General features: G+C 43.7%; 3 protein-coding genes across 14 annotated transcripts; 2 read left to right on the top strand and 1 right to left on the bottom strand.

The window, feature by feature from the left end:
- Positions 1-27,743: 27,743 nt before the first annotated feature.
- PTPN2 (protein tyrosine phosphatase non-receptor type 2) lies at positions 27,744-83,804 on the top strand. Of its 5 annotated transcripts, XM_006271944.4 has the most exons (11): positions 27,749-27,919; positions 37,899-37,989; positions 38,130-38,234; positions 46,325-46,425; positions 50,009-50,107; positions 52,467-52,604; positions 60,166-60,375; positions 64,893-65,051; positions 75,913-76,106; positions 77,385-77,486; positions 82,597-83,804. In XM_006271944.4, the coding sequence occupies exons 1-11, from the start codon at positions 27,851-27,853 to the stop codon at positions 82,616-82,618; spliced, it is 1,290 nt and encodes a 429-aa protein (XP_006272006.1). In that variant the 5' UTR covers positions 27,749-27,850; the 3' UTR covers positions 82,619-83,804. The 5 variants fall into 5 exon arrangements, with proteins under 5 accessions (XP_014462172.1, XP_006272006.1, XP_014462173.1 ...); XM_014606686.3 differs by lacking the exon at positions 82,597-83,804 and having other exon boundaries at positions 27,744-27,919; positions 77,385-78,515; XM_014606688.3 differs by lacking the exon at positions 38,130-38,234 and having other exon boundaries at positions 27,756-27,919.
- PSMG2 (proteasome assembly chaperone 2) lies at positions 80,826-105,389 on the bottom strand. 5 transcript variants are annotated; one of them, XM_019490427.2, is made up of 8 exons: positions 105,171-105,384; positions 101,308-101,479; positions 100,100-100,158; positions 98,995-99,113; positions 97,604-97,777; positions 92,816-92,936; positions 86,099-86,196; positions 80,826-81,374 (listed from the first exon to the last, which is right to left on the bottom strand). In XM_019490427.2, the coding sequence occupies exons 1-8, from the start codon at positions 105,228-105,230 to the stop codon at positions 81,347-81,349; spliced, it is 831 nt and encodes a 276-aa protein (XP_019345972.1). In that variant the 5' UTR covers positions 105,231-105,384; the 3' UTR covers positions 80,826-81,346. The 5 variants fall into 5 exon arrangements, 4 of the variants coding, with proteins under 4 accessions (XP_019345972.1, XP_019345973.1, XP_006272008.1 ...); XM_019490428.2 differs by lacking the exon at positions 86,099-86,196 and having other exon boundaries at positions 105,171-105,342; XM_006271946.4 differs by lacking the exons at positions 80,826-81,374; positions 86,099-86,196 and adding an exon at positions 91,973-92,329 and having other exon boundaries at positions 105,171-105,320.
- A 129-nt stretch (positions 105,390-105,518) lies between these two features.
- On the top strand, positions 105,519-127,874 carry CEP76 (centrosomal protein 76). Of its 4 annotated transcripts, XM_006271945.4 has the most exons (12): positions 105,521-105,634; positions 107,630-107,785; positions 108,911-108,992; positions 109,380-109,604; positions 112,814-112,999; positions 114,692-114,789; positions 116,113-116,241; positions 118,209-118,400; positions 120,444-120,610; positions 124,713-125,046; positions 126,370-126,587; positions 127,463-127,874. In XM_006271945.4, the coding sequence occupies exons 1-12, from the start codon at positions 105,572-105,574 to the stop codon at positions 127,599-127,601; spliced, it is 1,989 nt and encodes a 662-aa protein (XP_006272007.1). In that variant the 5' UTR covers positions 105,521-105,571; the 3' UTR covers positions 127,602-127,874. The 4 variants fall into 4 exon arrangements, with proteins under 4 accessions (XP_019346146.1, XP_019346145.1, XP_006272007.1 ...); XM_019490601.2 differs by lacking the exon at positions 127,463-127,874 and having other exon boundaries at positions 105,519-105,634; positions 126,293-126,379; XM_019490600.2 differs by lacking the exon at positions 116,113-116,241 and having other exon boundaries at positions 105,520-105,634.
- Positions 127,875-128,256: the final 382 nt, after the last annotated feature.

Raw genomic sequence — 128,256 nt, 5'->3', positions numbered from 1 at the left:
CTGCCCCTGAGGCAGGGGGCTGGATTCGATGATCTTCTGAGGTCCCTTCCAGCCCTAATGTCTATGAAATCTATGAAATCTATGATAATTAAATAATTTCAGACTGCTGTGACTCCTTATGCCAAGCCCACTTCTTTCCAGAGGAATGTAAATGATTAATTAAACATTATACAAATGTGTGATCTTGTTGAAATATTTCCAACATGGGAACTGGTGGACAAGTATTTCCATACTGCCAACCCCAACGCTTCCGACATGATGGATCAGACCTGAAAAAAAAGAGACATTTCTTTCTAAACATGTCTTCTCTTTTTGGCACTGCAAGGAATGGTTGGCATCAACATGTGAGCGGGACAGAAATGGTCTGTTCAGGATTTCTGGTGGTAATATGGAGTAGAAGCCTATGTCTACAAAGATAGTTTTCAGCTGCATAAATGGCAGTGCTATTTATAGTCTACAGAGTGTAATGAGCTTAGGTCAGGGCCCAGGGCTCAACTGCCTTGAATAATCAGGCCAATCCAGCCTGTAAAGCTGCATGGAAATAAGCTCTACCTGCAGCAAGCCAGGATCAGTGCCCTGGGTCCAGCTGGTCCTCATAGGGTAGGGGTGAGCAAAATATGGCCCATAGGCTGGATCTGGTCCACCAAGGGATTCCATCTACCTGGTGATGGATGTCTTGGTCTCACCTGGCCCAGGGGCAGGGAGCCACCTGGGCCATGGCATGTGTGGCTGGTCTCACCACCCCAGGCACAGGGAAGGGTAGGGATGACACAGTGGCAAGACTTGGCTTTCTGGCAGCCCCCATGGCAGCAACTCACTCTGCCCAGCTACCACTTCTAGGCTAGAGACAGACGTTTAAAAAGCCTGAGCCTGCATTGATTAAATCTTTTCAGATTAGTTTAACCTGGCTAGGCTAAATCAGTTTTGTAACCCAACAGACAACCCAGAAATGCAGGCACATGCCTTCAGTCGCTCAGGCTAGAAGTCAGGCGGTGCTAGAGTAGCCCTCCCTTCAATTCTGCAGGCTGAGCTGAGGGGGGTGTGGACAGGCCCCAGCAGGATGCTCTGATTATTTCCCCTCACCCCCACCACCCAAGCAGCCTAGCACGGAATCTTTATCACCACTAACTCAGTGCTTATCAACCCATTAAGAAAACAAGGCCTCTCTCCATTAACTAATGAAGCTCTTCTTAAACAGCTCTTCCAAGGAAGGACATTAAGCTACCAGTTGATTAGCTTCAAAAAGCCTGTCTGCCTGTTGTCTCCCACAGCACGGACTGTAGCCAGCATGTGGTCTGCTAGCTAATGTTGAGGTGTCTGCATAAAGCAGAGGGGAGGGGGTAATAATCCCTGCTTAGCAGGAAGAAGCCAGGCAGATGCTCTGTGCCTGCAAGTCTCTGTCAGAACTCTACCCAGGGAGCAGAGGGGAGGGACCAGCCCTGCTGTGGGACAGAGAGCCCCACCCAGCCTAGAGAGCATGCCAAGATGCTGGGGGTATCTGGTTTATCTTAAACTAGCCAGGATTCTGGGACAGACATTGCATAAATCGGTTTGACCCAAATCAGTTAAGTCTGATACTAAATTCAACCAGGTTTATCTCAAACCTGTTTTAGCCATTTTCAAACTGGTTTATGTGCACTGAACATCTGTTCTGTTACAGGTTTAAACCAGTTTCTGATCATTTAAACTGGCTTAGGTATAATATCTGTCCCTAGCCCTAGTGTCTCTGCCACTGCTGCCACTGGACCTAGCCCTACTGCCCGGGCACCCCAGCCTGTCCACCTGCAGCTACCACTGGGGGTGCCTGACAGAGCAGGTGGGTGGGTGGGGTCTCCATGGAGACTGATCCAGGATCCTTGTGGGCAGGGCATGCTCAGTGGGGTAGATGGGATGGGGCTGCAGGCCAGCAGGGAGCAGTGTCCAGGCGCAGGATGGGTGGGTGGGGCGAGGGCCAGGATTGCAGGAAAGTGACAGCATTGACTTGGGGCAGAGCTGCAATATTCTCCCTGGAAATCCTTGCCTATAGAATCAGCGCCTGTTGTAGTGACGTGGGGAGCAGATCACAGCTCTTCCCTGGCCCCCAGCCCCATGCTGTCACCTACTTGAGATCCCAGGCCCACCCACCTCTCCTGCTCCCCACCTGCCCCACCCCATCCACTTGGTCAAGTGCATCCTGCCTGTGTGGGGTCCTGGGCTGGTTTCCATGGACACCCCGCCTGCCCATTCCATCCGGTGCCCCTGGTGGTGAGTACAGGGCAGATGGGCCCAGGCCATATAGGATCAATTGTAGTCCCCTGCTGGGCCATGGCAGTAAAAGATGAATCAGCATCCTAACCACCCCATACCCACAACAGCTCACCAAAACTCCTTAAGTAGTCCTCCAGGCCAAATAATTGGGTAATCAAGTCAACCAATCAGGGCAACCAATCCCCTGAGATGGCAGGCAACAGGCCCCACCCACACCAGCCTTTAAAAGCTGGCTGTAGCTGTGGCAGGGCACCGTAGGTGCCTGCCACTTTAAGGGTCTGACGCTGGCAGCCACCAGGTGCCTGATGAGGGCAGCCATTTTGGACCAAGGGCTGCCCATATAAATAGGGCATTTTTGCTGCTGGAGGCCAGGCAATAATATTGCCTGGCTGTAGGGCTGCTGGTATCATCTGCAGGTAAGGGAGGAGCTGTAGGGGATGGATAGGAGGCTTGTGATCCTGGGTACAACCTAAAACTGCACCCTGCTGGGAGTAGGTGGCCTGGTGGGACCCTCAGTGGCACAGGCCAGTTATCACCCTGGTGAAAGGTGGATAGGGGCACCTTAAACCTAGCCCTCACCTTTGGGTGAGTTGCATTACATTGGAGATAGTTGTGGGGTGCAAACCACACAAGAGAGAGCGGGGCCAGGTACGGCCAAGGCTGCCTGAGCCCTGTGGGTCTCGAGACCCCAAGAGGGAAGGTTGGGGCCAGGTATGGCTGAGGCCGCCTGAGCCCACCAGGGAGCAAACTCCCGCCCCGTGGCCCCAGTAAAAGGGGAGGAGATCTGGTAGCCCCGAGTAGAGGGGGCAGGGTTGTGGAGCCCTGAGCAGAGGGGGGTGTCGTGGAGCCCGAGCAAAGGGGGTGGTTTCATAGATTCATAGATGTTAGGATCAGAAGGGACCTCAATAGATCATCGAGTCCAACCCCCTGCATAGGCAGGAAAGAGTGCTGGGTCTAGATGACCCCAGCTAGATGCATATCCAACCTCCTCTTGAAGACCCCGAGGGTAGGGGAGAGCACCACCTCCCTTGGGAGCCCGTTCCAGACCTTGGCCACTCTAACTGTGAAGATGTTCTTCCTAATGTCCAGTCTAAATCTGCTCTCTGCTAGCTTGTGGCCATTATTTCTTGTAACCCCGGGGGCGCCTTGGTGAATAAAACCTCACCAATTCCCTTCTGTGCCCCCGTGATGAACTTATAGGCAGCCACAAGGTCACCTCTCAACCTTCTCTTGTGAAGGCTGAAAAGGTCCAGGTTCTCTAGTCTCTCCTCGTAGGGCTTGGCCTGCAAGCCCTTAACCATACGAGCGGCCCTTCTCTGGACCCTCTCCAGGTTATCTGCATCCCTCTTAAAGTGCGGTGCCCAGAATTGCACGCAGTACTCCAACTTCGGTCTGACCAGCACCCGATAAAGGGGAAGTATCACCTCTTTGGATCTATTCGTCATGCATCTGCTGATGCATGATAAAGTGCCATTAGCTTTTCTGATGGCTTCGTCACACTGCCGACTCATGTTCATCTTGGAGTCCACTAGGACTCCAAGATCCTTTTCCATTTCCGTGCCACCCAGCAGGTCATTTCCTAGGCAGTAGGTATGCTGGACATTTTTCCTCCCTAGGTGCAGCACTTTGCATTTCTCCTTGTTGGATTGCATTCTGTTGTTTTCTGCCCACTTGTCCAACCTGTCCAGGTCTGCTTGCAGCTGTTTCCTGCCCTCTGGCTTGTCCACATCTCCCCACAGTTTTGTGTCATCTGCAAACTTGGACAGAGTACACTTCACTCCCTCGTCCAAGTCGCTGATGAAGACATTAAAGAGTATCGGTCCAAGGACCGAGCCTTGCGGGACCCCACTGCCCACACCCTTCCAGGTCGAAACTGACCCATCCACCACAACTCTCTGGGTGTGACCCTCTAGCCAATTCGCCACCCACTGGACTGTGTAGTCATCCAAGTCACAGCCTCTTAACTTGTTCACCAGTATGGGGTGGGATACCGTATCGAAGGCCTTCCTGAAGTCTAAGTATACGACATCCACCCCTCCTCCTGTGTCCAGGCGTTTCATAACCTGGTCATAAAAAGAGACTAGATTAGTCAGGCATGATCTGCCTGCTACGAACCCGTGCTGGTTTCCCCTCAGCATGATTTGTCCTGCCGGGCTCTCGCAAACATGAGCCTTGATAATTTTTTCAAAGACTTTGCCAAGGATGGAGGTGATAAGATTGACTGGCCTATAGTTGCCCGGGTCCTCCTTCCTCCCCTTCTTGAAAATGGGGACCACATTGGCCCTTTTCCAGTCCTCCGGGACTTGGCCCGTGCACCACGAGCATTCAAATATTCCCGCCAGTGACTGTGCAATGACGTCGGCCAGTGCCTTCAGTACCCTCGGATGGAGCTCATCCGGGCCTGCTGACTTAAAGGCATCCAGTTCCTCCAAGTGACTCTGCACCATCTCAGGGTCTACGCATGGTAGTCTGGCACCTTGCTGCTGCCTCTCTACAACCCCAGTGAGAGACTTGTCTTGCCCCTCTCTTAGGAACACTGAGGCAAAGAACTCGTTGAGGAGTTCAGCCTTGTCCCCCCTGTCCATCACCAATTGCTTCTGCCCATTTAGTAGGGGTCCTATTCCTCCCTGGGCCTTCCTTTTACTCCTTATATATCTAAAAAACAATTTCTTGTTATCCTTTAACAATATAGTTTAGCTGCTAGGCTAGTGTAGCAAAGTGGGCTTCTCTCGGGCCAGCCATTGCTGGCCTCCCACCTGCCTCTGGGCACACCGGCCGCCTGTCTCGCCCGCCACGACTTGCTGGAAAATTAATAAGTAGATGTTGAATAAGCGGGAGGCTGCCCATTTCTTGCCCCAATGCCAGGGGGCACTGTCTGCGGCTCCAATTCTTCCCTACACCACAGCCCAAGCCTCACAGATGGTATCCAGATGTTACAAACACACCAGCCCCACACTAGGCTCCAGAACTAGGTTCTTCAACTAAACACTTCAACTAAACCTGGCAGGTGAAGCCCTGCGTAGGAAGCGGGGTCTGTAAGATCACAGACAACGTAGCAACATGACCTGCTGCCCCAGGTGGGGAGTGAAAGTCCCCTGTGAGACCCTGGGGCACCAGTCGTAGTATGAAGTACCCCAGCTCCCCACATCCAGTGAAGGGGGACCCAGAGAGTGTGTGGGGCTAGTGAGGCCGAGGTAGAGTGCCCCCTCGACTGGCCCATGCTGGGGCCAGGACTGAGAAGGTCAAAAGGGCCAAGTGCCCACCATGAGGGGCACCTAGAGTTGTGGGCCTGGGACCCCACCTGGCCTTTGAGGTGAGGCCAGGGCCTGTGTAGGGCTGAAGGTCCTAAGTAGGGACCATGTCCAAGAGGGGAGCCAGCTACATGGATCTTGGCAGCCCGGATGAAGGTGGCGTAGGCCACTGGAGCAGGGAACCAAAGGAGGGTCCTATGAGGAGGATTTTGGAGCCTAGTGTGGGGCTGGTGTGTTTGTAACATCTGGATGCCATCTGCGAGGCTTGGGCTGTGGTGTAGGGAAGAATTGGAGCCGCAGATAGTGCCCCCTGGCATCGGGGCAAGAAATGGGCAGCCTCCCGCTTATTCAACATCTACTTATTAATTTTCCAGCAAGTCGTGGCGGGCGAGACAGGCGGCCGGTGTGCCCAGAGGCAGGTGGGAGGCCAGCAATGGCTGGCCCGAGAGAAGCCCACTTTGCTACACTAGCCTGGCAGCCAGCCCGCTATTGATTCTGGTGCTTGCTCCTGGCTTGTCTGTGTTTCCCTCTCTGGCTTCTCATAATTGCATATAAATATTTCTGCTTCCCTTTCTAGTTTAGTGGAGCTCTGGCTCTGACCCCTGGCTCACCCTGATTCCAGCCTAGGTGTCTGGCTTCCTGTGACTTTGACCTTGCCTCCTTGTTCCATATGAACCTACTCCCTGGACTTTGCAGCAGCCTGAACATATGCTTGTTGTTGTTCTAATTAGCTGCAGCATCACGTGCATTGAGCTCCCGCATATTTTTAAATGGCCACAGAACACTTCAACTAAACCTCATTGAATATCATTGAATGCACGGGGGCTAAATACATGTGATGGTGAGGCATTTTAATTAGAGTGCATGTCCAGGAAGTGCTCTCATTAAAATGACTCTCCTCTCTACCCCTGAGGATGCGTGTAGGAAGCCTGTCTGATTATGAGGTGACTTTACCTGACTGCCCTTGCTCTGGATCCTAACATGGAAGAGAAATATGAACCAAACCAATGTGCAGAATGCCTGGTTACTTGTTCAGTAGCTAGTATATGGTGACTGCTGTATATTACACCAATGACCACAGGACTTCAGAACTTTTTTGTGGAGCAGTGAAGAACCCAGCATGGTAGAGATGTTTCTGGTTGCAATGTGGTTTGGATGAAAAGAGGTGGAATATGTTGGAATAATGTTCTGTCCTTTATGCAGCATCAAAGTTTCTAAGTGGAGCGGTATTTAAATGGTAGTGGAAAAGCACTGTGTTACCAGACAGTTTAGTAAATTAACTTGGGAGGAAATAAAGTGGATTAGGATGCAGGTGTATAGCTGATTAGAACCAGAAAGTAGATTTGGACAGCCTCATAGAATTGTGCCAGCAGCAGAGATGGTCCTCTCCAATTCAGCTAAGTGCAGGAATTATTGCTTCAGTAATAACATAAAAGGAATTAGCAAAAACTAGAGGAATATTAAATGTGAAATATGGTAGCAGGTTGCCTAACACACAAAGAACTGTTCAGTGTAGGACATAGGAATTTTTACATGCTGGAAAACCAGACTTCCATGAACATGCTATGAACCTGTAAAACACAGGAAGATATGATCTTTTTAATTAATGTGATCATTAGTATATGATCAAAATATCACATGACATTCAACACAACTTTATCAATTACAGAATTAAATCTGTTACCAAGTCACCCAACAGTAATCAAATGTTGTTGAAACTAAACAAAAATTGTGCATCTTTAGGCAGAACTTTGAGGAAACTTTGGATTCATAAGATACATTTCATACAAAGTTACAACAAAAATCAATTTCAAATAAATTGAAACAATTGAGACAATACATTTAATATGAAGTGAAGTGTCTACCTTCCCCAGGTAGTGATGCTCACTTTCCAGAAGACTGAAACATTAACAACAGCCACTGCACTGGCTACTTATTCTAGATGTTTGATCCATTACATTATTTTACATTTTGACTGTTGTATTCATACATATTTATCTTGAGAAATTGAGCTAACTTTGAACATTGCACCATCAGGAGAGGAAGAAATAAAGGAGCTGAAGCCCTTCACCTCAGCATTTGTCCACTAGATTATTCTGGCTGTTCTCCTGAGATGCTGATCATGTGGAGTGCTAAAATGCTTAGCCTCCTGAGTTTTAAGGGTGATTCCAAAGAAGCTTACAGATATAGTTTTATTGAAAACATCTTGATAGACAGGCCATGTTTAGTAGGCAGTGACATCTACAGTATGTATTGGCATCTGCTGCAAGCAGGGTCAAAGAAAAATGGTTGTGGGAATTTTGCCACATACCTGGTATACATAGAAGACAATGCCATAGGCACAACGCTACATCCTTTTTTCAAGCTATTATTAGATTAAATACTCCATGTTCAAAATAAAAGAAAATACATGATCTTTCATTATTACCACTGACTCTCTTAGTTATGTTACTGCATTATTATCTAGGCTAGGTACAGACATTCAAAAAGCCTGATGCAGAATCCATCTAAGTTGCACAGTTTTCTGTAAGCGGCATAGTTTAGACCAGTAGCGAACAGAACACATATTCACCCTTCGGTGTGAGAGGCAAATCTTAAACCAGGTTCTGCCATTTTTAAACCAGTCTACATGTGCCAAACTTCTGGTCTGTTACAGGTATGGGCTGATTTCTGATCACTTATACCAGTAGAACTGTAATGTCTCTACCTGGCCCTAATGTCCATTCAAAGAATTCAAGTTGCTGGCAGAATCCTGAAAATGAGTTTTGGTGTCTATGATGCTAAGTAACAGAATTAGCCTCCTGTTATGCTATTATACTTACTATTTAGTTTGGAATTATGAAAGAAACATGATTATTGTTCCTAATCTCTACCTACTGCTTTAGCCAGATTTACTCTACAAAGTTTTACTTATAAAATTTGCCTTACATGGACCTGGATGTACATGCATCCACATTTAATTTTGAGCTCTGCCACCAAAAAATAATAACACCATCAAGTTAAACTACCTACCTGAGTGACATAAATCCTGTGCTGCCACTGTTCCACCAACCCAAACATGTGTGGATGGTGCATTACTTTTCCAGTACAAATAGTCACCATGAAGCAATCTTACAATGGCATTGTCCTTACAGCAGTAATTAATATGGTTGAATTTTTTAATCCTGCATCCCCTAGATCACTGTGACCAGAAGCCCACCTTTTCCCCTTTAAAATCTTTAGCATACTTAAGATATGCTTGTTTTTGGCTGACCCATTTTTGCCAACACACAAGTAAGTAAAATTACAGCTAAAATACCAGCCAAAATACTTGTTGTTATTTGGTCCAAGAAAGAAGTCTTGGATTTCTTTGGCTTATGGGGAGGGGTAATGCAAATCCAGCTGCATCATTCCTATGGGAATAAAGGTTTATTTTAATATTTCCAAGGAGATACAGAAGGTGAGATAGGACAAGGATAAGTTCCAGTGCATGGTGAAGGAGGAAGAGACTGTGGCTGAGCAATCAAAAAAACCCCAACACTTCCCCCCCAAAACAAACAAACAAACAAACAAACAAACAAACAATAAAACATATATTGCTTCCCAGAACTGCTTCTGCTGTTCTCTTGGAGCTAGATGTCTTATAAGTAGGGCCCTCACCACTAACTGGTGAGTGAAATGGCATACCTCATGTCTGAGAAATGTGCTCCAAAAGTGCAATGAAAGAGAGCTTTGTGGGGAAAGGGAAACATAACAGATACAGAGCCTACAGACATCCAGATATACCCAAAGAGAGAACTTACTGAGGAAAAGGTTGGCCCACAGTTTTCATCTGGCCCACACTTTTCAAGCATGTCTGATTTGATCATTGCCTGTACATTTTTAGGAGTAGAAGATTCATCTCTTGCTTTTTGATAACTTTTCCTTGCATTGTTCTGCAATGAACTTCCAGGATAATATAGCTGTGAAGAGGCCAGCAACAGATAGTCCTAGATAGCCTCAAGTCCTTCAAGCAGTTGAATTCTATGGGCATTTTGTGTCCTCAAGAGCAATATACTTACAGGATCCCGACTGTTTATAGTAAGTTATGCAAGAGTCAAGAATTTCTTAGGGTGATATATTTTACTGGACCAACTACGTAGTAGGGATAAAGTTAGACAAGTTTCAAATGCAAGATATTCTTTATCATATTTCTGATAACAGTAAACCAGGCAAAGAGACCTGGTGAAGAATGTTTTGCATTCAAAGCTTGCCTAACTCTATCCTTTCATAGATTTCATAGACATTAGGGCTGGAAGGGACCTCGGAAGATCATTGAGTCCAGCCCCCTGCCCAAAGGGCAGGAAGTCAGCTGGGTTCATAGGATCCCAGCAAGATGAGCATCCAGTTTGCTCTTGAAGGTGTTCAATGTAGGCACTTGAACCACCTCCGGTGGCAGGCTGTTCCAGACCTTGGGGGCTCGGACAGTAAAGAAATTCTTCCTTATGTCCAGCCTGAAACGGTCTTGTAGTAGTTTATGACCATTCGACCTAGTTGTCATCCCTTGGGGCGCTCTGGTGAACAAACGTTCCCCCAGATACTGGTGTTCACCCCTGATAAACTTACAGGTGGCCATCAGATCACCCCTGAGCCTGCGCTTTTCCAGGCTAAAGAGCCCCAGGGCTCTCAGCCTGTCATCGTAGGGTCTGCTTCCCTGACCTCTGATCATGCGCATGGCCTTTCTCTGGACTCTCTCAAGCTTCTCCACATCCTTTTTGAATTGTGGAGCCCAAAACTGGATGCAGTACTCCAGCTGCGGCCTCACTAAGGCCGAGTACAAGGGGAGAATGACGTCCTGGGATTTGCTTGAGAAGCATCTATGGATGCAAGCCAGCGTTTTGGTCGCTTTACTAGCCGCAGCATCGCACTGCAGGCTCATGTTCATCTTGTGGTCAATGATGACCCCCAAGTTTCTTTCTTGCATAGTGCTAGCCAACATAGCACTGCCGAGCCTATAAGGATGCTGCGGGTTTTTCTTCCCAAGGTGAAGAACCTTGCATTTATCGGCGTTGAACACCATCAGATTCTTGTCCACCCACTTGCTGAGCCTGTCCAGGTCAGCCTGGATCACCTGCCTGTCTTCTGGTGTGGATACTTTTCCCCAAAGTTTGGTGTCATCAGTGAACTTGGCCAGTCCGCTTCTGACTCCAGTGTCCACATCATTAATTAAGTAATCCTAACCATAGTTGGTCCAATAAAAGATATCACTCTAAGAAATTCTTGCCTCTCGCATAATTTCTAGACCTTCATGGCTACAACATAACTCTTACACTACTATAGTAAGTTAAGCAGTCTTAACCATACTATCCCTGCACTTGTCCCCCTCACTCCCTATAAGTTGGAGGGTGTAAAAATACCCTATATGCTTACTATATAGGGTACACTCTTGCACAGCCCTTAGGAAAGTAACCTAGAGTGTGAATAGCCTTAAAGGCTACTCTGTCCAATCCAACCAAAAGACTGAGAATGGTAAGGAGGAGAAAAAAAATCAAGGGACAATGCATTCTCAGAGATGCTGAAAAAGTCTCACTTTGGAGGTTATGAGGCTCAGGAAAGAGGGTAGCACATGTGGAAGGAAAGGCAGAAGGACTGAGGGGCATCAAAACCAGAATCAAGTCATCATGCAGCTTATAAGACAAGCAAGATACTCTAAAAGTTAATAAAACAAACACTTAAAATCTTTTTCCCCGTTGGCCTTTATACAACATGGACAAAATTTGCTTGTTTGAGCCAGAAAAATATCCTCATCTTCCTCTCTTTGCTGCAATGGTATCACTTCTATCTATTGTTGTCCCAGTGGACAGTAAGACGTGCTCTGAGTACACATTTACTGATCTATGATGCAATCCAGAGCAGTCAGAATCTTGCATTTTGTTTTTCAGTAGTGTCTTAGTTTTTCCACCGCAAATTTTTAGTAAATGATGTAGCTAGCATTTGTATTCATATTTGTATTCTGCCTTTGATTCCCAAGTTCAAATCACCCATTTATAGCTGGGTTACCAGTCAGTGGCATGGCTTAAAATCACGTTTCAAATTCAGGCATCAGAAATGTAGCAAGATGTCTTAACCTATACCACCAGTTTCACCAAGAAAAGAGATGTACTTCCCAATCAAATTCCCAAATCAACAAATCCCCGAAATCAATGTTCCCTACCTAATGCTTTTAAGTTGACACACTGGGAAAGAAATTTGCCTCCCATTAATGTTACTGTTATGATGATTTTTCTTTTTAATTTTAAGGGACTAATTTACTACCCTGACTTTCTGCACATTTCTTCAGTGCTACACACATAATCCCTCCAAATCATTGTAGCAGGAGAGGAAGGAGAAGCCAGAGATACAATGAAGCCCAGGGGGTCAGAGAGACAAACATACAAATCTTTGGAAAACAGATATCTGAGATTCTACAAAAAGAACAGCAAACCAATTTGGTGCAACACAAAGTTGAGAGATCAAATGAACAAATACCAACAAAGTGCATTACAGCAAACTAATGCTTGAACTTGTCAACTGTAAGGCAGCGAATTGGAATAATGCAAATCATTTCCTACCCAAAAGTCTTACTTAACTGGGCAAGCTACACACTTCTGCACACTTCCACACACCTCCTTCAAAAAAGCCAAAGTGCATGTTTTACCACAAACAGCTGAAAAACATTCTCAGACAGCACACAAAATTAAGATTGTGAAGCAAAAACTGAAAAAAGCATTTGTTGGTAACACCAGGATTAATGTTTGCAAAAAGGAACTGCACTGGTTCAGTACAGATTGGAAACTACGTAAGAGCACTGTACACTCATCAGCAGTAGCTGAACAAAAGCTGAATACTCTTCTCAACAGTTACCAACTAAGTGATATTTAATGAGTCCTCTACCAATTACTTAACGCCCAAATTAAGATGCACTCCACCGTGTAGAAATATATGTAGACGTAACAACTGTTCCATAGACAGACAGTCATGCACAGCCTAGATTTAATATTCCACAAAACATATATACTCTGCTTCTGAACAGGCTATAATGGAATCATTTGAAAGCTGTGTGTGTCATTTAATCAGTACTTTCATTTCCAGTAAGTGATCCTATGACACAGGGAAAGAACTCAAAGCATACTGTATTACTTAACAGGAGGATGTCAGATGTTAGAGACACTAATGATATTTAGAGCTCCAAATATTGTCCCCAGAAAATCAAGGGGCACAAAATGCCATGAAAAAGTGTTCTGAACATGTCTGTTATGCATTTTCTTCTGATCTGCAGAATCTACATTGACAGGAAAGATTTTTAGTTCAAACAGTTAATCTTTTCCAAACAGTGGCACAATTTGGTACCAAATGAGGACACTTTTCATTCAAAAACAGTTAATCCATGTAATTAAGTATTTTGCTCTTACCTTCATAGAGTAGGGTAACTATTAAAGTTACAAGAGAATTACTGACCATTTCTTAATTCTAGTTAATGGGATAGCCTTTGGCAAGATATGTTAAATATTGAAAAAAGCAAGTAATGACTTTTATCCTCTAAAACAAATTAATGTTTTCTACAATTATATGTGCATACACTTCCAACCTGAATTACCAAATGATTCAAATTTGCACCAAGCGATACAAGAGACAAAACTTGAAAAAAATCAATTGATAATTGATATATGGCTTGATATTTGATATGAACAGTATACAATGCAGTCATTGCAGGGTAGGGAAGCTGCCTGTAACAGCCTTAATTTGTTCCAAATTAAATTTGTCAGTGACTCACCAGTTTGTATATGGGATAAAAGGCATAAACAACATGGATTTCCTGTATTTTCTCACATGGTAAGGGGGGTGGGGTGGGAGGAGGAGCATTGAATGACAGTTGTGAGTGCTATTTCTAAACATTATTGTATAAATATTCTAATATTGTAATGATCATATTTATTCAGTTAACTTGCCTTTCCAAAAACATATTCAACATTTATTTTCCTTGCTATGGGAAAGCAAGATGAGTATACTATCTGCTAGATTTGTACACTTAGGTCCCCTTTACATGTTACATGTATGACACTGTCCCAGGGGAACAAAAATGGAGGCTTCAGAATGACCTCCCGCGGTGGGACCCAAGAAAGGGACGACATGCCCAAGGAAAGGGGGAAAGAGCCCTGAAAAGAAGAAACACTTACCTCCTGCAGGGAAGAATGAGGTGCACCGAGGAGAGCCACTGGCATGGTTCATCAGCTGTTTTTATTGCCGGCTGCTGGTGGCGCCGGCAGATGACGTCATAAAAAAATGCCGCACAGCAGATTTAAAAGCTGATGGCAGAGAAATGGCGGCAGAAGTGGCTGGGATGCTGAGGGGTGAAGGTGCCCCCCAGCCAATGTCCCAGGGAAGCCGACAGCCCCGGTAGGGGCAAGACAGAGTTCCCTTAAAAGGGAATCTCCCCACGCTGGTGGGGCCTACCACATTGACTGGCAGGACAGCCGAGGAAGAGAGGGATGACATCGGGGGATCAAAGACGGTCTAGGATGGTGGACCCATGAGTGGGGTGGGCAGAAACCTACACCCAGACCCTCTTGTTATTTTTTTTCTTCTTTTTTCTTGACCTATCCTATTTTGGAGGGCGCACAGAGGGCGACCCAGGAAAAATCTTCTATGGGTCCAGGGCCATGGAGAAAGATCGAGGCCAGATTGGGCAAGAGCCTCAGATGAGGGGCAAGAGCAAAGGCAAAGATAATTGTACGCCCCGCAATCGTCGGGAGTAGGCGAACCAAGGAGCGGGCCAAAGACCTATCATCCAGCGGCCTGGAAGGTTGGCGCTTGGTTGGGGTCTAGGGGAGGTGGAGCCCCAAGAACGCCTCTGGTGAGGGACACCAGGAGTAGCAAGAAACCCCAGGAGGGACCCCACTCCAGGAACATAGAGAATCAACCTGTGGCAGGCGACTGTCAGGGCTCCCCTCAGGGGGAAGCATAACCCGAAGCATAAATTCCAGAGAGACACCCCTCAGGCGAGGCCAGGAGAATGCTCGAAAGCTGCCCGCGATCATCTATACGAAGTCCGATGGGAGAAGACACAATTACCAAGTTAATTTTGTAATTAATTTAGACTGACTATACGTGTAAATTAACTATCATGCCATACAAAGGTCCAACCAGCTATAACATTACTGCTGGAAAATATGTGATAACTTAATAGCTGGTTACTATCCAGTTTTAATGTGCATATGAAGCAGGGTCAGTCCCTGTGATTGATAAGCTGACTAAGCTCCCAGTCACAGGGGTGCACCATGCACAACTGGGGCTGGGAGTCCTGCAGCTGAGGGGATTGTCAGCCCCAGCAATGCCTGGCAGCTGCAGATGCTGGATCCCAGCACTGCCTCCTGGCTAACAGGACCCAAAGTCTATAGCTGCAGGGTGCTGCCAGGACCCAACTTACAAAGCTGGGGGACTCGCAGTCCAGGCAGCTGTGGGGTGCTCATGTGGTCTCCCAACCACAGGGGCATGTGGGGCAACTCTGTTTCAGGGAGCCCCATCAGTTGTAGGGGCTCCCAGCCACACACAGGAGTTTGCTTCTTGCAGGTGCAGGGATATGTGACATGACAGAAGGCATAATTGTGTAGATCACACATTAGACCCCATTGCACCTTTGCAAATTAGATTCCATTGCATTTTGCCTGCCTTTGTAGGGGGGCCCTTAGAAATCAGTTTTGACTACTCAGTGTTCAACAGTTCTTAAATTGTCCCAGAAAGCTGAAATTCTGGAAATCAATATGAAAAATATTCTTGTCATATTGTGTAGAACCAAGAATAACTGATATCACAGAGGTTTGATATGGGTTGAATAGCTGTGCTGAATATCTATAGCAGTGGTCACCAACATTTTAAAGCAGGAAATCACCTTCGGCATTTAAAAACAACCCAAGATTTACCACATGCTGCCACCATCTCCCACCCCACTGCCCAGCAAGTAAGTCTGTGGGGAGGGAACAAGGTGCAGATTGAAGCAGAGGGGGAAAAAAAATTATTGGTGGGTGCACCCCCCCGCAGGTAAGTCCTACTCGGGCAGGGCTCTACGCAACTTACCCCTGCTCCTGCCTCTGTGGCACTGTCCCTCAATGTGAGGGCCTCAATCTAGCCCCCTCCTCTTCCCTCTTCCACAGACTAACCTGCTGGGCTGGAGCACACGTGCATACATGCGGGCCCTCCACCCCACATCCAGAGATGACCTGAGCAGGGTGTGAGGCCCAGGGCAAATGAGCCTGTGCAGGGCCCCGCCGCTGGATGCAAGGAAGCCAGTGGTGTATTTGGTGAGGTGGGTTGGTGAGTGGCCAGATGCGCTGGATTTGGTGGTGGATTCAGTGGTGGGGGGAGGAGGTGGTGCTGAGCAGCCAGACACGAAGCCAGTGGCAGCACGGAGTCACCACACTCCACTGCCCAGCTCTGTGGGGCCCCCCAAAGCACAGGGCCCAGGCAGTCATCCCGATTCGTGCCCCCACTAGGGACGGCCCTGCCCCCATGCCAGCCTTGGATTGACTCCAAGAGGCTCCAACATCTACTGCAAGAGGCTCCAAGATCTTGGGGTGGATTGAGATCCACTGGTTGGTGATTATTGATCTATTGCTTAAACTGCTCTATAGGACAAAACAAGATGATAACGAAATTAATAACATGACAGCTGAAAAACTCTTGTGACATTTACTGAATTCATAACACACTTCCATTGCAGGTTTAACACTTTGCTTCAGATGATTCTTTTGAAAGACAATCCTCCACTAAAGAAAGAAACAAATTACTTTCACTGGTGGGAATGCTAGAGTACAGAACTAGAGAAGTCATTCTAAAGTAACTAGAAGGTGCCCCACAATTTGGAAGCAACACAACAAAAAAGGAAACTTTAATTCAGAAATATATCAAATACTTGTTATGGAGAGAAAAAAAAATTCCCCTGCACTTTGTGGCTTTCAAAGTAATTTCTGTACCATGTATTGCAGATGATCTGTCAAAAGGAAAGATACATTTTATATGCACTGCCTATTTGGTTTCCCTTGCAGAATCACATCCACATGACAAACCAATTATTTATTTTCAATTATTCACCACCATTTAAAAGCTGGAAAACTATGAAATGGCTCTGTGATTTATCACATAATTTAAGTGACATATATCCATTATTATAACCCTGCTTTCCTTCTGGCTTGGCAAGCAAATGTAGATATCTAAATTGTATACAACAATTCCATGGCCCTGGCACATTCCATCACTTTATATGCATGAGTCCTCTGTTCTACCCAGCATGTAGAAGAACATCTCAGCAGGCAAACATCTGTCCATACAATTGTGGAGTCTGGCCATCAAAGCACTGAGTCATAAAGAATGTGGCTCCTACTAGGCTGATGATTGTCTCAGTGGGGCAAATTTATACGGGAAATTGTGTGTAATCAGCTATATCAATGTCAACTTAAAGACAGACGCAGGGTTTGAAGTCTCACAAAGAGCTATGCTTACTAACTCAGGAAAACTCAGGAAGTCTAGAACTGCTTAAAATAAATCTGATTAAGGTAATATAGGTCCAATAATAATCCAGTATGGAGGATTTAGGCCACTTGAACTCATACCAGTTGGCAACTTAATAAAAAACTACTACAGGTAATTTTGAGAGAAGACTCCTAACTATGGTGCTGTAGGTTGCCAGATGCCTAAATGTAAATAACGGATAACTGATCATCCTAATAAACTGTCAGAATCATGATAAAAGAGAACTCTGTGCTTTGGTTTACTTTTCCTGTTTAAACTTTAACACCCATGAAGATAACTACAACTAATGTATCATCCACACTCTGGAAACCCCCATATTCAGAGTTAACAGAGTAAAACTGGAACACAAAATTGAGAAGGCAGACAAGTTACTAGCAGAGACATTTACTGACACTCTTGGAAACAATAATCTCTGGAGTCAAAGCAATGTTCTCTTAAGAAAACACGTTCTAGCAAATAATGCGGGCATGGCAATGAATAGTGAATTGCAAACTCTGCAACTGCTACAGGTATTTGATTTGGAACATGATCTTAACACAGATGAAAAGAGCACTTCTGATTAATCAATATCCACTTTTACACATGATTTGTGCATGAGAACCACTTCAAACCTGGGTAGGCAACAGGACAAATCCTATTAATCTCATGCCTATACTGAAAATAAATGATAATTTCAACAAATCTACACTTGAAAAAGAAAATGAAACACACTACATAATTCCTATGATAGACAAATTATATGGATTTAGTATGACTCCAAATTAGCAGAACAGGTGAGCAAAAATCTCAGCAGGCTACATAAAGATGTCCCCAGAATCGCAGCTTAGCTTAACTTGAAGCTATGCTTTAATGTAAATTGTGACATAAAATAGCCTGAAAAATAGGACAGTGATTCATACAAACATTAGATATGGTATCTACATTCAATTAATTGACAAGAATCACTGGAAACAATGATGAGTCAACCTCAAATGATCACAAGAGATTCTATAAAATTTTAGCTAAGGGGAACCTGTGTGCCATCTGTAAGGAGTTTCTACTCATCAATACCTCTGAAGTATCCACTTGAATTTAGGCCTGGTTGTGCTACAGAGATCTATAAAAATGGCTATATCAGCTAGGGCTGTGAAAAGGTGTGGCCGGCATGGACGCCACGTGCCACCAGAGACTGGCGGGGCATGGCAAGCTCCTGCAGCAGTGACACTATTGATGGCGGGGGAGGAGGGTGGTGGTGAGCACCGACCAGTGGTCAGCGACCACCCACAGACGCTGTTGGCAGCAACAGCAGCGGCCAGAGATGATTGAGGACTGCCCACAAACACCAATGATGAGGGTGGAGAGCAGCAACCACCTGCAGGAACCACTGTCAGTGTCAGTGGCGGCTTTTTGTAGGGGATGCACTGCCAAGCATCACCAATGGTGGTGGGGACACCACCATGGACCAAAACCTACCTCCGATGCTAGAGCGGAAAGGGAAGTGGTGGCCACAGAGTACTACTGAGTATCAAAGGTACAGCAGTAGAGATGCTGCCACTGAAAGGCAAGCCATGCCAGTGCCGGGGGGAAAGGAGAGCACAAACAACAGTGCACCGTGGGAGATCCAACATGTCTGCCTGAACCGATGTGAACACACTTTATAGCTGTGTGCTGATGCCGGTTTTCCAACCGGTCCTCAGAGAGAAGGATAAAAACCTCACCAGCCAACATCTGAGGAGGACCAGAAGTGATTCCTCCAGAGGGCCCGAAGCAGCCGGGAACAAATGAGTGCCATGGTAGGGGCAAGAGGAGGGATACCCAGCTAAAGCTGGCTTGGAGGAGCCAGAATAGTTACCTTTCTTGAGGCTGTGGATCCTAGATGAAGCTGGTGGAGACTGGGACAGTGGTGAACCTGTAAAGAGAGAAAGAAGAAAGGAGGCTGAAGCTGTAAGTAGTTGTCAGGGAACAGGAGGAAGGCACCCCGGGGTGAACCTTAGAATGAATCAGGCTGATGCAATGCCTGAATATGGATGGCAAACTCCTGAATATGGATGGTACACTGTCTGAACCAGAACTGTGATTAGATATGGGATAAGGCCCAACCATGGCTGATGGACTTTGTTTTAGCCTGGGTCAAGGACTACCATCATCTCTGGTTGGCGCAAGATGGGGTGTAGGGGAGGCGAAGCCCTGAGATGGAGATCCAGGCAAGGAAGATGAAAGAGCTAACCAGGAGAGGCAGGATTCAAGAACATCCTCCCAGCAATAATTTGTAACAACAAGACGTGGCTGCAACATAATGACTGGGGCTTTGTAATGTAGGGAAGCCTTTACATGTTCGTATAAATATCCCTTATCTTCAGAGAAGGAATGGCATAGTGCCCTTTCCAAAATTTGCACAATGGAAGACTTGAACATGATACAATTTGACTTGTTAAAGGGCAAAGCTGTCGGATGTGTATTTGTGAACACAAGTTGCTTTAGTGAGAAATTTCTTCATCTACCCCCAGTTCCAATTCCAGAGTGATTTACAACAAAGTATCACAGAAAAAAAAATTCTAATTGATGACGTTTATACCATTGGTAGCAAATGGACCAAAAATGAATGGAGCAGGGCACCAAGATGTGCGTGCTACTTCAAAGGGCTCAGAAGGCTAGGCAGAGCTCCACAACTGCATGTTGCCTTAAGCAATGGCCTAATAGGGTAATTGGCCTGCACCTGCATGCAGTCAGGTGACCAGGAGGAGGCAGGGCCCTGGAGGACACATAAGTCTAGGGCTGGAGCTAGGAGGAACACCCACTCTCTCTAGCAATTGCCAAGGAAAGGAGTCTCTGCCCAAGTGAGCTATCTGAGACTAGGTGCTGCCTATTTTGCTGCCTACATGAACAGTGAGGATCCAGAGGTTTAAGGTACCCATGGCTAAGAGATGTGTTGTCCTAAGGGTGGAAGTTTTACCTTCTTAAAAAGACAGAACACAGTCTCGATTAGTGTCGTTATGTTGTAGCCCCAGAGCTTGTATTTGTGTTATCATTTAATAAGGTGGACCGGGATGAGGCTATAAGGGGAGGTTTGGAGGCCTCATTAGTGCTCAGAAAAAAGGGCACATGATCTGGACAGAGCCCAGTGACAGGCACATACAGCTGGGCACCAGAGAGAGGGAGGAGTGGAGAGCCAGATGTCAGAGAAAGGCATAGAGTCAGGCACCAGAGAACTTGGTGCCTGAGTGGTGTAGAGATGCAGGAGCCAGAGGCTCCATGTCAAGAGGACTTATAGAGTTGCTAACAACAGTGTAACATCTGCGAGGCATGGGACATGCTAAAGGAAGGTCGGAGTTGTGTGCAAAGACCTAGACATTGGGCATTAAATGGCCAGCTTCCCACATTATTATAACTAGTATCTTAACAACAAGGCATGGCAGAAGAGACTGGGCAGACTGCCCTAGACAGGGGGGTGGGCTGGTACTGTGACCAGGCCCTGGAGAGTGCCCCAGTGCCACAGTGAATATGGAGAAACTTGCACTTAGTCCATTCCATAGTGGAACCAGAGTGAACTGTTATGCCAAGATTATCATAAAATTATCACTTCAGGTTACACCATTACCACTTTTATTTTTACAGCAACAGTTACCAGACATCAGCCTTGCAAACAATATCACACATTATACAGAACAGTCCCTAGGGTAACCAAAGCACCACTGAGTTCAGCACTGCTGCAGATCCCTACTCCCTGAAGCCAATTTAATTTTGCCACAGTAGCAAGATGCTTCCCAAATTCTCACTTCACTCCAACAAGAAAATATATCCTTGCAATAATTATTTGTTTTTTATGCTGCCATACAAAAGTATCATCATTGTCCTTTTCCAAAAAAACCCCCAAAAACTAACCCTGGGTGGATTCTAGTTTTTCATATATCTCTGTTTGGGATGCATATACCCCATTTTAACCTCAACCATTAAAGATTAAGATGGGGTGGTTCAGCTTCTAAGTGGCCGAGGACCACGCACCCTGTGGGCAGCACCCGCTGGGGTCACAGTCCCTGGCTTGCATGGAGACCCCCACCACTGCAACAACCCAGTGAGGATGCCCCCCCATCACTGTTGCAATGCATGCCACACTGCCCCAGCCTCAATAAGCTTGTCATGCTGCACTGCACCACTCTCTAAGGTGGGCCCTGAGCATGGAAGCTGGAGGAGGAAGAGGGCTCTTGGAGATTCTGGCTGCTATTGCAGCCAGAGCAATTGGGGGAGTGATAGCTGAGTTATTACCTGCTTTCTCAACATGGGTCAAGCACTAGCTGTGCATCAGTGGAAAGATAAGGAAGCTGCAGGTCAGAAAGGGTTCTTCCTCAGTAAAGGGCTTTAAGGGAACTATTTAGGTAAGTGGGAGAGGCTGCTGCAGACTGACACCTCTGGGTACATTTGCACCTGAATATTAATGTGACAGTTCTAGGAACATTTCCAGAGCTGCCTTGCCAGGACACTTCTGAATTTGCAGTATGTGTATGGGTACAGGGGGGTAAGGCATATCTAGCCCCTCTCTTCAGCAGAACCTACCAACAACATAGTGTAGAAAAGGTCATAATGATCTCACCAGGGTGCTGGAGTCCTAACCAAAATGCTGGATGGGGGAAACAGTGTTTGGCAAAGTACAGTAAAAATTAAAGCAGGCTCACTGCAAAAACCTACTACATGAAACTGGTAGAGGATGCCAATTGGCAAAGTCAGGAAAGCTAACCCACACCTTGTCATAAAATCCATAGATGCATCACGAGTAAGTCAAAGGAGGTGATCCTCCCCCTCTATATGACATTGGTCAGGCCTCAGTTGAAGTACTGTGTCCAGTTCTGGGCACCCCATTTCATGAGTTAATAGTCATAACAGATGGCATGTCTGTAAGGAGAACAGAATTAATCATAAGGCGCACCAACAAACTAACCTCAACTTCTTGCAGTTGAGATTACATTTAATCTCTGCACCAATGTTTTTCAACTTCTTTAGGCTCAAGACACCCTCCGGAAAATGCTAAATCTTAGTTTTCACTAATGTATTAACTGTGAAAAAATAATAGATCCATTTTTCTGTTGCAGAAACCTCAGAAAGACCACAACAGGTTAGAATGTTTTTGACACTATGGATTCCTATTTGAAATGTCTGGGTTTATCTGGTGAATCATGTTTGCACACCTAACACTGCTCACACTGCTGTGGCACCCTGGTCAAGAATCACTGCTCCACACATGAACACCTCATGCCTCCTGGGGCACGATGACCACCTGCAGGTGGTGGCAGTGGCAAGTGGGGACTGCCCGCAGGTGGCCGCAGTGGTGTTGGCAGCAGAGGGTCGGGGTGGTGAGCACTGACCGGCAGTCAGAGACTGCCTGCAGACACCACTGGTGGTGTCAGCAGCGAGGGGAGGGGTGGTAAGAGGCAACCACCTGCAGGTGCAGCTGGCACCAGTGGCAGCCAGTCTCAGGGGGTGCACTACCAATCTCATGGGGTGCACGTGCACCTGCGTGCACCCCCTACGTGTCACCAATGGCTCCACATGACAAACTATTCTCTTCACCTTCCTCTGCAAGGTATCCAATTAATCTATATTGAAACTTTGAACACTAAACAGATTTATGCAGAGGCCAAAGCACTAGAACAGTGATTCTCAACTTTTTTTAGATTTGAGGTATCCCTTGGAAAATGCCAGCTCTTAACTTTCCTTCATGCCTTGACTAAGGAAACATAATAGAACAATTCTTCTGTGGCAAAGAACTCAGTAAGTCACAACAGGTTAGAATGCTTTCAACATGGTGGATTCCTATTTGAAATCTCTTGGTTTATCCTGTGAATCATGTGTAGGTGTTTACACACATAGCACCCCATGGCACCTTTAAAAGGATTTTGCAGTACCTTCGTTGAAAATCATTGCATTACTGGGTCATGGCTTGTTTTGCCTTTGTACATACATATCCCCTTCATCACTCTTCGTTTTGTCTCCACAGGTAACTTTAAATTCAGATTACACACAAATTAGTACAAGCCCAGGGAATGGATTAAATGGAAGAACTCCCATGACTTTATGATTATACTTGTGCTGCTCTTAATTCCTGCTCAAACTAGTTGGAACTACTAGGTGTGTAATTCTAAAAGAATACTGTTATAACAGTATCTTGCTTGCTTTTTTTAATCTTCCTCTGAATTATAAAATACTTAACTACACAGTTAATGTGGAATGGGAACATGGTATTGACAATACTATATAATTATATTTTATAATATTAATTGTATATTCCACAATTCTCCATGTTAGAGAGCAAAACTTGCAGTTCAGGGATTATCCAACATTTCCATTTCTAGAAACTGTGCACTTGTACAACATGTACCATGAAGTCTCAACAAACAGCAATGTTTCCAGTAACCTTTGCTTTACTAGTTGGTACTCTTCTATTCTAAACCCAGGTCTAAGTCACAACAAATAAATGCTCTTTCCATTTTCCAACAGATGGGTGCAGGCATAGAGTTGCATAACAGATTCAAAACAGAACTTGTACTGCAACCCTCCACCTAAGAAAATACCTACGTTGCTCACACCATGAGCCTATATACCCAAATGGTTTTACAAGTAAAAACCTGCAATGTACAGGGCAGCTCTCATTAGAAGTCTACTCATTAGAAGAGATGATACAATCTCACACGTTCATACATCAGCAGCACTACTCCTCTTCATCTTCCCAAAGACATACCAAGTTGCCAATATCACATTTAGTGTACGTGCCCAGGGATACTCCTGCTGATTCTTGGATGTAACATTATCATTCCCACAATCTGGACTGTTCAGAAAGAGAAAAAGATATAATTATGCTCCATGTGTCTAAGTCCTTCTTTTACTTTATTCTTATCAAGCAGGCTAAGCAGAATAATGGGGCTGAATGTAGTTACTTCCACTCATTCAGTTACTATGGGCTCATGTTTACCAAGGTTTGACCACATCTTTTTGACTTGTATCTACATTACCTGAGATCCCAGGTCGTCTCCCAACCACATACTGAGAGGCCCAGAATTGCTTAGCTTCCTAGCTCAGATGCATTAAGTCCAGCATGGCTACTTTACAGGAATGAAATAATTTAACCTAATTTGTACAGACATCAACATGGGCGGATTTAGGATTTGGAAAAGGAGGGTGGAGATGATGTGGCACATCATCACATCTAACACAACACACATTTTCTAGTTAAAGGGAAACTAGAAGCTTTACTAATATGCTCGGTGGCTAGCACTAGCACTATATTATTAATAATCAAAGCAAAAATAAATATACTGGAATTTGCACTAATTTGCTACATTATATATACATTTAAACAAACCAAAACAAACTAGGTAAAAAAATTGTTAGAAGATATTGTGACACTAATCACGTAATCATTATAGTTAAATGTACATCTCTTATTCAGATTTATAAAATAAAATCTAGCCTTCCTGAACATCTTGACAGAGCCTCCAATACTTTACTCAGTCATTTCTACACCTGAGTTAATACTACCACACCTGAGTTACGGTTTTTAGCTAGAGTTAAAAACAGTCTGCAGGTCTGTGATATAGACAAGAGATGTTGCCAGGAAAGGCTAACAGACAACGAAATTGCAAAAGAAAGGACAGTTTGGATAGTGGAACACCAAGACCATTAAAAAAGGATTGTGAATCCACTGCAGAGTGAAAAGAGATTAGCAGGAATCAGGGGGGTGATAGTGAGCCATTAAGCCAATTGACTCTTTCAGCACTTTCTGAATAGAAATACTGATGCCCCTCCCAGGCAGTTGGTTTTAAAGTCTGGGTGGAGCAGGAATCAAAGGAAGCGGGGTGTAACTGGTCAAAAACCAGTTTCTCTTTGAAGAGAACAATTTCTGTACTCCTGGATAACTCCTTCTCCCCAGATGGTTCAATAGTCACACTTCATCCTTATTGAGCTCTGTCACAGTGCATTAATTCCTGTCTACTCCCCTACCATTAAAATAATTTATTTATTTACTTGTTAATCTTATACACTACCACATAACACATGCTTTAGTATACATTCACAGGACATTAAACTATACTCGTCATCTATCCCTTTATCTTGCAGGTAGACACAGAGGTCAAGAACTACATAATAGACCTACAAACTAATTTGGAAAATACCTATTTGGGATTTGATTAAATACCCTAAGAAAATATTCTGGAACTTAATGGCAAGTGATGTTGCACCAGCTCTGCTCCAGAGATACACACAATATTGTTCCTAGAGAGGATAAGTGGGATATTGACCCTTTCCACAGAATCAGGGGATTCTCCTTGGCTAGTAAATATGGTTCACTTTATTTCACTCTAACCCAAAAAGCAGCAGCCAGCCCTTGACAATTTTCTGAGAGAATAACACAGAATCACAGCCAGAAATTTATTTCAAAGATATCTACACTTCATTACAATAACCACACACACATATATTTTTCATACACCCCAGATGAACTAATTTAATTAATTCACTTACAAGCAATTGCAAACATACTCAGATTCCTCTAACATGTCTTTTTTTCTTCTTTATCATTTATCATCATGATGTCAAGACCAGTAGGGATACAGCAAAACAAGCAGGGCTTCATCTACTGGGGCAGTAATTTGCAACCAGGCTGCCATGACACCCTAGCGTAACTTGAGATCCTTTCAAAGATGTCCAGGGGGTATCAGGCAATGTTAGCCCTGTTAGGTGTGCAAACATGATTTCCAAGATTAAACCCAGAGATTTCAAATAGGAATCCATAATGTTAAAAACATTTTGGCCTGTTGTGCTCTTTCTGAGTTCTTTGTAACAGAAGAATTGCTCTATTATTTTTCCACAAAAAATGAGTGATAACTAAGAGCTGGCATTTTCTGACCAATGCCTCAAGTTGGAAAAAGTTGAAAACCACTGTACTAGGGTATGGGACAACTTATCTGATATATATGAACTTGTCACAGGGTAAGGTACTGCTTATCCAACGCTCCATGGAAATTACTTTTGCACCCCATCTATACTATGGTAATTAGAAAGTAAGCCATGGTATCTTAGTCCTCAGTGCCTGAGGGTTAAGTTACACAGGCTAGCTTCTGATTAGCACAGGTAAGGAATGACATCCACAGGGGCAGCTGCAGCTGAGCAACAGATGCACAGTAAAGCCCCACCCTGTGATACCTTTGTGCATCTGTGTGTTTAAGCAGTGTAATGCATATAATGGGAGGCAAAAAAAGCAGCAGAACAAAATGCTCACAAACAGATGTAACTGCATTTGGACTTCCCTTGGAGAAACAAGCAGTCAGAGATCTGGTCATCTGGCATCCCATGTTATTTAAGTTGTCCCATACCCTAGTACAGTGGTTCTCAACCTTTTCCAACTTGAGGCATCTGTCAGAAAACACCAGCTCTTAGTTTTCACTTGACTGTAGATAAATAGTAAGAGCAATTAGTCTGTTGAAAATAGCTCAGAAAAACCACAATAGGCCAGAATGTTTTTAACACTAGGGATTCCTATTTGAAATCCCTGGGTTTATCTTGCAACTCATGTTTATGCACCTGAGCCCAAAAGAAAGGAAGACAAGGCCCCTGCACATTACTTGTGCAATTCCTGTGAGTTGGAGCAGCCTCACATTTAGAGCAGCCCCACATGCAGAGCAATAATCACTGGATTAACTGGTGAGTCATGCCATAAATTTAGACATGCCAGCCATTAACCACCATAAAAAGGACTTTCCAGCTATAAAAAGAGCTGAGCAGCTACAAAGTTAGTGCTTGAACGTGCCTAAGAACTCCAGAGCTGGTTTCTAGCAGCTTGACGTGAAAGTGTGGCTGGTCGTGTGAGGAAAGGATGCGAAGAGGCAGAGCCAACCCTAGGGGAGTGGGGGGCCCCCTTAACACTGCATGGGGCTGTGGTGGGGTACCGCAAGGGTGGGGGGGGTCTCCATGCTTCTTCCGTAGCGCAGCCCCACAGGAGAGGATGTGGCCGCTCCGCCCAGGTCCATGCGCCCCCCACAAAGTGCAGGGCCCAGTGTAGTCACCCCGATTTTCCATACCCTAGGGAGGGCTCTGTGAAGAGGGCAGAACAGCACTGCTAGGTCCTATCCAGGGTGACAAGGTCAGTCAATCGGATATCTGAACTCAACTACTTGGAAAATATTTTTCTTGGCAAGCTGTGCCTGAGCGCTTGTACCTGAAAGCTTGTCAGGAAGAATTTTTCCAAGTCTTTGAGTTAGTCTAATAAAAGATATGGGCTTTACCCAAAGCACCTTCTGTGTCCACGTCCTCATAGCCAACACGCCTGGGCCTAAGGCTTTTTTGGCTTATTGCACGGCCTGCAGCTGGAGCACGAGGTGAGGCGCAAGCCGCGTCAGCAGAGGGCAGCAGAGCTGACTGAAAAACCACTGCTGCCATCCTAGGGCTCTGCCTCTGCGGGAGTGGGCTGGGCCCCTGGATCGCGTCCGTCTCCGCGCGCGGGACTGTAGAGGCGAGGCAAGCACTGCATCTCGGAATCTCGGAGGCGACCGTTGAGCTGAAGAGGCTCCACCCCCTCCTCACCTAGACGTTCCCGTGCAGCCCCGCCCCAGCCCTCGCGGCTTGTGACGTCACCCCAGGTGCTTTCCCCGGGGGGCGGGGTTGCGCCAGCCCCCGGGGGGCGGGAGCTCGCGGCGCGCATGCGCGCGGCGCCAGCGGAGAGCCCCGCGGGTTCCCGTGTGCGCGCGCGCTAGTGCCGGCGCAGCGGGGCGGCGGGCACTCGGCGCTCGCGCTCCGTGCGTGGCGCGCGGGAGGGGTTATGAGCCTGTCGGGCTTCAGCGGCTACTCTCGCTCCGGCCGCCATCATGTCAGCTCTCATCGAGCAGGAGTTCCAGGAGATAGACGCCGCTAACGACTGGCAGGCGCGCTACCTGGTGAGTGCGCGGGAGAGGGGAAGGATGCCAGGAGCCGCTGACCCGCGGCTCGGTTTCAGCTGCGAGGCTGCGGGAGGCGGCTAGTGCGCATGCTCTGAAGCAGGCACGCGGGAGGGAGAACGGAGGCGCGGAGGGTGCACTGGTCGGAGCGGAGAGGGGTGCGCGCATGCTCCCTGGCGAGCGCAGGGGGCGGGCAACGAATGCGGTTGGAACAACGCATGCGCCACGCGGGAGAGGAGGGGGAGGTGGATAGCTGCACATGCGCCACTGAGGGGAGGCGTGCATCGGGACTGGAGGGCGCAGGCGTTCCGTTCCCTCCCCCCCCTTCTGTCTTGGCTTCCGGGGCGCTGCTCCTGTCTGTGGCTGGGCGTACTGTTCCCCCTAGTCCCCCCGTTTTCGGCTGGCCGATGTTTTACCTCACGCCTGTAAAGTCAGGCTGAGGCGAAAAAGCGGCCGGGAGTAGTAGTTAGCCCTGTTAAGTCTGAAGCTAGGCAGAAGGCTGGGGAGATGTTCATCTTCTAGACGGGAGTAGAGTAGAGAGGCTTTCCTGAACTCCAGCTTGCTTCCTCTGAAGTGAGCCCCGGTTCATAAAAGCTTCTCGCTGTCTTATTTGGTTAGCCTGTAAGGTGCAACTCTGCTCTGCCACTGCCTGCCGAACAGCAAAGCTGGGGACTGCCTAGGATTCTCTCTCTCAGAACTCTTCCCCAGGCCGCGCCCCCCCCCTCCCCCCCCTTGCTGCTGGCTGGAGAGTTCAGCGGCAGCACAAATGTGGTAGCATTCATTGATTGGGAAGATTTGATGGCACACTCTGCCTGTGGTTCTGATGTGCCTGGCATTGCAGCATTTAACTGCCTGCCCCTGGTCTATGATATACTTGTGCATTATTTTGGGCAGAGGGCTGCTTACTGAGTTTTGGCAAGCCATCAAGGGCCGTATGACGGGCATCCCAGGATAAATATTAATTTTCTAAATTTTTTAGGGGCCCCACAGGCTGGATAGAATGGCCTGGTGGGCCGCATCCAGTCCCCAAGGCGCATTTTGGCCACCCCTGTCATACAGTCATAGAAATGAGGGTTGGAAGGGACCTCAGGAGCGCATCTAGTCCAACCCCCTGCTCAAAGCAAGACCATCCTCAATTAGATGGCTCCAGCCAGGGATTTGTGAAGCTGTCCCTTAAAAACCTTCAGGGATGGAGCTTCTACCACTCTTCTAGGTAACCTGTTCCAGTGCTTCACCACCCTCCTAGTGAGAGAGTTTTTCCTAATATCCAACTTAAACATCCCTTGCTGCAGCTTGACACCATTGCTCTTGGTTATCAAATCCCCCCACTCAAGTCTTTTTTTCTGCAGACTAAATAAACCCAGTTCCCTCAGCCTCTCCTTGGAAGTCATGTGCCCCAACCGCCTAACCATTTTCATTGCCCTCTGCTGGAGACTCCAGCTTGTCCACATCCTTTCTCTAGTGGGGGCCCAAAAGTGGACACAGTAGTCCAGGTGTGGCCTCACCAGTGCAAAATAGAGGGGAATACTTACTTCCCTCGATCTGCTGGCAATGCTCTACTAATGCAGTTCCCACAAATTCTGTTGTCCCCTTTTCCTGTGGCCCTCCCACCTAAGCATGGGGTTGTTCTGTCCTTAGTGCAGGACTTTGCACTTGTCCTTGTTGAACCTCATGAGATTTCCTTGTTGAACCTTATATCAGGGAATCTGTGCTTTAAACATTAAGGGATACTGAGAATGGATGGATCCCTTGTGCTTGTTGCAGGATTTCTTGTAGGTGGTGATTGCATTTGGGGGCTTGCATCTTAATTCAAGATGTTGTATACCAACTTCCTGGAAGATCCTGTGTTGCTTATTTGAATCAAAGCAACTCAATTACATGCAAGAAAATAACCTGCTTCCTATTTTTGTGGAAATAGGAGCAGTTAGTAATAAGGATGGTAATTTGCATTCTGAGATTTTTTTTTTTTAATTAGGGTGTTCACAGCATTTCTTGATAAATGCTGATGAGCTAACTTCTACTGTACCATATTGAGCTGTCTTAGGTAATCATGGAAACAAATGAGGAATTGACTTTTAATTTCTCTACTGTTTAAGAACCCCTGGCAAAATTAGTACTTCCTAGATCATTCTTTCTTATCCACTGCTTTCCCTCTTAAATTACATTTGCAGTTTGGTCTACTTTTGAACTTATTTTTATATTAATATATAAATAAGACATAGCATTTTAAACAGTGGTGTAATATGACAGTAGAAGACCAGTAATGTCTATGACTATAAGGTAAGCCTATGTACCAGTAGTAATGATGTAATCAATATGGGTCACTATTGCTGTTAAATAGTTACTGTTGTATGGGTTACTATTGCTGTAAAATATATATAGAAAGCACAACTGGTGTCCAGAGTGCCTCTATAAATCAAGTTAGTTTTCACAAATCCTCTCAGTTTTATTAAAATTAACTTGGATTAAAAATGTAAATATTAAGAGCTCTGCAAACCGTATAGTTTAAAACTATAGATTTTTCTAGTCTGATTTCAGATAAATGATGTAGTTTTAATAGATGTAGATTTTTGTTTGACTTTTCAACTTGTATGTGTGTGCATACTTACAAAGTGTTTTCAGTAAGCTTCCACGAATTTCAGTCCTACACTACAAAACTAAATTTTTTAATCTTTCTGGATTTGTTTTAACAGTAGAGAAATGCAAAGTAATTGTATTTCTGAATTCAATCAAAGTTATAGTGTAACTATAATATTGTGAGCTCATATGAAATTATACTCAATGCTTAGGTTGCATGTTCACTGAAATCACATTAACCTCTAGATACTTTACTATGAAAATATAAATAAGAAGTAGGTACTCTATAGAAATAATTTGATTACGTTCAACAAATTCTGAAGAAAAAAAGAAAATTGAAAACCAGGGGATTACATCCCCTATCTACTGAGTCCTTTATCTCTAACAAACTCATGGAGATGAAATTGTATTAGATCACAGAGCATCTGGAAAGAGCTCAAGGGTTTATTTAGTCTAGCCACAAGCTAGCAGAGAGCAGATTTAGATTGGACATTAGGAAGAACTTCTTCACAGTTCGAGTGGCCAAGGTCTGGAACGGGCTCCCAAGGGAGGTGGTGCTCTCCCCTACCCTGGGGGTCTTCAAGAGGAGGTTAGATGAGTATCTAGCTGGGGTCATCTAGACCCAGCACTCTTTCCTGCTTATGCAGGGGGTCGGACTCGATGATCTATTGAGGTCCCTTCCGACCCTAACATCTATGAATCTATGCTGCTCATTGACCCCCGTTTTTTTCAGTACAGAACTGTGATTAGGATATATTTCCCCAACAGATTGACTTCCTAGGTGAATACGCTGTGTATCACATCTGTCATCTGGTCATTTCCTACCTAGTTCATACATGAATAATTTTGTGATAATACTTGGAGAGTGGGGGTCAACCTTTTTGGCAGGTGTATCACAAATTAGCCTTGCACCCTCCCTGAATGCCACTGCCCAATTTGCTACTCTGCTTTCTGCTCCATACTCTGTGCCTTCAGCCCAACTTCCTACTAAGCCTTCTGCTTTATGCTTTAGCTGCTGCTGCACTACCTGTCCCCCTCACTGATCTGTTGCATGCACACAGAGGCTGCATGTGCCACTTGTGGCACTTGTGTCCCAGGTTGTCTGCCCCCGGCTGGCATAAGAAGTTGATGCCACTTATGCTCAATTGCCTTCCTTCAAGACATATTTGGGCCACTGTAGAAATGTTTTCAGCTAATTTGATCTCTGGGGAAAATGGGAGACTTATATAAACATGCATATTGAGACGTTTTCAAAATAATTATAATTGAGAAGTTGGGAGTTTCTTTTTTAATGTTTTTATATGGTGGGGAAAATAATTTTTTCCATACTTTCTATTAAGAGGTTTAATGTTGCTGTCTCACTTAATATGTTGAGCTGGTCCAAAACGCACTTGTATGCTGTATATTTGTGTTAACCTTGTAAGAAAGCAGACATTGATGTTAAAAAAGACAGCATACAATACCACACCTTTATGAAAAGTAGGAAAATTCTGTATCTCGGGAGCTCCAAAGTGGTTGCCTGCCAGCTGTTTCCCTTGTTCAGTGCAGTGCTTTTGTTGCTTTTTATAGCAAAACAAATGCCTAATTTTATTTCTTGTGCAAAGTGTCACTGCAGATAAAGTGACATAATATTTGCAAAACAATCCCAGTTCTTTGAAACTATAAACTTCATTAAAGTACTCATTCAAGTCCTGTCTTCAGTAAGAGGATAAAAATATTGTAGCAAGATTTTTTCTCAGGTTTGGTTTGGTTTTTTTGTAAGGTGGTAGGGAATGTAGATTTCAGGAGGCCAAAGAAGACAAGGCCCAGAATTAGGGGTGCACTGGTAAAGATTTTCTTGGCTGATACTGACAGCCAGGTATTAACAAGCTGTATTGGCTGATACCTATCCAATAACTGATTTACAGGAATGCAGCCTGGAGCTTGGAGAGCAGCATCTGGCCGGTTAGTCTGTTGAGGCTAGGGGCATGGGGGAGGGAAAGGGTGGTGGGCGGGGCGGGATTGAGGCCCCCATGGTGAGGGATGGAGTGGAACAGGAGTTGCCCAGCCAGGGCAGTGCATGTGACCCCTCTGGGAGCAGGACAGAGCTGCACATTCCTTGTCTGGGGGCTGCAGGGGGTGGAGGGGTGCAACTTTCTGATGCTGTGCACACTCCCGGTGGAGTTATGGGGGAGCCTGTGCCCCCCTGGATTCATGCTTGGGGTGGGGGCAGGCTGTGGGCTCAGGGCCAGGAGCTGTACTGGCCTTTTCCTGGTGGTGGGGGCTGGACTCAGGGCAGGCAGGGGCGGGGCAGTGTGTGTGGCGGTGGCTATGGTGGGGCTACAGCGAATTTTGGGGTGGCCATAGCCCACCCTGTAGCCATCCCTCCCAGCGCTGCTGCCCCTGCCTGCCCTGAGCTCAGCCTCGGCCCAGCTCCCCCACCAGGAAGAGGCTGGCACAGCCCCTGGCCCCAAGCTTGCGATGGGTTGTCTGCCCTCAGCCTGCACACAAATCTGGATGGGGGTTTATGCCCCTCCTGCTTCTCCCTGGGGTGAGTGCAGCGGTGGAGAACTGACCCACCTACAGACTCCCTGGATGAGCCTCCTGCGACTCTGTCCCACTCCCAGCGGGGTTGCATTCACTGCCCTTGTTGGGTAGCGTCTGCCCTTGCCCCACTCCTTCCTTCACTGTGGGGGCCTTGATCTGTTCCTTCCCCATCCCCCTCCCCCCAAATGTCCCTTCCCCTCCACAGATTTACTGGCAGAAAACTGCTCCCCAAGCTGCAAGGCTGCACTCCTGACCAATGCATGCTGTGGCTGCACACATGCACGTGGCATTTATCGGTGACATCAGCTACACCGGCCAAAAAAGGCCAATTGCTGATAACGTTAATTTTCCTTTTTTCGGTGCTGATCTGATATGCCACTGATATATCGGTGCTCCTCTACACAGAATAATTAGCTTTGGAGGTGAAACTGAATAAGGGGAACATAGAGCATTTTTGAGGGATATTACAACATTGATGTGAAAGACTGAGAGAAGGTAGAAATAAGATGGTATTACAAAGTAAAACATTTATTTCTTTACCTCACAAAAGAACAGAATAAGGCTACTAAGGTTCTTTATGGTGTATTGAGACTGTCAGGAGCTGTTATTTGCCAGTGGTTCTTCAGTTCTGTCAGAGATTACCCAAGCTTGCCATGAACACCTCTCTGTTGCTTGTGGTTATTGAGTTAATTTGTGCAGGGCTAGCTTAGTTTCATAGCTTTATAGTTGGTAGGGTCAGAAGGGACCTGAGTATATCATCAAGTCCGACCCCCTGCCATGGGCAGGAAAGAATGCAGAAATAAAATTACCCTGGCTACATATCTATCTAGCCTCCTTTTGAAGACCCCCAGGGTAGGAGCGAGCACCACTTCTCTTGGAAGTTGGTTGCAGATCCTAGCTGCCCTGACTGTGAAGTAGTGTCTCCTGATACCTAGCCTGAATCTACTCTCCATCAGCTTATGGCTGTTATTCTTCGTTAGTTCCGGTAGTGCTCGGGGGAACAGGGACTCTCCCATTGCCTGCTGGTCCCCCTTGGTCAGTTTGTAGATGGCCACCAGATTCCATCTCAATCTTCTCTTGTGGAGGCTGAACAGGTTCAGGTCCCATAGCCTCCCCTCGTAGGGCCTGCCTTGCTGCCCCCTGATCATGTGAGTGGCCCTCCTCTGGACCCTCTTGATGCAAGCTTAGAAGGCTAGTTAGTGAGGGGATGCAAGCCAAGAACATAGAGCAAATGGGGGTCCAGGAGGCTTGGAGGCATCTCAAGGGAGTGATCCTTGGGGCTCAAAAGGAGTCTATCCCATTACGTAGGAAGGGAGGTAAGGGGGCAAAAAAGCCCCCTTGGCTGAACAGGGAACTCCAGGAGAGTCTGGGGGCAAAGAAAGAGATGTATAGGTAATGGAAGCAGGGAGCAGCCACCAAGGAGGAATATATCTCCCTGGTGTGCTATTGCAGGGAATTAGTTAGACAGGCCAAGGCGGGGCTTGAGCTCAGGCTGGCTTCAACAATCAATAGTCCTTCAGGTATGTAGCGGGCAATAAAAAGTCCTTCTTCAGGTATATAGTGGGCAAAAGGAAAGCTCAGAACAACATAGGGCCCCTGCAGGACATATCAGGACAGTTGGTGGTTGATATGGGGGGGAAAGCATTGCTCTTCAATGAGTTCTTCGCTTCAGTATTTTTAAGTACCGACCAAGCCAGTTCCCCCACCTCGACCATTGACGGATGTCCACATGGCACCAGTCCGCCTACGGTTAGTTCTGAAATAGTTAAGGAGCTCCTGGAAGAGCTGGATGGGTACAAGTCAGCAGGCCCGGATGACCTCCATCCACGGTTGCTGAAAGAATTGGCCAGTGTCATAGCTGAGCCACTGGCACAGCTGTTTGAGCACTCATGGTGCTCTGGCCAGGTCCCTGAGGACTGGAGAAGGGCCATTGTGGTGCCCATTTTCAAGAAAGGGAGAAGGGATGAGCCGGATAATTTTAAGCCAGTCAGTCTTACCTCTATTCCTGGGAAAATGCTAGAGAAAATAATCAAAGAACACATTTGTGAAGGCCCAGCAGGGGAAACGATACAGAGGGGAAACCAGCACAAGTTTGTCACAGGTAGATCCTGCCTAACAAACCTTGTAGCCTTCTATGACCAGGTCGCACACTGCCTGGATGTTGGCGCAGAGGCTGATGTCATCTTCCTGGACCTTAGGAAGGCCTTTGACACAGTTTTGCACCCTATCCTCATTGGGAAGCTAGCAGACTATGGAGTGGATGCCTACACAGTCAGGTGGGTGTCCAACTGGCTTAGGGACTGTACCCGGAGAGTGGTGGTGGATGGTTCCTTCTCGGCCTGGAGGGAGGTGGGCAGCGGGGTCCTGCAGGGTTCGGTCCTCGGACTGATATTATTTAATATCTTCATCAGCGATTTGGATGAGGGCGTGGAGAGCACCCTCTCCAAGTTCGCTGATGATACCAAGTTATGGGGCAGAGTTAGTACACCCGAGGGCAGGGATCAGATTCAGGCCGACCTGGACAGGTTGGATCAATGGGTAGAGAGAAATAGGATGCTTTTGAATGAAGATAAATGTAAGGTACTCCACCTGGGAAGGAGGAATCCCCAGCACACCTATAGGTTGGGGAGTGTCCTTCTCAGCAGCTCGGAGGGAGAGAGGGATCTTGGAGTCATAACTGACTCCAAGATGAACATGAGCCAGCAGTGTAACGAGGCCATCAACAAGGCCAGTCACACCTTGTCATGCATTAGCAGGTGCACGACTAACAGATCAAAAGAGGTGATGCTCCCCCTCTGTGCGGCACTAGTCAGGCCACAGTTGGAGTACTGTGTCCAGTTTTGGGTGCCACACTTCAAGAGGAACGCAGAGAATCTGGAGTGGGTCCAGAGGAGGGCCACTTGCATGATTAGTGGCCTTCATGATAGACCCTACGGGGGGGAGGTTGAGAGAGCTGAATCTCTTCAGCCTTCACAAGAGATGGCTGAGGGAAGATCTTGTGGCCACCTATAAATTTATTAGGGGAGGTCAATGGGGAATAGGGGAAGCGCTGTTTACTAAGGCACCCTAGGAAGTGACTAGGAATAATGGGTGTAAACTAGTTGAGAGTGGATTTAGGTTAGATATTAGGAAGAAATTTTTCACAGTAAGGGTGGCCAGTTTCTGGAATGGGCTTCCAAGGGAGGTGGTGCTATCACCTAGCTTGGAGGTCTTCAAGAAGAAGCTAGATAGTCACCTGGCTGGGGTCATCTGACTTTGGCCCTCTTTCCTGGCAGGGGGTCGGACACGATGGTCCATTGTGGTCCCTTCCGACTCTACAATCTATGAATCTGTGATGCTGTCCACGTCCCTCCTGAAATGCAGTGCCCAGAACTAGATGCAGTACTCCAACTGCAGCCTGACCAATGTCGCATAGAGGGGGAGGATCACCTCCTTGGACCTGTTTGTGATGCATCTATGGATGCATGACAAAGTGTGGTTAGCCTTCCTGACCTCGTCCCCACATTGTCGGCCCATATTCATCTTGGAGTCAATGATGACTACAAAATCCTTTTCTGCCTCTGTGCTGATGAGAAGGGAGTTCCCCAGCCTGTAGGTATGCTGCTGGTTCTTCCTCCCCAGCTGGAATACCTTGCATTTGTCAGTATTGAAACCATCCTGTTCTCATCTGCCCACCCATGTAACCTGTCCAGATCTGATTGCAGCCTGTCCCTCTCGTCTGGTGTGCCCACTTCTTCCCCACATCTTAGTGTTTGTTGTCTGCGAATTTGAACAAGGTGCTTTTCACTCGCTCATCCAAGTTGCTGATAAAGATGTTGGACAATGCAGGACCGAGCCCTGGGGAACCCCATTGCCCACATCCCTCCAGGTCAAAAATGACCTGTCCACCACCACTCTCTGGGTGCGGCCCTGTAGCCAAATAGTGACCCACAGCTTGGCTGTGTCTGCATGATGCTGCCTTATACCATTTAGATAGACCACTTGTTCTCTTTCCTATTTGTCTGTGTTAGGTGAAGCTGCCAGTCCTGGTTGCCTTTGAACTTGAAGCTTGTGAAACAGTGGCCCCAAATATCCATCATTGGTCCAAGGCATAATAATCTCTCTCATACTTCCTTATTAATGTAGTTTATTAAATAAAGTATTCTCTTTCCAAACCCTCTAGAAATGTACATGTCCTAGAAGTCTCTATAGGCAAGCCATCAGGATATTTCCCTTCTGATCTGGGAACCACGTGTTCTATCACATTGATAGAATTAACAGTTGGAGTAATGGAAATAATCCTCCAACATGGAGCAGCTCAAACAGGTTGTAGGTATGATTAGCTATGTGAGTTGATCCAACAAACAGCCATTGTCCCCTGGTGGTTAGTTTGTCATTTTTGTGGTTGTCCTATTGCCAGGTTGCTTCTCTAGGCATTGAAGTTATCAGGTATAGTTATCTTGACAGATTTATTGCCATAGGAGAGGGAAACTTTACCAGGTCTTGGAGGGGTATCGTTATTTAGTGGGCTACATACATACCAATACTAGTCTTGCCTAAATCCTGTTTTGGGATGCTATACTATGTACATAAGACTGTATGCAAACAGCCGTTCCACTTCTCTGGTCATCCCTCATTTCAGGTTACATTAAATGCTCACCAAAACATGTGAATGGTATTCATGTACTGTTGGCTGCCCAAGCTAGACAAGTGTAAAAAGTTGCTGGTTCTAAATAACATTTCAGTAGTTTACCTCTTATATAACCATAATTGGACTTTTGAGTGAAGAGGAACCCTGACGAGCTATAAGATTATTTAAAAATTGGCTTCAAAACACTTATTCTGCTGTGTGAAATGTTAAAAGATTATTATTAATTTGTGTTTTTACTGTTCTAAGGAAATTCGGCATAACTCAAACGACCATCCTCATAGAGTTGCAAAATACCAGGAAAACAGAAATCGAAACAGATACAGAGATGTCAGCCCGTGTAAGTATATTGCTTCAATGTAATCAAATGCATACTGAGTAGAGGTGCACAGATATATTGGCACCATATCAGACTGGCATCAATAAAAGGAAAATTAACACTATTGGCTATCAGCTCTTTTTTTTTTTTTGCCAGTGTAGTCGATAATGTACCAATAAATATAACGTGCCTTCAGCACACGCGCACCTACAGCATGGATATGGCCAGGAATACAGCCAGGCTACATGGAGAGCAGTGCCCTGCAGGTAAGCCTGGGGGGGCATGGCAGATTGAGGTCCCCATGATGAGGGAGGGAGTGGGACAGGGGCTGGGGGACTTCCCAGCCAGGGCAGTGAATGGAACCTGGGGCGGGGGAGTTGGGGGGGTGGGGTGTGAGGAGGGGGATGGCTCCCCACTGCTGCTGCTCACACCCCAGGGGGAGGGATGGGGGGGGCATGTCGTTGTCGTCGCCACCCCCCCCCTCTCTCCCCCCCCCCGGAATTGTGCATAGGGTGAATGTGGGCTGACCACTGCGGGCTTGGGGTTGTTTACCCTGTCCCTTTGCTCTGGGAGCCGTACACTGGCTGCATGTCCCTTGACCATCTGGCAGTGGTGGTGGTGACAAGTTGTGCCTCCTGCTGCCTGATGGGCAGAGGATGCGTGGCCAGCGCATGGCTCCCAGGGCAAAGGCAGCAGAGTAGAGAGCCCCAAGTCTGCAGTGGGCAGTCCACATCTGCCCTCGTCCACTTGGCTCTGGTTAGAAGTGTCCCCATGCTTAAAAATGGTGGTGGTGGGTGGTGCTTGAACTAAAGCTCATTTGATGAGCTTTAGTTCAAGTGCCCCCATTGGCATTTTTAAGCGCTGAGCCACTGATCCCCTGCCCCGGCCCTGGGGTCCCATTCACCACCCCCAGCCTCTCACCATGGGGGACTTGATCTGGCCCATTCCCCTTCTCAGGCTTACCTGCAGGGTGCTGCTCTCCAAGTTTCCCCGGCTGCATTCCTGTAAATTGGTTATTGGATCAGTATCAGCCAATATGCTTGGTGAATAATTGGCTATCGGTACTTGCCAAGAAAATCTTTATTGGTGCACCCTTAATACTGAGGTAATAATTTGTTCTCATCTTTCTTTCCTCCCCCGTTTGCTTATTTTTAAATGCACGTAAAACCTAGAATGCTTTGCATTGTGAAATAGTTTATTTTTGTAGAAATTATTTTATATACTAATTAAATTACTAAAATGCATATTGGTAGGAATAAATTTGATGCTGCTTAACATACCTGTGATTGGTGAATTGAGAGACAATATGTATGTGTGAGATGCAGGGAAGTACAAAGCAAAAAGCTAACTTATGAGTTAGTGTAAGGGAATTTTATTCTTTTAAATTTGGTGTTTACCTCTTTAATTGGCTTCATTTTAAATTTTCAGGAAAAGTTAGGTTTTGACCTGCTAAATTTACTGCCCTTAAACTTATGCTTTAAAAAACTGCCCAGATTTGAGGGTTTAGCACTGAATAACCATCTGTCCAAGGCAAACCTGAACACTCCTGGTTTCTGTAGTCTCGTCCCATCTAGTTGATCAAAAGTCCCGGATCGGAGTCTAGCGGGGATGCAGAGCAGCATGGTGTCCCAAGTGTGCAGCCACCATGCAGCATGGTGTGCCAGGCAGGCGGCTGGGCTGGCACTGTTGCTTCTGGGTGGTAGGGCTTGTAGACTGGAGCAGGCAGTCTGGGTAAGATAGGTTAATGATTTGTAGATCATAGATTTCTAGAGTCAGAAGGGATCTGGTAGATCGTCAGGTCCAATCCCTGCTTCAGGCAGGAAAGAGCGCTGGGGTTAAGTAACCCCAGCCAGATGCCTGTCTAATCTCCTCTTGAACACTTCCAGGGTAGGGGTAAGCACCCACCTCCCTTGGAAGCCTGTTCCATATTTTGGCAACCCTTACCATAAAGAATTTCTTCCTTATGTCCAATCTAAATGTATTCTTCAGTTTGTGGTCAATATTTCTGGTAACCCCAAGGGGTGCCCTGGTAAACAGTGTCCTCTATTCTTTGCTGGCCCCTCCAATGAGTTTGTAGGCACCCACAAGATCACCTCTCAGCCTTCTCTTGCAGAGGCTGAAGAGATTTAGATTTGTCTGTCTTCATAGGGTCTTACTTGCAGGCCCTCAACCGTACGAGTAGCCCTTCTCTGGACCTTCTCAAGGTTATCAACATCCCTCTTGAAGTGTGGTGCCCAAAACTGAACGCAGTACTCCCATCTGTGGCCTCACCGATGCCTCATCGAGGGGAATTATCACTTCCCTAGACCTGCTTGTGATGCTTCTGCTGATGGAAGAAAGAGTGTGGTTAGCCTTGCTTATTACCTTATCACACTGGCGACTTGCATTCATTTTTGCATCAACCAGGATTCCGAGCTCTCTTTTCGCTGTTGTGGTACTTGGAATGGTACCCCGCAGTCTATAGGCGTGTTGGAGATTTTACATTTTTCAGAGTAGCAGAGACTCGCAAGTTAGCTAAGTGTAATACACCTCAGGCTAGCAGGTATGGACTCATTGTTTCAGTGGCAAAACTGGAAATAGAGCACAAGTGAATGAGATTCTTGGGCCAGGATTTTTGTAGATAGATGCTCGTTTTGAGAACGCAGTCTGAGACTCCTGGGGACTGAGTCCAAGAAATTCTGAGCTCCTGCATTTCCCATAGACAGCAAAAATAATGTGATAACTTCACATGCTCAGCACTCTAGTTGGGTCATTCTTAGTTAGTAGCCTAGTAAATTGTGGCCTTAGTATTCTTGTGTTATTTCTTCCATAAAAATGTATATTCTTCATTTTTATTATGTACTGCAAAATCTTAAAGGAGATATGCGTGTGTAAAATATTAATATTTATTTGCACAATTTCTATTGCTAAGTTGATTCTCCTTTTTCAAAGAAATGCCTAAATGCCCCTATGGATGGATATAGATCTTGGAAAAGGTGTGTCTCGGTCTCATGATAAGCAGAAGCTTGTGGACCTTTATTACCAAACTGCTGAGGAGTATTTATTTGATTTAAAATTTCACCTGTCCTGAATCTGCTATCTAACCCTTAACTCCCTTATCCCTTTCTGCATGATTAACCAGGGTCTATTTCCATGTCCCACAGAACTTTAAGATTCAGGTTATGTTTTGAAGCATTTCAAGTGTTCATACACAAAGTTGCACCAGGTCAGTTAAATCAGTTTAACATCATATCTTCTGTTAAACCATTGTGAAACTTTTCTTGACAGAGAAACCTGAAACTTAGTGTTCTGATAATTTTATGCTTAAAAAAAAGTCACTGGTATGATTGAATGCTGTCCACCTTAGCCCTTAGTGCAGTTGAATTCTTGTAGAACAATGCACTTTTGGGAAGCTTTTTTTGTAATGGTGACAGGAAAAATTACAGCTATTGATTTAAAAAATAAAAATAAAAGAAAGGGATGTAGCAGCCACCCATTTGGGCCAAGGGAGAGTGTTAAGGTGGAAACCAGGATGGGACTTCCTTTTATACTATGTACTTTAAAGACCTCATTGAACAAGTCCTTATGGACTTCCTGGAAGAGGAAGGTACTTACTGTTTTTCCTTTTTATTTTATAGAAAGGGTAATTCTGAGGTTGTGCAAGTCCAGTTAAGGCATACTCGGTCACAGCTGCACTTTTTCAGAAGGAATGTGTTAGATTTATGCTAATCAGTGTGTGTTGATTAGACCCTCTAGAATCAGCAACATTATTTTAAAATATAAGTCATAGATTTGTGGGGAATGAGAATTATGTAGGAATAAAAGCCTTCTCTGGTTTGTAGGGTAAACTGTAATTTTCTTGACGATTCATATCTGTTGCACAACACTTCTGTTGACTTTACTTCCCATTGTACTGTGGGGTAAAGCCTGTTCATAAGACATAGGGGCCAGGATGTATATATAAAGTAACCTCCAATCCTGGTACCTTTTGAGTGTTTCACTTTGCAGCATTGCTCTTAAATGCACATAAAAGAAGTATGCTTCGTGGTTAATGTGGCTGCTTTAACTTTGGCTATCAAGATCTTTAGTAAGGAGGTATTTGAATGATTTGAGTTAAAAAAAAAAAAAAAAAAAAAGTTGCATTAACAGTTAATAGTGTTTTTAAAAAAAGGCCTTCCAACTCCCTGTTGGGTATCTAAAGTTGCTTGTTAGGGAAGTACAAGTCATTCTGGGTTGGAAATCTTTTAGCTTTCTAGGTTAGTATTTAAGGTATTCATTTACTGGACAAATGAATAAATGAATCCTAGCTTCTATGCTGTTGTGAACTTTGGCATGGCAATGCTGTGGAGTAATTGCAAGTGAAGAGAGAACTGATTTCTGAGGAAAATGAAAAATAAAGATTAGATATAATACAGGCATACCTTCCCACTATATCCAATATGAGATGTTAACACCCATCTAGGCCATAAGCAGTGAAACCTGTTGCCACATACATTTATGAATATTGGTATCTGACAGAAAAGTACTGATAGCTTTGAGGAAAAAGATGATGAAAACATGAGGCACAAGTCTGATCCAAACCACTGTAGTTAGTCTTTCTGTTGACTTCATTGGGTTTTGTAACATGGTATATGCCTTGAAGTTTCTCTTGTTGCTGCTGCAGAGGAAGCATGTTTTAAACATCCAGATGGAAACAAAGGTAAAAGGTAATCCCGATTGACAGTTTAAAACATAAGCAATTTAAACCCATTTGAATCTTCCTTTAAATACAGTTTGCAATAATGTACTATGTTATGGATTTTTTTTATTCATTTGCATCCAGTTTTGCTTGATAAATAACTTGGCCTTGAAAAAGCTTTAGAAATAATGCTAGCATTTTCTGATGCTAATAGAAAATATCTACTCTTGATTTTGATTGCTAATGTAATTACTTTAGAATAAAGAGAGGGATATTTTGACTCTATAGTAGTATTGAAACAGGAAGCTAATCTGAAATGTCAACTGAGTTCAGTATGAGAGCCAGTCATTTCCTGACAGATGAAACCATTTCTCAGAAAACACATTGTTAGGGGGAAGACAACATTTTGGACTACAATTCTTAATTGATATCTCTAATGAAATCTTTTAAAAAAAAATCTCGGCGTATTCTTCAGTTCTCCTTTAGAGTCAAAGGGCTAGGTTATAATGGGACTTAACTCTCTTGTCTCTGACTGGAAGCACCTTTACAAGTCTTAAGTGTCAGTGGTCAGAGTAGGATGATGGGATGCCAAAAATAGGCATCTTCACTTCAACCTACCCTCATTATAAAAAGCTGAGAAGTGGATTCCTATGGCCATATGTTGTAATGTTATATATAAACGTTTTCTTTCTTTTTTTCTGTCTTTCTTTTAAATTGGTAGTTTACACTATAAGCACTATGGGAATAAGCTAAGAAAGATGCTTCAAAAAGGTGTGATATTTGCCAGGATATAGAAAATAAATTTTAGTATTGGGTTGTGTGGCTTCTCTTCCCCTCCCCTTAGAAATGCTAAGCACTCGCACATTCCACTGAAGTCAATGGGAGGAGTTGCTGGTTTTCAGCATATTGTCATAACATGGTATGGTATAAGCAGGATCCTGTGCACTGCTTATTCTTCAGTTGTGGTTCCTCCCTTTGGGCCATAAGTCCTTCCTTCTCTTAAGACATTTCTAAAACTGTTGTTGGCAGTGTATTGGAACTGAGTAGCTTTGGTCTCTTCCAGCTAATCATTTAGATTTTACTCTCGGAGGAGTAGTAGACTAGCTGTCAAATGGGTATCAGATAGGTAGCTGGAATGGATCAGTGTTTTCTGGGTGTTTCTTCTTCATATTTTTCTCTAATCCAGAAACCAGCACTTTACTCTCCTTGATGCTAATAGTGCCATTTTTGGTAAGCAAGAAGCATGCTGGCTAAACTTTTAGATAGTCATTAAAAGTTATACAGTGGTTTCACTTCTTCTGGAAACAACTCTTTTCAAATGGACCTCCTTTTTGTTAACCAGCTGTAAGAATGCCATAATACTAGGTGTCAGATCTTCTCCACTTCAGTCTATGCTAGAAGCAAATCATTTTATGTAATAGGGAGAGGGACTGACCACTGAAGACAATGGCATTTTTATCATGGATTTCAGTGGTTCAGGATTTTGTCCAGAGTGGGTAACAGAAGAGGTTGTTAATTTCAGTTGTGGTTGTTCTGGGTATGCATGCCTTCTTACTCAGGAGCCAGAATGAGAAGTGTGTTTTGTTTTTTTGTTTTTTGTTTGTGTTTTTTTTCATGGTTTCTACTTCCTGTTCAGACTGCATACTTTGGAAGAGAGCGATCCTAACATTAATTTTCCTGTCTAACTGTTGCTGTAACTATAGATTTTTCTTGTTGTATAATGGATGTGGAGTTGATTAAAACTGAGTTTAATTTTAAGTTTCCATTTTTAACATTGATATAATCTATTTAAAGTAAAAAATCTATAATAACTGGAAATGATTTACAAACTGGAGAGAGAGTTATCACTAATTCATTGTCAAAAATGGGTTTGTTCCATTGATTTCAGTAAAGCAAGCCAGAACATGAATGAGATTTCTAGGTCATGGTGTCCTCCGGGAACTGCCCTCTTTGGAAGGAGAGGCGATTATACAAAAAAACACCCCATTCCTATTTTTGCATTTATCTGCTAAGTTACTGGACATCATAGTCTCAGGATTGCACTTCATTTTGGGGGAGGGAGTACCATTTTGGTACTTGGAGTACCATTTTGGTACTTGGAAGGAGTACCAAGTTTCTTTTTATCACATTCTAAAAAAGAGCATTGCCCAGTTTTTGTGTGTTTTAAAGGATTTGCTTTTTTAAAAAGAAATAACAGCTAATGTGAAAACCATGCAATGTGCATATTATAACATAAAACCTCTTTGGGGTCTTGCTGGTTATCTCTTATTTAAAATAATACAGCTGCTGTGGGGTGATTAAACTGTTAACAGTGCTTGCTGACATCATCTTTCCGAGAACACTAGTACCGGTATGTGTGATTTACTATAACAAGATCTTAAGTTTTTCCTGTTGGCAAATGACATGTAATATTTACAAAGGTTTTGGTTTTTGTCCAGCAGAAACGTTTCAGATAAAGTGATACATGAAAGGAAACCTTATTAACGCTTTCATGTCAAGGCAAGATACTGTAAGGAGTTGTTATTTACTTTAAAAGCAAATGTATTCAGTAAATAGTTCTCTTAAAAGCTCTTGTATATAGTGTCAACACAAACATTTGCAGTTTTAAAAAAGGGAAACCAACTCTAGTTATGCTTTGTCATAATGTAGAAATATCAGTGGTGTTTTAGATTTTTTTGCAGCTTTCACAAAGCTAAAAGCAGACAAACAAAAATCACCTCAATCTTCATATTCTCTAAAGAGAGCCGACAGATGAAGGGGAGCTGGAGAATGACCCCAAAGTTTCTTTCCTTGTATTAAAAAATAAAATAGTCTTTTTTAAGGCCCACCAAATTGCCTTACATTTAGCAAAGTGGGGTCTGTTGCAACCTTGACATGCCCCCTTGTGTATTTGGGAGAGAGCAGTAATCGCTCTTGAATTAAGTTTGCAACCTTTTTTAAACCAAACCAGACCCTGTTTTTACCACTCTTAAGATTGGCTTTAAAATTGTCCTGTTAACTCTGAAGAGACAGAGACTGTAAAATTCCTTTTAGTGAAGAAACCAGATGGAGTTACAGCATTCTGGAAACAAAAAACACAACTGATTTTAAGGCTTCATTTTAGTTTGCTTCTTTGATTGTTTTCAGCTCTGAAGTAGTTTACTACTTCTCATCTCATTTTTATTGCTCTTAAAACTTAAGCAGTGAATTACAAAATTGATCTCAGTTGTGTATGAACGCTTAAAATGATTCAAAACAAAGTTGCATGGGTCAGCTAAATCAGTTTAACATCATATTTCTTTTAAACCATTATGAAACCTTTCTTGACAGAGAAACTTAGTGTTCTGATCATTTTATGCTTAAAAAAATAGTAACTGGTATAGGATTGAATGCTGCAGTTGGATTCTTGTAGGAAAATATTACATTTTGGAAACTTCTTTTTGCATCGTTGACAGGAAAAATTACAGCTCTTGATAGAAATGGCTCAGAGGATTGACATGGTAGAGGTATTTTTTTTGATGGAATGTGTCAGGGCAGCAAAGCAGGTACTGTTATCAAAGTGATGTGAGAACCTGTGGAATTTTATTTATGAAGTTAACACGTGTACCACCTTTTTATGTTTGTGTGCAACACAAAGTTAGAGGCAGTTGTTCAGCTAACTACAAAGAATTTCACAGAGGTAGATGTATTTTAATTTTATATCTGTTTCATTTTTTTTAGATGATCATAGTCGTGTAAAACTGCAGAACACGGAGAATGACTATATAAATGCCAGCTTAGTAGTAATAGAAGAAGCCCAAAGAAACTATATTTTAACCCAGGTAAGTTACAGGGAGCTTGCTTTCCATGTTCTCACTGAAGGTAGAACAATAACAACTTAAATATATAGACGCAGTAGTACCACAGCACTGATTAGCAAATCTGATTTTTTTCCAGTAAGGCCTCCCTCCGGTAATCCCAGGCGCAGGTTTTCTCTGCATGAGCAAGTTCCTGTGACTGGGAGCCCCATGAATCCAGTTGAAAGGCTCCCACCTGGTGCTGGTGCCACACAACCCCAGGGCTGAAGGATTGCGGCAGGGGTGATTCCTGCACACCCGCCCCCCACACAACCCTTGCTCCAGGCATGCAAGGAAACCCCTGGGGATTGGGGCTATTGGGATTTTTATCCTGGCCATGGTATCCCCTTGTGGCTGAGAGCCCCATCAGGTGATACCTCACTACATGTGAAAATTAAAGCTTGATAGCAACCAGCTATTAAACATTTTCAAGGTCTAGCTTTATAGCTGGTTGGAGCTTTTATGTGATAGGTAGTCTGCATGTTTAGCTGATCTCCAGATAATTGTGCAATTAAGCAGTTGCTACCTGTAATGTGTAGAGGGGACCTAGTATTAAAACGAAGCTTAAAACTTAATATTGATCTCTAAGTAATATTGAATTTTCCTTTTCTTTAACAATTTGGACTTCTGACTGGGTACATAATTTAATTTCTTCTTTTTTTAAAAAAAATCCAGAAATATAAGGTAAGAGGCCTTGAAAAAATTGACAGGTACAGAACAGGAGGGTAGGAAAGTCCAACGGAGGTCTGAAACAAACGTCCTGGTAAGACACTCAAACTCCCTTGCCATCCCAGCAGCTGGTAGACAGAGGATTTCCTCTTTCACAGTAACTTTAGGCTAGTAGCCATCTTATTCCTTTGAAACTTCAGCTGCTCTAAATGTTGGCATGGAGGAGACATTTTTGCATCTCAGCCCTGCCGAACAGCTTGGTTGATGAGAGAAGACTGTTCTCAGTGCTTCATCTTATTCTATTTTGAGGGCATCCTCTGCATATCATTTCAGTATGTATTCTTGCTATTGCTCTACTCAGCTAAGAAGGAGCATCATGAAATCAGTGGAACATAACTGTTTCCAAAGCTATAACAGCACTATAAAACTAACGCAAGCCTTGTAAATTTCTTACATCATGTTTGCTAACCAGTACTTGCAGCAATAGAGCATCTGGAACTTGGCTGCACTCTCAGGAAAATCAGTATTGCATCTGTGTACTTTGGCATTATATTGGAAGGCTTCTTTGCAATGAACAAAAATATTTAGAAAAATGTAAAAAATATAAATTCCACAAAATTTAAGAAAGAAAATCCTAATTTCCAGTCATTGCTCTAGGGCAGATCATTTGAATCCTGATTCATTTAAAACATTTATTTGCTTAGAAATAGGTAAGTAGGGGAACTGAAAATGGCTACTCTTTTAAAGTAAGGTTTGTTTAACATCCATTTATTTACTAGCTTCCACTAGTTACTAGTGTAACTTTTTTAATATGGATTAGGCTTTCTTAAAATAAATAAATAAAAAAGCACAATGGATAGATGCATACAGAGGTCTCAGGCAGACAAGGTTCCTTGGGTGAATTTGATATCTTTTATTAGACCAACCCAAATGGTTGGAGAATAGTTATTAAGCAAGCTTTCGGGTTCAAAAACCCTTCGTCAGGCTAAGGACGCTGCAGCAGTTGCTGCGTGCTCTTCCTGGATGGAATGAAAAGTAAACAAGCCAGGGGCTGGGCTGGGCTGGGCTGGGCTGGGCTGGGCAGTCAGTTGCCAGGCAGATTGTAATGTATCAAAAATCCAATGTCTATGTTTAGTCCCTGATCTCTAGTATCCAGCAGGTTGATGAAATGGAGCTCATAGGCTCGTCTCTGGGATGTGTTGTGTAAATTTCCCTTGAGGATCAGGACTGAGAGATTGGAGAGAGAGTGGCCCTCCTGTGAGAAATGTGCCCCCACCGGTAATTGGGTGTTTCTGTCTTTGATGGATTTCCGGTGTGCGTTCATTCTGGTGCGCAGTCGTTGTCTGGTCTCTCCTACATATCTTCCATCAGGGCATTTGGTGCATTGGATGAGGTATATTACCTTCCTGGAGGTGCAGCTGTAAGATCCTGGGATGCTGATGGCTCTGTTGTGGGGTGTAGTAATAGTGGAGGTGGTGGAGATGTGGGGGCAGGTTTTGCATTTCTTGTCATGGCACGGTCTGGATCCTTTTGGTGTGTTCTGGGGCTGAGGAAGTTTGCTTCTGGTGACAAACCTCGCCAACCTCCTCACCAGAAGCAAACTTCCTCAGCCCCAGAACACACCAAAAGGATCCAGACTGTGCCATGACAAGAAATGCAAAACCTGCCCCCACATCTCCACCACCTCCACTATTACTACACCCCACAACAGAGCCATCAGCATCCCAGGATCTTACAGCTGCACCTCCAGGAAGGTAATATACCTCATCCAATGCACCAAATGCCCTGATGGAAGATATGTAGGAGAGACCAGACAACGACTGTGCACCAGAATGAACGCACACCGGAAATCCATCAAAGACAGAAACACCCAATTACCGGTGGGGGCACATTTCTCACAGGAGGGCCACTCTCTCTCCAATCTCTCAGTCCTGATCCTCAAGGGAAATTTACACAACACATCCCAGAGACGAGCCTATGAGCTCCATTTCATCAACCTGCTGGATACTAGAGATCAGGGACTAAACATAGACATTGGATTTTTGATACATTACAATCTGCCTGGCAACTGACTGCCCAGCCCAGCCCAGCCCCTGGCTTGTTTACTTTTCATTCCATCCAGGAAGAGCACGCAGCAACTGCTGCAGCGTCCTTAGCCTGACGAAGGGTTTTTGAACCTGAAAGCTTGCTTAATAACTATTCTCCAACCATTTGGGTTGGTCTAATAAAAGATATCAAATTCACCCAAGGAACCTTGTCTGCCTATATCCTTAGACCAACACGGCTACAACCTAAAACCCTACAGAGGTCTCATTCACTTGTGCTTAATAAAACAAAGCTTAATATACAAAATCCAGAGATTTTTAAATCTTTATGATGCTGAAACACTTCGAGATTGTCAGATTTTTTAATGATCAAAGCCATGGCTCTATAAGATGAACTATTGCAACTAAAAAGAACCCTTTTAGTTTGAGAAACAAGCCTCTGCCATTTTAAAAAGCTAATACCAGATCTTCTGGGATGCATCATATTGTGCCGCTAGTTGTTTGAAAATAGAATTTTCTCTCATTTATATCTTCCCATATTGTATTCCGTTAATTACACTTGTCCTTTTCAGTTATAGTATCTCAGTATACATTAACTTTTAAACTGGTTTTGTAATTCATTAGCTTCACTGTTGTCATTGTCATCATGACTCTTTTGAAATACATTTTGTGGTAGGCTAGCTGACTGGAAAAAATCTATGAGGTACTTCCAAGTATACAAACACTGGATGTTGATATTTTACATGAATAACATTTTTGCTGTTTCCTCTTTAATCTTTTGTCTTACAAGACTGTCAGATAAGAACTTAATTGACTCTTGATCATTTTCCCTGCCTTTTTTCTTTATTGCCCAGGGTCCACTTCCTAATACTTGTTGTCATTTTTGGCTAATGGTATGGCAACAAAAGACCAAAGCAGTTGTTATGCTAAACAGAATTGTTGAAAAAGACTCGGTAAGTAATATTAGCTACTTACTATAATTTATATGTAGACTGTGTAATTTTAACCCTGTCAAACCACATATAATTAGTATGTTATAACTGCTTTTGCCAGTAATCAGAATGCCCTGATACAAAGAGCTGATATATTCTTGCCTCTGGCATACACTCTAGTTGACAGTAACTTAAATAATTTAGAAAAGCTCATCTTGTAAGGTGTATCGTCACACTTGAATATTCATGACAACAGGAGTACTTCAGTAGTTTTACAAGTAGGAGGAAAATGAGGTGACTTTGTTTGAAAAGTGAGGGGTAGAAGACAATTTACAGACTTTCTTCTAGTTGAATATTAATAATGTTTAGAGATTTACAAAATGAGAACTATTGAACTAAAGTTCAGCTCAGCGGGCACAGTGTTCTGCAAGTAGTACATATCCAGAAAGATGAAAGAAACATCCTGACAAAAGGGAGTGTGAAACCAGAACTAAGAGAGGAGGTGTTAAAGGTTGGAGGTGTTCCAGGATGAAACATAGAAAGTAGAAAATTACTTTCAGTTTAGTTGTGTTTAGGTAACTTCTGGTATTTTTTCAAAATCTAACAATAGAACTGTTTTGCTTTGTTAATAATTTAAGTAGATGGGTGTTGACAGTGAAACATTTACTTTATGCTACTAGCCATAGGCAAATTAGTCTGTTTTCACTTCCTGACATCAGTGAATGTTTAGAGTGCCTAAATCACTTGATGCATAGCCTTTTGCCAGCATACTCACTCCATTGCATGCACACAGATATTTTAGCTGTTATTTGTGAGCTATTGCAATAAAGGTCAGTTGTTCAGAAGAGAAATCTGATCATTCAAAAACCTTGGGCAGAAAGTTTGAGGTACAGGAGTTTGTTGGCCCAGGTTTACATTCATTTGTATGAAGTTCCGTTGACTTCCAGGAACAAACCCCATTGTCCCTGAAGTGAGTGAGCACTGAAGATTCTTATAAACTTGATTTGGATTTAAAAGCCTTGGGGATAAGACAACACAACAGACGGTGAAACGTAAATAAAAAGTAATGCTCCGTGGCAAAGAATAATTGTAATCTTTTCATGTGCTGCATGATTGCTGAACTCAAGGATTTTCAGAGGAGGAAAGTGTTGGGATAACTCATTAAAGATGGGTGTCCAATTAAAGAGGTAGTAGAAGCAAATGCATCTTGAGATGCAATCAGGGACTATAATAGAACTGAAGAAAGGGCAAGAAAATGTGGGGGGGGGGGGGGGAGGAATAAAACTAGAGCCTATACGAGTATTTGCAATGACAAAGTTGTAAAAACAAGGATTTGTAACGAAGAATCAAAATGATCAAGGGTCTAGTTAAAAACATTTCTCTATAGTGTGCATGGTAAGTCTGTACAGCCTCTTAGGGAACTCCTAGAATATAATGAGGAATTGGGATATGTACAGGATATAGCTATATATAAGGGAAAATAATATTTCATTAAAGTGTTTAGTTACCTTGTGGAATTCATTGTCCTTGGGACCATGCTGTGGTTGTATTTTTAAAAACTGTGGATAATTTTAACTATCTCATCATGTAGCTTAAGTATTCACAAAGGAAGAATACCCTTGAGAGTATAGCCTTCCTGCAGTAATCAGAAACTTCATCTCTACTCCAGATAACCTGCTGTCTACTTGAGGCTGTTTTAAAACATCGTGTATTGACTGTTGTCCAACAGCAGGTTGAGGAAACTAGTAAATAAATAGAATCTTTGAACTTGTCTAATGATGCAGTAGAAAATGTTATAATTGCTGAGGATACAAGCATAAAGTTGGAATGGTTTATGAAGTAGAAAGGACTTTTCTAGTGGTTGGAGAAAAATGGGAAAGATAAGAAAATATGGGCTTGATTCTTCTCCCCTCCACCCCCCCCAACTGTTGTAATTGTATAGTTATTTGTGCAAAGTAGGTGTAAAACATTTGCTGAATCAGAATGGTAGCAAATAATGTTCTTTGCATTGAAATAGATCATTGCAATGTGCTCAGTAGCTGAGAATTGAGTCCCAAATGCAATGTTTCTACAGTTATCAACTCTCTGGAAATTTGTCTGAGATTTTTCATCTATACTTGCATTTATATATTTTTTCCTAATGTGTTGAAGTGACAATAAAGTTTTCAGTGGTATGTTGCAACTGTATGAATATTAGCTAAAGAGAGATTATGTAGGCCTAATAAAAACTTTTTAGCTAATGATCTTTAAGCTTGAAATATGTTAAATCTGTGTTAAAAACAAAAGAGATTTCCCAGTAGGTTGTTTGTGGTCTGCCACATCTCATTTTTGTCGCTTATCTCAGTGAGCACCTGTTTACATATGTCATTCTATAACGTAGGTAAAATGTGCACAGTACTGGCCAACAAAAGAAGAGGAAGTCATGATGTTCAAGGAAACAGGATTTCGTGTGAGACTAGTATCTGAAGATATCAAATCCTATTACACAGTACATCTACTTCAATTAGAAAATATCAACGTAAGCTTTCTCTCCATACGTGTGTACTGCATATTCATAGGACTAAATATATGATGTAAAATGTATTTTAAAAATCTCTTATGAACTTTCACTTCCTGGTTTGACTATTCCATAATAATAATTACATTAAAAATCAAATAAATTTTGTATACTGAATGAACACAGCGTACAAATGTCCAGGTAAGTGTGTGTGCGAGTGGATTAACTGGATTTAGATGCAGAATGCAATGAGTCAGGCCAGGGCTCCGTGGACCCCGGTATAGCTACTTGCAGCCTCCCTGCTGTGAACAGCCTGGGCTCTGGGGTGGGGACAGGCCCAGAGCCAGGGTTAGTTGTGCCAGGTGGCCAGGAAGGTGCAATTGACTGCATCAGGTCCACGGAGCCCTGGCCTGGCTTGTTGTCAGCAGTGGGTACACGTGTGCCTCGGTGAAGATGGTGGGGAAGGGGCTGGGGTGTGGTGCCACAAGAAGGATTGGACCCCTCACTGCTTCCCCACCCTAATCCCCAAGGTGCACGTGCACCCCCACCGTTGGCAACGAGCTGGGTCTGAGTTCCACAGACCCCCCAGTAGAACTACTTGCAGTCATGGCTGGGTAGCAGTGTGCCAGTGGTGGGTGAGGGGCTTTCCCTTCACTGCCTCGCTGCTGCCACCTGGAGAATGTGTGTGTAGAGGTGCCCCAATAAAAGCATGTTGTCAGTTAACCATTTAACTGATCACCAGGGATCCTGGTTTTCTGTGATAGATAAAAAATCACAAATTCTCTGATAAAAATTCCGAATTCTCTGATTTAAAAATCCCCAAATCCGTGGTTAAAATTAAATGCCCCCCCCTGCCCCCTAGCCCTGCTGGAGGGGGCCCCCAGTGCCAGGGCTATGGGGCCAGGGACCCAGGTCCACAGCCCTCTGCCCCCAGTGGAAGGTAGTGGCTGCTACAGCTGGAGCATGAGCTGGCTTTCCTCTGCTGCTGCCTGCTGCAGGCTTGGGCAGGGCCAGCTCCCAGCGGCAGCGTGCACCCCTGGGGGGCAGGGGGGACCTGTGTCCCCCAGATCTGCGGGGGCAGGGCAGATGTGCACTGCCCCTGTGCACGCAGAGGAAGTGTGGCCAGGGCACCACAGAGCTTGCAGTGGCAGGCAACTTTTGTGCGTGGCCTTGCTGTGTCCTGCCACACCAGTTGTGCATGCTGAGCTCTGGAGAGCCTGGGGTTAGGGCAGCAGGGCAGAGAGCGCAGCATTTGCGACCCAGGGTTTGCAGCTGGCTGGGCCTTCTGGCCAGGAGGCAGTTTGCAGCCTGCCTACTCCCAGCCAGAGTGCTCGGCTGACTGGAAACGCTGCCATTCCCAGCCAGCTGCAAACCACCACTCCCAGCTGGAGTGTCGAAGCTGGCTGGGGGTTGAGGGAGTGGGGAGGTTCGCAGCTGGCTGGGCAGTCTGGCAAGGAGGCTTCAAACCCCGTCCTGGCCAGAGTGCCTGGCTGACTGCAAACCTCCCTGCCCCGTTACCCTCAAGCCCCACTAACAGCTCACTCTTCTTGCTGCAGGTAAGTGTGGGTGTCAGGCCCTGCCCTTCCCCCCTCCCTTCCCCTCCAGGCAGGGTTGAGGTTTTTTCCCCGACCCTTCTTCCATTCTCCAGGAGCTGTTTGCACTCTGCCAGCCTGTAGAGCTCTTTGGAAAAGGGGGAAATCTATGCGTTTCTTTTCTAAAAGGGAAAATCCATGTTTTCTCTGATAAAAATGAGAAATCTGTCGTTTTCTCTGTTTTTCTGTGGGAAACAGAAAACTGGGATCCCTGCTGATCACATTAGGGAAGTTTAAACAGGTCCTTAATTAATCAGTATTTACATCCCTAACTTGGAAATGAAGGTAATACTACGAAATGCAAATATGAGGTTTTGCTGGAATATTATGGCACACATAAATTAGTACATTTTACGCAAGGTTTTGTCAGTTAGTTGATTAATAGTCCAACATAATACATTTACTAAGAAACATGGTCTAGATCTTAAGTGTCTAACAGATGCCCAAGAACAAGATTTACACTCTGAAGTTCATACCCAAACACAGGAGTGGCCACCTGCAGTATGCATGCTATGAGTGGCATGTGGAAGATTGGGAGGGAGCAAGGAATACAATAGCAGATAGGCTCTTCTGCTTTCTGCCCCATCAGGCAGGGGAATGGGATTGGAGTGGCACTCGGAGAGGAGGTGAGGCTTACCTTCTGGCACAAGCTGCCAAAAATCCACTATTTTAATCTTGTATTTCCATAAGAACAGTGAAAAGTAGAATTGTTTTGCTTCTGGTACTGCAACAGTGCACATCTTTGGAGTATTCTAACAAGGGGCTTATTTCATAGTACTGTATTGCTGGAGAAGTGAAAACTTCTGGATGTGCCTGGTTTTATAGAGAGCAAACAAATATAATCCTTGCGTAAGTTTGAATCATGACATTTGGCAGCTTAACTTATTTGTTTTGTTCCATATAAATGTTTGTATTTGCCTTTGTGGCTAGTGTTTTACAATAAGAGTTGGAGAAGAGAGAGTTTGATGTTATCTTTAAAAAAATGATTATACAAGTTATTCATTTTTGCCTGCGTGTGCTGTTTTTTGGAATACTGGAATACAGAAATCTGATACTTCCTTTCCACCAGTACTTTTACTGTGTATCCTCTATCCCCCGTCTCCCTGGTTTTTATACCTATGTTAAAGTCAACTAATACTTCCCATTCTAGAATTTTGCTTTCATTTGTTCCTACATCTGCCTTTTTTAAATTGTTTAAATTGAAACTTTTTATGTTGGGTGACTGCTTCAGGTTGAATTATTTAGGGAAACTTCTGCAGAATTCAGCCATTTCACAGGGTTTTTTCCTAATCTATCTTTACTGTGTTAAAAATGCTTAATTGTTCCATTGAGAAATTTTAGTGCTGCCAGTTCTTGAAGTAAAGGTTTTGAAATCTGGCGTGAACTTGGTGTTTATGGCAGGGATGTGCCTTTTGTTGACCCTGTAAAAACACCCTAATTTGGCCAAGTTAAGGACCAGCTGTGCACATGCATGGAGTTAGTTCACAGTTCATCAGCTAAATTCCCTAAAGATTGTGTCTATGCTATTCATGTTTCTAAGGCTCCCCTCTACATGTGCAGGTAAAGGAGTGATTGGATCTAATGCATGATCCACACAATTACACCTCCTGTCAAAGCACAGTTTCGGCAGGAGACGAAATTATGGGACTGTGCATTAGATCTATTCATGCTTTATTGCTGGTGCAGGGGGAGCTCAATTCTGCACTGGCAAGAAGCAGGCTCCCATAGCTAGGGGTCCACTTTGCTAAGGAGGCTCCCAGCTGCAGGAACCATACACAACCAGGACTGAGAGCTGCGCAACTGCTGGTGTTCCTGGTTCCACTTGCCTGTGAAGCACAGCCTGAGCCAGGAGCCCTGTGTGGGCTGGGGGTGTTGTGTACCCCTGAGCCTCGGTGATCTCTGCAGCTGCGATCCCCAGGGCTCCCGGCTTGTACGGGGCTCCCAGCTGCAGAGGAGACCCTGCTACATGTGCAAATTAAAGTTTGATAGCAACTTTATAGCTGTTGGAGCTTTTTATTATGTAACAGTACTTGGCACATGTATCTGGTCTTAAGATAATTGTGTAATTAACCAGTTAATTGTGTAATACCTGTGAAGTATAGAGGGGGCCTAATTAGTCTTTCCAACTGCTGTGGGTTGCCGTAGTGTGAGCACCAGGACTGAGAGCAGGAAGGTGCTCTTGTGCTCACAGTGCTCCCCCTGCTGGCACCCAGATAACCTGAAAAAAGATGATGGCCCAACTTGCACAGAGGGCCAAGAGCTAGGAAAGAACTAGATTGGGGCAGGAGATGAGGGGGGCCGGAGGGATGACAGACAGGTACTAGTAGAAAGGAAGTTGGGAGTGTCTGACTAAAGAGTCTGAGGAGTGTAAAAGACTAAGATTAATGAGAAGTACGGGTGGCAGGAGACTGGAATTAGGAACTCAGGAATGTGGAAACTGAGCTGCTGAGGAGGGAGGGGGAAGAGCTGAGATATAATGGGAAGGGAAGGAAGGAAAGGGGAGTGGAAGAGACACCATTCTGTTCGTTTTCAGATGTCTTAAAAACCCAGCAGTAAGATGTACTTTCATTCCTTCCGCTGCTGGTTTTCCTCATTTCTGTCACTCTGTTAATCTATTACTGTCTCCTGATGGATTAGATGTTCCAGCGCTGTTAGCAGTGTAGATCAATATGATTGAACCTGATCCACTTTTTTCCTTAGTTTGTTTGTTTTTAAATAACCCTAGAAAACAATTACCTTGCACTCAAGTTTTAGCTAAGTCAAAATGAAGCATTTGGTCATTTTCCTTCTGTGGTTGTAGATTGCAGGTGGTGTTACTAAATTAAGATTTTAACACCAAACCTTTTCTGGTTAATTTTAATCACTGTTGTAAGGGTAGCTCCATTAAAACTTTTGTGAAGAATGTGTAGTCAGTCCTCTCTTAATGCCAGTCTGAACTTAACAGATCATTTGGCAGAGTATTATATGGACAAGCAGAACTCCTAACATGATTATCTGGTGGCATTGTTTAAGGTTTTTTGTTTTATGGCTCAGTTTATCTCACTGAATGCCTTTTCACCTCTTCATTATCATTGTGTAACTGTTCAATGCCCTTGAGGCCCAATCCTTAAACCTTCAGCTTATTTCAGGATTAGATCTATGTTACTCACTGAATTGTCCAATTTAAATGTGCTCCACACTTCCAAAATGTTGCTAATTTTGAAAGAATGCTGTGCATCCTATTTTTTAATTGTATAGAAAAGTAATAGTTTTGAGTAAACATGGTATAAATAGAAAATGGTGGGTATAATGCACAAAATCTGGTTTAAAACTCTGCTTCAGGCAGTCATAAAGAGAATCTTACTGTGTTTCCACAAAGGGAATATTTACTGCAGGCTGCTAAATCATAGTAGTGTAAGACTGACGTTGTTTAACAAATGCATATTTAGGGATTGGATGCTGTGTGTGAAAGAATTTAAGGCTTGTGTCTTGCCAGTTCGTTGTCTAGCCTTCAGTGAGACTTTCTGTGAGCAAAGCAAGACTTGGGCACGTTGTTGCTGGCCTGGGGTCCTGGACTGTCTTTCTGCCCTGATTATGACAATATCACTAGTCCCCTTTGAAACAATTCCCTGTACATGTCAAAATCAATTTACACCAGGATGGGCAAAATGGCAGATCTGCTGGACAGTCAGACTTCATTTCCCAGCTGCCCTTGCCTGCATCTGCAGGCAGTTACCATGGAGACCCCAGTAGCGGTGGTGCCATGACATCATGAGGCTGGGGTTTCCATGGAGATGGGCCCCAGCTGTGCTGGTAAGGTGAGGAGGTGCTTTAGGGCTGGGATTTTTGCAGCAGTGACAGTATAGTCTAGCCAGGGCAGAGCCACGATCTGCTGCCTGCATGCTTCTGCCTGAGGCATGTGGGCAGTAGATTGCAGCTCTGGACCACACTGTCACCACTACAAGATCCCACCCCTGGAGCAGCTCCCCACCCAGCCACACACCCTGCTAGCGCTGCTGGGCCCATCTCTATAGAAACCCTGGTCCTATGCTGTCATGACCCTGTGCACGCCGGGTCTGACCCCGGCTCGCTTTCGTCGCTCTGCATGCGGGCTGTGGCCAGCAGCCCGGGCAGGCTGGATTGGAGAGGGCAGGCGCTGAGCTAGAATTAGGCACAGACACGTAACAGTTGATTTTAAGATTATTTTACTTACACCCAGATGGTCGTGGTGCAGGCTGAGAACTTGCTTGAGTTGCGGTTACAACAGAAGACACGAACATACGTGGAGGTTGCAAGGCTCCACGCAGACAGAACACGAACAATCACGTGGAGCTTGCTAGGCTCCACGCGGACAAACTACGGATGTCCAGGACAAGCGCGCATTAAACTCGTCGTTACGTCTTATAGTAGGCTCCGTTCGAAGACGGGAAGAGGTGGGCGGTGGATCAGGCTGCCAAACTCCTCTGAGCGACGTACAGGGTTTCTATTTCCCTGCTGCGCACACCCAGAGTCCCCACGAGATGGATGCGGAGTCCTCTTTGGCTTGGGCGGAAACTGCTCAAGCCTCTTATACGGCTAGCAGGCCAATCACTAGCCGCCATGTGTGAATAATTTAGCACTAGCCAGTTGCGGGGCACGAATTTGCATACGACGAGCGGGAAATCTTTGCACCGTGCATTTCTGTGTTGCAAAGGAAATGCACCCTGCAAAGATCGCTGCAAAGTGGCGGGAACACTCCTTTGCACACGGGTTCTCTGCGCAGCAGAACTCCTCTATGCAATTAAGTTGCAAACCCACGGGGATAATTCTTAGTGCCGAAGCACACACAAAAAAAATCAGACCTTTGGGTCATGACAGACCCTACTGCTCCTAGGGTCTCCATGGAAGCCAGCTGCAGTTACGTGAGCAGGGGCTACTGGGCAGTGGGGTTTGCTATGGGTCTGATCCTGCCCATGGGCTGGACTTTACTCATCCCTGATCTAAACCATAGAGACAAAGATTAATCTTTAAATACATATTTTTCCTTTTGGCAGCTAGAGCTGGATATTAACTAAGGACAAAAAGCAGTAACTGGACAGAACTTCAGTACACTTGTTGTGGCAACTATTGAGAAATGATAAATGTGACCTGAATGGCTGTTTTAACAAGCAACTTTTTGTACATCAGCCCTTCATAGCCTCTCATAAGTAACTGACTAATAGACAAACATTTGAATGTTCTGTTTCCATTTTGCAGATTTCTTTTCCTAGTGATTGGAAGATGAAAATGACTTTAGCTTCTATGGACCAATACATTTGTTTGTTAAATCTTATTTTTACTATTTGCTTTATAGAAACTAGGTAGATGTACCAAAAATTGTTCTGTTAAAATAAGATGTTAATAATACTAAGTAAACTTGAGCATATCAGATAGTTTAAAAAACCAAAACAAAGCAAACTGATATTGAGATTACTTGCTTGATCTCATTGAGATTCCTAGTCTCATAAGCATCCAAGATCAAGCTGCCTCAAAGTAAATAAAATTTAAGATCCCAGCAGCTGCTAGAATTTTAATTACAGTGCCCCTTGCATGTACTGTGAGCAGAAGTATTTAGCAAGGTGCTTAAAATGGTGGCAGTGGCCTGTGGCCTTGTCTATACTTATGTTGTTACTACTATCAGTTGAATTACGAAAGGTAGGAAAAGAGAGTTATTTTTAGAGAAAACAAATAAACTAAACTAAACCAGAAAATGTTGAGGCTTGGGGATTTCAGTAGCTGTCTTCACTGGATACCATTTGCTTTTCTGTTTCAAGAGACAATGTGGCAGTCATAAATCTAACTTCCTGGTGTTGGTTAGGATCTAAGGATGCAAATGTCTAGCAATCTGATAAAAATGTCTGTACCAAACTGAAAGATTTACAGAAATGCTGAGTAATTCCTGGCCTGTATAAGTAGATGAGTCACAGGAGAACAGTTAGGCAAACATGAAAAGAGCCTTCTTCCGTATAATTTTATTATTTTTTTATTTTTAGAGTGGCGAGTCCAGGATGATAACTCATTTTCATTATACTACGTGGCCAGATTTTGGAGTCCCTGAGTCCCCAGCTTCATTCCTCAACTTCTTGTTTAAAGTTAGAGAATCTGGGTCATTGAATCCTGAACATGGACCTGCCGTAATTCACTGTAGTGCAGGTATTGGACGTTCTGGCACATTTTCATTGGTAGACACCTGTCTTGTCCTGGTAAGTGTTTTGGGGTGGTTTTGTTTTGTTGTTTTGTTTTTTTTAATTTACACTTGTGGGGTTTTTAAGACTGACAGAGATCTTACACAAATATTTGTGGAAGTAAATTAGGACTTGCTGTAAACTATGTTATTACTTCGTCTTTAAAGTGCTTTAAACATATTTATCCACAGCTACCCATAATATAAGTCAGGAGGCCAGCCTGTGACATGGGTGCCACAAGTGGTCCAGGTAGCCTCTTTGTGTTGCATGTGGCAGATTGGGGAGGGGACAGGCAAACACAGTGGTAGATAGGTCCCTGATCTGAAAACAGCATTAGATTAGGGAGGGAGCACAGGGCAGGAAGCAGAAAGCAGAACAACCAGTTGGTTAGGGGAGAGGGACTCGGGTGGGGCTAATTTTCTTGTACACCTACCAACAAGATTGGCCCCCACTGTAGCACTTAATTATGTGCAAAATGTGGCAAAGGAAACAGAACAAATAAGATCAAGGATTCAAAGAAAAAGCTGCTTAAAGCTAGGCTTCTAAATGCGTGTTAATATTTTGCATAAGGTGATAACTCATAAGGTCTGAGTTGTGTTCTTGAATTATCGGGTTTTTTATGTCTGTCAATTTTTTTCTCAGGAATTTGTGACTTTTTTATAACTTTTTTGCTGTTCCAGTTAAAATATATTTTTCTGATTTTATTACAAAACTTTCAGGAAACATTGGGGTTGGCTGTTGGGTATTTCTGTTTTGGTTTTTTGTTTTTGTTTTTACTTGCACCCAAACCCACACCAACATACCTTGAAGCTTGCTTTGTTCTTTTAAGGCTTCTATGACTCAAATGAAAGTTTAAGCATTGCTATAAAACTGAAAACTTTGAGAGAATTCCCTGTAATTAATGCAAAGCATCATTTATAAACCAGATTACTGTTCCTTATCTGTTGGGAAGGAATGACTTTTAAAAGGATATAATTAGTTCAGTTACTGGTTAATTGGTTCAGTAACTGGTTAATACTAAAGAATTCTTTGAAGACCATTGCAGTATATATTAGGGGTGCACGAATAGAGATTTTTTGGGGCTGATACCGATGGCCGATTTTTTTTTTTTTATTTTTTTTTTTTAAAATGAGTCGTAATGACCCATACCAGTCTGATTTCGATATGCAACCCTGCAGCGTGGAGAGTGGTGTTGGGCTGGTAAGTCTGTTGTGGGGGATAGGGAAGGGGCATGGGGGGAGCAGATTGAGTGCCCCCTTGGTGAGGGAGGGAAAGGGGCTGGGGCAGGTGCTGCCCAGCCTGGGCAGAGCAGGGCACGGGACAGAGCTGTGGCTTGTCTGGGGGTGCAGCTCCTGCTGTTATGCACATCCAGGAGGGCATAGGGTGGGGGGTGCTGCCCCCCAGATTGGCCTGGGGGAGGGCAGGCTGCTGCTGTGGGCTGGGGCCGAGGGCTGCATCAGGTTCTTTCTGACAGGGGGCTGAGCTAGGCTGTGCTCGGTGTGTGTGGTGGCGTTGCTGGGAGGGAGCTATGGCGAATTTTGGGGTGGCTGCAGCTTCCTTCCCCAGCCCCCCCTCCCAGCTCTGCCACCTGCCCCGAACACAGCCCTGACTTAGCTCCCCTGCCTGGAAGAGCCAGCACTGCCCCAGCCTGCAGCAGCATCCTGCCCTGCCCTGTGCACAGATCTGGGGGCCCAAGCCACCCCCTGGACAAGCTGTGACTTTGTCCTGTGCCCTGTCCCACCCCAGCTGGGCAGCACCTGCCAGTGCTGCCATTGCCTGCCCCAAGCACAGCCCAGCCCAGCCCCCGCTGGGAAGAGCCCAGCCCGCAGTGGCAGCCTGTCTGTACCCCTTGCATAGATCTGGGGTCACAGGCCCCCCATGCCCTCCCAGGGTGCACATAGCAGTGGGAGCTGCCCTGCCCCAGCCTCACTCCCTCCCCCACTGCTGGGGCCTTGATCTGCCCACAGCAGCAGCCCCACCTTCTGCCCATGCGCAGATCCAGAGACACTGGGGCCTTGATCTGCCCACCATGCACCCCCCTTCTTGCATCCCCTGGACAAGCAGCTTGTGGCTTCATCCCACAGCCCGACCCAGCTGAGCAGTGCCTGCCCCTGCCCCATTCCCTCCCTCACCACGGGGCCTCTATCTGCTCCTCCCCCTTAAAAAGAAGAAAAAAATATAAAGGGGTACATGAGCTGAAACTTTGAGATGGAAGGGGTAAACTTGTTTTAAAAAAAAAAAAAAGGTTGAAAACTCCTGAATACCATGTAGGATTGGAAGTAAATTTCCTATTTTCCTGCTTCCAATTTGGTACTGAAAGATTTATTGCCCTGAACTTAGTCATGATTATGGATTATTGGGGGAAAAAGACGTTTACCTGATAAGATTTTAAAAACTATATATCCATTATATATACTGGCTGGTTTAAATCACAATTTTGCATTTTTTGTGAAAATCGCAAAATTTAAATGATTTTTTTTTCTTTCACAAAGAAGCTACTATTTGCAGTGCAGTTCCACAATACAGCCGCTTGCTGGGCCATATTCCAGCATTTTGTTGCAACGAGATGGAGCCGGGGTGGCATCTGTGGCACTGTACAGCGCCCAGTCTCTCCGCCCCAGCCAGCACCAGCAGTGGTGCATTGCTGGGTGGGGCCAGGTGGGGAGTGGGAGGGAAGTGATCAGTGCTGCCTCAGCAGGGCACCTGCATACAGAGTGGGGTAGCAGTGAGCGAGTCTGATGGGCAACAGGCCCCTGCGTGTGAGTGAGCCATCCACGCTCCAGCCCCTTTTGCCTGCCTCACAACTCTTTGTTGGTTGTGGGTGCTGGCAAGCCACTGCCAAAGCCAGCGAGTTTGGCTAGCCTGGGGTCTGCCAGGAGCTGGGTGTGCTGCAAGGTAAGTCCACTTCCCCCAGTAGCCAGGTGGGTTTCTCTAACCCCATCCAGTGAAGGGGCTCTGTGCCCCATGGGGAAATTGGCAATATTCTTCCTCCCTTCCTGCTAGATACTCCTGATCCCTGCTCCTAGCCTAGCCCTGGAGCCAGGCTCAGCTGTCCAGATGGTCCTAAACCTGCTCCCTCAGCCACTCAGGAGACATTGAGGGGGAGGGGAAGGAGGCATGATCTGGGTGCAAAAATGGCAGCTCCTGCCACGATTGGACCACTAGTGAGCTGGGCCTGCGATTTAAACCAGGCCCTAGTAATATATATACATTTTTTCCATGGCAATGAATGTAGGTTGATATAAAGAGCTCTTGCAACATTGTCGTTATGAATCTGAGACTACAAACAAAATTCTTATTCTGGAATAAATCATGTCAGATTATCTTGTATTAACTGCTCCATAGTAACTGCCCTTGTGCACATGCTAATCCCACCAGCAAGTGTAAATTAATGAAGGGTAGTTTATTGTTCAGTGGAAGGGGGATATTGGACAATTTAGCTTCCTCTGACTGCATGAGATGAGTATATGCATCAGCAGTGGCTGTGGAGCTGCTGATGCCTCTTTATTTTATGATAACTAGTTTGCCTGTTCTCTAACAAACTTAACACAAGAAACAAACAAAAACCCCAACAAAAAAAAAAGAAATCAAAAGTTGTTTTAGATGCTTAGGTTAAGTAAAGTGGACCCTTGGAATAGTTGTGTTGAGGAATGTGGAGAGATTTACAGAGTTCCTCCAGAAAGCAGTTTTTAAAAGTCGGCATTATCAGATCTTGCAATTTTACTTTGAGTCATTTTATTATTTGGTATACTTAAAATTTCAGCTACTGACCATGTCAGCAATTGATAAAATTTGGAGTTTCAATTTTTAGAGCAGTATCTACAAGCAAGACAATGGGAATTTAAATTTCTGTCTGTAACAGTATGCTGTACGTTGCAGAGAAAAGCTTTAAAATGTCATTCAGATGCGCCTTAAATGCACAATAATATTAAATTTGGAGATGGTTTAGTTGCTTTACTATTTTATATGAAATATAATGATTTTTGAGGCCAGACTGTTTTGACAGCTTGAGTTGGCAATGCTGAAAAGGTATTGAATATTACAAATAACAGTAGTGTAACTTGTCTTTACAGGCCTCTGCAGTTTCAGTAAAATTGATGTTGAACTCTTTAGGCTTTAGGTAGTTCTTTGTATTGTCCTAACTTTAACTCAAAAGTGATTGATCTTGAATGTGGACTTATTCCTTTATGCCTTAGTAAATAAGCATTAACATTTTTTTAAAATAATTACTTCCTCCACCTCTTGGGCTCATTTATCTGATCTGACCTAGTCTTGCAACTTACACAAGCATGAGTAAAATTGTGTGTGTGTAATTCTATTAAGGCTTAGTGATCCAGTTATTATTAACATATTGGCTTTTTCGTGATTTAAAAGAACTGACAATATACCTTTTTGTTTCTGAGTAGAACTCATTCTTGTGAGAAATAATTTGGGAAACCTGTTTTCAGTTGTTCAGTTTTTTTGGGAATAACTGAAGAATGCAGCATGAAGTTGAATGTACATATTTTATGATTTATATGCTGTTCTTTTTGCAGATGGAAAAAAAGGATCCCTTTTCTGTAGACATAAAGAAAGTATTATTAGACATGAGGAAATATCGAATGGGGCTTATTCAGACACCTGACCAATTAAGGTTTTCATATATGGCTGTAATAGAAGGAACAAAATTTATAATGGGAGATTCAACTATACAGGTAAATGTTCAGAATAAAATGAGTTGACTTTTTAAAATCCATTTTTAAACGATAAAATATCAATTGGTGATTTTTTAAATTTTTTTTGTATAGCTTGAAACCATGTCATTTCTGTGTTTGGTTGAGCAGATGGATGTCTTTTAAGCTAGATAAGGGGCGGGCAATTATTTTGGGTGGAGGGACATTTAGCGAGTTTTGGCAAGCTGTTGAGGGCCGCGTGGGCAGTCCTGCCACTTGACAGGTGCCCCGGCCCCTGGTCACCATCTTGGGACCCACCCCTAACCTCTGACCTTTGCCACCAGAAGTCTTTCCCCTTGCTCCTGGAAGTACTTCTTTGGGAAAGAGGGTTTGCCATCGGGGGAGGGGGGGACGACACATGGGGGACAAATTACTTACTAAAATTCAAGCACCCATAATAATATATTTTAATTTAATTTAAAAAAAAAAATTTTGTCCTGATTTGTGTGCATTTGTGCTGTATATACAGAAGTGATTGCATATGGGTGTTTGTGGGGATATGTGTGGGTATGGATGTGGGCATGTAGTGTAGAGTGGCTGGCGGGCAGGCAGGAAAGTGGGGAAAGCAGCGGGGGGGAGTGGAAGCAAGTGGGAGCATAGGGCCTGCACCAAAGTTCTGGGGCCAGCGCCAGCAGGGCCCAGAGTGGGGCGGCACAAGTGTGGGCTGGCAGGGATCTGTGGAGCCAGGCTGGGCTACGCCAGCAGGGAGAATGGGGAGTTGACCCAGCTCCATAGAGCCCCTGCTGGCCAGGACCCCACACTCCTGCCGCCCTGCTCTGGGACCCACTTGCACTGGTCCTGGGACACAGGCATGGGCCCAGTGCTCCCTCCCTCCTGGCTGCTGCTGGCTCCCGCATGCCTGCTCACTCCCAGTGCCCCCTGCCCCAGCCCTGGGGTACAGGCAGCGAGAAATGCGCAGCCCCAGCCCTGCACACTCCATGCTTGCCTGTCTGGACTGAGCAGCAGCGGTGTGGAATGAACTGGTGCTCAGCATGGGGGGGGGAAAGCACCCTGCTCCCCTCCCCCCCTCTGTGGCTGGCACTTCCTGCTGCAGTCACTCACAGCCCGCACGGGGCTGTCTTGCCTCTCCGCCATGTCACTGCTGCCCATGGGGTACAGAGCAGACACAGGCAGCACTTTTTTCCCCATGCTGAGCACCAGTTCCTTCCCCACAGCTGCTGCTGGCCAGGGCCCTGCGCCAGCTCCAGGCTTACCCGTCAGGGCTGAGCAGCAGCAGCAGTTGGGCAGAAACTGCTGCTCAGCACAGAGGAAAATGGCCCACCTGCTCACCAGCAGTGTTTGCTGTGGCTGCCCACCCGGAGCTCATGCTGCGCTAGGCTGTGGGGCGGCTACTTCACTGCTGCCTCTGTGCTCCCTTGTGGCTGCTCAACATGGCTACTGCTGCTGCACTGGGCAGCATAGAGGGAGGTGTGAGCTCTGGGCAGGCAGCCACAGCAAACACTGCGCAGTGGCGGCGAGCAGGGGGGCTGCTTTCCTCCATGCTGAGCAGCAGTTTTTGCTCAGCTGCCGCTGCCACTTCAGCCCCGACAGGCGAACCCAGAGCTGTTTTGGGGTCCAAGCTAGCAGTGGCGGCAGGGAACAAACTGGTGATCAGCATGGGGAAGCAGCCCCTCCCCTTCCCCATGGCCTGCGTCCCATGCTGCAGCCTCTCGGAGCCCACATGGGGTTGCCTGTGCCTGCTCTGTTGTCACAGGGGGGAGAGGTAGGACAGCCCCACATGGGCTGCGAGTGGCTGGAGCAGGAAGCACCGACCATGGGGAGAAGGGGACCGCTTTTCTCTTGCACTGAGCACCATCCCAGCCGCCACCGTTCAGCCCAGATGAGCAGTGTGTGGCACACGGGGTCGGGGCTGCACACCCATCCTCACATGTACTGTGGGGCTGGGCTGGGGGCACTGGGAGTGAGCAGGTGCGCGGGAACCAGCAGCAGCCGGGTGGGAGCGTGGGGCCCATGCCGATGCTGTGGGCCCCACTGGCAGTGGCCCTTGGACACGGCAGGAGGAGCACGGGGTCCTGGCCAGCAGGGGCTCTGGAGCCGGGTCAGCATCCTTCCCCCCCGCTGGTGCAGCCCAGCCCCACACCTTGCACTCCTACCACCCTGCTCCGGGCTCCACTGGCACTGGCCCCATGCTCCTGCACGCCACTTGCTTCTACCCACTCCTGCCACTACTTTCCCACCCTCCTGCAAGGCTGGACTGTGGGGTTCAGCAGGAGCTGGCCCGGCCCCAAGGACTGGGGAAATGTCCGTGGGCTTCCCCTGCTTCCTCCCAATTATTTCCTGAATTTCCCATGCTGGCACAACCACGAACAGTCCCATGGTCCCAGGCCAGAAGCCTCTGCTAGGCAGGGGCTTCCAGCTGGTGGGGGGCAGGGCTGGGCAGGGCCTGCCATGGCTTCTCCTGGGTCCTACTGCACCTGGCTCTTGTCATCTTTGATAGGAGCTAGGGGCAGATAAATATTAATTTTTAAAATATTTTTAGGGGCCTGCAGGCCGGATTGAATGGCCTGGCAAGGTAGATGCAGCCCGCATGCCATATTTTGCCCGCCCCTGACCTGGATGCAAAAAATGTACTGGCTACGGGGCCTGGTTAGTCTGCCAAATTTATGTAATAATGCACAGGCATAATTTCTTTCTTTTTTTTTTTTTTAATACCAACATGAGGAATCTGTCTTCAGCTTTTAAAAACAAGCCTGCAGCCTCAGGCTCCCTGGCCCCCATTTCTTCCTCTTGCAGCAGCTTCTGCCACCTGCTTCCTTCTGCCCCCTACCATTACCCTTGCTGTAGCCCCACTGAGCCCTAGCCCAGCCCTGTGGCACTGGTGGTAGCAGCACCTGCATCTGGGTCTCTGAGCCAGTGCTGCAGATGTCATGCTGCTGCCACTGCTGCTGGGCCAGGCTGGGGTTCTGTTCCATGTCCCAGGCTGAAGCAGGGCCAGATCCTGCCAGAGCAGAGCAAGGGGAAATGGTGGGAAGGAAAGGGCAAGTGGGAGGAGTCTCAGGGAGGCAGGCACAGAGGCAGAGGCTGTAGGGGCGGGAGTGGGGGGCGGGGGGAGTCTGAGGCTGCAGAAGGAGGCAGGAGTTAAGTTCCTTGACACCTCCCACCCCCCACTGTCTGCCCCCCTGCCACTGCTTGCCTTGCAGTAGCAGTAGAGGGGGATGAATTTAAGATGGCCTTCCAGTAATTAGATTCTATACATGGAAAATTTATAACAAATGTATATGTATTCCATGTATACAATCTAGCTACTGCAGGGGGAATCCCTTAAATTTAAGGTCATCTAGGATTCAGTTCAATATGCTAGTGTTTCAGATCTGTTCCTCACTGTGACCCAGGTCATCCACAGGAAATTAATTCTTATCCTGGTCCAGTTAGTGGAATTCATAAGAGCAGTTTTTTGGGTCAAGATTAGCCAGAGGTTTTTTCCTCTGACAAAGGTTTTATATCATCTGGGTTAGTTTTGTATCCTAGCAGCAGTGAAGATGTAAGGAATGTCTCAAGCATGTGTCCTTCTTTGCCTCTATAACTCAAGGTTTCATCTCAGGCTTTTCCAAGGATGACCAAAGTCAATCAACTGAATAAAGGTGCTAGATATCCTACTATCTTTACATCAGTGGGTGGATATACCAAATGCATTTGGAGCAGCTTTCTGCTACAATCTACCAAAACACTGATGTATGTCTTGAAAAGAGGCTGAATTGCTCATCTGGATAGCTGTCAGACCCAAAGCCTGTGGCCCTCATCAGGATGAGGGGTATATGCAAATTCTAGAGGATCTGAGAAGTAATATGGGTTGTGTGAAGATCATTCCAACCTCTCTTGTAAGGCACAACTCCTTAGGTCTTATCAAACTGTACTGTAGCAATGTATTGCATAATACAGGCGAGGAAAAATAGATTTCATAGACATGGACATTAGGGCTGGAAGGGACCTTGAAAGGTCATTGAATCCAACCCCCTTCTCTGGACTCTCTCAAGCTTCTCCACATCCTTTTGAATTGCAAAGCCCGAAACTGGACGAACTACTCAATCTGCGGCCACACCAAGGCCAAGTGCAACAGGAGAATGACATCCTGTTTTTGCTTGAGAAGCATCTATGGATGCAAGCCAGCTTTTTGCTCGCTTTACTGGCTGTAGCATCACATTGCAGGTTCATGTTCATCTTGTGGTCAATCCTGACCCCCAAGTCCCTCTCGTCCGTAGCGCTAGTCAGCGTAGCACTGCCGAGCCTATAGACATGCTGCAGGTTTTTCCTCCCAGGGTGGAGAACCTTGCATTTTTCAGTATTAAACACCATCAGGTTCTTGTCCACTCATTTCCTGAGTCTGTCAAGGTCAGCCTGGATTACCCCCCTGTCCTCAGGTGGGGATGCTTTACCCCAAAGTTTGGTATCATCGGCGAACTTGGCCAGTCTGCTTCTGACTCCAATGTCCACATCATTAATGAAGATGTTGAACAATATAGGTCCAAGGACAGAGCCTTGAGGGACCCCACTGGTCACAGGGCACCATGACGATTGACTTCCATCAACTACCACCCTCTGGGTCTGACCACAGAGCCAGTTCCCCAGCCAGCGGATCATGGTGAACCCAAGGCCACAGTTGGCCAATTTTGCCAAAAGGTGATCATGGAATACCAGATCAAAGACTTTTTTAAAGTTGAGATATATGATATCCAGTCTCTTCCCCCTCGTCCAGGTGGTAGGTCACCTGGTTGTAAAAGGAAATGAGATTGGTCAAGCACAACCTACCCGCAACAAACCCGAGCTGGCTGTCCCTCAGGGTGTTGCCATCAGCCAGTCCGTTAAGAATGGCCTCCTTGATGATTTTTTCTAAGACCTTCCCTAGGATAGAGGTCAGGCTGATAGGCCTGTAGTTTGCCGGATCCACTTTCCTCCCTTTCTTGAAGATAGGCACCACATTGGCCTTCTTCCAATCTTCAGGCACTTCACCAGGAGCTCTCACAGATCCGTGCCAGGGGCTGAGCTATGATGCTCGCCAGCTCCTTGAGTACTCTCTGGTGTAAATTGTCAGGACTGGCTTCAATAAGATCAAAGCACCTTTTAAGAACCTATTTAATAGGAGCAGTGTTTTCAGAATAGTCAACAGCATAATGATGCAAGTGCCAGGAGCACTCAACAAATAGCAGACCACCTAAGCAGGAGAAACAATAGATGGAATAAGAAAGGCATAGTTGGACTAAAAAGGGATCAGTCTCAGGCACATAAAGTGTAGTTCTTTAACCTTCTGCATCCCTTGAATAAACTTTTTTATTTTTTCTATAATCTCTTCTAGATGTTGCTTTACAAAGTCATGATGTAGTCTTTTTAGTCTCTGCTTCTGATTGTATAGATTAGTGGTTCTCAACCTTTTTAGACATGAGGCACCCATCATTAGACTTGGGGCACCCTTTGAAAAATGATAGCACTTTTTTACTGGCAGAATGAATAGAGCAGTTCTTCCGTTGCAAAGCCCTCAAAGACTGTAACAGGTCAAAATGTTTTGGTGTTATGATTCCTGTTTTGAAATTTCTGGATTTATTTTGTGTATCGTGTAGATCTTGTGGATCTTTCTCTTACCCAGCTGCACTAGTATTGTGCAGTACCTTGTGGTATGCTTAAAAGGCACCCTGATTGAGAATCACTGGTATAGATGTTAATTCATTGACAACAGTGGACAGCAGTTCCTCTGTGGAAGTCCAGAATATTTGCTGTTAGAGTAGAAGAATCCTTGCTTCATGTACATGTCATGTAAAATGGAAGTATTTACTTTGTATTTTGAGTGTCAGGTTTGCCTATTGGAATTGTTTAGCTACTAGTATTTTAAAAAAACCCCAAAACTCCATCTGTACATTTAGCATCAAAATCTGCATCTTGTCTGCTTGTCTAGTATTGGGTGTAATTTTCACACCCGGCTATTCAGGTTCTTGAAGGGTTTGTTACTGTTTTTCCATGTGAAAAAAATATCCTTAAAAGTTGAACTTTATACTTGCCATATTTAGCCATTTGATCCATGAATCTATTTTAATCCATTTCATGTTATGTTTGTTCATTTAAAATGGCATTCTTAGTATCCTGTGATATGAGATTCAGGATTCGATTGCTGATGCTTTTTACGTAACTTTTTGTCTCAGAATGACTGATGCATCCCTCAGAATTGATATCTAAAAATATAGCTTTCACCATGTTTGTGATATAAATTTTCCACTGTCTGGCTGCTTGGGGGGGGCGGGAAGTCTGGACATATGAGAAGTGTCTTGTGACCATCATAGGACAAGACGACTTTGCATGTCTTCAAGCTTGATTACCTTCATAAGCAGATCCCCAGAGTTCAAGCTATTTCCACAGAAAGGCGTTTCGAGGAAAATCCCCGAATATATTGGAACTGCTGCCTGTGAGACAGTCAACTTTTTTTAGAATGAGATTTACTGTTATATCAGAGCTTAGCCAGCCACAGCAGCATGCATTAATAGAATTCTTACAGCTGGTATTTGCAAAGTAGCTACCTGCTGTACTATATTCATACATTTACCATCCACTGTCCCTCAATGTTGGGCTCCAGCTCCAATGTGCAGTTTGGTCCAGCAGTCCCGAAGGCATTGTTTAAATATGTTTTCTAGCGCACCCTTCTTGAAGACTTATTGCTTGGCTAGTCACCAAAAATGAGACTGGCTTCAAACCTCTTTTAAGTAACTGATTTTTCACCTTGAAGGATGCACTGATGCATGGATCCTATGACTTAGCTTCTTTTGCTGTAGCTCAAGAGACATTTGATCAAGATCTTAGCAACAAAGGAACTGATTGACATTTCAGGACTTTTTTTTTCTTTCTGCATTTGGGAAAGAGGGTAACATGAGAGTATGTAGGCTATATGGGCAGCAGCTACAGAGATCGCTGCTCAAAAGATTACAGTCTTCTGTGCAAGGGGGCGGGCATATGGACCCACGAACAAGGGATCTATACATACAGACTATCTCAATGAATCTGGCGCTGTAAGGTCAGAAAACGTTCTCTGTCTTCCTATAGGTATGTTTGAAGACTACAGTTATAGTCAACTCACAGTAAGAGTTTACAAGGAACCTTTTTGAATAATTCAGACAGAAAATAGGCATGGGGGGAATCGTAATGAATAAGTATCTTCATAATCTGAGAATTTTAGTGAAGGTGAAATGATTCTGAAAGCAAGAAAGTGTTTTCTCCAATCTTTCCCCCAGTCACAGCATCTTGGACCAGCCTGTCACCAATACCTCCTCATTTCTAATGCTAAATCCCTATTCAGTTACGCTTCCTGTGGCTCACTTTTTCTTCATTCTTTCTGCTAAATTGATTCTACTTGGAATTCATTGTACAGCAGGGGTATCAAACTCTCATCGGGTCCCATGGGCCAGATGAATGGTGCAAGGCTGGCATGTCACTGGCTTGCCCCACATGTGCTAGATCTATGTACTGTATTCAGCACATGGGTCAACACCAAGACTCATGGGCAGCTGTGGGTTATGCCCCTGCTTTAAAGTAATTGACTGCTTTTTCTTTGTCATGCTTATCTTCAAATTCATCTTTTTGGAGTGAGACTTAATTTTGTTGTAGGTTCAGAAAGTACCAGAAGTGTCCGATCTTTGAGGGGAGGAGGAGAATAGTATAATTTAAAAAATGAGAATTTTTGACTCAAGAACTGAAAGCCTGACCCTGTTGAAGCCTGTAAGAGTTCTGGCAGTATCTGGAGAGAGGTCAGGATTTTGCTCACTGTATTCTACCATTGAAAGTCCCATGGTCTTGATAGTGATTATGGCCCAGAAGAATGTGATAGTGCAAGATCAAATGGATATACTGGAGCTAGCTAAGAGCTGATTCTCTTATCTATACCCTCTGCTTTTTAAAAGGAGATCAGTGTTATCAAGTTCACCAGAAGGGAACTGTATAGTTTCCCATTCACCACCTTTATGACTGTCAGCAACTTGGGAGAGGTCAAGATGTTCTTGTTGCTAAATCCCAAGGGATTAAACTGCCCTATATAGGAAGATTCACTCTTCAAGAGCCTGCAGCTGATTTACCAGGGTAATTTGAATGTTTATTCCTGTACATTGACTATTTAGGTTTAACTGTTGCATTATTGATTCTTGCTTTTGAATGTTAGAGAGAAATTAGTCTAAATGGTCATCTATGTAATCGGATTCTATTTAAACATCTGTTTAATGCAGAAAAGGACTTGGGGCTTACAGTGGACGATAAACTGGATGAGTTGGCAGTGTGCCCTTGTTGCCAAGAAGGCTAACAGCATACTGGGCTGCATTAGTAGGAGCGTTGCCAGCAAATTAAGGGAAGTAATTATTCCCTTCTACTTGGCACTTGGGCACTAGTGAAGCCACATCTGGAGTACTGTGTTCAGTTTTGGGCCCCTCACTAAAAGGATGTGGAGAAGTTGGAGAGAGTCCAGCAGAGCAACAAAAATAGGGGGCTGGGGCACATAACTTTAGAGCAAAGGCATAGGGAATTGGGCTCATTTAGTCTGAAGAAGAGAAGACTGAGGGAGGATTTGATAGCAGCCTTTTAACTATTTGAGGGATGGTTCCAAAGAAGATGGAGCCAGACCAGGGGTGGGCAATTATTTTGATCCATGGTCCACATAAGGAGTTTTGGGGGGCTGTCGCAGGCTGGGTTGGTGCTCCCCCGCCCTCCCCCAACCTCCCTATGTGGGGTGAGGTAAGCAGAGGGCAGAGCTGGTGTGAATGCACAACAGCTTCAGCCCACCCTCTACCTCAAGGAGGGGCTCAGGCAGATACCCTGATCCACAGGGAGAAGTGGCCACTTGCATCCACAGCTGATGCCAATACCCATCCGGTGCTGCTTCCAGTGCACGGGCCAGGAGTTGCTGTAAGCTGTGGGGCCATGCTGTAGTGGGGGGGAGAAAGGGGGAGACAGAGAAGCGACCCTGCCCATGATGAGTAGCAGCAGCCGGTGCAGGGTGCACCCACTGCTAGGTACTGCTTTTGCCCAGCACCAGCCACTGCTACTCGTTGTGAGTAGGGCCTCTTCTCCCTGTCCCGTCCCCCCCTTCTCCTCCCTTCTACCCCCTCTCCCTCCTGCCATCCCGCACCTACAGCATGGCCCCGCAACTTACACCAGCTCCTGGCTTGTGTGCCGGAAGGAGTGTTGGGTTGGCACTGACATCAGCTGCAAATGCAGGTGGCTGGTTCCCACTGGGGATCGGGGCATCCTCCAAGGTCTGCAGGTGATGCTGCTGCATCAGCTGTGGTCCCAGGCAGTTGCCCTGATCTCTGGCAGAAACCTGCAGGCAGTGTCCACAGCTGATGCCAGTGTGCACCTGGCGCTACTCGTGTGCGGAGCGGGAGATGTTGTAAACTGAACAGGGCTGGGACATGCCTGTCTACCCAGCATGTTACAGCAAATGGAACCACTGGTTCTCTACAGGCTGCATCTTACAACTTTGCAGCTGCCGACCTGCAAGCTGGATAAAATCAGTTGGCAGCTTGGATCTGGCCCATGGGGCGTATTTTGTCCACCCGAGCTAGACTGTGCTCAGTGGTGGCGGACGACAGAACAAGGAGCAATGGTCTCAAGTTTTGTAGCAAGGGAGGTTTAGGTTGGATATTAGAAAAAACTCACTAGGAGGGTGGTGAAGCACTGGAACGGGTTAGCTAGACAGGTGGTGGAATTTTCATCCTTGGAGGCTTTTAAGGCCCAGCTCAACAAAGCCCTCACTTGTATGATCTAGTTGGGGATGGTCCTTCTTTGCGCAGGAGGGTTGGACTAGATGACCTCCTGATGTCCCTTCCAACCCTAATTTTCTGTGATTCATTCCTAGAGATTTTAGGTGTGCATTGGAATCGAGAGTTTTACCTTTCGGTTTGCAGTCCTACTTTTTACCAGCAGATTTTAGTTAATTCAGAGCAAATAGATCTGTGCACTGAATGCTTGATTTTGAGTTTTTTATTGGCCTTGTTGTTTTCTTCAGACTGTCATTAGTCTTGGTTTTGGTGTTCCTTAAAGGTGAGAGCACTAATGGTTACTTGTTCTTGAAGTTTTAATTCTTCCTAACCAGTTGGATATCTTTTTGCTGTCCTAGTTTTGATCTAAGCATGTGAGTGTAACCAAGAAAACATTTAACTTAGCATTTTTAATATAAAAAGAGGAAACATTTAATTTCTTGATGAGATGGCAATAGGACATTTGTCACATTAATTTTATGTGTAAGGAGAGTTTTGGTAAAATCTATTCTCAGTCCATGAATTGCTTTTTTTTAAGGTATCATTCTGAGAGACTTCTCTAGAATGTACCCTGTGTCATACTGTTATAATGAACATAAATGTTCTTTCTGTCCTGTGAATTAAATATAGTGATTCTTATTCCACACAGATTTAAATAATAACCAATACAATAGAACAAGCACATATGTATCTACCACAGTGAAACAAATTACTACGATTTTCCATCTGTGCTAGATGGAACACTTCTCTTAAATTAGTGCCTTAACTGGACATAGCAATAGTACTTGGTGGCAGGGGGATGTAGTTCACAGCCTTGGAGGTGGAAGTGAGGTTTACAATATATCAACAACTTTAAACATTTAAATTGGCCACTCCATAATTGGGAGCGAATTAACGCCTCATTAGAAGTCAGTTGGTTGCCTTGCTTTTAAAATAAAATACCCTTACTTACATTGAGAATATCTTAGTTTGGTCTTAACCTCTGTTATAGAAATTATTATATTTAGTTCTGTTAATGTAGTTTTATTTATGACAGTACTGTGACAAACCGTGTTATTCAAAGATATAGAAGCTGTTACTCAACAACTTTCTTCTTTATTCAGAAACGATGGAAAGAACTTTCTAAAGAGGACCAAGCACCAAGTTCTGAGCACTCTCCTCCGTACCCAACCAAAATAATTACAGAAAAGTACAATGGAAATAGTGTGGGCTTAGAAAAACAGGAGCAAATAGGGGAAAAAATAAATACAGACCTGTCCACCAAAGTGCAAGATGCTGTGGATGGAAACACAGAAAGGCAAGTGTGATCGGAAATGAATGTAGTAGGAGAGAACACTTAAGTTGCATTGGATTTTTATATTGCTGGTCATAACCAAACTCTTAATTTTGAATAAGTTGTCTCTTGTGTTGGAGAAGGAGAGAGTATTTGGTTGAACAGTCTCAGACATAGTAAGAGAGAGGATTTTATTTTTTCAGTGTAATTTTAGCTATTTCCTACCTATACCTTCTACAGTTCAGTTACTTTAGAGGTATGGGGGGCGGTTCAGTCTGAATATGGACAGGCACATTACAAATCTCTTCTGAGTTGCTTTGTCCTTGCTGGAGTTGCAGTATGTGTCGCAGTTAATTGTATTATTGTAGGAGTTGGCACCTACCTGCCTGTGGGTCAGGGTCTTATAGTGCTAAGACCTGCATCAAGACTAAGCAGGTGGTCTCCTACCCCAGGCCTTACATTAAGAGAAGATGGGGAGTGGCTAGATAAGGAAGAGACAAGGGAAACGGTGAAAAAATGGTGTTTTAACTTGATAGGGGCTTTTGGTCACTGGTAGCCTAATCATTGTCAAATGTTTTATGAGCCTCATGGCGAATGAGGGGTTTAATGGATGGCATGGGAGAAGGCATGAAGGTGTGTGTTAGCCAGGACTTGTAGAAACAGGACTTGTCTGCATTTTTTTTGTGGGAGAACTTTTGTGTGCACAGGGAATTGTGGGAAGGTAAGAGAGGATGTATTGTCTTTGTCTGATTTTTGCCTGTATCCTTGCTCTGTGACAAGGCAAGCTGTCATCCCAAATGGAAACTTAGATTGGGACTTAACTTTTATAGTCCAAGACAAGCACCTAGTCACTGATCACAGGGGGGGAAGCCTTTAGGGTCAGTGACTTGATAGGAAGCTGACTTGATATGAAGCTGAGTTAACTTTGCAAGGAAGACACAAGTAAAGAGGCATGTTATTTGTCTAGTATCTGTTTTTGTACAAAAATACATACACATATTTTCATTGAAGCCAGAGTTCAGGTGATTGAGTGCATCATGCCTATGCAAGAGGGGACAAAATTAAGGTTTGTGGGTTGTTTTAGAATCTGGCATTTTCTAAGGCTCCATTTAGCAACCTGACTGGAAGTACCCAGGGTATTTTCACATTCCCCTCCAGGTTCTCCTCTTGTTTTGTTCATAAATAGTTCCAGACAGATTAAGCCTTCTGTATGTGCTGGGGGAAGAAGCACTACCTTTAACATGTCTTCAAGGGTTCCTCCTATTCTATTGCTTAGGACATTTTCCTTTTTCTTTTCCCCAGTACTGTTCGGAAACGCCTTCGAGAGGATAGAAAGGCTAACACGGCACAGAAGCTGCAGCAGATGAAACAGAAGTTAAGTGAAACTGAACGAAAAAGGAAAAGGTGGTTATATTGGAAACCTATTCTCATTAAGGTTATGTTTGGTACATTGATTTTATTTGGAGCTGTTTCTTGCTGGAAAATGTATTTTCAAGAGCATTCCTTGTAAGTAAACAAGTGAGCTTGTCTGCATTAGCAGTTAATTATGCTGCAAATTAGTTGTTAGGGGTTTGCCATTCATCAGCAAACTTCTTACACCTAAATTGGTGCAGAAGTTTAAATGTTAACTAGATAAGTGATGTAAACTGATCACGAGTCAACATCTCAGGACTTCTCACTGCAGGTACTTCTGAAACCAAACAGCAAATTGCTATCTGAATAAAGTGGTTCATTTTTGTTAAACAGGTACAAGTTTCCTGCAAATGTATTTATACACTTTTTAAAATAGTTTTCCACCAAATCTACAAGACAGACCCTGAGCCACAAAGTTTTAACTACTGAGGCTGTCTTAATTTACACCTGACATAAGCAATAAACAGTGTTGTATCATTTACATTATTAATGCAAAGAGGCTATCCTTTCATGTGTGTAATGTGTAATGTACTATGATCATGGGCATAAACATTTTATATTCTTATGACCTAGGATAAAGATATTTTATAACTGCGTATTTAATCTTACTTTTGTAGTTAACTGTACTTTTAAAGCTCAGTTTGTACAAACTCTTTGACCAAGAAAGAATCTGATTTTGAAACGAATGTAAAGCATAATTTGTGCATTACAGTAGTTAACAGTGCATCCATTCCCCATATTTCAAGACTTTGAGACTTTTGATATGAGCAGCTAGGGGTCTGATGAACCACTTATCTGTTCTGTAAGTTGCATTCCTTATTTATTTTTTCTATTTTTTGGAATTTATTTAAATAATTTACTTCTGAGGGGTTTTTTGGTTTAAAAATTATGGGAAACTTAACTCCCCCTTACCTAAAGGCAAACTGTTAAACTGGTGAATGGAAGTTGTATTCAGACTTCAGCTACTGTTTGAAGCCCTAGCTTTGTTAAAGTTGACATTCCATTAAATGTGAAACATGATATTTTGCGTGTGTGAGTTGCATTCCTTGTAGTAATTAAGATCTAGTGGAAACATATGGCAACTTAAAACCGATTCATTCTTAAATGAAAATACTGGGTACCAAGTATAGATGCTATTAGTTGTTGCTGAATTTAGATCCTAGTAATTGAGCCCAATCTTAATTGAGTTTGCCAGACCTTTATAAGGTACTCTTTAAGTTGCCTAACATCATAATCAGCCTGATGGTTAACTGCTTTGTCAAGAATAGCAAATGAAGGGAGTACTGGCACCTAGATCACTTTATAACCATGAAGTATAAATTTTGCACTATTTTGTATGGAAATTTGTATCCAGTAGTTATTTTCCCAGCTCCATATGCAATTACCTGTTTTAATCTGAGGATGGAAGCAGTCTAGTCTAGTGGCTAGAGCACTGTGTTGCAGCTGAGGGCATTGGTTTCCAGTCCTAGGTCTGCCACTGCTGAGTGACTATGGGCAAGTCAGTATTTCTGGGCTTTTATGTCCACATCTCTTAAATTATAACAATGACACTTACCTCCTTTGTAAAGTACTTTTGAGCTTTACTGATGAAAAGTGCAATATATGTTAACAATATATGTTAAGCATATAGGTTAGTCTCATCCAAAGAAGTGAGTAACTTGAGGCTTCCATTGTCTGCAAGCTCTGAAAGAAGGGACCCAGACTTGAGTATGACCTACTGTTGCACAGACACAAAGATATTTTCTCATTGAATTGCAGTGGGTACACAGGGAACTCCAGATGGTGTTAATAGAAGCTCATTGTGCAATTCCCCTGGTCTTTATAAAAGAATTATAAGTAGGGACCTACTCAAATCGCAATTGCATGGATTTCACAGAAATCACAAAACCAGTTGATCTCCATGAAATCCACAGGGGAAAAAACACAAAACAAAATTTTACTAAAAAAAAATGCTGGTTCACTAGTGGGAGCCAGTAGTCCTTCCTGCCATGCAGCCTGGCATGAAGGGGGGCTGCTAGCATACAGGTGAGCAGGCAAGATGGCTCACACCCATTGCTGCTCTGCCTCTCTTCATTAGTCAGTGGCAATGGGTGGGGCCATTTGATGGGCAGCCCTCTCCACCAATCAGCAGTGAAGGGCAGGACCACACCCCCCCATAAGCAATCAGAGGCATGGTGGGACCCTACTGCAGTAAACCTGTGAAAATGGCAGCAGACCCTGCAATCTGTCCATAAAGTTGGCTGATGCTGCTTGGAGTTGGGTAGACCCCTAATTAAAAGTCAAGTATAGTGTCTTAAAGATCCATTGTTTTGAGCACTGTGCATTTTTGCCACTAAAGCAGAATAGTAATTGGTACTGTGACACTGGTCAATTGTGGAGCTGTGGTATGGTCAAGATGAAATATCTGTTATGGTATATACTAGTCAATAGACAGCTTTTTAAGGGTAAAATCATAAATTTCAATATATAAAACTTAAATCTCAAGCCATGAAAGAGAAAAAAAAATGGTCTTTTTATCAGAACAGTTGGAGATGTTTTCTCTGGTATCTTTAAATTAGTAATGGTGGATGCCCAGGAGGGTAATGGGAGATGGATCACTCTAAATCTGACTAGCTCAGTGCTCTCCCTCTGGCATCCATTTCTGCCATTATTGGAGATGGCATACCAGGCTAAGTAGACCATTGGTCTGACCCAGTATGGCACTTGTGTTCATTAGGATGACTCTGATGTAATGAATTCCTAATTTTTAACTTGTGTCTATATTAAAAGTGAAGTGTATTAGTCTTTCTATAGCACAGGCTTGCCCCAGATTTGACAAAAGTCCTTTCCATTAACTATAAAGTATCTGACAAGGATTGTTTTCTGTTTGTTGGAAAACATGCAGGGTAACGAAATATTATCATAAAATAAAATAAAAACTAGGTCTTATTGTTTCAAAATGTTTAAAGGAAATCAGTTGAGAGAAAAATTCCCCTTTACTGAAACTGTCATGATTTATTTCTTGACTCCTCAGTTTTTCAGGGAGATTTTTCTAGGCCTTCTCTGCTTCCCTCTGACACCTACCTCCAACTGCAGCTCTTCAGGTCTTCATTTAAATTATCTACCTGCCTCCATCTTATAAATTCTGGCTCCTTTGCATCAATTTGGAGCAGGCTGTTGTGAATAGTTGTAACTTCTCACATTCTAGTTACTGTTTTTGACTCCATAAATGAACATTAGCAAGTTAGTTTGATTCCTGGGTAAGCTTTTGCTTCTTGGTTGGTTTGGCTGCATCATTAACAGCCAGACTAGGAAGACATTCATAATAATTAATAGAGCACAAACCACCAATATAATTAATTTACATTTTAATGTGATTGAGGAAGAAATTTAAGGAATTCCATAAAAGAATTCTGGGTGACATCCTAGCTGCATTAAAACAAATTACCAAATGCTCACTCCAGTCAGACTAGACTTTTTTTTTCTTAAGGTTTTAGAAAATTACAACAGTCTAAGCCACGTGATACATTGTTGATGTTTCCAGGGTGCTTGACAATCATAAGAGCACTTACTTTTAACATAAGTTTCCATTTATTAGAATGTGAAATGCCAACTAGCATGCTAGGTTCTGAAATGATCTTGAGCTTCTGATTCAAATCTTAACTGTGACCTCCCACTCCTCACCCGTCCGCCATACATACAAGTATTAGTTTCTTGAAAAATAATAATGTTCTGACATTCAAATGAATAGCTTCTCACAACTTACGTGCACCTTTTACAAACAAATCACTAACAAACACCTGCACATCCATTACAGACCACTTGCTGTAGATTACAAGAGTTGGAATTGGTCCGTATAGTTTTCTATTTGATTATGTATTTTTCAGGCAGGAGAAAAATCTGGAAAAAAAAAAAAAAGTGGGATGAGGGCCCCTTCGCTCTTCAGTATTTTTTCCCAATAGAGCAGTAGTTCTTTATAACTAGCAGATTCCATCCCAAACAAATAATGAAGAATCACAGGTGAGTGTTAGGGGAATAAAGTGTTGAGAAAGAAACCAACTTATCAGTTAAACCTTTTAAAAACGTAGTTTTGTGCAAGCATATACACAAAAGCCAAACTTTAAAGAGGATGGTATTGAGATGGGGACTGAAGAGCCTAGACTTGAGATTGGCAGCCTATGGACCAAATCTGGCCTGCAGAGAGACCTGATCTAGCCCACAATGGTGGGGACACTTTCTGTGCCCTACATGGCATCCAGCAGGCAGCCGTTCGAGCTCCCCCTGCTCTGTACCGAGGGCCGTTCTCATCCCGCTACTGCATCCCGCACTTACCCTCACCACTGAATTCGGGGCTACGCATTGCCATTGGCCTTGGAAATTAGTTTTCCTGCCTCTCAAAACTTTAGTTCAGTTTCTCTTTCATGTATTAAAAATAAATATATTCAAAATATTACATCTGTCCGAGTCTTTATTTGATTTGAAAAGCTTCATTTGGAAAGATATTGTACTATGCTGTATGTTGGCTTAAAACTAGTTATAAATCAGTCTGTTATTGCAAATCTTAGTTCCGATTTGTTCCTGGCTGCATAGACTACCATTTGTTTAAAAAATAAAAGAATAAAAATTGAATTTCGGAAATCTCCGCTCGGTACAAGAGAACTGTATATTTTCACTGTCTCTCTCCATTGAGCCATCACTTTCAAAAACAGCTCTAGGTATAAATTACTAATCAGTATTCTTTGGAGGACACAGGCCTAAATAGTTTTGTAGTCTCACTGATTTCAGTGGGACTGACTATCTAAAGCTGGGAACATGCCTACATGATTCCCTGGATTGGGCAACTAACTTTCTCTCTGTGCTCACTGGATTGTCTTAATTTTCAACTCTCCAACATGCACTTACCTTATGTAATAACTCTGTAGTACTTTTTTCAAAAAAGATTTGGCATTTCAAACAAGTTTTGCTACATATTATATCAGGTAATTATTTTGATGAACAATATCAGAAATTGGAACAAATCATTTTCGGGGTCTACAGTTATAATGAGCTACAAGCCCTTTAATGCGTGTTGATTCTTAATGTGTACTGAATCTGTGACTTTGTTTTGCATTGTATGTCGTAGGCCGAGACTGACTGACACCTAAACCTCCAAGACTTGTGAATATTCTGAAGCTATAAATTGCAAATTATTGATATGCAAAGCAAGACATGAGCCCCTCTTCGGGAACAAAAGTGAGGTCTGATAAATACCAAGGCCTCATAACCATCTGTTTACAACGTAAACAACATCCAGGGGATGAAGAATACCACCAGCATGCTTCTTTGCGAAAGAAAATAATTTGCTGTCTTACATGTTTTATAATGACTGTATTAATTGTAGAAAGATGTAAAAGAAATAAATTAGAAAATACTTTGTTTTGTACTGCCATTCTTATTGTATTTTTATACTTTTTGGCAGCATTAAATATTTTTTTAAATTGACAAGTTGTGTGAGCATTATGTTAGGGAGACGCTGTTACAAAACTGTTTAAAAAACTGGGTTATCTCCAGGTTGTCTAATTTCTTTCTTAACTGGAAAACTGAATTGTAATAACAATAGTGAACTTTTTCAAAAAATCTTCATGAATCTGATACAGAGTATTGTGATAGTCCTAGGCTTAATGAAGAACCACATGCGTCTCTCTCTGCCTTCCATTCCCAACCTTGCTTTGTAAATATTCCAGTCATACTGAAAATAAGGATATTGCTGTTTTATTCAGCTACTTCGTTCAGTAACCCTCAACATGTTGTCTCTAGTTCATGCAAAAGATATTCAGAATAACTCAGTGCAAGCAATCTGCTGTTATGACTGAGATTTTTAAATGGCTAAAAATTGGGAAATCTTTTAAGTTCCAGTTCCTACAAACATGACTTCTGCAATGGTGATTGAGGCCTGATCCAAAGTGCTTTTAATTCAGTTAAATTTTTTCCCATTGATGGGATTTGAATCATGCCTTTAAATAATGATCCGTGTCTAGTGCTTTAACATGCCTTTATATTTTCTCATTAGTTGTTTTTGTTGATGTATTTTGAGTGACTGGAAGAGAAGGATGCAAATCAAACCATGTCCTGATATTTCAGCGGTGTTTTTTTGTTTGTTTTCAATTTTTATTTTAACCTGATACACAATCCCATGTAATCTGTGGCAAATTGACTTACATTTTGCAGCAAGGTTTTGGATTCTGCAGCCCTTGGTAAAGTCAGATCCATGTAGGCTTTTGAGTTGAATATGAATGTATACAAAACAGAGAAGAATTTATTTTATATTAAATTCAGTTTGTTTTTCCTCTACACTTTTTTCAGTTTTCAATGCGTGGTTAATTTTTTGTATGGACACTAATTGTGTTGTAAATTGAGGATGAGGAAGAAATGGAGTTGGTCTTACAAAATGGAGAAGTGGGGAAGGCAGTTCAGAAAGTTGATGTGCTCTTTGATATGAGCAGCCTTAAAATGTTAACAGAACTGGGTTTCAAGCCTGATTCAGGCAAGTGCCCTTATACAGGACTATGCTTCTCTTTTAAGATAAACCTAACCAGTAGTAATTTATGCCCCAATTCAATAGCTGTCTTAATTACAGCCCAAATTATTTCTGTTCAGTCTTAGACTTAATTTTTTTATGTATATATTATAATGTAGTTTATGCCTCTTATAGGATTGTTTTAGGTTATGCACAATTTGCTCTCAGCTTCCAAGACACTTTTGGAACCAGGAGGCTATAAACACATTAAATTAAAGTGGATTTGGCAGACTTTATAGTAAATCCCACTACTGTAGAATATATGGAGTCTTGTTTACATTTCATACATCTCTGGATGTGACCCTATAACTGATGCATTCAGAACTTCAACCATAATTCAGTATTAACAGTGCCTTGAAAAAGAACATGCTATGATCAATTGGAGAAGAAAGCAAGTGCTTCTAAATGCACTTCTTTGTTGCATGGTAAGTCTCTCCTGAAGAACCCATTCTGTTATAGCGCTCAGTCTCCTGATAGTGTGACACTTGTTTCTATTTCTCTGCTTGGCTGTCTGATTGCTAACTGGTCCTTAGACTGAGAAGCTTCTGGACTGGGATTGAGCTATTCTGAAAGTAGCATACAGCTGGAAATGTCATTTTGGGTTGCTAGAACAAATGCTACTGATTTATTTGCAAACCCTATCTATAGCTCCTACTTCCAGACTGACTACTCAGCTCCATATTTGTAGCTACATCAAACTGTATCATTCCTTCTATTGAGTGCTTAAATGTCCTCTGGCAATACTACTTGGACAAAATGCTCTAAAACAGGGTGGCCAACCTACAGCATATGTGCCCCGAGGGGCATGGGCAGCCTTTGTATGTGGCATGGAGCAGACCAGGGAGTAGATGGGCAACAAAAAGTGGTGGACAAGGCGCAGAGCAGCGGACTGGATAGGGGCACAGTGCAGAGAACAGAAGCAGTCAATCAGGTAGAGGGCAGAGGAGTGGCACTCGAGGGTGTGGATCTAATTGAGGGCAAGTCTGGCATAAAAATTGGCTCCCACTGCCCTAATATGTTTCTTGCACCTGGCCAAGCATTTACAAAAGCTGTATGAAATTTTCATGCCACACATTCATAAGCATACGAGCTTTTGCTATTCCATACAAGTAATAGCTAGCTTGTAGACTAGGAAGTGTAGGAGATAACTGTATTGTGGCTCACTGCTGAGCATCCACCTATCAAGTATCCCAACTTGAATCAAAGCTGTTAAAACAATCACTGGTCATGTTACTTACCTGCACAGCTAATGTAGTAAATCCTTGGCATAAGTAACCCAAAGGACTCCTCCCACAGTATAAAATAGCCAGACCCACAGCCACTTCACACTTGAAACTAGCTAATTTGTTATGGTGCAACAAAACAAGCTCAGGAGAAGCATTAGGCTGAGATGGATGATGTAATACTGAGCTTAAGCAGATCATGACTTTCCAGGGTTTAGCAGAGCAGAGAATGTCTTTTAGAAGTTGCAAGGAATAAGAGAGATCCAAGCCAATGTTAAAAGTTTCCTGGCCTTTCAACCACAGGGAAAAGTTAGAAGAAACTGTAAGACTGCTTAAGTGCCATTGGCAAAGATGATTCCAGCTGTTATAAAACAAGAACAAATCTTAGTAAGTGTAAAAATAAAGTTAAATCCAGGAAATACACATGAAGCAAGAATTTTTGTGGATAGTACCAGGAGGTGTCCGCTTCTCTCCCAGGGACCTTGGGAAAGATACTGAGGCACCCAAAAGCTGCTCTAAGCATATATTCCAACCATGCAGTTGTCAATTTTATATTTCTCGTTGCATATACTTTATGAGTGAGACCTGTCTCAGGAAAAATCATGTAACTGGTTATGTCAGATACTGTTACCCAACAGTCAATGGGTAACATAGAAAGAAGTCATTTGACCCCAGCATCCTTTCCTGCCCATGGCAGGGGGTCAGACTAGATGATCTGCTTAGGTCCCTTCCAATGACCAACTATGAAGTAACCCCGCCCCCTGGAGCTGCTTTGTACTATTTATAGGTTAAATTATTAATACAGTTTCCTATGGTTCATGCTTCTACAGCAGAAAGGAGCTTACCTGATGTCTTTGCTGCATGATTTTAGTGTCTTGGAGTTTGATCTACTTGTGTCACAGGCCTTCTTCAAACACTCCTCAGTGTTCATGACATGGTATAGCTACGTAAGGAATAGTAATAGAGCGTGGCAGGGTGATAAGCAACCTAATCTCTTCTCTGAGACTGACTTCAATGAAGTGAGGATTTTGTCCTCAATTCTTAAAACCCCACAGCAGATGGTTACTGTTACATGTACCAAGAGAACACCTGCCCACATGTCTGCAGAGATTCTACACAACTCTGGAGGGACCACAAGGAAACCTTTGACATTTATAGAGGTCAAAGAAAATCCCTGCAATCTTAAGGGTCTGTATTCTCTAAATGATTTGAATTCAAGTTTGTCTGACTTGTGAACTATAACAATAACCTTGAGGATGCTGTCATATAATTATGCTTATTTTTAAAGAGAACAACATTTTTGGGATATAACATTTGGTTGCTGTTCAGCAGATCCTTAATTATCACAAACATTCCCCTGAAGTATTTGCAGCCAACAGTACAGCCTCTGCCTAGTATCAGCCAAGGCTGATAGAAATGGAAGTGACCAGCCTAGTATCTTTTTGTCCATGTTCAACAAAATGCAAAAACTAAGCAGCAGATTTGCGTCTCTCATTGCTGGAACATGCTAAAATTATTTTAATGCAATTATGTCTCAAATGTCATCTTTCTATTTTCTTAAACTGGTCATCTTGTAAATCTCTCTGTCCTGTTTCTTAAAAAGCGCAGCTGCCTTGATACCACGGTGACTAAAATGACATAAATACTTACTTGATAATTAGTTTGAAATTATACCTTTTGACTGTGCCCATTCAAGGGAAGAAAAAGTTAATTTGCTTACTCCTTGAAACTAGCACTTGTTTATCACATTCTGTCTCTGAGCTCCAATTAGACAGTCCCTTGCTGTTGCTACACACCTCTTGCTTCTTTCTCACTCTTGTCATTGCTTTGTTTCTCCATTGTTTAGATTACTACATTGGCCAGAATTTAATCTCTTACTTAACTTGCTTTGATTTTTAGTAACTACAAAAACGGAATGCACCTCCTTTGTCATTAACTGCAGCTTTCCACATACTGCTCAACATATAGAAAATAAGTTAATTCTTGGGTACTATAATTAATAAAGAGTGTCTGTAGCTTGAACTTGCTGCAGTAAATGACTGTCACATAGCACCTATTAAAGCATACCCATCAGATTTTAATAGAATGAACTGAACACAAGATTAGAAGAAACTGTCCATTTTTAAACAGATTTAAATTGGTGTCTTAGATGTGTGCACTTGCATTCATGTAGTATTCTTCATTAAAATTACATTGCCACAGGCCACTCACTTGCTCGTTATTTTACCTACATGGATGTATGCTGATAATCAGCACTCTAAAACCTCTAGTACTAGGCTTTAATCCTGTCCTTTCTAATCTGCTGCTGGTATATAGTAAATTATTTGAACAATAAAATCTTTATTAAAAGAAATATATATTGTTAAATATTGCTTCAGTTGAATATTATGTAGAAAATTAGGCTGAAGGGGAGATGTACCATAATATTGTCCCTTATAGAGAATTGAGTCACCCTTTTAAAGTTTACTCAATTCTGCTGGGAACAGCGTTGTTGTATTGTTTCACTAAGGTAATTGCTTTGATCCCCCAGAGCTACAAGTGCCAAACACACCCAGCTAAATAAAGCAAGCTTATGGGAACAAATTATTTAAAGGGAAAAATGAGAAGAAAAAACTATTGAGTAAAGCTTCTGAAAAAGCAAGGTAATTTTAATACCTAGCTTTCATAGAAAATACTTTTTTAAACAAAATTAACCTGTAGTTGTTAAAAGGACACCCTAATTATGCCTCTTCAACGCATGCATGCTTTCCACTAAATTCAGTGAGTTTATTATTTTTTTTAAGCAAGCTAAAGTTGCAGCCACATGCAGTATTTATTGTATGAGGTGTTCATACCCACATCAAGAAGTCACACTTACTATCCATTAAGGTATTTTATTATATAATAACATCTGCAATTCAGTTGATTTTTTTGCTCCTGAAGGCATATCAGGGCAATAGTCCACCCATGCCACGCTAATTGAAGGCTCAGGGCCTCATTTAAGACAATACACAAGTGGTTGTAATAAATCAAAGGAGGGAATAGTGAGTGACAGGAATATATAGCTACCTTCACTAGTTACGTTCACACTTTGAAACATATTTGAAACATATTGCAGTTCACTGCTCTAAGTGGGACTAGAGTAAGAGGTTCTAGGATTGAGCCAGGTTGAAGATTGTTTTAAAGAAATTGAGACGAAGAGAATTCATGGTAACAGTCTGCACACTGAAGTAGCATGATTGTGCTCCTATTAACAAGATTCCTCCCCCACAAAAAAGATTTCTAGCTATCAGCAATTTATGAAACATTCCAGAATTAAATACTGAGTCCCAACCACACCCATACACCTTCCATGCAGTACCTAAAGCTAGTTAATTCCACTCAGCTCTCTCCCAGTTATTTTAAACTCTAGCCCACTTATGGCTTATACATATTCATAAGCCTCAACCTTTCCTCTTTGGGGCTTATGAACTAAGTCCCCATTTGGGGCCGTTAAAGATTGATAACTTTCACATTTTACACTGGTGTATATCTGGAGTAACCCTCTGACTTCTTTAGTTACTGGCAGGCTATGCTGAAGGAATGGAAAATTGATGTAGCTGTGTTTTTGACTTCCTGGATTTAGGAGCAACCCCTTGCTGAGCAGTCTGTTCTACATCCAGCAAGCACTTAAACATGCGAGTATGCCTTGGGATTTAAACAGTAGCTTACAGGCTTCAATTTAAGCAGCCAGCCAGGTGCTTTGCTGGACTGGAGCTGGAATGCTTACCTGCCTGGTAAGCTCAACTCCTCAAACTATGAAGCAGTGCTGCTTTGGAAACAGCTCTCATATTCTACATTCCGGTTCCTTCTTCGTCAGGGATGACATGATCCCCATGAAGAGTGTTACATTCCTGGAGAATCTGGAGATCCTTCAAGGTGAAAAGTACTGCACTTGAGATGTCTGAAGGTAACTTTTTTCCTGTCTAAATGCAAACTATGGCCATTGATGCACAAACTATATCCTAGCCTAGACCACTTCATTCCTTCACAATGGCAGCAAAGGCTGCAGGGGGCTGGAGAGCAGGAATCCCTACACACCTCACGTGATCCCTGGTGATAGGGCAGAGGAATCAGGGCACTGAGAGACTGAAGAATCACAGGGGTAATACAGCCATTTCAGAAAGTCCTTGCTTCAAAGATATTCCTCAGTTTTTGAGGATCATTTTGAAGCATTTCTTCTGTTATGTATGTCTGTTTCCTCTCCTTCCCCTTTTGTTTTGAGTACAGTCTCAAACAGCATATCTGGTCATGGCCTACAATAATAGCATTTGCAGGGATGAAAACTACAGGAAGTTCTCAGGAAAGTGCAAAAATGGTTAACCAATATCTGACTACTTTTCAATAAGTACGATTCTGTTCCTTGGGAAGTAATCACAAGACCATGAGCCCCAAATGAAATCTTAACTTTAAAACCAGCTGTTGTTTGAAACCCGCTAAGGTAGTCGCATGCAAATTCCAGAATCTGCTCTGTTCGAGCACAGCTCAACTTCTAATGTATTTTCTTGCCTGCATTGTCATCTCAAATACTTGTGATATGCTTGGTGGTTCTGACAATGTTATTCTCATTGCAACTAAGGTGCTACATCACTCATTCATGAATACTTGAAAAACAGTCTACATACATATTTTGAGTGTGTAGAACTTCTACTTGCAAGCCAAAGTACACCACGTGTGCTTAAGTTACTACCAGGGACCCAGGTTTTCCGTTTCCCTTGGAAAAAATGGAGAAAACCATGGATTCCCTGTTTTTATTGGAGGGAACGTGGATTTCTCTTCTTAGCAGAGAAATCAGTGGATTCTCCACTTTTGGAAAGAGCTCTCACCAGCTGGCACAGCTCCAGCCTGCAGGAGTCAATTGCAAAAAGGGTGGGAAACCCAGGGAGGGGGGTAGTGGAGCCTGAGCCTCTGAGGCAGCCAAGGCTGGGCTTAGGCTCACACTCGCCCTTTACCCCTGGAGCACGGAGGTAAGTGGGGCAGGCCTGGGGAAGATGGTTTGGGGGATGGGGGTGCTGCCAGCCCCAGGTGGCACACTGCAGCTGGGAGTAGGGCCAGGGGTTGAGGGCAGGGGTGCACCTCTGCAGAGGGCTTTGCAGGCAAGCGATGTGGGGCACAGTGTGGTGGTGCCTGCCATGTGCGGGCCACACACATGCTGCCTGGCCGGCTACCCAGGGGAGGGGGAGAGGGAGGCTGGCATGTGGCCAGAGCACAGTTCCATGGCCGGCTCTGCAGCTGCAGTGAGGGATGGGGACTTGGGGTGTGGGGGGAGGCGGCTTGGGCTTGCACATGGTGCTGCCGCTTACCTGGAGGCCCATTATGGCAGTGATGGCTGCTGCCTCCAAAACCTCCTGCTGCCGCCGCAGAGCCATGCTCAGAGCTGTGCAGCCGGTGGCAGCGGCACAGCACAAGGTGGTGGTGGAAATGGCTGCGTGCCGCCCAGCCACCACCATGTTGCCACTGCCACCCAGCGGCCGGCCACACAGCTCCACCTTCCCTTTCCCCCACCCTGCCCTGATCCTCCTCCCACACATGCTTACCTGCTGGGGTGAGTGTCAATATCTGTGTCTGCATGCCTGTGGGTCTGGGCATCAGGAGGGCTGTTGAGACTGTGGGGGGGATTGTGAGGCACCCACAGCACTGGGAGGGGCTGTGGGGGGCCTTCAATTTTTATCATGGATTTTGGGTTTTTAATTGGAGAATTTTCAATTTTTAATCAGAGAAAACCAGGATCCCTAGTTACTACTTTGTCGATTGAAGATTAAAGCTAGTTCCAGATTCAGACTTTAGAGCTATCAATCTGAGACAAGGTATTCATACTGCTTGAAGATTCAGTGTGAAACACTGCAGCTTTGTTATGGTAAGTAAAAACATGAAACCAAAATACTTCTAGCTCAACCATTACCAGTAACAGTTTTCTTTCATGCCGACATCATTCTACATATGTTGAGACTATTTTAGGCTTGGGAGATTTTACCGGTACTTCTAATTTAGGACTCATGTCTGACTTCTGAAACACTATATTTGAAAGTATTTCAGACTACACGTATTTGCTCCAACTAGATCTTTTTATGGTGTGTGATTGATTCTGCATTATTAGCCAGAGATGCCTAAGGCTGCAAAATATGAATGAAAAACTCTCAGGAACAGTAAAGATTATTAATTGCTGACACTTTAGTTTCCATTCCTGTTTGGTTTTTACTTATTGCAATGTTTGGAGAATCTTCAGACACATCCTTTGCTGGAAGTGAATAGTATACATTCTTAATTATATAAAAATGTTCTTTTCATTCATAAGGCTTTACTCAATCAATTAAGGAAGAGAGTAATACCATATGTGCTAAGTGATTAGTCACTTTTTCTGAATAGCTGAAGCCAATTCTTCACAAACTACAGGTTGCCAAATAATTTTAACTTCTACACTCTTCATCTATTCTAAATAAAACTGGAAGCTCTTCAGGCCAGCTGCTGTTTCTCCTGAGGTATGCTCCTAACCCCAGAGGGCTCATCTCTGCTATTGCTGCAATACAAATAGATATGGAAACTAAGAAATTCTTCCATTGATTTTTTTTTAATTGTAACTTTGATATTTGAATGAATAAACTGGACTCTCACATTGATCTTACTAAATCTCCTATGCTTAGAGGTGGCCACATGGCGCTCTCCATGACAAAGGTAGATAGGCCAGGATATTAAAACAAAAATGCCCTTTTAAAATAATTTATTAGAAAATATTCTAACAGGTGTCCAAAGGAACCATTGTGCAAAACATATCACACATTAGACAATTAGTGGAAGTTAAGTCAATTTCTTTACATAACCACAATGTGAAAAGATCTGCTTGCTTATATAAAGAGATATTAACGTCTATAGCAAATTAGACTGTTGCTGCTTATGCCCATTATGTTACCATCGTAGGGGAAGTTGCAGATATTTTATACAGGTGACTTAGAAAAATTCAGCACAGATCAGAAGAGTGCAGGTGGAAGGCCACTGCCAAATAACAGTTTCCAAGAACTTGGTATTTTCCAGTGTGAAGCGGTAGTTGTGGTACTGCTGCTCTGCTGATTTAAAAACAGCAACGTTATTTTCAAATTTTAGAATGGCAGTAACCACAGCTAGAAAAAAAGCTATTTCCCCCACTTCCTTTCCCTTTATCTTTAGTCACACAGCTGTCTAATCATTGTAGATTTACCAGGAGAAGGCTACCATAAGGCCAACCAGGATTATACCTTCATCCTAACATGCTATTATTCTCAAAACATACAGTATCTGGTTTTTGTTCCTAAAGAACATGGTAAAAAAAACTTACCTGTTTCCAGTAACCTGGACAACAAAATGACAAAATCTACCCTGGAATACAACCTTCCAAGGACAGAGGGTTGCACGTTAGTGAAAATTCAATTAAAATTTGAAACAGTCTTCAAGGAAAGAGGGTTGCACGTTAGCAAAAATTCAATTAAAATTTGAAACAGTCTTTGTAATTTTCTACTGAAACAATTAATAGTCAGAAATATTAAACCAAGAACTTTAGATACAATACTTACTTCATTTTTAATTAGCTGGAGCCATTCATTAAGATAGTTAACCAGAGCAAGTGCATCAGGGATATTATCCCCTTCTGAGCAAAATTTCAGTAGAACAGCCATTGGGATTCCTTTAGAACAACTAGAACAGAAATTGTAATTTTTTTATTGGAACAATAATAATTGGGGAGTAGCTCACTTAATATAACAGATTTGGGGTTTTATTTATTTATTTTTGCCTGTACCTTTTTCTTTTAAAAAAGCCACAGAAACTGTCTCCAAGCTGGAGACTGAGGCACAGATTCTATGCCACAAACTCCTACACAGCTTGTCTGCTACCTTCCCCTCTCCATTTACTTTAAACATGGAAAAAGAAGTTATGCAAGCTGCACTGTATAAAAGAATGCATGGAACTTAAAAATAAAAAGGTGTAGGCATCTGCATTAAGAGGTAGCTGATAATTACATGAACAGTGTAAAGTTTAGTAAATTCTCTTCTAAATAAGGATTATGGAGAAAGGAAATCTTGAGAGGGACAAAGAAAGATTAGAATCTGACTAAGCAATCAGATGAATCTTGATGGGGAATTTAAATTACCTGGGTTGACTCCCCCACTCTACAGACATCTGATGTTGAATGCATCTTAGAATAAAGGACCATGCTAGGACAGGGGTGGGCAAAATATGGCCCATGGGCTGGATACAGCCCACCAAGGGATTCTGTCCAGCCTGTGGCAGCTCCCTTGGCCTCACCCAGCCCAGGCACAGGGGGCAGCGTGGGTTCTGGCACGTGCAGCTGGTTTTACTACCCCTGAGCACGCAGCATATCTGGGGTGGTACAGCAGCCAGACTTACTTCCTAGCAGCCATGTCAGCAGTGGCTCTTTCCAACTACCACTGTTAGTGTCACTGCTCTCGCTAGACGGAGCAGGCGGGCAGGGTCTCCATGAAGACTGGTTTGGGACCACAGTGGGCAGGCATGGAGTGGTATCTGGAAATGGAACAGACAGGCAGGCAGGGACAGGATCTTGGGGTCATGACAGTGTAGGGCTGGGGACAGAGAGAGCCACAATCCACTCCCCGCACATCCCTGTGATGGGTGCCAGTTCTGCAGGCAGGGGTGTGCAGGGAATGGGTTTCAGCAGCAGTTTTGCCCATTCCACTCCCGGATGCCACACCCTGTGCACCCATGGCCCCAGCCTTTTCATTCAGCCATGCACCCTCCCCACCTGGGTCCCGGCTAGTCTCCACCGAGACCCTGGGATTTTTGGGTGGTGATAGCACAGGGCCTAGGTAGAGCTGCAATCCACTCCCCACATGATCCTGCCCATGGAACCGTCACCCATCACAGGGATATGCAGAGTGGATTGTGGTCCTGCCCTGGTCCCTGACCCTACGCCAGGGGCGGGCAATTATTTTGAGTGGAGGGCCGCTTACCCGATTTTGGTAGGCAGTCAAGGGCCACATGGGTAGCCCTGCCCCTTGACAGGTAACCCACCCCTTGACAGATGCCCTGCCCCCTGGTCACCATCTTGGGACCAACGTCCCAGGGCCAGCATCAGTGGGACCCAAAGCAGGGCGCAGGCTGGCAGGGGTCTGTGGAGCCAGGCTGGGCTGAACCAGCAGGGAGGGGGGGAGCTGGCCCAGCTCCATAGAGCCCCTGCCAGCTGGGACCCTGCACTCCTGCCACCCTGCTCTAGGCCCCACCAGCACTGGCCCCAGGACACTGGTGCAGGCCTCATGTTCCCACTGGCTCCCCACCCACTCACTCCCAGTGCCCCCCAGCCCCGTGGTACAGGCGGGGGGCAGCACACAGCCCTGACCCCCTGCTCACCAGCAGGGAAGAAGCTGGTGTTGAGCGTGGGGAAAAGTGGCCCCTTGCCTGCCCCATGGCCGGCGCTCCCCACTTTTCCCCATGCTCAGCACCAGCTTGTAACCCGCCCCACTGCCAGCCTGGCAGTGGGGCCGGGTTACAAGGTGGTGCCGAGTGCAGGAGTGGGGAGAAAGAAGCCCCTCCCCACCCCATGCCCGGTGCCCCATGCTGCAGCCACTCACAGCCAGCCCGGAGCTGCCTGTGCCTGCTCCAGACAGCCCCGCGCGGGCTGCGAGCACCTGCAGCAGGGAATGGCGGGCAAGGGGCCGCTCTTCTCTGCGCAGGGAAACACTGAGTGGGGGGGGGGGGGGAGCAGCCCCTCCTCCGCCCCATGCTGCAGGCACTCGCAGCCCGCATGGGGCTGTCCAGAGTGGGCATAGGCAGCCCCATTTGGGCTGCAAGCAGCTGCAGTGCAGGACATCAGGTGTGGGTGGGGCCGCTTCCCTACCCCCCCACGCTCCTCCTTTGCCTCTGCCCCCCCCCCACTTACCTGAGCTTCCCCCACCAGGGCAGCCACATGCTCCCAGCCCAGAAACCATGGCTGGGGCTTCGGGCTAGGGGGCCCTGCTGTTGTGGGAGCCCGCCAGGTTTCCCCTGGGTCCTACTGCCCTTGGTTCCTGTCATTTTTTACAGGAACCAAGGGCAGAGAAATATTGATTTTCTACATTTTTTTACAAGCCCCGCAGGCCGGATAGAATGGCCTTGCAGGCCGTATTTTTTCCACCCCTTCCCTATGCTGTCATGGCCCCAAGATCCTGATCCCAGTCCTGGGAGTTTTGGTGAGCTGTTGCAAAATGGGGGGGGGGGGGGGAAGATGGCAGGATGACCTAGCTTGCAACAGCTCATCAAAACTCCCTAAGTGGCCCTCCAGCCCAAATAATTCCCAACCCCTGTGTTAGGGTATCATTTAACATTAGTCTGAAAGGCAGAAAACAAATCTAATTAGGCTCCAGCTTGGATGTTTTTGATAAAACATTTAATTTTGGAATTTTAGTACAGTGCCAAAGCAAAGACATGCTTTATAACTCAAGGGAAAAAAATTGTAAACTATTAAAAGCATTAGTGATTCAAGCATAATCACTTCAAGTCAGTGACTTAATACTTACTTGGTTGTTTTTTTAAAGTGAGAGTACACTGGTTGGTGTTCAACCCAATTTTTTTTTTTTAATACAAATGAGAAAGACACACTCAGCAAGATCCTGTTTGTTTGAAGAATAGAAAGTTACAGCAACATTTATAGCACTGTTGAAACAAGTTTTCCATTTGAATGGGAAAATTTAAGGATATGAAATTTTTTTGTCATGAGACTGACACTGAGAGGAAATGTTACAGCACTCTGCCACCCACAAATGAAACAGAATTAAAAATAATCAATTCACTACTGAAATGGTTGGGGAAGTCATTCAACATTTTCTCAAACTGACTGTAAGCTAACCAAAGGAGAAGCTCTGAACCTTTGATTCAGATTTTGTGAAGTATATGCTTGCTACTCCTTTTCTTCTTTTGGAGGTGTGCTTTCCACAGGACTAGAGATATTTAATGAGAAGCTCAGAAAAAAATATGAATGTTCCATTTTCTGTCAATCTTAGCAGTAACGAATTAAAAAAAAATAATGTTCCTGTGGTGTAGTACCCAGATTAACACCCAGTCTAGTAATAATAGCTTACATGGTTTATAAAGCATAGAGTTATCTTTTTGGGAGACAGTATGATCTAGTACAGTGGTTCTCAACCTTTTTAGACTCAAGGCACCCACCTTAGACTCAAGGTACCCTTGGAAAATGCCAGCTGTTAATTTTCACTCATTTTTTTTATTACAGAAAATCAAGAGCACTTCTTCTGTTGCAGTGCGGGAAGCCACATGGTAGGGCAAGTGGTTGTGGGGGAAACAGGAGACAGACAGTAGGGGGAAGGTGGTGTGGAGGAAGGCAGCTTACCCCCAGCTGCCTGTCACCTCCCTACTTACTCCACTTTCTGCCTGCCCCCACCTTGCCTTGGGCCCTCCCCTCAGCCTTTGCTTCTTGCCAGCCCCCTGCCCCTCCTCCCTACCATTGCTCTAGTGCCAGCAGGTTCTGTGCCTACTCTAGTCTGGGACATGGAGCCTGGCCCCAGGCGAGCCCTGTAACAGCAGTGCTGGCTCTGAACTGCTGTTAGAAGGCTGGGCTGGGGCCAGGCTCTGTGCCCCAGACTGGAGTGGGGACAGAGCCTGCCAGTGTCAAAGCAAGGGTAAGGGGATGGGAGTGGGGGGAGGGAAAGATGCAATGATAGAGACTTCAAGGACATGGCAAAATGGGTGGGGTTGGGGACCTGAGGCTGTGGGGAGAGGATAGAGAGGGGCCAGGAGGGGTGGGTGTGAGCACCCAAGGCAGCAGTGGGGGGAAATAGAGGGGGGGAGGCAGGGGGTACAAATGCAGAGGGTACAAATGGTGGGGGGGGTAGGCTACAGCTGTAGTCTACCCCCACACTGCCCTGCACCTGATTCCAAGACACAGGCCTTCTCCCCCCACCACATTAAGTGGGGGAGAACTTCATCTTGGAATTGAGCATATACAGTATTTTTTTTATTAAGTCAGATACCAAAATGAATCATCTTTATTGCAATCCGCTCCTATTACCCACAGGCCCATTCACAAAATATGGATCTGAGCCATTTTAAAGCAGGGTGATGCAACATTTTTTTCCAATTTTTTCTATTGTATCCTCTACCTCCTGTCTTGATCACAGGCCTGTACTGAAGATGAGTCTCCTCTCCAGGAGAACTCCTGTGGAAGTATCTAAAGAATGTTTTTTTTCTAAAGCACCACATACAACATCTCTCAAAAAGAAAATTATGTTAATTTTTCAGGAAGTAGATTCATAGTCAAATGTAAATTGTACCTACAGACTAAAACTGGATTTTATATCTTTGTGTTTCTCTCTAATATTAGCCAGCTTGCTTACCTCTCAGTGAACAATAACTTTGTGATGCCACCTCCAGGGATATGTAGAACCTTCTCTGCATTGTTTATTTCAGGGTAAACTGCTACTTTTTCCATCTCTTTCCAGTTTAGCTCCTGCATCTGATCTCCAACTGTTTTCTGAATTGTAGGTGAGAGCAGATACCGCAGTGGTGTACTGAGAAAAAAAAATACATTAAATGCAAGAATGCTGTATATGATGCATGGGTTACTGCATGTATAAGAACACAACTGGAATCAGTCCAGGGCCTTTACCCCGCAATAAGTATTGCACAAAGATTGTTTTCTTTTACAAGACAGACCAGAGGCTAATTTGTGGTTACAAAATGCTGTAAGCTAGTCAGCTATCTACCACATAAGATAACTAAATGGTACATGTTGGAAGTACCTATTTAAGCCTAAAGGAATCAAGTACCCTTTTTCTCCTTCAGCTACCGTTATATAAGATTAAGAAAAAGATGAGCTGACTGTTAAACTACTGTATTTTTTATTTTTGAATAGTATAGTCCTTTTCTCTTGAGGTCCAAATAACTGTTACATACAGAAAAGCAGGGATGCTGAAGTTTGAGTAATTCATTTAGACTTGTTAAATTGATCTGTACTGGGTTATAGTAGGCTTGAACTTAACATTAAGAAGATATACTTTGCTATGACTACTTTAAATAGCTTTTCAATCATTTTAAAAATTGTTTTGCTGTAAAATCAGTTCCACAGACTTAGCCTGTATGTCTGCTATCAGAAAACAAAGGACTTAATCCTGTGGTATACAACAGCCTAGAACATGTGAAATGATTCCTTGATGAGTGAATGTGAATGCCAGTTTTAAAAACAAGCATGCAAAGTGTAACTGGTAATAATACAGGCACATCGTTCAAGCCTATGACTTATTTAAAGGACATTGTGTTTTATTAAGATACGTAGTCTGGAAAAAAATCCAGCAATTTCATCATCTTTATCATGGATTACAATGCCTTCAGGGTGAAAAACAATTTTTTTAAAGAAAAAACCGTCATCTCTCACGTTCCCTGTAGCTTAAACATTGCAGTGTCCTACTAATGTAAAGAACAGAATGTTAAACTGACCACAGCTCAGCGAAAGTTAATTTGGTTTATTATCTACAGTGAAAGACAGTAAAGCCAGGAAAGCAGAGAGAAACTAGATTTTTTTAATTTGACTTTAATAGTCTTGACTTCATTTGAATCCTCTTAGAACACAGTACTGCATATATATTATACAACACACATCCACACAAAGCAAAAGGAGCATATCAAACATAGTAAAAACAATCAAACCCAGACTAGATGAAAATATATCATTTAACTTTATGTAAAAGAAATATTAATCAGATGGCCAAAAGTAATCATACAAACATACCTATGAAGCTGCTGATCATCACGCTGGTATGCATGACTGCTAGACAGAAGAATAACTCTGGCACATTTACTGCTTTTCACCCAAGAAAGAACAGTTTGAGAAAAGGACCTGTATTTATTCTTCAGAGAAAATGGAGAAAAAGAATGACAAATTAGATCTTTAAGAAATGCCAAACTACTACAATACAAGAGACTAACATTTTGCAACAATGCAAGGTAATGTTCAACTATTTTTTCCTCCTGCCTGTTAGGTCTCTACTTTAGGATAATTTTTTAATGAAGGGCTGCAAACTGAAACAACTTAACCAAAATGTTTTGTGTTGGAATTAAATTGTCAGTATGAAAATATTTATTTTCATGCAATGGTACAAAACTGATCCAATTCCCACTGATATGGATAGGATTATAGAGTTAGGTTGGGTCCTAAGAAATCCAGAATATTTTCCTCCAGCAGGAATTACCAAAAAAACCCCTGTGCTAACTCAGTTATTCTTGTGTGGTAAATGCTGACTTTAATGACAATCACTATGCCTCTACACAGCACATGTATACAAGGCAAATTCCTCCATGTTTCACATTATTCAGGTTTTAGGGAGACAGAGAAATTATTTCTGCTGTTATCATGACAGCAGAAAATAACTTCTTTTAGGAAAGAGAAACAGCAAAAACAGGCAGCAATTACAAGGAGATCTTTCCCACAAACATTATGTCTGAAAAATACTGACACTTTCCTAGAGACATCAATGATTGAGTAAAATGTACTCCAACATAATTCTGATCTTCTATTAGGAGTCCAGAGTTTCAAAGTCATACAATCAGTGACAGAGGTGAAAAACTGTCTTTGTTTTTGGTTTGTTGAACATCTTACAAATAATTAGAGAAGATCTTAGGTTAATTCCAACTTCTTTCTTGTTATTTGATGTGTATTAAGCAAGAACACTGCTAGCAATATTTTTTAGATTAATTTTATAGAAAATTGATTTTAGTGTACTAGAAATGAGATGGTTAAAATCAATCTCGACTGCTAAAGAACTTGGGTGTAGATGCTTTCTGATTCAGAATTCATTTCCAACATACGTAATGAAAACAAACAAGCAAACACACACCTTAATAAATGGTGATCTAATCTGAAGAACCACAAGCTTCTTAGAAGGTAATGAATATACTACAAAAAAAGTTATAGAACAAAAAAAAAAGTGAATATTCTAGGGTTAGAAGGGTTTGAACTGATCCAATATGCAACATAATTAAAGCTTGGGGATCTAGAGTACAACTTCCAGTTATTAAAGAAATAAAAGCATACAACCAGATTTATATTGCAATTGTCTTCATTAGTCTTAGTTTCCCTAAGCCTGACCGTAAAAGAACAAAAAAGCTGAAAAGCCATAATGACTCAGCTGAACCAGAGAAGCTAGTTTTACAGCTGCTTTCGCTGATCAAAACATTTACCTTGGGACTTCCAGTTTTTACTGCTGAAAGTCCACAAAAATCTGATGACTAGAACAGAAAAAGGAACTGAAGATATCAGAAAATGAGAAGGGAAAAAGTTGGACAGGAAGAAGGAACAAGACTAAGGGGAGCATATAGATTACTTTTATTTTTTTCAAGTAGAGCAGAGGTAGATATGACAAATATAGTGAAACTGAACCTCGAATCAGCAAAATATGCCAACTGGACACCAAAAATATTCTTTAATATTAAAGTTAAAACTTTCAAATCTGAAATCTAATGTGGAAGCTCTCTTCCTAGCATCAGTCTAAAAACTGACTTTAAAATTATAGCCACAATTTGGAGATTACATGACAAAAATTCCTACAGCTCCTAATGTAAGAATTTTTTTCACTTGACTTCTGTAGAAATTTTGGTTTGGAATGCATAAGAATGGGACAAGCAGGGATTTCTTATGGTGATATCTTTTATTAGACCAACTGCATAGGTGGCATAATGTGGGATAACTATGTAGTTGGTCCACTAAAAGCTATCACTCTAACAAATCCTTGCCACGCACATAATTCCTGGACTATCATGGCTATAACAATCACATTGACACTACCAGAATACAGGACAATAACTTAATTAAATCAAAAGCCACAGAGTATATTAATACAATTTAGTTCATCGTTCTCTGGTTGCCAGCTGGTTTTAGAAACAAGGTAAGACCCCAATCCTGCAGAGAGCATCCCATGGATGAGTCCTTGCACCTGTGCAGAGCCCCTTTTCCCTAAAAGGTTTTTCTGTATAGACCACTGCAGGACTGCACCTAAATCAACATCTGAAAAATAGCTTGTAAAGACTACTGGTATAACTTACATACCTTCTGCATTTATACTCAATTCTGTTGAGTTTTCTTCTGCTGTTGCATACGGATTATTCCCAACCATTGGCACAAGGCAATCAGTGTAGAAGTAACCCACTTTAGGCATGTCAAGTGTAGAAATAACCAAGTCTATCGCTAGTTGGCCAACATTTCCCACTGATACAGATGGCTGAAACAACACAAGATACTTAGTGTCAAACTAACAGATTTGTAGTTTACCTAGTAAGTTACAGTAAAGTTCATCCATAAAATGTGATGGTGTGAGAAAGACCAAAATTAAGTTACTTAAATCCTCAGACTAGTTAGACTTATCACACTTCTAAGAGAAGCATTTCATGTTTTGACAGACACGTAATTTGTTGAACAGCCTGGCTAGCCTACTAATACAAACTTTGGCTTTGATCCTGCAAATATATATTAAAATTTACTTCTTCAAGTATCCCTACTTCCATAGAAAATTAAGTACAGGACTGAGGGTTCAGGGGTTTTTTTTCTCCACGGGTGACAAAGTTACTAAAACTCAGTGCAGAAGCTGTCAGTACCTAAAGTGACACCTAACGGTTATTTTGATATTACACACTTAATATGTAAATAAAACTATGGTATTTTAATTGAAGTAACTTTAAAAGTACTATTCAGATTAACAAGTAAAATCCCCTCAACTTTGACCTAATTACGACCTAATTAACTCTCCTCCCATCCAGTATTTTAAAATTGGATATGAAAACCTGAGGCATTATTCTACGTATCTCAAAACACACATTTGTTCACATTTTGTTTCTATACTAACCGATATGTAACGTAGGATTTGTAATTCGGCACTGTATATCCTTTATCTCCAAAATAAATGGGATGCTGGTTAGTATATCAGGCAAGTAAAAAATTACTATAATAATTAATTCAAAAATCACCTTTTTGCTAATGATGAAAGCATCAGGGGAGACTCCACCTGAGCTGTGGTGTCAACAGCTTTGGAAAGTATGCCTAACAAGTTTTCTTCTTCTTTAAAAAAAGGAATACATTATACTCACTGGGACTTACTAGCAACTTGGAGGGGGGTAAAGAAGGGAAGCCACATTTTTCCTTAAAGTAGCACATGTATTATGTGCCCCAGTCCTATATAGCTATACAATGCTCTACTCTGCTCAACTCTACTCTCATCCAAGTCACAGAACTAAGTTCAAGTGTATCTTGCTGGAACCAGCAAGATACACTGAAGTGAAAAGTTACCAGTGTCCTGCCACCTCACATCCAATTTATAATAAAATGAAAGAATTTATGGAAAAAAATGTCACCCCTCTCTGTGTCCACATGGCTGATGCAGCTGGTGGTGCCACGGATACAGTCAGTTTACCTTCACATCATTTGGGCCCTCTCTGGGAGGAATCCCTATGGCAGTGATTTCTCAGTAAGGGTGCTTTGATATACTTTCAAGGGTACTGTGGGGTACCAAGGCAATGTTAGTTTTGTTAGGTATGCACACATAATTCAAAAGATAAACCCAGAGATTTGAAATAGGAATTCATGGTGTTAAAAAGATTCTGGCCTGTTGCGGTCTTTCCGAGTGCTTTGCAACAGAAGAATTGCTCTATTATTTGGCCATGGTCAAAAAATTAGTGAAAAATAAGAAGTAGCATTTTCCAAGGTGTGCTCCAAGTCTATCAAAGGGTGCCACAAGCATAAAAAGTTGAGAACCACTGCCCTATGGCTATGCAAAAGGAGAATGCACTTTCATTTAAAACTGAGCCAGGTCCTGACTGTTTTAGTTTATGGTGAAGTAGGGGTGGATCGGGGATGTGCATTTGTGCAGCAGTACACTTGCACCCCCCTCCACTCAAAATTGAAAACCAGTGGCAGAGGGAGAAGTGGCATTTCTATTCAGGTGGTGCTTATGGAGTAACCGTTTGTTATAATCTACCTGATCACCCCAGCTCACCTCCCTTCACTCCACAGGTGAGAACGACCCTCTCTTTTTTTAACCATCTCGACCTTCTACTAATCAAGTTATCCTTTCTTCCATAATTTAGCAGGTCTGTTAGCCATTCCTGGTAATGCTGCTCTTCAATTCCATGGCCCTACAGACTGTTTGTAGCTGCAGCCTAAAAAACCTTAACTCAGGCATAGAAATGACTGACAGCAGCATTGGCGGCATGGTCAAGATTCTCAAGAAGGCAAGATTCTGTTTTAGGTATCCCAATGAGACGTACCTGTAAACTACACCTGTGGGACTAATGCCACACTATCTTCCCCCCCCCCCCACACTTGACATCTAATCTAGCAGATACCTGCAATTCCAGACAAGTTACATTTTGCTTTCACTTTGATCTCAAAATGGGAAAAGCCAGGGATGGATCCAGAGGGAGAATGCCGATGCACTTGCACCCCCTCTGATGTCTGCTCCACCCAACCAGCTGCCTGGCAGTGGTAACATTTCTATCAGGGCATGCCCAGGGAATTCATTTGACTTTGTGGCTCACCGTCATCTACCTGATCCCTTCTCAGCTGTTCATTTCACAAGTGTTAATGACCCTCTCTTCTTTTTAATTGTCTTGCTCTTTCCCTGCTCCAGCTCTCTTTTGTGCTGCCATTCTGTTGTCTTTTGGCTGCTCCTGCTAACAAAGCTCCTATTCCACAGCCCTGTGGTCTGCTTTTCCCTTATTGCAATGCATTTCTAATTGTTTTTCCTTCCATCTTAAACGGAGATCATCCACCCCCAGATCCCTAGCAGCTTGGTAAAATTTTTGTTTGTTTTTAACTAGAGAAAAAAAAATGTTCGGCTAGACAGGAGGGCGCCCCTACCATCTGCACCTTCCTAAAATTGTGGGGTTGCCCATAAGGAAGGCAATCAAGGGGGGGGGGTGCATGTGTGTGGCGCCGGGGGGGGGGGGGGGGGGGGGGGCTGGGTCCCACCTGGGAGCAAAGCTTCTAGCTCAAAGATTGGCAACCTCCAGCACATGTGCCAGAGCACGGCACATAAGGCCATCTTCCCCACCACGCTACAGCCAGCCTGCCACCAGCCAGAGCCCAGGTTGCCCGTGGCAGGTGACCAGGAGGCTGCAAGCAACCCAGGCTCTGGCCAGAGGCTGGGCCGGCTGCAGCTAGGAGGCTATAAATAGCTGTGCTGCTCTTCATGGCCCCAGCACCAGCTCTGCGGCTGCATGTGCAGCTCCAGCACACAGCTGAGAAGGGACCTGAGGGCACTGCAAGCCTGGCCCCAGCCCCTGCTGTCCACCCAGAAGCACACATGCAGCTGCTTCTGCCACAGAGCCAGTGCTGGGTGCTGCAGACTCTTGCACAGCTATTTGCAGTGTGCCTGCCACATGCTGCAGCTGCCCAGAGACCAAGCTGGCTGTGGCAGGCAGCTAGGAAGCTGCAAACTCCTGCACTGTGTTCCCCGACCCAGCTTTGTGGAGGTGGCAGCTATGTGTACACCTTGGGATGGACAGCAGGTGAGGGACCAGGGTTGTGCTGCCCCCCAAACCTCTTCCCAGCTGCGCACCCAGAGCCAGTTGCACAGCCGTCACCACGGAGTCAATACCAGGACTGCAGTGTTTTAGTTACTCCAGCCAAAAACGTTGCCAACCCCTGTTCTAGTTTCTCTTGAAGTGCACCAAAACGGCCTTGTGTGGGCTGTGAGGATGCCCCTGCCCCGCTTCCACATCCTAGACCCCCTTGGCAGTGCCTTGCCCCGCAAGGTAGACAGCAAGGCGCTCCGCTGCCGTCACGCCCAGAACGCTGGTACCTCCTGCGCCAACTGCCGCCCCGTGCGGGGCATGTCCCACCTCCCCTCCCCCCAGGGCCCCGCACAACCGGGGGGAAAGGCCGCGGGCAGCCCCGGCGCGGGGACTGGGGGTCGTTACCATAAGCAGCGTGAAGCCTTTGAAGTCGCGGCGCGCCGCGGTGCTGCACGGCACGAACATGACAGGCGGCGCGGGGGCCCAGGGCCGGGCGGGGCCTGCCTCCACTGCGGGGGCCTTCCACTTCCCGGCGCCTTAGGCGTCGTGGATGGTGCCTGTCCCCACCCTGCTCCCTGCAGGGGCCGCGCGGCTGCCGGAGCCCCCGAGCGGGCTGAGCCGGGGATACCAGTCCCGGGTGGCAGCGGGGACCCTCCGTCAGGCAGCTGGGCGGGCAGCCTCCCGTCCTGGCCGGGCAGTTGGAGACGGCGGTTGGGGGCTTGCAGGGGGTGTGGCCGCACGGGGGAGGGGAGGGCTCAGTTACGGCGGCTGCCAGCGGCTCGGTGAGGCGGGTGCGGGTTTATGCTATGGCTTTGCCGCCGGACAAGGCTTCGGAGCTGAAGCAGATCATCCGGCAGCAGCTCGCCAAGGTGCCCTGGGGGTGCGGGTGGCGGGGGCATGGGGCTGCAGGTCCCGGTTGGCTCTGAACGCGCTCCGGGCACCTAAATGTGAAATAATCGTATTGCAAGCTCATAGATTCATAGATGTTAGGGTCGGAAGGAACCTCAATAGATCATCGAGTCCGACCCCCTGCCCTGGGCAGGGAAGTGTGCTAGGTTCAGATGACCCCAGCCAGATGCCTATCTAATCTCCTCTTGAAGACCCCCAGGGTAGGGGAGAGCACCACCTCCCCTGGGAGCCCGTTCCTGATTTTGGCCACTCTGACTGTGAAGAAGTTCTTCCTAATGCCTAGTCTAAATCTGCTCTCTGCTAGTTTATGGCCATTATTTCTTGTAACCCCCAGGGGCGCCTTGGTGAGTAAAGCCTCACCAATTCCCTTCTGTGCCCCCATGATAAGCCACAAGGTGGCCTCTCAACCTTCTCTTGCGGAGGCTGAAGAGGTCCAGGTGCTCTCCAAATGATCGTATTTGCTGGTCCATGTGCCCTCGAAATGATCGTATTTGCTGAAAAGCTATCGTACACGGAAATAGATGCAAATATTTCTTATTATTTATTTTCTATTACTTGTTATAAGGTGCCAGTGGGTGAGTGAGTGAGCAAGACCTGGGTCATCCAAGTGGAAGCATTTCTTTATTTCGAGGCAAGCAGTTGTAAGAAAGTGCTGGCGGCAAACCCAAAAGTCAGTTAAGACTCTCTGGGAGCGACTTGGGTTTTGCATGTGCTGCATCAGCGAGCTGCCCCAAAAATAGTTGTATGTTTTGAACACTTTTACAGATTGTTCTGTCGCAGAAGGGTTGAAACTATTGTACGAATACAATAATTATTGTACACTTGGCCACGCTGCGCTCTTGTCTCAGGCCCCACGAGGTGGTGGGCAGCTGTGCCTGAGCTGTCGGAAGCAGAGGGGCCACGTGGAGGAGTCCGTGAAGAGCCAGAGTAAGGATCCCTCTGGCCACCTGCACCGTCCGGCCTCCTTCAAAGCGCTTGGAGGGCTGGCAAGGGCCTCCAGAGGTCCTAGTGCAGCCCCAACCTGAGGCAGGCCACTCCCTATCCAAACTGACCTGGACAAACCATCATCTAAACCCCACAGGAGGATGCCCTCAGCCCTGGCACAGCACAGTAGGCCTAGCATCCTTGCCTGCCTCAGGCAAGGTAGCCAGAGTCGTGCTTCTCCAAGGTGTTCTCAGTATGCGCTCCATTGAGTGTTTTGTTTATTTTTGGTGGTATGAGTGGTTTTGGCTGTGCACCTGCTGCCAGATGAGCTCCCTTCTACCTTCCACTTGATAAGGATGTTAAAGGTAACAGCAAGGCCCTGGCCTGTGTAACGGATGGGGCTACTCTGGTTTCCTCTGCCCCAGGAAAGCAGCAAGGACCAATTCCTTCCACATTTGTGACAGCGGATGCTTCATTTTTACTGCATTCCTGTTTCACTGCAGTTTATTCTTAGGGGGTTTTAATCTTTTTAATCTCCCAGCATGCCTCTTTGAACCATGTAGCTTGAGGACAGGGGTGCTCAACCTGCAGTCTAGGCAGCCATGGTATTCGGCCTGTGGGGCTCCCCGCTGGTCAGGAATTTGGGTGGCAGGAGAGCACGGCCACCCTCCATTACTGCCAAATTCCCAAACCCTGCAGATCTGCATTAGGGCTCAGCTGCACCCCCTTTCCCCCCCATGGGGCTGCATCCGGGCAAGCCCCCTTTCTCCCCTTCAAGGGCTGGACTCCTCCCCTGCGTGAGTGGATGGGGCCTGACTGCATTCATCCTGGATTGGGTCCACCAGCTGCATATGGCCCACAGATAAACAAGGCTCTACCCAGCCAGCCACCTGGGCAAAAAGGTTGAGCACCACTGCTCTATGGTATTAGATGGTTATTGAGGGTTATAACTTATTTGATTAATGTAGGAATGCTATAATGCTATCCTAACAAGCATTGGATAGCAGGTCATAGAAGTTTTTCTCTTCTAGATGGACGTCCATGGAAGGATCCGAGAAGTTCTTGCTGAGACTATACGTGACGAGATAGCGCCCGAGCATCAGCAGTTATCCACAGATGATCTGATGAAAGCTCTGAGACGAAGAGGAATCATTGATGACGTTATGAAAGAACTTAAAGTTGTAACTGTGAGTACATTTTGAAAAGGGAAATATTTATACTTTGTTCATCTTGGCATTGTTAAAATTCTTTCAATAGGCAGTGAAAACTCATTTCAGCCCAGTGTCGCTTATGTTGGCTTTATTGATTTCTGGTATATTGTTGACAAATTAGTAGAGATGCACCAATTAGACATTTTGGGGGCCAATACAGATAGCCAATTTTTAAGGAGGCATATTGGCCGTTACCGATCCGATTTCCGGTGTAGTTGAGTCCAGCTGGTAAGTCTGTGATGAAAAGGGAGGAGAGGGGGGCAGATCAACACCCCCCATGGTGAGGGAAGGAGTGGGGCTGTGGCTGGGGTAGGCATGTGGTAGGCACGGTACTGAGCTGCAGCTCATCCGGGGAGGGGTGGGGCATGGCTCTCGCTGCTGTACACTGCTCATCCAGCAGTTCATCCAGTGGCTCCTGCTGCTTGTCAGGGTGGCGGGTGACTTGTGAGTGTGCCCCTGGATCTGCACAGGGCAGGGTGGGCTGCAGCTGCGAGCTGGGGCTGAGCAGTTGAAGCAGTGATGGAATGAGCTGCCGGATGAGTGGTGCACAGCAGTGGAAGCTGGCCCCTCCCCCCGCACCTCTGGATGAGCCACGGCTCTGTCCCATGCTCACCCCGGCTGGGCGGCACCTACTCTCACCTGAGGGCGTGTAGGTCTACACTCCTTCACCTCAGGGGCCATAGGTCTGCCCACCCATGCCACTTCCCTCCTCCCTCCCTTTCCACCACACCAGATTTAACAGCTGGATGCAGCTGTCCAAGCTGTTGGGCTCATGCTGCTCACTGCCTGCATGCTGTGCTGCGGCTGTGCCCACGCACGAGCAATTATTAGCCACTTCAGGCTGATTTCCAATTTTCTTTATATCAGTGCCGATCTGATATTGGACCAATGTATTGGTGCACCTCTACAAATTAGTTTAACTTTTATTGTAAAGTCAATGCTGAACTAGTAAGTCCAATTACTGGAAGGGTGGTGGTTGAAACATTGTGTGGTAGGATGGCAGAGAAGTGTGGGATTTTCAGGTTTCGGAAACTGCCAAGGATCTTTAAGAAGTAACGTTTCTTAACTTAGCTCCTTAAAAATGTTTAACTATCGTTCCAGGATATGAATGACCAAGAAGTGACCTTAGATCCCAAGCCATCTACCCATTTTGTTGACAGACAGCTGCCAGTACTGAAGAAAAGTATGTTTTCGTAAATTTTAGTATTTGGATCATAGTTCTGTGAGATCTGAAAATTTAGTTACAGAATATTGTTTAATTATTACATTTCTAATGTGTATTCAGAGTGTATATAAGCTTCAGAAGATGAGATGTTTTCCTGTTTATTTGGATTAAATAGAAGAGCTTAAACAGCAGAACAGTGCCAGTAGTCAAACAGCAGAAACCCTCAATATTTATCATACATTTAAACATTTGCCGCATTTCTTTAATATACATTTTTATGGATTCTTTCAAGCAACTTTGTGGGGAGATTTTCTTGTTTTGATCTTTTATTAGTTGAGCGATGATTTGAAAACATTTCTTAAGACCTGTTAGCAGTTTCTTCACGTTTATTGCTACACTTTGCAGCTAATATTGACCCAACACGGAGGTATCTTTACCTTCAGGTTTTGGGTGGAAAAGCTTTTCTGGAACATCTACAAGAACCTGAACCCTTGCCTGGCCAAACGTGTTCTACCTTCACTCTGTATTTACTTTTTCGAAACCAACGGTTCCGTTCTAAGCCTGTCCCGTGTGCCTGTGAACCAGACTTTCATGATGGTTTTTTACTTGAAGTGCACAAGGATAGCCTAGGTAAGGAAAACTCTAAGCTTAAAAATAAGTGCCATATGTTGTGCTTACCTTGCAGAGCTGTTTTGAGATGCTGATATTATAGATAACTGGCTTATGCAAGTGAAAGTTACTGCTCTCCGATGTAATCATTTTTCAAAACTATATTGATATTATTGTGATTTTTAGTTGGAAAAGTTAGACTTTTACAGTAATTTTCCACATATGTTTGTCCTTTCAGGATTAGAAAATGTAGACATTAGATTATTTTTGAGGTTGTCAGTGTCCATAATTTATATTAGCTTGTCTATACAAGTGGTAGCCACTTTCATGTGTGTCCTTGGCAGTAGCTTTTGGTACAGCAGTCTCATATGCTGATTTCTTGCACTTATGAGTACAGAAAGAATGTGGTGATTTAGGCAGCACAAATACATGTAGGCTGTAAAAGGAATTTAATGGGCAAGATTTTACACTTTTGAAAATCTCAGAAATAATATTTTTCCTCTAATCTTATATAAGAGGGAATGTCAAACATGCAGGCTGGATCTGGCCTGTAGAGCCATATGATATGGCCTGTGTGTCTCAGACTGACTCTGCATACCCTGTGCAGCATATGGAGCTGGTTTGGCCCATGGGCTGATCCAGGTACCATGGGTACTGCTTACGGCACAGGGTGCTGATCTGGGGTGTGCTCTGCTTGCAAGCGCCTGTGCTTGAAACAACCCTGCATGCTGATTCTGGGGCTGCTCCGGGTTTGGTCTGTGCCAGAACCAGTGCACAAGACCAGTCCAGTGGAGTGCTGCATGTAGTGTGCACCCTATGCAGGCTCCCTGTGCCACATGCAGCATAGACTGGCCCCACTCTGGGGCTTGTACTGTCTGCATTGTGCAGGCTGAAACCAGCCAGCACACTGCAGGGCACTGTGTGCACCGCATGTGGCATGGGGGCTGGCACATGACACAGACTGTATGCAGCACCCTGCTGGACCAGCCCTGTGTGCTGGCTCTGGTGTGCACAGATGGCCTGGGGCCCCATGTGGGCTGGCCCTGGAGCCATTGCTTAGAAATGGTCTGGCAGGGTGCTGCAGGCCATGTGCAGTGCCTGTGGTGCTGGGTCTGTCCTGTGCTCTGTGTGTAGTGTGCACTGGGCTTATGCTGCCTGTGGCATGTGGACTGGACCTGATGCTGAGGGAGCTGCCTGAGGCAATAGGGACCAGCAAAGGTTGTGTGCTGCATGCTGGAGCCTGCAAGACCAGTCCTGCATGCTGACTGTGGCACAGCCTGGACTGGCCCTGAAGCCAACTTGCCTGTGCAGTTCAGCAGGGAGCCTCATGCAGCATGTACCTTGTGCCAGCTCCTTGGGCCACAGCCACTGAAAGTAGCACCACGGCCAGTGTGTACTGCCTGTGACATTGGGGGCAAGCACAGGGAGCTCACTATATATGGTGCCCTGCTGGACTGAATTTGTAAGCTGGCTGACTCACTGCCTGGCCTGTACCATAGACTGGCCCAGACACTCTTGGGTCAGATGAATTTGGCACCCCAGTTAAATAAGATATGAATAGACTAAAGACATGCAGGGATAGTTCTGTGCCTTGTCTGCATGTTTTAAGCCCAAAAAGACTATCATATTGTTCAGGGAGGACATATTCCATTTTCTAATGGAAAATATTAAATAGTCATATTGTTAGGTGCAAATACAGTGAATGACATGGTCTGTCATGGTGAAGCAATAGATGAAGGTTCTGTAAACATACAGAGACATATAGTAAATGTAATAATGCAAATTTTTTATATTAAATCAGAGAACTGGTTCATCTGTTTTATTACCAAATGTTTCAGTAGGTGATATTAGAAACTTCCTGAGAGAGTGGAATAACTTAATAGAGAACCATGTCTCCTAATCTTTAGCATTTAGGAGCTGGTTTGTGAGTGGATGCATAATGGCTTGCTACTTTAAAAAAAAAAAAGCTAAAAAATAGTTAAAGTTCATTCTAAGTGTCTAATATTCCAATACTACTAAGCTCTTTCTTCAGATATGACTTGGAGCAGTGGGTTCTTGCTGTGGTAAGATAAAAGAATGAAAACAGAAACATTTGATTCTATCCTTGTTTTTGTATTATTTGAATGGCCAGATATGGTGTGTCTGAACTTTATTTTCTGTCAAATACTGTATTCATTTTCTCTGTCTTTGTATCTTGTCTGTTCCCATTTGTGATCTTTGTATACAGAACTCTTAGTCTCTTCATTCTTTACTCATGTGCATGTCTTTCCATGATTTAATTATTATCTGTCTCTGAGCCCTTTGTACATATGCTCTGTGTCTCTTAAGAGTGGCCAGACCTGACTGCTTCTAAATATTGTATTGACCTGAATCCCTGATGACTTCAAATTTAAGATGATCCCCCCCAAATTAGATTCTGCACATGGAAAAGTATACATTTTCCCATAATGTTCCATAGATGGAATCTAATTATTGGAAAGCAGCAGCAGGAAGGCAAGTGGTGGGGAGGCAAGTGCCGCCTGGCGCTATACTGGGTCCCTTGCCCCTCTGGCTGCATGCTGGGTTCTGCACTGATCCCTGGCTCTGCACTGAGACACTTGCTGCTCCCTGGCTCAGCATGGAGCCAGAAAGCAGCACAGGTCTCAGTGCTCATACCCTTTCTGCTCTCTGACTTCACATGGGGTCCTGCTGCTTCCTGGGTCTGTACTGATTCCCTTATCACTCTCTGGTTCCTTCCTGGGTCATGTGCTGCTCCCTGGCTCCCTACTGAGCAGTGAAGCAGTAGGGGAATTGATGTGGAGCCAGGAAGCAGCACAGGTTCCAGCATACAGCCAGACAGTGGTGAGGGAATCAGCACTGGGTCTGATGCTGCTTTCTGGCTGTGCACTGAGCCAGGAAGCAGTAGAATCCAAGACGGAGCTAGAGCCATGGGTAGGGAATTAACATGGAACCAGGGATTAATGCAGGGCTCAGCGTTGCCTGCAGGTATTGCATTTTTACTTAACCTCATCTTAGAATTGAATATTTCGTTTTCCCCAGGTTGTATAGGGGAAAACCTTGTCTTGGAATTGAGTAAATATGGCTCATGCAAAATTAAAAAAACATTGAGGGGTTTAATGGCATGTTCTCTCTGAGACAATTTAAATGCAAGCTTGTAAAAATAATTAAATCACTGTATTATCCTAATTACAGCATTCTTGCTGTTGGTTTTTATTGTTCTAAAATGGCAGGTGATGGAAGTAAGATGATGGATGCAACCACTATGTTATCTATATGTGATCCAGTGCATATGGTCCTGATCAAAACAGACATGTTTGGTGAGACATCACTCGTAGCATCCTACTTCTTGGAGTGGCGATCTGTCCTTGTTGCAGAGAACAGAATAACAAATATTGCGGTAGAACTGCTGGGTGTAGGTAAGATTTAACATTAAAGTTATAATGGCAATACCAAGATTTACACTATCCATCATGACTTTACCATAATATTTCCTTGTCATATGTTTATTAGTAAATTCCATGAAATCCGTGATCGGATCTTCTTTAGGCAGACACCAAAAATTGAATTCCAAATTCTTTTCTGTGATGAATGGGAAGTGGAATTTCCCATTCATATCTGTTCTGTCTTGTAAGCTGCCAGAAATACAGAGCTCCAAAAGATGAAGTGTTCTATCAACAGAAGGGGTCTCTGGCTAGTGCTTTACTGAAAAGTCCATTTTTGGCTTTCTTTTGAAGAGGAATGTGCTGGATTTCTAGCAGGTTGCTGTCCTTGAACCCTAAGTAAGGGGCTTTCTGTTCTGTATCAGCCTCCTGCTAGTTGGTGTGTGATGCATCTGAGGTTCTAACTCCCATCACAGACCTCTCTCCTTTCTCTTTGCCCTGTACCCTTTTGGGTGCTACAGAGGTGATGGGTGAATTCTTGAGGCTCTTTAGTCTAACCAGGCACAGACGCAGGAGGGAAAAGTCCATGATTTTCAGTCCTAGCTCTACCAGAGAACTCAATATATATTGTAAAGGATTGGTCCCTGGGGGTGTATCCCTGAACATTGGGATTTGGTCCCAGGTGCTTGGCACCACCCCCTCCCAGACACCCATGTGCCATGATTGGGTCCTGGAGCCTGGTGCTGCTTTCACCTGACCCTGCTCAGTGGGATTGAGCACCCAATCCAGTGTGCAGGGCCTGGGGCTCTTCATGTGTCCTGAAATTTGGTGGTGAGGGAGCAGTGCCACCACTCTTCTGCCACTAAGTTTCCAGATCTGTGTGGAGCTCCATGGACCAGATGACATGGGGTCGTGAGCCAGAGGTTGAGCACTGCTCGTGTAGTGAAAACTCCAGTGAGTAAAACCTAGAATCTAGTTGAAGGGAAAGTAGTCCATCCTCCTGTTGTTTTTATCACTTCCATAAAGTTCTGTGTTTTTAATTAAATTAAAAAAAATGATGCTAACATTTTCCCTAAGTGTTTTAAAATAAAACTGGATTGGCATAGGATTGCTACATAAAAGACTACGTTTTCATTTCCTTTGTATTATATGGGACTGCATGTTATATCAAAAAATGTGTTTCAGTCTTGTAGTTATTTTAGTAGATGTTTTTGTTGTTTTAATTAAGTGTTGAAATCAGTAAAGCTGCTAATTTTTATCCTGCTTGGATGCACTTGATTTATTTTGTAGATACTACCATTTGACACAGCTAAATTATATTTAATTTCCACTGTCATCTCTTACACTCTTCTCTGCATTTTTCTGTTTGTTTGTTCTAGATATTTTATCAGATTGTACTTCTAAATTGTGAGCTCTCTTAGGCAGTAGTTCTTTTTCATTCCGTTTGTACATCTAGTGTAATGGGTCTCTGAACTTCAATTGGGGTTTCACAGTGTTTCTGCAATACAAATAACAGGCACACAAAACTTCAACCTTTTGTCTCATTATTCGGCATATAGGAAGCATGCATTTCTTCTTTTTTTAACCTTGAATGTGACACAATGGGGGGGGAAATGCAGGGAATATTTCTGTGTGTTTGTTCTCAGCTAGCTGGGTGGTGGGGGTAGGACGGGTGGTGTTAAATGACCCTAAAATTCTCAGTGGACTGATTAATATTGTGCTTCAAAGGTACAGAATCAAAAGTTTCTGTTGGAGTCTTAAACATCAGACTTGAAATGTATCCACAGCTGAATAAGATACTGTCCCAGGAAATAATTAATACTCAGGTAAGTAATTTCTAATTTATACCCATTGTGTTCTGGAGCAGAGTGGGTATTTATGGTGTTTTTTAAATTCACCTTCCTGTTTACAAGTAGTTGTTTAAAAATGCAATGCCAGAGAAGAATATAAATTGCCCTAGTGTATTCATGTTGAAAGATGATGTGTAGGGGTGTGCAGGCAGTGGATCATGGCTCTGCCCTGGCTCCAGACCATGCTGTCACTGCCACAAGATCCTGGCCCCAGAGCAGCTCTCTGCCCAGCTGTGTGCCCTGCTAGTACTGCTGGGGCCAGTCTCCATGGAAACCCTGGTCCCTGCATTGTCACAGTTGCTGCTGGGGTCTCCATGGAAACCGACAAAGTGATGCTGGCAGGGGCTGCTGGGAAATGGATCTGGCCTGTGACCAGACTCCACCATTTTGCCCTCCTCTGAGCTAAAAAGTCTCCAGGGCTGTGAAACAGGAGGTGAGAGACCAGGACCAGCTAGCAGACAGCAGATTAAGCCTAAAATGTTAACTTGATTAGTGGAATATCAAGACCATTAAAAGGAGAAATGATCAATAACAACTGTGGAGGGAAGAACTAGTCAACAGACTCCCTCAGCTGCCTTAATACTTAGCAACGGCTGCTGCACTATTGAGCAAGAATTAAAGCAGGGCTTATATCCTGAACAGAAAATCAGCTGCCCTGCTTAATACACTCAACCCAGTTTTGGGGGGCTGATTTTGTAGGGGAAAGATGTGTGTTGTATGTGAGAAAATAGTGTTATTGCAGTAATTTTCTTGTGAGTCATAACGCTGCCAAGCAAAAATGTAAAGCTGTTTCACGGCATTTCTTTTTCTTAAGATAATATACATGTTACATGTTAGATATATTATATATCTTACTACATCATTGCTTCCTACTGAAAATCTATGTAATCACAAAAGCAACTAGCCTGATAAGTACTGGCATAAAGGCCCACACAGGTTTGATTGCACATTTGTTCTTTTAAAAAAAAGAAAAAAAAACAGGTTTATGCAGTGAATTTTGGTTATGAAGACAAATCTAGTGGAACTTTTGGTGTATTAGTCTTCAAAAAAGAAACCAAACAATGTGTTTTTTCATTAAGTACTAGAAAATATTTCCCATTTTATTTCCTGATCCTAAATAAGATTACCTTGCAGCACTTGCAGGACTGTTTTAAATATTAAGATTTTTTTTAAAGAACTTTGGGAGTTAATGCCACCTCTTAAAGAAAAATGGGGTGTGGGGGGCAGTATTGACAGGGTAGACTCTTCTGGCATCTCTACCAAGAATATTAAAAGAAAATAAATATTTTTTAATTGCAGTTTGCTTTAGAACGCCAGAAAACAGCAGAAAAAGAACGTTTATTTCTTGTGTATGCTAAACAGTGGTGGAGAGAATACCTGCAGATTAGGTCTTCACATAATACAAGGCTGGTAAAGATTTTTGCACAGGTTTGTAAATTCAGCTAAAAAATTTGGACCACCTGTTTACAACTACAAGGTGTTTTTAGTTATGTATATAGACTACAAATAGAGTTTACTGTTTTTATGCAAGTGTTCATGTGTTCCAGCTGGGTGGTAGGAGTGAGAATTGCCAAGCCCTGGGGAACAGGAAATGGGTATTAGGAAGCTATCCCGCACCCTGGTCCATAGCCCTTCAGGCTTTAAATGCTGCATGTATCGCTTAGCTGGGCAGCACACTTAGTAATTTAAGAGCCAGGGTGCTAGAATGCAGGTTCAGGGAAGCTATCTATGTGATACGCAAGGCAATGTAAAAGGGAGGAGCCTGCCTATTGATGTCCTGTCTCCTACCTGGGAAGGGAGGAGGCTAGGATTTCAAATAATGGGTTCCCCTCAGGGCAGGGGTGGCACAAGGAGTAGCCCTCCTGTGCATCCTGGCTGGAGAGCTCCCCTGTGTACATTCCAGCTCCTGGCCTGATCTTTCTACTGGTAAGAATGCCTTAGAAATTAATGTCTATACATGTCCATAGCTGTCCAGCTCTACATGATGTAAAAGCATGTGTGCGAATAATAATTGTGATTTCTTGTAATTCATTTCCTTCATGAGTCCAGTCCATTTCAAACAGCCGCTGCTTTTCTTAAGCTGACTTAATTTGTTGGAGAGACATTTTCTCCTTTCCCACCCAAATGTAATATTCTCTCCCTTCTCCATTCTTCAGCTTCTGCAAAATTGCAATTGACAGCCTAAAATGGGCAGTTTTGGGTGCTTAGTAACTTACAGCTTTTTCAGAACATAAAAACTTTGCAGCTGCATAATCCTAAAACTGCACAGCTTTAAAAACAAACAAACAAAAATCTCTAACCTGTTAAAATATTCTTAAAATAGATATTCTGTAAATTAGGTACCAAATCGAGGACTTGTAGAGTTATTGTAGGAGGTCTTATAGCGTTTTGGTGGTGGTGGTTGTTTTTTAATAAGTTACGGATGGCTTTATTTGTCTGTGTTATAGCTGAAATATTGTTACCTGGAACAACTTTAAAAACTTAGAAGAAACTGGCATTCTCTTGCAGAAAAACAAAATGATAGGATCAGAAATTTCTTCTAATTCTGTTTATTGGAAAATTTGAGGAAATTCTAAGGATTAATATTATCTACTTAATTTGGTTTAACTCAGTTGTCAATCAATATAGATCACTGTGAAGTTCATACATTGAAATGCTTTGGAAGTAGAATACAGACTTGGAGTAGCTTAAATCTAGCTCTATTCTGTAGTATCCTAAAAGTTTACTGCTCTCATAGCTGTTCTGTAGGTCTTTAATATGGGCTGGTCATGGTCTACATGAAAGCTAAAATTTATAATTATAATAATAATAACAGTTGACTAGTGTTCTTGGTCTCTTAATTTTTTTCCATTTTTGTTCGCCTATATTGCTATAGTGAGAAATTTGAACAATTTATTTTTCATTTATGTTTCTCCCAGAAACTTCCATGAATGCACTTTTTGTTAAAAAATAAATAAATAAAAATTGCTCTCAAAAACTAGTGTTGCAATTGGCACCCTTGTTACCAGTCTTGGATTGGTCAGGGATTGACTGAGCATGGAGACTGAACTTGTTTTAGTCAGTAGGACAGAGAAGAGTTGAAGCTAGGATAGCAAGTATTTGATATCTGCTCCACGGATTTGGAGACTAATAGCCTGCTAATTTTTATCAGAACTAAATTAATTTAATTTGCTTTTATCTTCTATTTTACTTTCTTTCTAAAAAGGGTTTAAAATGAGACAAAAGCAATGGTAAAGAATGTGCTTTGCATAGTCTTTTAAGTAAAAGTTCTAGGTCAGTTGCACAGTTTACTTCTTGCAGTGGAGTCATTGATCCCCCCCAAAAAGAATAAAGGTGTTTTTCTTTTATTGGGAACTTTGGTTACTTATCATTCTTCACAATATTTTAATGTTTAGGATGAAAACGGGATAAACCGCCCAGTATGTTCTTATATCAGGCCACTTCGAGCAGGCCGATTGCTGGACACACCTAGACAAGCTGCAAGATTTGTCAGTGTCCTCGGTTATGAAAGAGCTCCTGTCATTGGAGGAGGAAGTGGTAAACAAGAACAGTGGTGCACCCTTCTCGCTTTCCTATGTAGAAGCAAGGTATAATGGCCTAGTTTTATGTAAGACAATACAGACAAATGTATGGAAGTGGTATATGTTGAAAAATCTTTTTTCATTTAATTTGTTTTATACAGAAATTGGACTAATAGGCACTGTACAGTTGTCATGGATTATATATGCTGTATTTCGTCTATCATTAAATATAAATACATGTATTCTCTTATATAATCCTCAAATGCTACAATGAGATAGGAATGTTATTGTACCTCTGGTGTTCCAGGAAATATGCAAGAAGTAAGGTTTCTTTGGTAATAACTTTTTTATTGGACCAACTATATAGGTCAGGGATGGGCAAAATGGCAGATCTGGCTGGAGGCCAGACTCCCATTTTCCAGCAGCCCCTACCTGCGTGTCTGGGGCCAGTTTCCATGGAGACCCTCAACAGCAGCCACACTGATAGCATGAGGCTGGGGTTTCCATGGAGACAAGCCCCAGCAGCGCTGGCAGTGTGCTTGGCAGGGCACAGAGCTGCTGTGAGCCCAGTTCAGATCTTGCAGTGGAGCTGGGGCAGAGCTGCGATCCACTGGGCATGCAGGCTGCAGAACACAGCTTTGTCCCAGCTCTGGACCACGCTGTCACTGCTGCAAGATCCCAGGCTGGCTCTGGAGCAGCTCCCCACCCTGCCAGCAGGGACGGTGCTGGTGGGAGGCTTGAGGGGGCAGTAGCCACCCCAAAATTCCCCGTAGCCACCCGTCCCAGCAGCGCCACTGCCTACCACGAACAGGCAGCAGCAGCTGAGCCCACCCTGCTCCTGCCTGCAGCACAGCCCCCTCACCAGGAAGAGGCTGGCACTGCTGCTGCCTGCCAGTCTTTATGGGACTGGCCCTGTGCGGCTGCTGCTGGGGTCTCCATGGAAACCAGCCCAGCCACGTGAGCAAGGGCTGCTGGGAAATGGAGTGCACTGCTGGCCGGATCTGGCCTGCTGGCCGAACTTTGCCTGCCCCGGTATAGTTGGAAGAGAGATGTTAGACAAGCTTTTGGGCACAAAGTACCTTTCCTCCGGTGTGACAAAGAAGCAGGATCATCTTAAGCCTAAATACCAGGTACACCATTCTAAGTGCACAGGCCATTGTTTTATGTTAGCCAGAGGGTTACAGACTTTTTTTCTTATGTATTCCCTGGACTGTCATGGCTACAGAACTCCTACTCCACTACAATATGGACGATAACAACATTTTCTGTTTTTCAATGGAAAGTGCATAATATGAAAGAAAGAAAAAGAAGTCAGACTGCCCAATGATGTGTGCTTTCTACATGTATGCAAGTAACATAAGTTAGTTGTTTAAGGATGTTACTGTCAAAAAATACTTGGAAATTTAAATTTGAAACCTGTTTTTGATTTCTGTTTTGTAAACTGTAGATACCCTTAATTATTAGCTTTGCTATACGAAACAGTAACATAATTTGTTATATTTTCATCAGATATTTGCCTGTATTTAATGTATATATTTTGAAGTTCTCCTGAAGGCTCCTGATGTTGCAGATTGTATTTTGTTTTTTAAAGTGTTTCCAAAATAATATAAACAGAAATCCTCATCAGTATTCATAACCAGAATGTGAATCAAGAAATAAATGAGGATTTTCTCATAAATTGAGAAAGATGTCTGCTTTAAAATCATGTAAAATTTAAATTAAACTTAAATTTACAGCATACCTTGGCTAGAAGGAAAAGAAAACTACCCATTATAGCAAAATAAAAACTGTCAGGTGGATCCCAACCATCTGTCTTCTGTCTCTATCTATTTATAAAAGCGTGTCTATTAAATGAGCTGAGGGTGTGGTCCTCAGTCTAGACTTGGTGGCCAGGTATCCATATTACAAATGAACCTGATTGGCCACTTTTATATTCTTCCCTGAGAAGATACAGGTCAGTACATCTCCTGGCCCCACCTCAGTAACTATCCTATAAATATAGCTCTTTAAAAATAATAAAACAATTAGCTGTTAAATCGCGATTGAAAGCCTTATCTTCCTACATGTTATGAATAAACTAGTTATTTAATTAATATGTTCACTTTCTAGGGTGACTGTGAAGATCATGCTAACCTTTTATGTAGCCTTCTCCTTGGTTATGGATTAGAAGCCTTTGTTTGTGTAGGCACAAAAGCAAAAGCAGTCCCTCACACATGGGTAATGACTTGTGGAACTGATGGAATCATCACTTTTTGGGAGAGTTTAACAGGACACAGGTGGGTAAGCAGTGTAAAGGAGTTAAGGTCTCTTTTTTGTTTTTTTTATTTTAATTTATTATTTACTTTTAATTAATTATTTTTGTCCTCCAACATAAATAGAGCATATGGAATGGTGACCTAAGCAGTGGCCTAAAAATACTAACATTAAACTCTTATCTAAGTGGCTCAAACTTTGAGTTCTTAAATTGAGCTAAGAAAGTTCATGTTCTGCTGAAGTGCTGTGGCTTCCAGAATTTAAATTCATTTTGGGAATGTCCAGAGTAGATTGTGATATAACTGTCACTGCTGGTTTTGTGTTATGATGCAACTGGATGCTCAAACATGTCACTTGCTGCCAGCTATGAAGGATGTAGAACATTTTAAATCTGGCACAAGAACATGTGAAAATCTATCACTGTTCATCTTTGCCAAATATTCTTAAGTAAATTTCCAGTCTGAACTCTGGTGCAGCAATCCTTTTTACTTGCTTGCTCTAAACAAGTCATTTCTTCTGTCCTGTATTATTTAAGGGCAATCAACTTGCCGTACTATTACTTTCCCTATTATTATTTGAACTACTTACTCATCTAGAGCAGAGGTCAGCAACCTGTGGGCCATGGGCCCGATCTGGCTAGTGAATAGACTAGATCGGGCCTGCAGTGGCTTAGCGAATTTACAGTATTTTCCAGCCACAGGAGCAGAGGAGGCATCCCCCAGATCCTATAGCCTGCCCTGTTCAGTGTATTCTCTCTGCTGCAGTAGAGGAGGTATCCCCGGGGTCCCAGTGCTTGCCTTATTTTATTTCTTCCCTTCACAGCATCTGCTGATCATCGGGTGCGGGGTTGTAGCCCATGTTTTGGGCTGGGTCACAAGTAGTGGGCCACAATGGCAAATGGCTGCCAGCCCCTTATCTAGAACTTTAGTAAATATTCTCAGTTAATTAGTTTTGCTGAGCCAAGTTCCTACTTCATTAGTTTTTGAGGAATGGAGGTTTCTCTGCAGTCTGTTAAGAGCTTGCAGAATTTGCATTTTCTTTCTCTTGTCTTTGCAACTCTTCTGTGATTAGTCCATTTTTCAGATATTAGGAAGATGTATAGGTTTCCACTTCCTAGACTTTTGCAGTAAATAAAAAACACAGAATTCAAAAACTAAAATGCTGTTGACATTTACTTGGTCTTGCACCCCACTGCAAGACCTTTAAAAGGTCTTTTAAAAATCAACTAAACATTTTTTTACAGTATTTTTTTACAATAGCATTTTTTATTTAAAATGTATTTACTGGGCAATATTTTTAATTTTCCATTAAATGGACTGGATCATTTAAAATGATACCCAGTTAAGATAATGTGCATGGTGGCAAGAGTCTCTAATGCAGAGGCAAGAAAGGGAGTGTTCATATACTGTTTCCTTGGTGTTGCATTTGCTATTTTTTTCACTGGGAATTGGGTAAATTTAAATTCAATTTCTTTATCAGCAATTTGGATGACGGGGTGAAAAGCAACCTGTTAAATTTGCTGATGATACCAAAATTTGGGGTGAGGTGGGCACGCTAGTAGGGAGGGAAAGACTGCAGAAAGACCTGGATAGGTTGCAAGGGTAGGCTAACAAAAACAGGATGCGCTTCAATATGGACAAGTGCAGGGTGCTGCACTTGGGCAGTAGTAACCGGCAACACACTTATAAGATGGGAAACTCCCTTCTTGAGAGCACGGAGGCAGAAAGGGATCTTGGAGTCATCATTGACTCCAAGATGAACATGGGCCGACAATGCGAGGTCACGGTCGGCAGGGTAACCGGACCCTATCGTGCATCCACAGGTGCATCTCAAGTAGGGCCAAGGAGGTGATCCTCCCACTCTACGCAACACTGGTCAGGCCACAGCTGGAGTACTGTCCAGTTCTGGGCACCCCACTTCAAGAGGGATGTGGACAACATTGAGAGGGTCCAGAGGAGGGCCACCCTCATGATCCGGGGACAGCAGAGCAGACCCTGCAATGAGAGGCTACGGGACCTGAACCTGTTCAGCCTTCACAAGAGAAGGCTGAGGGGGGACCTTGTGACCGTCTATAAACTCACTAGGGGGGACCAGAAGGGTTTGGGGGAGACCTTGTTTCCTCTAGCGCCCCCCGGGATAACAAGGAATAACAGCCACAAGTTGTTGGAGAGAAGGTTTAAATTAGACATTCGTAAGAGCTACTTCACAGTTAGGGTGGCTAGGATCTGAAACCAACTTCCAAGGGAAGTGGTCCTGGCTCCTGCCCTGGGGGTCTTGAAGAAGCGGCTCGATGCCTACCTGACTGGGGTCATTTGAGCCCAGTTTCCCTCCTGCCCAGGCAGGGGGTCGGACTTGAAGATCTACAAGGTCCCTTCCGACCCTACTTCTATGATTCTATGACACACACACGTGCACGCACAAATTGCCTGTCAATAATGACCCGGGGGGGGGGGGGGATGGAGTGCCACCACCCACCACTGCATGGTGATGCCACCGCCTCCCAGCAGCAGGGGGAAGCTTGCACGCGGCAGTTACCACCCTCTGCCCCACCCCTGCTCTGCACCACCACCGCTTCCCAGGAGCAGGGTGGTGGGGGAAGCTTGCACACACTCAGATGCAGAGCAGCAGCGCTGAGTGGTGGGTGGTAGCTGCCGCATGCAAGCTTCCCCCTACTCCTGGGAGGTGGTGGGTGGTGGCACTCCATCCCTCCCCCCACCCTGCCCATCATTCTTGATACAATACTGGCTGGAGCAACACCCTGCCGGGAGTCGCATCACCCAAAAACATCACACACAGATAGACAGACTGACGGACTAAGCCCTAATTTATATATTCAGTCCAAAGTGTCATGGATATGATTTTTTTCGAAATAGGATTTACAATATTGCAGATTTTCCTAATTAGATATCAAAGTACTTAGGGTTGCAAGGGACCTAAACAGATCATCAGGTCCGACCCCCTGCCCCAGGCAGGAACGGGTGCCAGGATCATCTCACCCCAGCCAAATATCTGTCCAACCTCCTCTTGATATCAATAGTAGTAGCTTCTAAGCTATTCCAATGTACCTCTGTTAGCAAAATAAGACGCACATCTCTTGAATCATGGACTGCCTAATGATTTTGATTTGTCTATTAATCTAAGACTATGTAAATTGCCTCAGAAGAAAACTGCAAAAGGCTAACTTTGGTTTATGCTTACTGTATAATAATATATACAGGCAACCCTCGCCATTCACGAGGGATATGTTATGTATTCCCTGCGAATGGCGAAATCTGCGAATAAGGCACTGCATTCATGAATGCAGTGCCCGGGGGGGGCACAGCTCCGGCAGCGGGAGCCTGGCGGCAACAAGCACAGAGCTCCCAAGGAGCTCCTGTAAGTGTATAAAGTGTATTTAAAATGCAGGTTTGGCATTCACGAATATTTGAAACTGCGAATGCCAAACCCGTGTGAATAGCAAGGGTTTCCTGTACCAATGTACCTTTGCCTGAACAATGTGACCCATACTGATGTATTTGTAAAATGTGATGACCAAAACATAGAAGTGTATTTATTACCTGTTTATTTTTTAAGAAGTGTTATGTAAAGTTATAGTGACTTTGTAATGAAGGGTAGTATGAATGATGGTAAGTGGATATGGGTTGAAGAATTAAAATATGTTTGATTTTGTGAAAGGGGTTGATTGCTATTTTTTTTGTATTTAAATGACCATTTCCTATTGTGCATATTATATTATTTGTCATGTGAAGCACTATTCCTCTGAAAATCTGATAGATGAAGGGAAGAAACTGTGTGTTTGTTATTTGTTGATGCAGTTAAAAAGGTTATTTTAATTGCTTTCAGTTGTATAGTTGCTTGAGTGACCATGCTTGACATTTTAACCTGGAAAATAAATATCTAGATTAAAAGGGGGAAAAAAACATTTTTGCTTGTATTGCACAAAACGTGGCAATTTTTTATAAGAAATTTCAGTTATGAAAAGGAAATTCATGTATGGTGCAAGGATTTTTCATAGGGGCAGAATCTTAGCATGTCTGTGCCACCTAAATATTTGCATCATTTAAAAAGTAAAATATGAAATTTGTTGTTGTTGTTATTATAGTAAATGTCTCTCTTAATTGATAGGTACATTCACAGTCCTATCCATCCAGATGACCCTCCACTTGTTGAACAGCCCAAGCCAACGTATCCTTATCGAACAATAGGCTGTATCTTCAACAATCAAGCATTCTTGGCAAACTGCCAGCCTTCTGATGCAGTGGAAGTCTGTGCATTTGATTTGCGTGATGAATCTAAATGGAAACCAATGAGTGAAGAAGCAATCAAATCTGTTTGTTCTCCAGGGGCCACGACTTCACTTCCTCCTTTCCCTCCTCTCTGTGCTTCCACAATAGATGCTGCAGTAGCAAGCAATGAGATTGAATTACAATTGAGGATACTTGTGTCAGAATACAGAAAGGTAATACTCTTTAGTGGTTTTAATTAGTCTGCCAGGTAAACCAGTTTCAGATTTTTATATCATCTTTTCAGAAAGTGTGGAGGGATGCATTTTGGTTTAAGGGGTCTTTTTTGTTTTGTTTTGTTTGTTTGTTTGTTTGTTTTAGTTTTTACATGTCCCCTTCGGTAGGTGCGTGCTTGCTGTCACGTAGTGTATGAAACTGAAGGAAAAATGCCTGGGAAAATTTAATCAAATAATTCCAGATTTTGTACTTGCTTTTATTTGCATGTCAGTGGCCTTAATCTCACTTTATAGGATCTCAGTCCTTCAAAAAAGCTAGCATTCTCTTTAATTGATTTTATATATTGCAGCATACTAGAGTTGATTTTTTTTCTCTTATAAATGTGAAAACACCATTTTAAAATAGAATGCAAATTTATTACAGAAATATTAGTTTAAATTAGATGCATCTTTCAACAGATACTACAAGCCGTGTGTTTTCGTCTGAACCTTTATGAGATATACAGAAGTCTTCATTTTACTTTTTTTGTATGTTTTAACTAGTACCTATTAGAAGTGTGCATATTTCTCCATTTGAAGTCTTCCTAAACATTGTATACCTGATTTAAGCCCTCTTAGGATCATCTTTCTATTAACCTGAGGAAGACTTTTCCTTAAATTTTGTCAGTGCAGAAATATGGTCAGGATTATAGAGTGCTTATAAGCAAACTAATCAGGGTGTTGATGAACTGTACCAAGAGTTTGCAGTTCATACTGAATCTTCTGATTTGGCATCAGAGATACGTGGTTAGGAATAAAGATGGATGTTGCTCTGATCTTTTATTTCAGAAATTCCTAAAATGCTTAGTTTCCAAATTCTAAAAGTATTCTCTATCTCTCTGATCTGGTTACTGAGAGTGAGATTTTTCTAAAAGTTTTTAATACATGCCACTTGCTTCTCCATTTCTGAGGGCTGATCCTGTAAAAGCAACTCCTGCTTTTAATTCCTTTCATCTCTTCTATTGACTATCTTAATTTTGATGAACTATTCAGTTGTATGCTGACACGACATGTTCATCAAAAAGAGTTAGCTACAAGTATGTGCTTTCATACTTCATCTTATACTGATCTATAGTTGTTTATACGTGTGGAAAACACCAATGCAACACAAGCTCAGGACAGTAAATCCTTCAGATTAAACTGTATTAGTTAGTTTGCATTAATTAATGTAATGACTTCAATCACAATTTAATTTTTTGGTTACTAGGAACAACCCCACTGAAGAATACAAAGCATCTTTCATGTGAATTGATCATTACCTTCATCTTGCATCCCATTTTATAGGACCTTGGCCTTACTACAGTTTGGGATGACCAGCTATCCTATCTCTTGTCACCAGCTTTGGCAGCCTATGAACTAGAACGTACAACAAGCATCTCTGCAGGAAATGAAGAGTTTCAAGATGCTATAAGAAGAGCAGTCCCTGATGGTCACACATTTAAAGGGTTCCCTATCCATTTTGTGTACCGAAACGCCAGGAGAGCATTTGCTACATGCCTTCGGTAAGGTTAAGATATAATTTTAACAAATTACAAAATAACCTTACACTTTTTGTATTTATTTCTTGTACATGTGGATTGGATTGTATGTGAATTAGCAGTAGTACTGACTGGCATAGGTAATTTGTAATGGGGTTATGGAGTTTTTCACTTCTAAATCACTAATCTAGGTTAGTAGTGATTAGTTAGTCTGGGTGAAATCTGCAGTAGGTGGTGTTAGAACTGGCTTCTCCCAAAATCATCTTATTTAATTTCTCTCTTTTAAAAACACGTGGGTTTTCAGAGGGGTTTCCTAACTATAGTAGTTGAGCATTTTGTTTACCTACTTTTTTGCCTGGAGTCCTTATTTTGTGATTGTTGCCTCTTATGCACTTTTGGAAGGGGGATTGCTTTATAAATATAAGTAGCAGTATTTTGTTAAGTACCAATTGCTAATGTTGCTATTGCTACAGTAAGTAGCAGTTGGCAGTCTTGGAGAAGAAGTAATGTAGTTAATGATGTGTTACTAAAATGTTTATATTTGAATTGGTGTTGGAGGATGAGCACTTGTCCGGTTGAAAATTGGTTTAAAGTCAGCAATACATAACACGGCATCTTGTTGGGGGTGTGGAAGGCTGTTTAGTGGCATGATGCACTGTCCAGCGGTAGTCTTCATTTCACTTCAGATAGTGACTTTTAAGCTCAAAAACAGTGCTGTTGCTCAGTAGTAGTGTCCAAAAAGTCAGACCTCCTAATGAATTAACTTGATTGAAAAATGTATGTTGCATCAATCATGATTAATATTTACATATTTTTTTTACTAAAGATTTTAATAACAATTTGCTAACAAAGCTAACATTCAAACCTCATGGTTATTCACATTTTATTTTTATCAACAGGTCCCCTTTCTGTGAAGAAATAACCTGTTGTAGGGGAGACCAAGTCCGACTTGCAGTTCGTGTGCGAGTGTTTGCATATCCTGAATCTGCGTGTGCTGTTTGGATCATGTTTGCTTGTAAATATCGTTCTGTACTCTAAAAAAAAAAAAAAAAAAAAAAAAAAAATTCACACTTTTTACAGTGTTAAAACAACATTTATATGCATCTGTAAAGGGCACGTTATTAGAAATCATTCAAATATAATGTTTCATTTTAGATAAAATGGTAGTATGATGGTGATAGAGAATATTGTAATGTGTAATTTAAAAGAGAATTAAGGCAGAAATAATTGTATTAAACTGTAGTGAATGTATTTATAAACAAAATGTATATATTTTTGTATTTAAATAAAAGCCAGCTTATTTAAAATTTATAGCCATTAATTTCTGTGGTCGTGAAACTGTTTACGCAGCTATCTGCTTTTCTTTCACAGCTCAAAGCATCCAGAAATTCATCAAAAATAGGTACCATTTCTATGCATTCATAGTCATCCAAGTCATTGGATTTTCTTCTGCATCCCGTTGAGGACTGCACATCTGGTCCTTGTTGTTTCTTTTGTTTTCTGGTTTCTACCTGTGATTTTTTTTTTTTTCACTAATATCGTAAAGTCCAGTCTCTTAGGAGAAAGTACAGTTTAATCTTTGTCTCAGACCTACTCATTTTGGCACCTTTAGTGCTATTTCTGGATTTATTGTATCATTAAATCATGGGATATCTATCTTTTGGCAGTTTCTTGATCAACTGGGAGAAGTTCA

Source organism: Alligator mississippiensis, chromosome 3 (genome assembly GCF_030867095.1).
Source record: "Alligator mississippiensis isolate rAllMis1 chromosome 3, rAllMis1, whole genome shotgun sequence".
Taxonomy (NCBI): Eukaryota; Metazoa; Chordata; order Crocodylia; family Alligatoridae; genus Alligator; species Alligator mississippiensis.
The sequence above is the reverse complement of the archived record's forward strand: the minus strand, read 5'-3'. Positions and strand labels throughout refer to the sequence as shown.

Bases quoted from the DNA above. Each gene is read 5' to 3' on its own strand.
- PTPN2 (XM_014606686.3), top strand. From the start codon at position 27,851: ATGTCAGCTCTCATCGAGCAGGAGTTCCAGGAGATAGACGCCGCTAAC. The intron at 65,052-75,912 runs GTAAATGTTCAG...TTCTTTATTCAG, and splicing joins TGGGAGATTCAACTATACAG to AAACGATGGAAAGAACTTTC. The intron at 76,107-77,384 runs GCAAGTGTGATC...TCTTTTCCCCAG, and splicing joins GTGGATGGAAACACAGAAAG to TACTGTTCGGAAACGCCTTC.
- PSMG2 (XM_019490427.2), bottom strand. From the start codon at position 105,230: ATGTTCGTGCCGTGCAGCACCGCGGCGCGCCGCGACTTCAAAGGCTTC. The intron at 97,778-98,994 runs GTATGTTTGTAT...TTTTTTTCTCAG, and splicing joins GATGATCAGCAGCTTCATAG to TACACCACTGCGGTATCTGC. The intron at 92,937-97,603 runs GTAAGCAAGCTG...TTTCTGTTCTAG, and splicing joins AAGTTATTGTTCACTGAGAG to TTGTTCTAAAGGAATCCCAA.
- CEP76 (XM_006271945.4), top strand. From the start codon at position 105,572: ATGGCTTTGCCGCCGGACAAGGCTTCGGAGCTGAAGCAGATCATCCGG. The intron at 108,993-109,379 runs GTATGTTTTCGT...TACACTTTGCAG, and splicing joins GCTGCCAGTACTGAAGAAAA to CTAATATTGACCCAACACGG. The intron at 118,401-120,443 runs GTATAATGGCCT...TTCACTTTCTAG, and splicing joins CTTTCCTATGTAGAAGCAAG to GGTGACTGTGAAGATCATGC.